The sequence below is a fragment of the Protomyctophum parallelum genome (assembly GCF_964188405.1).
Source record: "Protomyctophum parallelum genome assembly, chromosome: 5".
NCBI lineage: Eukaryota > Metazoa > Chordata > Actinopteri > Myctophiformes > Myctophidae > Protomyctophum > Protomyctophum parallelum.
Genome location: NC_139702.1, coordinates 11,045,819 through 11,188,720, shown reverse-complemented (window position 1 = coordinate 11,188,720; position 142,902 = coordinate 11,045,819). Strand labels below are relative to the sequence as shown.

Genomic DNA, 142,902 nt, shown 5'->3' with positions numbered 1-142,902 from the left:
AATGCAAGCCACATCTTTTTTTTTTATAAATTGAGAAAGCTATATCTGCTGACACAAACAATAGTTGCAGCCCTACTCTCTACCAACTGATAATTTACTCTTGTCCTTTCAGACATTCAACCCCCAGTCAAGCATGGAAGTGAAACAAACACTACACCTAGAACCCTCGCTGTAGAGCCTGAGAATCATCTTCACCACGTCGACCAGCGATTCAACACCCGTCACCACATTAACGGAAATGTAAACAGAGAGAGCCACCATCCATCATCTGACCGCAATAACAGATTCACTAACAACACACGCCACGACGATGGCAACCTGTTCACCAGTGCATCTGAGTGGGCAGAAGCTGGTGCAGGCATAGAGGTGTGGAATAACGCTAGCAGTCTAACCATAGGGAACTGTTCTCTGGACCCTCCACATAACTCAGGCCCACATCAAGAGGGGGGAACTGGGAGCAACACTGATGGCAGAGAGGGTTCTCCTGGAGCTTCAGAGGACCGGGGAGGAGACGTTTCTGGCGACCCGAGTAACGTTGCTCCATCCCTGGCTGGTAATCTGGACTGGGAACCCGATATGGTGGTGGTGGATTCTGTTCCAATTAAAGTGGAGGCAGACATGAGCTCAGAGTGGAGCATAATAGACAGGGATGGGATAACGAGATCTGTTAAACAGAGACTCAAGAAACACGGGAGAGAGGAGGAGCTAGAAGCAGCGCACTCAACCCCGACACTGAGCACAGAGACCTTAGACAGAACTACAGGTTTAAAGTCAGGTTTGGTTGTTAATACTAGTGCCACTTACTATAGCGGCCTCTCCTCTTTCCCCTCCTCGTTCTCTGCAACCAAAACCCCCGGGCAGGTTTTACACCCTCAGGCAAACCGAGACAATCAGTCGTCTTCCCTCAACGAAATTGCCGCCTCCTCCACTAGGGAGTTCAGCAGGCACCTGAGTTCCATCCCGACTATGGTGCTACCCGCCCAGCCAGCCCGTGACGCCAGAGGTCAACCGCTCTGTTGCGAGGTGTGCGGGAAGACCTTCAAAAAGTTCCAGAACCTGCGGCTGCACAGGCGCGTGCACACGGGTGAGAAGCCGTACGGCTGTCGCCACTGCTCCAAGCGTTTCTCCCGCCAGCATCAGATGAAGAACCACGAGCGCGTTCACACCGGAGAAAAGCCATTCAGCTGCCCCATCTGTGGCAGGTGCTTTGTGGATTCCAGCAACATGAAGAGACACCTCAGAATCCACACGTGATGGCGTTGTTGCTACAGCATTGAAAGAAATATCGCACATCATCTCTCTCTGGTGCTGAGCCGAACTGCAAAACAGCAGAATCACGCAAAACAGGAAGGGCGCTCGCACAGCATCGGCATAGGATAGTAGATGACAGGTCAGGTGAGGTGATTGGTTGTAAGTAGGGCTGGGACTTTAACTGATGAATTGAGATTAATAATTACAGAAAAAATTATTTGATTAAAAAAATAACTAATTTTAATCGTGCATATTGTTTGCACCACAGAATCGTGCACACAATGGGAGAAGAAGCCGATCAGACCGCTTCGCATGGCCCAGTGGATGGGAAATTTAGATTTATATAGGCCAATGTGAAAAGGGTGCCATTTCTTCTCACACCTTTTATGGCTTTTATGGATGATTTGAGGCATTTTGTTCCAAAAATGTGTTTTGCAAAAATCCACCTGTTGGTGGCACTATAACAGGCCAATGTTAAAAGGGTGGGATTTATTCCTCAGCCTATTAGGAAATCGTGTGGAAGATTTCACGTAAGTTGCACGCTGCCTTCATGACTTGAGGCTTTTTGTTCAAAGTGGGCCAATCCTGCACATTTTGGAAGCCAATGTTAGGCAATTAGGATGGAATTTGAAATATCGGACAGATCCGTCTTGAGCACATGGCTATTGAGATACTGTGTAACAATTTGCGGGATCTTTGGACAGAATCTGGAGGAGTAATATAAAAAAGGCTTCCTGGTGGCACTATAAAATGTGAAAAATGCAGCGTCAAAGGTTCATTTGCCTCTAGGAAGTGTGCATGCAACATTTCACGCAGATCGGTGCAGTTTTAGGTAAAAATGTGAAAATATGCCTCATGGTGCCGCTATAACGGGCCGTTCTGGAAAATGGAAATGAATTCAGAGGTTCGTTGTTGGCATCCAGGGAGTGTGTGTGAAAATTCTGAATGAATGAATGAATTAATCAAAATTAATTATTGGTCAATTAAAACAGATTTTGGTCGAGTGAATCAATGAGTGAGTTTTTGTCTCCACCAGGCCGAAGGCCTGGGGAGAGAGTATGTTTTGCACTCCGTCCGTCTGTCTGTCCATGTGCAGCTCATCTCCAGCACTGTTAACGTTAACCAGCACCGTTAACGTATAGCAAAATATTGATATGTGAATAATTTTGATTAATTAATTACAATGCTTCAAATTAATTAATTATTTTTTCTAATTGAGTCCCAGCCCTAGTTGTAACACATACTGTATAGGCTTTTTTGCGATGACCTTCCAGGCTTATGCAAAGGTTCAAATGTATTTTAGATATAAAAAAAATACGTGGCATCTATAGGCTAAAGTGTATTTTAGACAGATGCCAGGATCATTTGAGTTATATATGTTTTTATTTCTGGATTAACTGTGGTTTTATAAGTGACACTGTGATGTCATTGAATGAAATGCATTTTCAAAAATTGTCTTTGTGTTGACTGGAGAGTAGCAAAAATAAATCTACAAAGTCACGTGTGTTCTGTTTTTTTTTTTTTCTGTTTGGTGTAACTTTGTTTTTATAAGTGCTCAATAAACAATAATGTATTAATTTTGTCAGAACCTAGGCCTTTCTGTCATTTCATCTTTATTTTTTAATCGTATCTGTTATGTTACTATGTTTTACTCTTACTGCTGTTGATGACAACTACATTTACCAAAGAGGAACAATAAAGATTTATCGTATCCTAATAACCATACAAACACACACGTCTAGGCTTGCTGGTATGAGATGGACCAGATGGTATTGGATACTAGCTGATTCGGTCTGGTTTATTAACCAGGCTAATTGGATACTGGATAGCTGGTTACTGGATAGCTTGCCTTACTCCATGCAGTAGGTGGCCTCAATCGAATCTCATACCAGCACTGGAAAGGAAGCAAGCACTGCAGCTCAGCAGAAGAAGAACAAAAATGGTGGACTGTTGACAACCTTAGAGTAATAGTATAGATAAGACAACTTGCTTCCACCAAACGAATCTATTTCTTCAACAGCGAATGTTGAAATTGAAGAGATCCACTCATGTCTATCACCAGCAGCGACTCGTTCCACGCCCAGCTGGCCGCGGTGATCGAGGTCCTGGCGAACAGCGCGGTGGCAGAGATCTGCAAGCTGGTGGATGATGGCTACGCGGTGCTGCGGCTGGAGATCACCCAGAACCAGAGGGAGATAGACGGCCTCAGGAGGAAGCTGCTGGTCGCCAAGTTCCAGACATCCAGACGGAACAACCACCAACACAGCAGCAGCACCGTAAATCATGTGAGCCCACACCTCGCGCCATGAAATTATTTTGTCGTTGAACGTTGGAAGTTCTGGAACATATTTTGATTGACTGATTGAATACTTTATTAGTCAGAAATGCCAAATGTAATCAGCCTAAACTTTAGGCTAAAAGGATAACACAAAAGTATACTAGGGTCAATTGTTTCCATTGTGGTCCTATAGGACATATGTGTTCAATTAATCAACATAGCATTAAAAGCTACACTAAGTAATTACATGTCATCAACAAATAAAAACACAAAGGAGAAAGAAAGAACACATCAGCAGTGAATGACACTCTATGGGAAATTGCATTTTCTCAGGCAGTCTAGTTTTGAAAAAAAAGCATGCAGTGATTCACATTTTTAATGGATAGTGATACGGCATTCCACATTTTGGTGTAAGAAGAGTGGCAGAATTTCCCCATGTTTCTTCTATAACTGGCCTGGGTGGGTGGTACCAGATCGTTGCCTCCCTCTTGTATTGTGGCATGTAGGCTAAGGCTACAGTGGTGCATGTGGTGTGCATGTGTGCTACCTGTAAATTGTATATTGAATAATATCTACTGTGTAGAGTACACAATTTACTAAGATTTGTTATTATGTAGATATAAAGGGTTCCCAAACTTTTCAAGCCGTGACCCCTCAAAATAATCCTATTTAAAAGTACCGTGATTAAATTGTCACTTAAAAAATGTGCAGATAGATACCCTGCATAGTATGCAGGGTATTAGCCCTGAAACATGACTGCCATGATGATTATCATGACAGTCATGCAGAAACTTAGCCCTGTTTTTGGTGCTCGCTGCATTTACAAGATTTCCGTATATATAAACATTCAGATTTCAAATATAAAGTACCCCCATTTTTTCCCACGGGTGTTAGTTAGTAGCAGCGCCAGCGATTAGAATTGCTGCATCCCGCATGGTTTAATAAAAAGCTTTTTTAACCGAGCGCCCCGGCTACTTTTTTCAAACTGAGTTCGTTTGGGAAATCCACAGTTGCACACCGGGAGCGCACTCGCCTATTAGTCTGTATTGGCAGGGCGGTCAGTGTACGTATATCGAACACACCGAGTGCCACCCTCCTCCCGACCGATAGGGGCACGTAGTTGAAAGCCAATGGCAAAATAACAGCTCGGATAAAAATGCTTTTTATTAAACAACGCGGGATGCAGAAATTCTAATCGCTGGAGCTGCAACTAACTAACACCCGTGGGACAAATTGTGAGTACTTTATATTTGAATTCCGAATGTTTATATATACGGAAATTTTGTAAATGCAGCGAGCGCCAAAAACAGGATGCAGTTACTTCATGACTCTCGTATGAATACGAGAGTCATGAACCATGGCTAGCAGGGTATCTATCTGCATACACTTATACTCTATGTTGGTTTGTTTTACTGTTGAGTATAAAGTATAAATTCTGCAATGTCGATGTACTCCGTTACATTACAAGTAGATGTCCCGTATTCAAAATGTACTCAAGTATAAGTACAAAAGCATTGGCATCAAAATGTACTTAAAGTATTACAAGTAAAAGTACTCGTAAATACAGAGGCCAAATTGCACATATGTGCAAATGTACTGCGACAGAAAGTACACGACTCGGGGGAGTCTGGGCCATAGTTTTTGAGCGGCGCTAACCGCTAGCCTCCAACGTGTGGCTTTGTGTGCATTTCCACCCTGTGACGTCATGTGTCATTCAAGTCATGCGACGCGGTATATCATATCGTTTCGATCATCGACATAATAATAATACTGTTCCGTTCCCACATACCGGTAGGTTAGCCCACAGACTCGTTCAATGACGCCATTAACGTCCTGCCTTTCAATTTTACAGTTGTCCAAATTTTCTGTTTTGCGCAGTGATTTTGAACTTGTTTTTCTCGCAGGCTTTATTATGTCGTCATTGAGGATCGTTGTCTCTGCCCATCTTACAAAACCCCGTAATTTATACACCGTAATGTAAGAGTTTGGTTTTATGGAGCCATTTCTCCTGTGTTCATTAAGTCTATCTAATATGGGTCTAAGGGTCATGCCAATTTTGTATGATCCACTTGGGCGTGTGAACAAATAGATATATCCTTCTTCATCTTCGTCTTCGTCAGAACTGCTGGATAACTCACTAAAGTCACTGAGGTCAGTACTAGGATCATTATCTGGGGCACTACTACTAGAGGAATCTCTCCCTCTCTGATTCAGCATCTGTGTGCCCAACTCGGCTGCACCGTGCCTGACGGCTTGTCTTCCGATACCCCTAGCCTGTCTCACTGCTTCCTTCGGGGCAGATTTCAGCAGCTGTTTTGTCGACTGCCGTGCGATGGACTTGGTCGCCGCCCCGATCGAAACCCCAGTGGCGGCGTCCAAGCCGATGTCCAGGCCCATTCTCCCCACGCCCACAATCACGTCTCCCAGATCCCGTGCTTCTCCAAGTCTCTCCAAGTTTCTGATGATTCCCACCGGTTCTTTGGTCACGGCAGACGCCACCGTGTCCGTCAGGGCCCCCGTGTAAGCAGCCGCCGCTGCCGCTCCCACCGGACCGAGCAGGCTTCCCACCGCCCCGCCGCCCAACACCAGCGTGCTTCTGGTGGCGGACAAGTAAGATCTTCTGGCCGCCTCTTCATCTCCGGCGATGTTGTGGATGACTCCTTTGACGTGCCCGACTATTGGGATGCTATCGCAGACGTCGGAGAGAAAGCGTCCCAGTGACATCTTTCCACCTGCTACACAATCCTCTGGTCTGCTCCTGTCAGTCAATTCCGGTGTCTCTCCTCAACAAGCTCCGGTCCAAATGAAGATGATGACTATGAGGAGCACCTTGATGGAAGAAAATAAAAAGTTGAAATGATAGGGTCCAAAAGGTCTGAGTGCACTTTTAATTCAGTGTACACATAATGTGTGAGACTGCAACGCAATCCAGACGCCCACCTAGAACTTGCGTCTCATTTCGCACAACTTAATGTAAATGCACCCGAAACTCACATAGGCTGATGTTCCATTTCTTTCTTGTTTCTTGTAAATTTCTTGTAAATGGCCTGAGCCATACACATGCACGCACGCACGCACACATTCAGACACTCAACTGAGTGGGCTGACTGCGTTGTCGTTATTCTTTGAGAACTTCTGAGCCTTTGCCTTTGGAGTTGAGACTGTTTCCAAAGTCCAAAAGCTCAGGAAGAAAAAAAAGCAGCATGTAATCGCTGTCAGAGGTGGACATTTACTTAAAGCGCAAATAACATGCATTTTAAAATTGCTTTTAATATTTAATATCATATTGTCTATGTCCCTCAAACTTATTTCTAATGGTTTGATCCTCAATCACCACTCTGATGTAACCAGGCCTTGTCAATTCTTTCTGGACTTTGAAAGCAGTTTTAGCTGCAGTACCACAATGTCCTGAGGTGGTGGGGGGTGCTGATATGCAGATTATTTAATATTTGATTCATTATAATACTGATGCTAGATAAACCCAGGCTTGTTTCCATTCCATGCCAGCTTGGAAAATCAACAATGGTGGACATTGTAAACAAAGTGGAAATGCAAATTTGGAACTGAAGACTGAAGAAGAGGAGGAATTATACAAAGTAGGGTGAACATTGATGACATCACGATGAGGCCAAAATCAGTTGAGCTGTTCCTGAGAGCAATTTCCATTAAAACACCCATATGACATGACGGCCTGATTGTTCAAAATTGGTTATTTGTGGGGATAGAAAACACACATGGGAGCCCCAAAAACACAAAAGAAATTGAAAAAGTAGAATTTTATGTTATAGGTCCTTTACTTAAGGAAATCTGTACTACAGATTCTGTACTTATGCAATATTTGCACAAGTACAATATTTGCTGCAATCTGCATTCAAAGATGTTCCCAGAAGCTTTGTCATTGGTCGAAAAAAACCTGGTCGCAATGACTAACCAATCAGGAAGTAGACAGGCAAATCGATCAATGACAAAGCTTCTAGTAAAAGCTTTTAATGCAGATTCCCCCCCTAGATGTGTCACAGAGACTACATGTTTGGGGGAGAGTTCTAATCATTGCTGGCTGTTAGTAAATACCAAAACAATGGTCATTAAAATGTTGACATATTATTGTTTATAGCAGCTTTAAGTACATTTACTCTGTAAATGTCCACCTCTGACTACAGAGTCTACTGTAGTCAGAGGTGGACACTTTGAGAACCATTGTTATATAGAACAACAGACTGTATTATGATGAGAGAGGTAATGTGACTTACTGTGTTATGTCGGTGCTCCAAACTGTCTGTAAACCAGCACAGAGTTGAGACTGAGGACCACCTGTCCTCTCCTCTTAAAGTCTGGCAAGTGAAAGCCACTCCTCCCTTCTCTCAGGCTCAGCCCATCTAGGGAGCAACTGCTGCTAGTGTGTGTCTGTGCCTGCGCCTGCCAGAGTTCTTGTGTGGCGCGCACACAAGAACTCTGGCACACGCCACAGGCAGGCTGCATGCGCTTTACAGCAGATCAGGCCATTTACAAGAAATGCCCCCTCCCCACGCACAGTCACATACCACTGACTTTGTGTGCGCGCCCCTGGCTGCATGCATGCGCTATAAAGCAGATCAGGCCATTTACAAGAAATGCCCCCTCCCCACACACACAGTCACGTACCACTGTCTATGCATACGGGGTAACTAATATTAATACAATTGATTTATAACACACTTGACATTCTTGCAAATCTCAAAGTAGGCTATCGATTTTTCAATAGTTCACACGGCACGCACGCGCACACGTCCATGTGCACATGTGCGCGCACACACACACACACACACACACGGGGGCGTTCCTTGAAAATGGCCTGATCCTCTGTAAAGCAAGTCCACACTGACCACACACGGGCACGCACCCCGTTTATACGATGTTTTTTCTGTCTTTTACATAGTACTGTATATTTGTATGTCATTAAATGTTCTGATGAATTGAAAATGGAGGACCCCAATGTAAAAAAGCCATTGTGCTTTTCCGGGTATTTCAATCCTTGTATTGTATCCTTGTATTGAACTGTGCTTTCCTCAAACTGTTAATACAGTTTTCAATCAATCAATCAATCAATCAGCAAGTACAACAAGGTACACAACCGAACCTATTACTCGAGTACTACTGTATAGAGATAGTCCTGGTCAAATACTAGCCTACTCCACTACTAGTGAAAGTTGCCCGATCAAATTTTTGCATGGTAAAAAAATAGATGTGTCCTCAAGGGACATGTGTTGGTTATTGGTTACAGGTTATGGTTGTTCAGGAATAGATATTTGTGCAATTTGGTGAATTAGTTATTTTGTGAGGCGCGTGCCCCTCCTATACACAGCTTTTTATCCCCACACATCACATATTTGCCATTGACAATGAATGGATAAATTAGGTCATATTTACATCAAAGATGGAAATTCAGTTGATCATGAGATTATGTATAATAATGATAAGAGCGCCCCTCATTTCACACGGGGTGTGATTTCTTAACCTTTCAAATCTTTTTTTGTCACTTTGATTACAACTTTTCTTAAATGTATCTCGTTCCCACCATAATAGGGCCCTCTGTGTCCTAAACCAAAGATACATTTTGTATGATGCACTTATTGTAATGAAAAGGTGCATAGGGCATGTTCAAAATAACTTCAATAGAATGAAATTATCAACAATGACTAGTAGAAACTAATATACTAATATATAATTAAGATGTGGTGATTATGTATTAATTGTGACAGGTGACCCGTGGACCTTCAGTGCCCAGCAGAGCCAGATGTAACCCTGTGACCAAGAGCTCAACACAGGGAACAGAAGGAGAGGAGGAGGACAGGGGTGCTGGCTTTCCTATCATCTTGAAGGTGGAGGGTGACAGCAGCACACTCAAAGGTAATGAAAACATTATGACAAAAATAATGGACATCCTCTGTCTTTGGTGCTGAGACAAACTGCAAAACATTCATGACGCAAAAGAAGGGAGCTCGCAACTCACTTTAAAAAGCACACATTATCCACGGCAGGAAAACCAGTACGTGTCTTGAATGCAGACGGTACTACTGTGTCTTTATTTATTTTTGAGGGGCGCTCGCCCATCCTATGCCCAGCTTTGTCTGTCAAATCAAACACGATGATTTGATCGGCTGAGCAAAGTACATATTAAGGATATAAAGTGAGGGCAGTAAAGTGAAGCTGACAAAAGTCATTGGCCGGAATGACATTTGTGATGATTTGATTGGCTGAGCACGGAATGTGATGTATGATGATGTACTGTATGCTGATAAGAGCGTCCCTCACTTGAACACAAGTGTGATTTATTTATTTTTTGGCTCAGGGATTCCAATCTGAGAAAATAATGTCAAATTGGTCAAAGTCAGTCAGTCTTTTCAAAAGTTGTATTTGCTTGTACATAGTGGTGATCTATCAATCATTTTTAAGTGGCACTGGGAACCCCGTCAAGTACCCAGCTGTCCCCATATCATATAATATGTAAATCAGTGCATTTTGAAAAAGAGAACCGTAAATAATCATGTGCAAAACACGTTATAAAAACAATACACGCTTCTTGATTGTTGAATTAATCATCAGTAAAGTAATCGATAGCAAAGACAATAAATAGTTTCAGCCCTACTTCGCTCATCCTCTTTTCAGAACTTTAACGCATTGATTTCCACCTGGTGGACGAAAGTGGTGGTGCTTGGGTGCCACGTGATGAGAATCAATTCCACTATGACGCGCGTCTGGTTGTGGGTTCCATCTTGGATGCTAAATTATTGGCGTTAATGCTAGCGAGCTAAAATGAGGCTAATCCTTGCTCTAGAAAACGGCTAATCTAGAAGCTAATGCCTATGGAGAAACAGAGGCAATGGTGGCGAGGCCTTAGCAGGTGCCCGTAGCAACCGGAGTGATTTCAACAATGAAACAGCAAGGCTTTCTTATAGCGATATCAAACGCCTATTCGTCATGAGCGCCCTGCATAATTAATTTATATGACGAGTATAACTGTCAATGGCAACAAATGTGTTGTTAACCAACTGATCATTTACTCTCCTCCTTTCAGACATTCAACCCCCAGTCAAGCATGAAAGTAAAACACAAACAGTACCTAGAACCCTCGCTGTAAAGCCTGAGAATCATCTTCACCGCGTCGACCAGCGATTCAACACCCATCACCATACTAACGGAAATGTAAACCTGTTCACCAGTGCATCTGAGTGGGCAGAAGCTGGTGCAGGCATAGAGGTGTGGAATAACGCTGGCAGCCTAACCACAGGGAACTGTTCTATAGACCCTCCACATAACTCAGGCCCACATCAAGAGGGGAGAACTGGGAGCAACACTGATGGCAGAGAGGGTTCTCCTGGAGCTTCAGAGGACTGGGGAGGAGACGTTTCTGGTGACCCGAGTAACGTTGCTCCACCCCTGGCTGGTAATCTGTACTGGGAACCCGATATGGTGGTGGTTGATTCTGTTCCAATTAAAGTGGAGGCAGACATGGGTTCAGAGTGGAGCATAATAGACAGGGATGGGATAACCACGTCTGCCAAACAGAGACTCAAGAAACACGGGAGAGAGGAGGAGCTAGAAGCAGCGCACTCAATCCGGACACTGAGCACAGAGACCTTAGACAGAACTACATGTTTAAAGTCAAGTTTGGTTGTTAATTCTAGCGCTGCCTATGGTGGCCTCTCCTCTTTCTCCTCCTCATTCTCTGCAATCAAAACGGAGGAAAACCGAGTAGACAATCAGTCTTCTTCCCTCAACGAAATTTCTGCCTCCTCCTCTAGGGAGTTCAGCAGGCTCCTGAGCTCCATCCCACCTATGGCACTACCTGCCCAGCAAGCCTGGGACGCCGGAGGTCGACCACACCATTGCGAGCTGTGTGGGAAGTCTTTCAGAAAATTACAGAACCTGCGACTGCACCAGCGCGTTCACACAGGCGAGAAGCCGTACGGCTGCCGCCACTGCTCCAAGCGCTTCTCCCGTCAGCATCGGGTGAAGACCCACGAGCGCGTTCACACCGGAGAAAAGCCGTTCCGCTGCCCCATCTGTGGCAGGTGCTTTGTGGAGTCCAGCAACATGAAGAGACACCTCAGAATCCACACATGATGGTGGTGGTGTTGCTACAGCTTTGAAAGAAATGAGACACATCCTCTGCTAAACAGCAGAATCATGCAAAACAGGAAGGGGGCTCGCACAGCATCGGCATACAATAGTAGATGACAGATCAGTGAGGTGATGGCGATTGGTTGTAAGTAACACATATAGTACAGGGGCTAGAGGTTTATGCACTCCGACAATAGCGATGACTTTCCAGGCTTATGCAAAGGTTAAAATGTATTTTAGACAGCAAAAAATACATAGCAAAGGCTAAAGTGTATTTTAGGCAGACGTCAGGATAATTTGTAGACCTGGCATCCTGTTTAGACTGATGATAGTCGGTTCTTAGTTTACCTATGTTCCTAGATTACTATTTCTGTCTTTTATATATTACCTTTGTGTGTACCTTGCTTACTATGTCAGACCCAGAGACAGACCCAGCCAGCCAGGGACACACATTGCTGTGCATTGGAGTGGCTGCACCACTCAAAAACCTAGATGCCTCATTGGCCGCTGCAGTTTATAGGAGCGGCCTGTATCGCACTGAAAGCAAGGAAGTGGTCACGTGACTGGGCTGCGCCATGACACTTTCATGGACACTTTCATGGGAGCCAAACTACCCGGAAGTTTGGCAGAAGTAAATGAGAGCTCAGTGACCAGCTCATGAACAAACATTATGAATGACTGAGACCTTTTGTAAAGTAATCACTTCTGGAAATTATTTGATGTGTACACTGTGTAATTTGTATAGGTATGATATCTAAAGAGCACAAAGTACCTTTCTGAACGTACCAAGTATCGCGATACTTCCCAACGTTTCCTGTCTGGCAGCCAAATCCTGTGATACTTAGGAGCCAGAAACGATACCTGCTGCTGTTTAGATCCTCAGATAAAATTATATAATGTGCACATCGAAAAGCAAGTGATTAGAAAACAACCTGTGATATGTCTTCTTTTATATTCCTGAACCGATTATATGACACAGGTCTCAATGGTTCATAAATAATGTTTGTTATGAGCTGGTCCTGCCGGCTCCATTCACTGCCATGTATTCATTGCACTTCCGGTGTGAGTTTGGCTCCCATGAATTGTCCATGAAAGTGTCATGGCACAGCCCAGTCACGTGACCACTTCTCTTCCTTCTCAAAGCTTCCTTGACTGAAAGGCGAAAGTCAAGCGGAAAATCCAGAAGGCACGCTGTGTCGCTGCCACTCAAGTGTCTTTCCGGGACTTATCAATTCAATCAAAGGAGCTTTATTGGTATGGTAAATGGTGCATTTATATAGCGCCTTTATCCAAGGCGCTTTTACATCCCTGAGCCGCAGGAGGTGTCTACCTATCTTATGTCTATTGGCCTCACACACACACGTGCACCCATACACATGCACACTCCCACTGGTATTAACATTTGCTATTGAAACCACATTGGGAATAAATTATATGTAAAGAAAAAAAGTTTAATTTAAAACGAGCAAATTTACGAGGTCACGTGTTCGTGTTTGATTGTGCTTCTGTTTGGTGTAACTTTGTTTTGACAAGTGATCTACAAACAATGTTGTATTATTTTGTCAGAACCTAAACCTATCTGTCATTTAATCTTTATTTCATTACCTTACCTGTTCCGTTCCTGTGTTTTACTCTAACTTTAGTAATGCTGGTGTTTGACAACTAAATTTACCAAAGTGGATCAATAAAGATTTATCATATCTTAATTCATATCCATACAAACGCATGGTCTTATCTGCTTGCTGGTATGGGAATCTAATGGATACTGGCTCTGTCATTTCCAACTCCTAGCACTGTGAGAATGAATGATCTGCAAGCTCGTTGACGTTTTTACTCCATGCAGTAGGTGGCCTCAATCGAATCTCATACAATTTTAGCACTGGACAGGAAGCAAGCAGAAGAAGTTGGCTTTTATGTGCAGTTGAAATCAAAGGGAAATCAGAGAGGCTAAAAGATGCTGCTGGATGTAGCAAGGAGGTTTTTGAAGGTGGAAGACATCAGTGCTGAAGAGCTGGACAATACTGACAGATATAAATCTGAGTGAGGCAGTAATAAAATAGTCAAAAAGACCAGATACCGCACTTATAAATCTTCACTGGAAAAGTGAGAACCCAAAGTATCAAAAACCCAAAAGATGAACTCTAGAGAAACTTAGAGTAGTGCAAAAGACCTGAAAGGATTTGGACACAAGACACAAGTTCTTAAAGTATTTCTAAGTTATCTTTAGTTAGTTTTCTCATTTGTGTGCTCATTTTGCACAAACATACTGAAAAATATGTCGTAGATCAAGATTCAGCTGTCACATTTCAATAGGTTGAACCGTTGAAAGGTCCCATCAGAGTAAGGTGTCATCAAGCTGTCATGGGCGTCCGATCGTCTGAATGCTGTTTTCGACTTTAATAACGTTCCGTGATTAGGATTCTGTTGATGACTCTTTATCTCATGGGGTGAGAGTATATGTTTATCCTCATCTTTAAGGGCAAAGTTGTTGTCATGTTGTTTTCCATTTAATCTTATTTCCCTTTGGTACAATGGACAATCTGGAGTGGGTGACAGCTGATAGTGGAATTAATACAGACGCAAATATTGATATGACATCACTGGGTGACAGGGCAGTCCTGTGCACCAGATACAAGAAGATTTACAAGGTATTTTTTAACATAGTAATAAGATGTGAACATAAAATATGAAACAAATCATAATTAAGAAAATACCCATCAAATACTTTGAGAGAGGGGTTTGCACCAACTCAGTCGACTGTGGCTGAGAAATAGAATGGAAATGCAAATGCCAGTAAAGGATAACAAAAATGCCAAATATAATCCCAACCTGTGGAGGGCAGCAATATGCCAGAAGGCATCCAGTCTGCCGGAAACTGAGAAGAAGAAGCCGAAGAAGAACAAGCATGGCGGACTGTTGACAACAACATCCACAAAAAACCTATTTCTTCTTCAACACAACAGCGACTGTTGAAGTGATCAGATCCACTCATGTCTATCACCAGCAGTGACTCGTTCCACAACCAACTGGCCGCGGTGATCGAGGTCCTGGCGAACAGCGCGGTGGCAGAGATCTGCAAGCTGGTGGATGATGGCTACGCGGTGCTGCGGCTGGAGATCACCCAGAACCAGAGGGAGATAGACGGCCTCAGGAGGAAGCTGCTGGTCGCCAAGTTCCAGACATCCAGACGGAACAACCACCAACGCAGCAGCAGCACCGTGCATGTGAGGCTTGTGCATAGAGTATGGGCTTGTGAGGGACTGTTGAAATTATTTGGCGTTTTGATTGAATTTATTGAAGTTTATTAACCGTTTGCAGAATGGGTACATTTCACATGAAAGCACAACTCAATTACAAAGACTTTTACTTTGGACGACACACTTGTTTACAACAGGGTCCACCATTTTCAATTCATCAGAAGTTGAACGTTGGAACATATTTTGATTGACTAATTGAATACTTTTAGTCAGAAATATCAGATGTAAGTTAACAGCAGGTACAGTCAGACAATTAAGGCTAAAATAATAACAAATGTTCTGTCGTGGGGACTTAATTGTTTCCATTGTGGTCCTGCTATGTGTTTAATTCATCAAGATGGTACGTCACTAACTAAAAGGGGAAAACACACTTCCATTCTATGGGAATTTGCGCGTCACACTTTGGTGGCAGTCTGGCAGAGTAGCAGAATTTTACCATGTTTCTTCTATAACAGGGCTGGTTGGTACCAGATCGTTGCCGCTCGCTCTTGTGGCTGTAGGTGTCACATACTTTGGAGAAGTATATTGGGGCACTGCCCCTTTGACTATCTTAAATTACAATACCATACCAGGGGGGGAGACATGGCACATGGCACCCACGGCATGCCTGGACCGCTGAGCCACGGCCCAGGCCAGATGCTTTGCTTGAGATTGCTATATTGTCACCTTGAAATCATTTGCATCTACATTACTAAGGGAATGTTTGAATCAAAATTGTATGTATCTATTCTGTGCTTATTGTAATGAAAAATTGCACAGGGCATATTAAAAAGAACTTAAATAGAATGAAATTATCAACAATGACTGGTAGTAAATAAAATACTTTAAAATAAATAATGTACTATGGTCAAACAAGCATTTAATACTTTTATTCATACTAATGGTTTAAAAATACAAGCTGTAGATCGTCAACAGATTAATTCATACAGATGAATGGAAATATGAATGAACGACTAATTAAGATATGGCGATTATGTATTAATTGTGACAGGTGACCCGTGGACCTTCAGCGCCCAGCAGAGCCAGATGTAGTCCCGTGACCAAGAGCTCAACACAGGGAACAGGAGTAGAGGAGGAGGACGGGGGCGCTGGCTTTCCTGTCATCTTGAAGGTGGAGGATGACGACAACACATTCAAAAGTAATAAAAACATGAGACAAAAATAACGGACATCCTCCGTCTTTGGTGCTGAGACAAAATGCAAAACACCAGAATCATTCGTGACGCAAAAGGAGGGGGCTCGCAATTCACTTTAAAAAGCACACATTATCCACGACAAGAAACACAAGAACGTATCTTCAATGCAGACAGTACTGTGTGTGTGTGTGTGTGTGTGTGTGTGTGTGTGTGTGTGTGTGTGTGTGTGTGTGTGTGTGTGTGTGTGTGTGTGTGTGTGTGTGTGTGTGTGTGTGTTTTCTAACAGACAGAGGGACCTGATAATTGTGTACTGTCACTTTAAAAGCGTAATGCCTCCTTTTTTCCTACGCTCACGCAGCCCCTCCATCCTGAGGAGTGGCGTGAGGGTAGTGGTTTTTTGATTGATGCCCAGACCTAAAACCCACCCTGCCCCCCACCCAAGTACATTCTGTGCCTGCACAATACAACTAAAATTGTAATGTGATGTGATGTCTCCGTTGCCCCCTCCCTCTCTGTCATTACCCCCCACCCAAATTCTGCCTCCCCCCACCCCACCCCACCCCCCTATCCTTTTTCTTTTCTTTTCTGAAGATGCAAGTAGGCCGGGCGCAGCGCACGCTTGCGACCAGCAGCAATAACTTTGATCTGACTGATGTATTTATATGTGTTTCAAGCCTTATGACCTGCTGTAAAACCTTTTGCCCTTCGGGGACACTAATAAACAACCTTGAACCTTGATGTATACGTCATCATACACCGGTTTCACGCACCAGAAATACATCTACAAGCTCACACTGCATCTAGTTGTACCGCGTTATGAGCTTGTAGATATGCCTTTTCGGCAACGATAGACTGAGAATTAAGTCTCACATTGAATTATTATAACTATGGCAGGGAGGGAGCTTTGAGTTTCCCAAACGTATTATGTCGGCAAAACCGGCTGGAGATGTGTTACTTTTCAGAACTTTTAATAACCAACTGATAATTTACTCTTGTCCTTTCAGACATTCAACCCCCAGTCAAGCATGGAAGTGAAACAAACACAACACCTAGAACCCTCGCTGTAGAGCCTGAGAATCATCTTCACTGCGACGACCAGCAATTCAACACCCATCACCATATTAACGGAAATGTCAACTTGTTTACCAGTGCATCTGAGTGGGCAGAAGCTGGTGCAGGCATAGAGGTGTGGAATAACGCTGGCAGCCTAACCACAGCAAACTGTTCTATAGACCCTCCACATAACTCAGGCCCACATCAAGAGGGGAGAACTGGGAGCAACACTGATGGCAGAGAGGGTTCTCCTGGAGCTTCAGGGGACCAGGGAGGAGACATTTCTGGCGACCCGAGTAATGTTGCTCCATTCCTGGCTGGTAATCTGGACTGGGAACCCGATATGGTGGTGGTGGATTCTGTTCCAATTAAAGTGGATGAAGACATGAGCTCAGAGTGGAGCATAATAGACAGAGATGGGATAACCAGGTCTGCCAAACAGAAACTCAAGAAACACGGGAGAGAGGAGGAGCTAGAGGCAGCGCACTCAACCCCGACACTGAGCACAGAGACCTTAGACAGAACTACAGGGTTGAAGTCAAGTTTGGTTGTTAATACTAGTGCTACTTCCTATGGTGGCCTCTCCTCTTTCCCCTCCTTATTCTCTGCAATCAAAACCCCCAGGCAGGTTTTACACCCTCAGGCAAACCGAGGAGACAATCAGTCGTCTTCTCTCAATGAAATTGCCGCTTCCTCCTCTAGGGAGTTCAGCAGGCACCTGAGCTCTATGTCGCTACCCGCCCAGCCAGCCCGTGACACTGGAGGTCAACCGATCTGTTGCGAGCTGTGCGGGAAGACCTTCAGAAAGTTCATGGCGCTTCGGCGGCACCAGCGCGTGCACACAGGCGAGAAGCCGTACGGCTGCCGCCACTGCTCCAAGCGCTTCTCCCATCAGCATCGAGTGAAGACCCATGAGCGCGTTCACACCGGAGAAAAGCCCTTCCGCTGCCCCATCTGTGGCAGGTGCTTTGTGGAGTCCAGCAACATGAAGAGACACCTCAGAATCCACACATGATGACGTTGTTGCTACAGCATTGAAAGAAATAACACACATCCTCTCTCCGAACTGCAAAACAGCAGAATCATGCAAAACAGGAAGAGGGCTCGCACAGCATCAGCATACGATGGTTGATGATAGATCAGTGAGGTGATGGTGATTGGTTGTAAGTAACAAATACAGGCCTATGCACTTCGCCAAAGAGATTCTATATAAAGAGACGACGAATCGCCACTAGATGGCACAGCGCGAGTGATGCCGGCATCACTCCAATATGGTGGCAACACTTTGTCTATGGGTGCGTTCGGAAATGCGCCCTGAACGCACTGGTGTGCTCTCTTGTCGTTCGTTTATTCAGTGCACTCGGTGTGTTGTCGTTCGAAAATCCAGTGCGCTGCGCACCAGGTGTGCCGAATGCCCGCACTGAGCGACCCTACCCTGAAGCTGGGGTTATCCGGTGTGATTCGTGTGAATGCGTCACAGCTATGTCGTTCGTAAATAAGGCACACTGAACGCACTCTGTGACATCACCGCCCACCACACTCAACAAACTGACCACATTCCCGGTGTGCATTTACGAACGCACCCTTTGTAAACCTTAGGTAGACACCTCAAACACACACGGTCGCGCGTGCGCGTACATATCTGCACCCTTATATTCTGAATGAATATGTTACTAATTTCTGTTTTGATCCATTCATAAATAAATAAATGGGTAAATAAATATATGAGAGTAGAATAGGATAAAAACAAGTTCTTGTTTTGTACAGCATGACTTTTTAATGTTTTTTAAAGCAACCGGAAGTTACGTCATCACTCCAATATGGCGGAGGTGTCGCCTCTTTATATAGAATCTCTTTGACTCCGACAATAGCGATGACCTTCCAGGCTTATGCAAAGGTTAAAATGCATTTCAGATTGCAAAAAATACATAGCAAAGGCTAAAGTGTATTTTAGGCAGACGCCAGGATCATTAGTGGACCTGGCATCCTGTTTAGACTGATAATGATGATCGGTTCTTGGTTTACCTATGTTCCTAGATTACTATTTCTTATTTGATAATTACCTTTGTGTGTACCTTGCTTACTATGTTCACTCTGGATTAAGAACTGCTAAAGTGCCTAGAAATTGTACGACTGAAATATAGTTGAATAGTACTCACTGTGCGACTAGACTAAAGAGTTGAATTCTGTGGCAACAGAGACATGTAAGGCGTCAAGGGTGCAGCCACTCCAATGCCCAGCTTTGTCCGTCCCTGGCTGTGTCCCTATCATAGACTCCCTATGTATGTTTAGGCTACCAACAGGGGGCAGCGTTTCACAACTCACTTCAGACTGGTTAGTTATTTTCATAATGGGATGAATCTATAGTTGCAATACCCTCCATTGACAGCCCAGTGATCCAAATCGAATTTCCGATCTGCTTGCATTAAACAACGTTAAACTCGCCAACATTGCAGCTGTAGGGCAGGCTTGAATTCTCCTCTTTCAATCTACAAAGGGTTGGTTGCATAATCCACTGTAGACATGTTATCAGCTACTTTCTGCTAAGAATTCGTGCAGTGATATTATTTTCTATGTGTTGGGGTTTGGAAGCACTCGTTTTTATTAACAGGTCATTCTGCTGCCTCCTGCATTATGTGCACATTCAAAACAGGTGGCATGCAGGGCCGTTCAGTGACTTCGACGAGCGCTTCCAAACTCGAACAAATAATCCCCTGCACAGAATTTCTTGACAGAAAGTAGCTCATAACATGTCTATGGTGGATTTATTTTATTTTTATTAAAATGCCTGTTCTGCTATTGAAACCACATTGGGAATACATTATATGTAAAGAAAAAAAGTTTAATTTAGAACTGATTCCAGCGAGTTATGTTTTTATTTCTGGATTTACTGGTTTTATAAGTGACACTGTCGTTGAATAAAATGTAGTTTCTAAAATGATCTTTTGTCTAAAATTGAAAGTAAAGGGATGTGCCCTATCCACTTACAATCTATCATGTCATTATAGAAAGACAAGAAGAATAACCAATCTACGAGGTGTTTGGTGTAACTTTGTTTTGATAAGTGATCTATACTATGAACAATGTATTTTGTCAGAACCTAATTTATTTTACCTATTCTGTTCCTGTGTTTTACTCTTACTTTAGTAATACTGCTGTTGATGACAACTACATTTACCAAAGCTCATCAATAAATATTTATATCTTAAATTAATATCCATACAAACACACATGGTTTTATCTGCTACTTGCTGGTATGGGATGGATCAGATGGATAGAGTCTGCACTGTGAGAAATGAGAATCGATTATCTGCAAGCTCCTTGAAGTTTTTACTCCATGCAGTAGTTGGCCTCAATCGAATCTCATACCATTTTAGCACTGGACAGGAAGCAAGCAGCAGAAGAAGAAGAACAAGCATGGCGGACTGTTGACACAACACCCACAAAACAAACCTGCCGGTATTTCTTCTTTATTAGCGACTGTTGAACTTGAAGAGATCCACTCATGTCTATCACCAGCAGCAGCAACTTGTTCCACGCCCAGTTGGCCGCGGTGATCGAGGTCCTGGCGAACAGCGCGGTGGCAGAGATCTGCAAGCTGGTGGATGATGGCTACGCGGTGCTGCGGCTGGAGATCACCCAGAACCAGAGGGAGATAGACGGCCTCAGGAGGAAGCTGCTGGTCGCCAAGTTCCAGACATCCAGACGGAACAACCACCAACGTAGCAGCAGCGCCGTGCATGTGAGCCCAGTGGACTGTTGACACGACCATGGAATTATTTGGCGTTTTGATTGAATTGAAGTATTTATTTACAGTTTGCAGAATGGGTACATTTCACATGAAAGCACAACTCAATACAAAGACTTTTACTGTGGACGACACACTTGTTTACAACAGGGTTCACCTATTTTAATTCATCAGTAATTGAACTTTGGCTAAAACGATGAATGTTCTGGGGACTTGGGTGGGAATTTAATTGTTTCCATTGTGGTCCTGACTCCTGCTATGTGTTCAATTCATCAAGATGGCATTAAAAGCTACACTAACTGAAAGGGGAAAACACTTCCATTCTATAGGAAATTGCATTTTCTCAGGATAGAAATTAATGAAACCAGTGATTCACATTTGCTTGAGATTGCTATATTGTCACCTTGAAATAATGTGCATTTACATTACTAAGGGAATGTTTGGATCAAAAGTATTTGTATTTGTCCTTATTGTAATGAAAAATTGCACAGGGCATATTAAGAATAACTTAAATATTAAAAATATCAATGATTGGTAGTAACTAAATAAATCATGTACTATGGTCAAACAGGTTATGGATTTAATACTTGTATTAATACTAATGGTTTAAAATGAGTGGAGATCGGCTATTCAACAGATGAATTCATACAGATTAATGGAAATATATATAAATAATTATTAATTGTGACAGGTGACCCGTGGACCTTCAGCGCCCAGCGGAGCCAGATGTAATCCAGTGACCAAGAGCTCAACACAGGCAACAGGGGGAGAGGCGGACGGCAGGGGCGCTGGCTTTCCTATCATCTTGAAGGTGGAGGATGATGACAACACACTCAAAGGTAATAAAAACATAAGACAAAAATAACCCACATCCTCCGTCTTTGGTGCTGAGCCAAACTGCAAAACACCAGAATCAATCATGACGCAAAAGAAGGGGGCTCGCAACTCACTTTAAAAAGCACACATATTATTCACGGCAGGAAACACAACGTGTCTTGAATGCAGACAGTACGTACTACATGGCAATCAGTCCTGTGTGAGTGTGTGTGTGTGCAGGGTCTTTTTCTTTTTGATCACCCCATAGCGATGATTTGATTGGCTGAGCAAAGTACATATTGAGCAGAGCCCTAGAGTAAGACAGAGTTACGACAACTCCGTTCACTTCATGGGGAAAATCCAATGGCGGCTCTTCTACATAGACTTCTATTGGCGAATAGCATTGCAGTCCTGGACCGAAAGTTGGCAGATTTCACTGGACACAGCTTTAATGATCTTAAATCCCTTTATTTTAGATAGTTTGTTTTTGTAAATGTACAACATACAGAGACTTTAGTAGTTTAGTTGTGACTGTACACTACTTTAAAACAGTTGTCATGTTGCACACATGCCTAAAACTGCTGATTTCTGCACCGCCCTCGTTGAAAACAATGTATTTCAAACTCCAGCTCGTCACACTCCATGAACAGCGCTCGAGCGCTCAGTTTTCTGCCCCCTTAATGTCGTAATTCTATCTTACTCTTTGGCTCTGATTAAGGATAAAAAGGATAAAGGATTAAAAGTGAGGGCAGAGGGCACTGAAGACGCCAAAAGTAATTAGTCGGAATGATATTTGCGATGTTGTGATTGGCTGAGCAGGGATTGTGAATTTGTGATGTATGATGATGATGTATGATTGCGCCCCTCACTTCACACAAGTGTTTTTTTTAGCTCCTGGATCTGAGAACATTAGTCAGTGTTATTAGAAAATTATGTTTTGATGTATGATGTATTTTGTCTAGAATACCATGATAACAGTCAGTCTTTTCAAAATAGCTATTTTAAATACAATAGCGAAGGTTTTCAAAAATCGTAGATCTATAGCCTCATGAGTCATGACATGAGTCATAATTGTGAGCTTGTGGGGCTATTTTTGTATGACACCATTTTACAGTGAACTATAAAATAGGGCACAAGTGGTTAGTCACGCTAATTCAGTCACTGATTGTAATACAAAAACACATAAAAAACAATTTGAAACAAAATGAATAATTAAATAATTGCAGAACTTTTAATAACCAACTGATAATTTACTCTTCTCCTTTCAGACATTCAACCCCCAGTCAAGCATGGAAGTGAAACACAAACAACACCTAGAACCCTCGCTGTAGAGCCTGAGAATCATCTTCACCGTGTCGACCAGCGATTCAACACCCATCACCATAGTAATGGAAATGTAAACTTGTTTACCAGTGCATCTGAGTGGGCAGAAGCTGGTGTAGGCATAGAGGTGTGGAATAACGCTGGCAGCCTAACTACAGGGAACTGTTCTATAGACCCTCCACATAAATCAGGCCCACATCAAGAGGGGAGAACTGGGAGCAACACTGATGGCAGAGAGGGTTCTCCTGGAGCTTCAGAGGACTGGGGAGGAGACGTTTCTGGTGAATCAAGTAACATTGCTCCACCCTTGGCTGGGAATCTGGACTGGGAACCCGATATGGTGGTGGTGGATTCTGTTCCAATTAAAGTGGAGGCAGACATGAGCTCAGAGTGGAGCATAATAGACAGAGATGGGATAACCAGGTCTGCCAAACAGAGACTCAAGAAACACGGGAGAGAGGAGGAGCTAGAAGCAGCGCGCTCAACCCCGACACTGAGCACAGAGACCTTAGACAGAACTACAGGGTTGAAGTCAAGTTTGGTTGTTAATACTAGTGCTACTTCCTATGGTGGCCTCTCCTCTTTCCCCTCCTTATTCTCTGCAATCAAACCCCACAGGCAGGTTTTACACCCTCAGGCAAACCGAGGAGACAAAGAGTCGTCTTCCCTCAACGAAATTGCCGCTTCCTCTTCTAGGGAAGTCAGCATGCACCTGAGCACCATTCCGCCTATGGCGCTACCCGCCCCGCCAGCCTGTGACGCCAGAGGGCAATCACTCCGTTGTGAGCTGTGCGGGAAGACCTTCAGAAAGTTCCTGTCCCTGCGTCTGCACCAGCGAGTGCACACAGGTGAGAAGCCGTACGGCTGCTGCCACTGCTCCAAGCGCTTCTCCCATCAGCATCGATTGAAGACCCACGAGCGCGTTCACACCGGAGAAAAGCCGTTCTGCTGCCCCATCTGTGGCAGGTGCTTTGTGGATCCCAGCAACATGAAGAGACACCTCAGAATCCACACGTGATGGCGTTGTTGCTACAAGATTGAAAGAAATAACGCACATCCTCCACCAGAGACGGTCCTGAGCCGAACTGCAAAACAGCAGAATCACGCAAAACAGGAAGGGGGCTCGCACTAGCCTGGCAGAGCCAGACTCATAGCGAGGATTCACTGACCCCGGGGAGGAAGCGTCAGTGAATCCTTGCTATTAGTCTTGCTCCGCCAGGCTAGGCTTGCACAGCATCGGCATACGATAGATGACAGATCAGTGAGGTGATGGCGATTGGTTGTAAGTAACACATACAGGCTTATGCATTCCGACAATAGCGATGACCTTAGCAAAGGCTAAAGTGTATTTTAGGCAGACGCCAGGATCATTTGTAGACCTGGCATCCTGTTTAGACTGATGATGATTGGTTCTTGGTTTACCTATGTTCCTAGATTACTATTTCTGTACATTTGATATATTACCTTTGTGTGTACCTTGCTTACTATGTCACTCTGGATTAAGAACTGCTAAAATGCTGCTAAATTGGACGACTGAAATATAGAGTTGAATAGTACTCACTGTGCGACTAGACTAAAGAGTTGAATATAACTCTCTGTGGCGGCAGTTTTGAGAAAACAATCGTTTACATTGCCTCTGATTTAAATAATGGGATGAATCTAGAGTTGCAATACCCTCCATTGACAGCCCAGTGATCCAAATCGAATTTCCGATCTGCTTGCATTAAACGACGTTAAACTCACCAACATTGCAGCTGTAGGGCAAATTATCCTCTTTCAATCTACAAAGCGTTTGTTGCATGATCCACCGTAGAAACGTTATCAGCTACTTTCTGCTAAGAATTCGTGCCGTGGTATTATTAAGTGTTGGGATTTGGAAGCACTCGTTTTTATTAACAGGTCTTTCTGCTGCCTCCTGCATTATGTGCACATTCGAAACAGGTGGTATGCAGGGCCGTTCAGTGACTTCGACGAGCACTTCCAAACTCGAACAAATAATCACCTGCACAGAATTTCTTGACAGAAAGTATCTCATAACATGTCTATGGTAAATGCCTGTTCTGACTGCTATTGAAGCCAGTTTGGGAATAAATTATATGTAAAGAAAAAAAGTTTACTGATTCCAGCGAGTTATGTTTTTATTTCTGGATTTACTGGTTTTATAAGTGACACTGTCGCTGAATAAAATGTAGTTTCTAAAATGGTCTTTTGTGAAAGTAAAGGGATGTGCCCTATCCACTTACAATCTGTTGGTCATGTCATTATAGACAGACAAAACATTGTAAGAATAACCAATCAACGAGGTCACGTGTTCGTGTTTGGGCTTCTGTTTGGTGTAACTTTGTTTTGATAAGTGATCGCAGATGACTCAGCACTGCTGGTCTGGGACAGGAACAAAATGCAGGTTGAAAAGACCCTCAGCTCTGAACTCGGTAGAATCTGCACCTGGCTCGCTAATAACAAACTATCCTTACACCTGGGAAAAACTGAATCCATTCTCTTCGGATCAAATGGTAATCTCAGCAAGGGGTGAAAATATCACACGAAAAGATGAAATTACCTACCACCTAGGTTCCATCCTGGAGCCTAATCTTTCCGGTGATAAAAGGGCCACCAACGTAATCAAAAAAGTCAATCAAGATTCCTTTACAGTTTACAGGATCTCCTCACTGGTCAACAAAAACACCTTGAAGACCTTAACAGGAGCCCTCGTACAAGGTTTCTTTGACTATGCATGCACCTCTTGGTACCACAGCACCTCAAAGGCCCTTAAAACAAGGCTCCAGACCTCCCAAAACAAACTGGTCAGGCTCCTACTTGCCTCACCCCCCGAACCCACCTCACCCCTGCCCACTTTGACAGGCTGGAATGGCTTAGGGTCGACGACAGAGTACAGCATCTTGCAATGGGTCTGGTCCACAAGATTGAGAAGCGTCTAGACACTCTTGACAAGATTCGATACACCACCAAGATAACCATGTACCTGTCTAAATACTTCCTAATGTTAACGAAGTCCACACCCACAACACAGTAACACCAGAGGGAGTGCAACAAACCATGTACAACCCAGATTCGGTACAAACGAGGGACTAAATTCCTTTCGCTCCTATGCCACCAAAATATGGAATGCCCTACCAACAGTCATTAAGACATGTGAATCCCTTGACTCCTTCAAAACTGCTCTCAAAAGGCATGCACCTACGGACGGCTGCAATTCGAAACTGGCCCCTTAAAATCTGAATCCCCCCCCCCCTTTTCCCCCTCACTGTATATGTTTCTTTTCCCTTTTTACCTCGTTTATGATGAATTCCTGTTCTGTTCTTTGACTATATAGAAGTGTCTATTTGTACGTCTCTAATTGTTTTGATGAATTGAACATGGTGGACCCTCTTGTGAAATCAAGTGTAATGCTTAAGTGGGTTGTCCACTCGCAGTTAACAGTCTTTGTATTGAGTTTTCAATCAATCAATCAATACTATAAACAATCTATTTTGTCAGAACCTAAATTATTTTATTTTTAATCTTACCTGTTCTGTTACTGTGTTTTACTCTTACTTTAGTAATACTGCTGTTGATGACAACTACATTTACCAAAGCGGAACAATAAATAAGTATATCTTAAATTAATATCCATACAAACACATGGTCTTATCTGCTACTTGCTGGTATGGGATGGATCAGATGGATAGAGTCTGTGCACTGTGAGAAATGAGAATCGATTATCTGCAAGGTCCTTGAAGTTTTTACTCCATGCAGTAGGTGGCCTCAATCGAATCTCATACCATTTTAGCACTGGACAGGAAGCAAGCAGAAGAAGAACAAGCTTGGGGGACTGTTGACAACAACATCCACAAAATAAACCTATTTCTTCTTCAATAACGACTGTTTAAGACAGTTGAAGTGATCCACCATCCACTCATGTCTACCACCAGCAGCGACTCGTTCCACAACCAGCTGGCCGCGGTGATCGAGGTCCTGGCGAACAGCGCGGTGGCAGAGATCTGCAAGCTGGTGGATGATGGCTACGCGGTGCTGCGGCTGGAAATCACCCAGAACCAGAGGGAGATAGACGGCCTCAGGAGGAAGCTGTTGGTCGCCAAGTTCCAGACATCCAGAGGGAACAACCACCAACGCAGCAGCAGCGCCGTGCATGTGAGCCCAGTGGACTGTTGTCACGACCATGACATTATTTGGCGTTTTGATTGAATTGATTGAAGTATTTATTTACAGTTTGCAGAATGGGTACATTGCACATGAAAGCACAACTCAATACAAATACTTTTACTGTGGACGACACACTTGTTTACAACAGGGTCCACCATTATCAATTCATCAGAAATTTTGGAAGTTGGAACATATTTTGATTGACTGATTGAATAGTTTTTTTTAGTCAGAAATGTCAGATGTAAGTTACAGCAGGTACACAGTCAGACAAGGCTAAAACGATAAATGTTCTGGGGTGGGAACTTAATTGTTTCCATTGTGGTCCTGCTATGTGTTCAATTCATCAAGATTTTCTCAGGCTAGTTTGAATGAAACCCGTGATTCACATTTGCTTGAGATTGCTATATTGTCACCTTGAAATAATTAGCATTTCCATTACTAAGGGAATGTTTGGATCAAAGTTATTTGTATTTGTGCTTATTGTAATGAAAAATTGCACAGGGCATATTAAGAATAACTTAAATAAAATGAAAAATATCAATGACTGGTAGCAACTAATATACTTAAAAAATAAATCATGTCCTATGGTCAAACCAGGGTCAAACAGGCTATGCATTTAATACTTTTATTTATACTAATGGTTTAAAATTAGTGGAGATCGGCTATTCAACAGAATAATTCATACAGGTGAATGGAAATAATAAACGAATAATTAAAACGCAAATAACATGCATTTTAAAACTGCTTTTAATATTAAATATCATATTGTCTATGTCCCTCAAATTTCTAATGGTTTGAGCCTCAATCACCACTCTGATATAACCAGTCCTTGTCATTTATTTCTGGACTTTGAAAGCAGTTTAAGCTGCAGTACCACAATGTCCTTAGGTGGTGGGGGTGCTGATATGCAGATTATTTAATATTAGAGTCATTATAATACTGATGCTAGATAAAACAAAGTGGAAATGCTAATTTGGAACTGAAGACTGAAGAAGAGGAGGAATTATACAAAGTAGGGTGACATTGATGACATCACAATGAGGACAAAATCAGTTGAGCTGTTCCTGAGAGCAATTTCCATTAAAGCATCCATATGATGCCTGATTGTTCAAAATGAGTCATGTGTGGGGATAGAAAACACATGGGAGCCCCAAAAACACAAAAGAATATAATTTCTATGTTATAGGTCCTTTAAGATATGGTGATTATGTATTAATTGTGACAGGTGACCCATGGACCTTTGGCGCCCAGCAGAGCGAGATGTAACCCTGTGAACAAGAGCTCAACACTGGGAACAGGAGGAGAGGAGGAGGACGGGGGCGCTGGCTTTCCTATCATCTTGAAGGTGGAGGGTGACGACAACACACTCAAAGGTAATAAAAACATTATGAGACAAAAATAACCCACATCCTCCGTCTTTGGTGCTGAGACAAACTGCAAAACACCAGAATCATTCATGACACGAAAGGGGGCTCGCAACTCACTTTAAAAGCACACTTATCCACAGCAGGAAACACAAGAACGTGTCTTGAATGCAGACATTACGTACTACTTGGCAATCAGTCGTGTGTGTGTGTGTGTGTGTGTGTGTGTGTGTGTGTGTGTGTGCGAGTGTTTGTGCGTGCGGGGTCTTTTTCTTTGTGATCACCCCATGGTGATGATTTGATTGGCTGAGCAAAGTACATATTGAGCAGAGCCCTAGAGTAAGACAGAGTTACGACAACTCCGTTCACTTCATGGGGACAGTCCATGGGGACAGTCGGCTCTTCTACATAGACTTCTATATTGGCGAAGAGCATTGTGAAGAGTGACAAGTCCTGGACCGAAAGTTGGCTGCACTGGACTGGACTCAGCTTTAATGATCTTAAATCCCTTTATTTTAGATCAGGTTTTTTTTACAACATGTTAGTTGTGAGTTGTGACTGTACAATACTTTAAAACAGTTGTCATGTTGCACACATGCCTAAAACTGCAGATTTCTGCACCGCCCTCGTTGAAAACAATGTATTTCAAACTCCAGCTCGTCACACTCTATGAACAGCGCTCGAGCGCTCAGTTTTCTGCCCCCTCAATGTTGTAACTATCTTACTCTTTGGCTCTGATATTAAGGATAAAAAGTGAGGGAGTTTTGAAAAAGAGAACTTGTCCCCAGTTGAACCTCCCTGAATACTGTAAATATACGTGTGAAATGAAACTAACGTACAGTATGAAATTAATATACAGTACAAATGTACATTAAACAAGTGAATGCAAGCCTCATCTTTTTGAGAAATTGAGAAAGCTATATCTGCTGCCACCCCCATTCACCCATAATGCAAAATAAGTATATGCTCATTCTATCCCTTTTGTTCATAGAGGGGGGAAAAGCTCTGCTCTAATGACATGAGTCATAATTGTGAGCTTGTGGGGCTATTTTTGTATGACACCATTTTACAGTGAACTATAAAATGGGGCACAAGTGGTTAGTCACGCTAATTCACTCACTGATTGTAATACGAAAACACATTATAAAAACAATACACCCTTCTTGAATATTTATATTAATTTAATAAATAATTAAGTAATTGCAGAATTTTTAATAACCAACTGATAATTTACTCTTCTCCTTTTAGACATTCAACCCCCAGTCAAGCATGGAAGTGAAACACAAACAACACCTAGAACCCTCACTGTAGAGCCTGAGAATCATCTTCACTGCGTCGACCAGCGATTCAACACCCGTCACCATAGTAACGGAAATGTAAACTTGTTTACCAGTGCATCTGAGTGGGCAGAAGCTGGTGCAGGCATAGAGGTGTGGAATAACACTGGCAGCCTAACCACAGGGAACTGTTCTATAGACCCTCTACATAACTCAGGCCCACATCAAGAGGGGGGAACTGGGAGCAACACTGATGGCAGAGAGGGTTCTCCTGGAGCTTCAGAGGACTGGGGTGGAGACGTTTCTGGCGAATCAAGTGATGTTGCGCCACCCCTGGCTGGTAATCTGGACTGGGAACCCGATATGGTGGTGGTGGATTCTGTTCCAATTAAAGTGGAGGCAGACATGAGTTCAGAGTGGAGCATAATAGAAAAGGTTGGGATAACCAGGTCTGCCAAACAGAGACTCAAGAAACACGGGAGAGAGGAGGAGCTAGAAGCAGTGCGCTCAACCCTGACACTGAGCACAGAGACCTTAGACAGAACTACAGGTTTAAAGTCAAGTTTGGTTGTTAATACTAGTGCTACTTCCTATGGTGGCCTCTCCTCTTTCCCCTCCTCATTCTCTGCAATCAAACCCCACAGGCAGGTTTTACACCCTCAGGCAAACCGAGGAGACAAAGAGTCGTCTTCCATCAAAGAAATTGCCGCTTCCTCTTCTAGGGAAGTCAGCATGCACCTGAGCACCACTATGGCGCTACCCGCCCCGCCAGCCTGTGACGCCAGAGGGCAATCACTCCGTTGCGAGCTGTGCGGGAAGACCTTCAGAAAGTTAATGTCCCTGCGTCAGCACCAGCGAGTGCACACAGGTGAGAAGCCGTACGGCTGCCGCCACTGCTCCAAGCGCTTCTCCCAGCAGAATCGATTGAAGACCCACGAGCGCGTTCACACCGGAGAAAAGCCGTTCTGCTGCCCCATCTGTGGCAGGTGCTTTGTGGATCTCAGCAACATGAAAAGACACCTCAGAATCCACACGTGACGGCGTTGTTCCTACAGCATTGAAAGAAATAACGCACATCCTCCACCAGAGACGGTCCTGAGCCGAACTGCAAAACGGCAGAATCACGCAAAACAGGAAGGGGGCTCACACTAGCCTGGCAGAGCCAGACTCATAGCGAGGATTCACCTGATGAAGGCCGTTCACGGCCGAAACGTTGTGTCTTATTCATGACATGACATTGAATAAAAGAAAACACCTTTGGAGCAAATCTGTGTGCGGACTCTCTTCTAGTCTTCACTGTACTTACCTTAGTCCAGAACCAGACAGGAACTGGATGTGCGCTAGCCACCTACTTTTTATACTAGATTGGTTGTAAGTAACACATACAGGCTTATGCATTCCGACAATAGCGATGACCTTCTTAGCAAAGGCTAACGTGTATTTTAGGCAGATGCCAGGATCGTTTGTAGACCTGGCATCCTGTTTAGACTGATGATTGGTTCTTGGTTTACCAATATATACCAATATATTACCTTTGTGTGTAGTAGTACCTTGCTTACTATGTCACTCTGGATTAAGAACTGCTAAAATGCCTAAATTGAACGACTGAAATATAGAGTTTTTCTTTTTAATATATTTTTATTGGGTTTTTTCCACTTTAAAATACAAGACATATGACCACAAACGAAACATAGGGGATAAAACAAGAGACAAAAAAAACAGTGGACAGAACAAAGGGAAACAAAACAAAACAGACCCTCATAACTATCCACCCGCCCTCGCCCTCCCATGCCCCGGGGGAAACAGAATAAGTTACTGTGCTTGAGATTCATGCATTAAAGTAATTAAAATTAAATGCTAGCAATAATGGAAGCAGTGTAACGAAAACAAAAAAAACAAAAAATTAAGCTATTTCATTTTCAAATGTATACATACATACATACTGTACATATCTACGTCTACATACATACACAGGTCCGAGCACACATACATGCACGTACACATATACGCATACTCACAGTAGAGGGGGGGATATTGGAATTAGTTCCTACTTAAATTGTGGTCAAGGAATTAATGTATGTGAGGAATGGGTCCCAGGTTGAAATATAGAGTTGAATAGTACTCACTGTGCTACTAGACTCAAGAGTTGAATATAACTCTGTGACGCACACGGAAGCTTGCTAGCCGCAATTTGCAACAAGATTTATTTTTATTTTTATAATGGGATGAATCTAGAGTTGCATACCCTCCATTGACCGCCCAGTGATCTAAATCGAATTTTCGATCTGCTTATTAAACAACGTTAAACTCACAAACATTGCAGCTGTAGGGCAAGCTTGAATTATCCTCTTTCAATCTACAAAGCGTTTGTTGCATAATCCACCGTAGAAACGTTATCAGCTACTTTCTGCTAATAATTCGTGCCATGATATTATTTTCTAAGTGTTGGGGTTTGGAAGCACTCGTTTTTTTTAACAGGTCATTCTGCTGCCTCCTGCATTATGTGCACATTCGACACTATGTGCACATTCGAAAGCAGGGCCGTTCAGTGACTTCGACGAGCACTTCCAAACTCGAACAAATAATCACCTGCACATAATTTCTTGACAGAAAGTAGCTCATAACATGTCTATGGTAAATGCCTGTTCTGGCTGCTATTGATGAAACCACATTGGGAATAAATGATATGTAAAGAAAAAAAAGTTTAATTTAAAACTGATTCCAGCGTGTTGGATTAACTGTTTTTCACTGTTCTTTTTGTTTTTTTTATTATATATAATATAATATATATATATAATATATATCCCACGATGTTTTGTAACCCATTTTTCACCCCTGTGTCAATCATCTAATGTGATCCTGGGCTCTACACACCCTCCACCAACCTTGTCCCCCATATATGGGCAACGGACTTGAACTCATGCTTCCTTCATGCCTGAGTGTCCAAGTTGCTTCTTTACACTTGACAGGGGGGAGTTTCCCTGGTTGGACGTAGCACATGGAAGGAACACGTTATTCCAACCAGTTCCTTTCCCCTCCATCAGGCGCCCCGGCTGGCCAGGGGGAGGCAGTTTAGTGACCAGGATTACTGCATGTTTTTTGTGAGGGTACCTACCCTAGGGGACATGGAGAGAACTGGTTTTATAAGTGACACTGTCGCTGAATAAAATGTAGTTTCTAAAATGGTATTTTGTCTAAAATTGAAAGTAAAGGGATGTCTGTTGGTCATGTCATTATAGACAGACAAAGATTGTAGCCTAAGAATAACCAATCGAGGTCATGTGTTCGTGTTTGAATGTGCTTCTGTTTGGTGTAACTTTGTTTTGATAAGTGATCTATAGCCTACTATAAACAATGTATTTTGTACCTGTTCTGTTCCTGTGTTTTACTCTTACTTTAGTAATACTGCTGTTGATGACAACTACATTTACCAAAGCGGATCAATAAATATTTATATCTTAAATGAATATCCATACAAACACATGGTCTTATCTGCTACTTGCTGGTATGGGATGGATCAGATGGTGCACTGTGAGAAATGAGAATCGATTACCGGTATCTGCAAGCTCCTTGAAGTTTTTACTCCATGCAGTAGGTGGCCTCAATCGAATCTCATACCATTTTAGCACTTGACAGTAAGCAAGGAGAAGAAGAACAAGCTTGGCGGACAGTTGACAAAATGACAACAACATCCACAAAACAAACCTATTTCTTCTTCAATAACGACTGTTGAAGACAGTTGAAGTGATCCATCATCCACTCATGTCTACCAGCAGCGACTCGTTCCACGCCCAGCTGGCCGCGGTGATCGAGGTCCTGGCGAACAGCGCGGTGGCAGAGATCTGCAAGCTGGTGGATGATGGCTACGCGGTGCTGCGGCTGGAGATCACCCAGAACCAGAGGGAGATAGACGGCCTCAGGAGGAAGCTGCTGGTCGCCAAGTTCCAGACATCCAGACGGAACAACCACCAACGCAGTAGCAGCACCGTGCATGTGAGGCCAGTGGACTGTTGTCACGACCATGAAATGATTTGGCGTTTTGATTGAATTGAAGTATTTATTTACAGTTTGCAGAATGGGTACATTTCACATGAAAGCACAACTCAATACAAATACTTTTACTGTGGACGACACACTTGTTTACAACAGGGTTCAGGTTCACCATTTCAATTCATCAGAAATTTTGGAAGTTGGAACATAATTTATTTTGATTGACTGATAACGGATTGAATTGGGTTTTTTTTGTCAGAAATGTCAGTGGTCAGTTACAGCAGGTACACAGTCAGACAAGGCTAAAACGATAAATGTTCTGGGGTGGGAACTTAATTGTTTCCATTGTGGTCCTGCTATGTGTTCAATTCATCAAGATGGCATTAAAAGCTACGTCACTAACTGAAAGGGTAAAACACAATTCCATTCTATAGGAAATTGCGTTTTCTCAGCCTAGTTTGAATGAAACCAGTGATTCACATTAGCTTGAGATTGCTATAGTCACCTTGAAATTGGATTTACATTACTAAGGGAATGTTTGGATCAAAATGATATTTGTGCTTATTGTAATGAAAAATGGCACAGGGCATATTAAGAATAACTTAAATAGAATTAAATTATCAACAATGACTGGTAGCAACTAATATACTTAAAAATAAATCATGTACTATGGTCAAACAGGCTATGCATTTAATACTTTTATTTATACTAATGGTTTAAAATTAGTGGAGATCGGCTATTCAACAGATTCATTCATACAGATGAATGGAAATAAACGAAGAATTAAGATATGGCGATTATGTCATAATTGTAACAGGTGACCCATGGACCTTTGGCGCCCAGCAGAGCGAGATGTAACCCAGTGACCAAGAGCTCAACACAGGGAACAGGAGGAGAGGAGGAGGACGGGGGCGCTGGCTTTCCTATCATCTTGAAGGTGGAGGGTGACGACAACACACTCAAAGGTAATAAAAACATTATGAGACAAAAATAACCCACATCCTCCGTCTTTGGTGCTGAGCCAAACTGCAAAACACCAGAATCATTCATGACGCAAAAGAAGGGGGCTCACAACTCACTTTAAAAAGCACACATATTATCCACAGCAGGAAACACAAGAACGTGCAGACATTACGTACTACATGGCAATCAGTCCTGTGTGTGTGCGGGGTCTTTTTCTTTGTGATCACCCCATAGCGATGATTTGATTGGCTGAGCAAAGTACATATTGAGCAGAGCCCTAGAGTAAGACAGAGTTACGACAACTCCGTTCACTTCATGGGGACAGTCCAATGTCTATGTCTTCTACATAGACTTCTATATTGGCGAAGAGCATTGTGAAGAGTGACAAGTCCTGGACCAGTCCTGGAAGTGCACTGGACTGGACTCAGCTTCAATGATCTTAAATCCCTTTATTTTAGATCGTTGTTTTTTGTAATTGTACAACATACAGAGACTTTAGTTGTGACTGTACACTACTTTGAAAACAATGTATTTCAAACTCCAGCTCGTCACACTCCATGAACAGCGCTTGAGCGCTCAGTTTTCTGCCCCCTCAATGTCTTACTACTAGAGTATCTTACTCTTTGGCTCTGATTAAGGATAAAAAGGATAAAGGATTAAAGATCAGCGCAGAGGGCACTGAAGACGCCAAAAGTAATTGGCCGGAATGACATTTGTGATGTTTTGATTGGCTGAGCAGGGATCGTGAATTTGTGATGTATGATGATGATGATGTATGAGAGCGCCCCTCAGTGATTTTTTTTAGCTCTGGGATCTGAGAACATTAGTCGGTGTTATTAGAGAATGATGTTTGTATTTTGTCTAGAATACCATGATAACAGTCGGTCTTTTCAAAATAGCTATTGTTATATATCTCTGCTGTCGGGAGGAAACCTCCTAACTCCAAAATCTGGAAATGGAAAAACAAATTTGACATTTTTCAGAAATTGAAGAAAACCTTATACTTTTGAAACAAAGCAATACTGCCTCATCAACGTTGGTATTGGGACTTGTATATTATCAGATACTTTTATTACTTGCGCAAGCAGAGCGCGCAAGTAATAATTTCGCCCGGTCTTCGTTCACCGTGACAGCCAACCCGCCATTTTTTTTTTTTTTTTTAAGATATTTTTTTGCGGCTTACGCCTTTTATTGATTTTTTAAGGGACAGATAGTAGGCTGACAGGAAACGGGAGAGAGATGGGGGGATGACATGCGGTAAAGGCCGTGTCGGGTTCGGGAGTCGAACCCGCGGCACACCGCGACTGGATCACCAGTCCGGTGCCCAGACCGTTACGCTACGGCCTGGGCCAACCAACCCGCCATTTGATGCGTATGCAAATCCGTGCCTGGTTTGCTGGGACCAGATTACATAAATGACCATATTTCTTACGTCATCATTGAGAGCTAGTCATACATATACACACCACGTACTCTGGTCCCAGCAGATCAGGCACAATTTGCTATTTTATTTTACTGATTATGTATATAGTATACATATATATAGTATCACGGTTTTTGGCACAAAGTAACCACAGTATACCGTTAATCAACTTACAACTACATACTCTATATAGTATATGTATATGTATACGTATGTCTTACGTCATTTAGAGCTAGTCATACGTATACTATATACATAATCAGTAAAATAAAATAGCAAATTGTGCCTGATCTGCTGGGACCAGAGTACGTGGTGTGTATATGTATGACTAGCTCTCAATGATGACGTAAGAAATATGGTAATTTGTGTAATCTGGTCCCAGCAAACCAGGCACAAATCTGCTGTTTTATTTGCATACGCATCAAATGGCGGGTTGGCTGTCACGGTTTTTGGCGCAAAGTAACCACAGTATACCGCTAATCAACTTACAACTACATACTCTATATAGTATGTATATGTATACGTATGTCTTACGTCATCATTGAGAGCTAGTCATACATATACACACCACGTACTCTGGTCCCAGCAGATCAGGCACAATTTGCTATTTTATTTTACTGATTATGTATATAGTATATTACGTATGACTAACTCTAAATGATGACGTAAGACATACGACGTATACGGTCATTTATGTATCTGGTCCCAGCAAACCAGGCACAAATCTGCTGTTTTATTTGCATACGCATCAAATGGCGGGTTGGCTGGCACGGTTTTTGGCGCAAAGTAACCACCGTATACCACTAATCAACTACATACTCTATATAGTATATGTATATATAGATAGAAACTTGAACCATACTTAATAATACTAGGTGTTTACATGCATAAAGTAGATAGGTAGCAAATAGTTACACCTAATAATTAGACATTTCAAACGTTCCTTCACAGAGATACTGAGATACCACAGTTTACAGAATAATTATACTGTATAACATATTTTAATTCAGTTTATATACCTTTTTTTTCATCACATATCAATGATTTATTTTTCTTTAAAAAACTAAAAAGGGATCCAGAATATATCTACATCGATAAAACGGTATTTCTTATATAGATAGAAACTTGAACCATACTTAATAATACTAGGTGTTTATATGCATAAAGTAGGTAGGTAGCAAATAGTTACACCTAATAATTATACATTTCAAACGTTCCTTTACAGAGATACTGAGATTTGACAGTTTACAGCGGTCGAAAGTACTTGCGCACTCTGCTTGCGCACTAGTTGGCCATTTATGGCCTACTAGTGTGCAACAAGCAAGTATGCACTCGACAGAGTGCAGTTCTAGTTTTATTTTATTATCACCACTTTACCCGAATACAGCTCAAGTGGAGTTAGGTGGTTTTCTCTGTCAAGATAGTTCTTATCAATGGCAGAGAAAAGCTCTTAACTCCACTGACAATGGATCTCCAAGTTTGATTAACACACACACACACACACACACACACACACACACACACACACACACACATCCTCTTCTCTCCTCTTCTCCATCTGTCTGTCTCTCTCTCGCTCACTCACATGTACGCATGGACACACACACACACACACACGCTCGCAAGTTTGATTATAACACACATGCACGCGCACACACACACACACACACACACACACACACACACACACACACACACACACACACACAAGTTTGTTTATCACACACAGACACACACAGTCGTTCTTTTTGTTTATCTTCCACGCGGCTCTGAGGCTGAGCTGCAGTCAGTGCCCCCACAGAGCAGTGGAGTTAATTGTTTGAGGATAAAATGAAGTTAAGAGGTTCTTTCTGAAGGGCTTTTTGATACTTTTCCATTGGTTCAATATGTTCATATATGTTCAACAACACACAGACGTAAAGGGTGTTCAGTAGCATCGATTTATGAAAAAGAATCTAAAACCTAAACAATTGAGTTATGAGGTTTCTTCCCGACCGCAACGATATGTTCTCTAGTTGTATTTGCTTGTACATGTAGTGGTGAAAATTATTTATCAATAATTCTGCCACCCCCATTCACCCATAATGCAAAATAATTATATGCTTATTCTATCCCTTTTGTTCATAGAGGGGGGAAAAGCTCTGCTCTAATGAGTCATAATTGTAAGCTTGTGGGGCTATTTTTGTATGACACCATTTTACAGTGAACTCTAAAATAGGGCACAAGTGGTTAGTCACGCTAATTCACTCACAGATTGTAATACGAAAACACATTATAAAAACAATACACCCTTCTTGAATATTTATTTAATTTCATAATTAATTAATTAATTAATTGCAGAACCTTTAATAACCAATTGATCATTTACTCTTCTCCTTTCAGACATTCAACCCCCAGTCAAGCATGGAAGTGAAACACAAACAACACCTAGAACCCTCGCTGTAGAGCCTGAGAATCATCTTCACCGTGTCGACCAGCGATTCAACACCCATCATCATAGTAATGGAAATGTAAACTTGTTCACCAGTGCATCTGAGTGGGCAGAAGCTGGTGCAGGCATAGAGGTGTGGAATAACACTGGCAGCCTAACTACAAGGAACTGTTCTATAGACCCTCCACATAAATCAGGCCCACATCAAGAGGGGAGAACTGGGAGCAACACTGATGGCAGAGAGGGTTCTCCTGGAGCTTCAGAGGACTGGGGAGGAGACGTTTCTGGCGACCAGAGTAACGTTGCTCCATTCCTGGCTGGTAATCTGGACTGGGAACCCGATATGGTGGTGGTGGATTATGTTCCAATTAAAGTGGAGGCAGACATGAGCTCAGAGTGGAGCATAATAGACAGGGATGGGATAACCAGGTCTGCCAAACAGAGACTCAAGAAACACGGGAGAGAGGAGGAGCTAGAAGCAGTGCGCTCAACCCCGACACTGAGCACAGAGACCTTAGACAGAACTACAGGGTTGAAGTCAAGTTTGGTTGTTAATACTAGTGCTACTTCCTATGGTGGCCTCTCCTCTTTCCCCTCCTCATTCTCTGCAATCAAAACCCCCAGGCAGGTTTTACACCCTCAGGCAAACCGAGGAGACAAAGAGTCGTCTTCCCTCAACGAAATTGCCGCTTCCTCTTCTAGGGAAGTCAGCATGCACCTGAGCACCATTCCGCCTATGGCGCTACCCGCCCAGCCAGCCTGTGACGCCAGAGGGCAATCACTCCGTTGCGAGCTGTGCGGGAAGACCTTCAGAAAGTCCAATTCCCTGCGTCTGCACCAGCGCGTGCACACAGGTGAGAAGCCGTACGGCTGCCACCACTGCTCCAAGCGCTTCTCCCAGCAGAATCGATTGAAGACCCACGAGCGCGTTCACACCGGAGAAAAGCCGTTCCGCTGCCCCATCTGTGGCAGGTGCTTTGTGGATCTCAGCAACATGAAGAGACACCTCAGAATCCACACGTGATGGTGTTGTTGCTACAGCATTGAAATAAATAATGCACATCCTCCGTCTCTGGTGCTGAGCCAAACTGCAAAACAGGAAGGGGGCTCGCACTAGCCTGGCAGAGCCAGACTCATAGCGAGGATATTATTTTCTAAGTGTTGGTGTTTGGAAGCACTCGTTTTTATTAACAGGTCTTTCTGCTGCCTCCTGCATTATGTGCACATTCGAAACAACTGTTCTGACTGCTATTGATGAAACCACATTGGGAATAAATTATATGTAAAGAAACAAAGTGATTCCAGCGAGTTATGTTTTTATTTCTGGATTAACTGGTTTTATACGTGACACTGTCATTTCTAAAATGGTCTTTTGTCTAAAATTGAAAGTAATGGGATGTGCCCTATCCACTTACAATCTGTTGGTCATGTCATTATAGACATAGACAAAAAAATCACGTGTTCGTGTTTGATTCTGTTTGGTGTAACTTTGTTTTGATAAGTGATCTATACTATAAACAATGTTTTATTTTGTCATTTTATTTTTAATCTTACCTGTTCTGTTCCTGTGTTTTACCCTTACTTTAATACTGCTGTTGATGACAACTACATTTACCAAAGCTGATCAATAAATATTTATATCTTAATTAATATCCATACAAACACTGACTTTTGGAAGGAAATAAGAAATATAAATAATTGTAAAACATGTCTCCCATCTAATATTGATGGGGTAAGTGGCTCTGATGCAATCTCACAGTTATGGCAGAAACATTATTCAGAACTGTTCAACTGTGTGAAAAGTAATCAGTTTGTAGTGGATAATGCAGAGTTGAATGATGATGTCATAGTCACTCCTGGGGAGATTTATGAAGCTGTTCTGAAGTTGGGTGATAACAAGGCCTGTGGCCCTGACAACCTAACAGCTGAACATCTTAAATGTGCCAGTGAGAAACTGTGTCCTATAATCGCAATGTGCTTTACAGGCTTCTTTGTTCACGGGATTTTACCTAAATCTATGCTCTCTGTGGTGTTAGGGCCAGTCATCAAAGACAAAGTAGGCAAGCTGAACAGCTCAGATAACTATAGGCCCATAGCATTGGCCAGCGTCTTGTCCAAAGTTTTGGAAACAATTATTCTTAGTAGACTTGAGAAATACATTGTGTCTACAGACAACCAATTTGGATTTAAACGTAAGCATGGCACAGGCATGTGTATTTTTGCTCTCAAAGAAATTTTAGATAAATATAATGGACACAATTCCACTATGTTTATGTGTTTTATTGATGCTTCGAGAGCTTTTGATCACATCAATCATGAGAAACCTTTTTATAAACTATCACAAAGAGGGGTCCCTAACTTCCTAGTCAGAATCCTAGTCTTCTGGTATGCTCACCAGACGATGAGGGTAAAATGGGGGAGGTCAACCTCTGCTCCTTTTGGGGTAAACAATGGCGTCAGGCAGGGTGGGATTTTATCCCCTTTTCTTTTTAACGTCTACATGGATGATTTATCTATGGAATTAAATGCTTGTGGTACAGGGTGTAGAGTTGGAAACCTGCTAATTAATCACCTTATGTACGCAGATGATTTGGTCATCTTTAGTCCATATAGTGCTGGCCTTCAACAGCTGCTGAGTGCATGCTCACAGTACGGTGTTGACTTTGACATTAAATATAATGCAAAAAAGAGCAAGATTATGATTGTCCGTAGCAGGGAAGACAGACATTTAACCTTTCCTGACTTTTATCTCTCTGGCTCTATCCTTAGTGTCTGCAGTGAGATTAAATATTTGGGCCACATCATCTCGAACGACCTCTCTGATGACAAGGATATATTTAGACAGCGTCGGATGTTGTATGCGCAAGGAAACATGCTGTGTAGAAAATTTAGCATGTTCTCAGTACCGGTGAAAATCTCACTTTTTAAATCCTTTTGTACACCCCTGTACACCGCCCACCTGTGGTGCCGCTACAAGCAGGCCAGTTTCAGACGATTGACAGTGGCCTACAATGACTGTATGAGGCTGCTTCTGAGAGCTCCAAGAAGCTCCAGTGCAAGTCAAATGTTTGTCAGTGTTGGGGTTCCCACCTGCTCTGCTGTGCTACGCAATCTTATGTATAAAGTCATGTGTAGGGTATCTGAGTCAGTAAATGACATCATTAATGTCATCACTAACACGATACGTAGTTCTGTCAGGTTCTCCTCCAGACTGTGGAACCATTTTTTTTTTAGGATTGATTTTAAAATTATTTTACTTGTCTATAAAGCCCTTAATGGTCTCGCACCTTCCTACCTACATGACTGCCTGCCTAATTATGTCCCAAACCGCCCGCTAAGGTCTTCCACTGCTGGCCTGCTCGCTTTGCCTAAAAAAATGGCAACTAAGAAATACGGGGAAGCAGCTTTTTGCTTCTACGGGCCATCGGCATGGAACAAGCTCCCTCTGTACCTTCGTCAGGCAGCCTCTGTAGACATTTTTAAAGCTCAGCTCAAGACCCACTTCTACAACATTGCCTTTAAGTGATCTTATATTTTTTGTTACTGCTTGTTTTTTAATGTCGTTGCCTTGCTTTTCTTTTATGCTTTGCTTTTATTTTATTCTCCATTGTTCTGTAAAGCACTTTGAGCTGCATTTGATGTCATGAAAGGTGCTATACAAATAAAGTTTTATTATTATTATTATTGGCGAACTTGTCTGTATGTTCGAAACGGAATATGGTGGAACTCTTTTTATTGTATATTTATTTTTTATTATTCTTATCTATTGTGTTGCTGTTCTGTACTGTGATATGGATTCCCCTGAGTCTGCAATAAAGAATCAATCAATCAATCAATCAATCAATCAATCAATCAATCAAACAAACACACATGGTCTTATCTGCTACTTGCTGGTATGGGATGGATCAGATGGATAGAATCTGCACTATGAGAAATGAGAATCGATTATATCTGCAAGCTCCTTGAAGTTTTTACTCCATGCAGTAGGTGGACTCAATCGAATCTGATACCATTTTAGCACTGGACAGGAAGCAAGCAGAAGAAGAAAAAGCATGGCGGACTGTTGACAACAACATCCACAAAACAAACCTATTTCTTCTTCAAGTGATCAGATCCACTCATGTCTACCAACAGCAGCGACTCGTTCCACGCCCAGCTGGCCGCGGTGATCGAGGTCCTGGCGAACAGCGCGGTGGCAGAGATCTGCAAGCTGGTGGATGATGGCTACGCGATGCTGCGGCTGGAGATCACCCAGAACCAGAGGGAGATAGACGGCCTCAGGAGGAAGCTGCTGGTCGCCAAGTTCCAGACATCCAGATGGAACAACCACCAACGTAGCAGCAGCACCGTGCATGTGAGCCCAGCCCCAGTGGACTGTTGTCACGAGTCGACCATGAAATGATTTGGCGTTTTGATTGAAGTATTTATTTACAGTTTGCAGAATGGGTACATTTCACATGAAAGCCGACACTTGTTTACAACAGGGTCCAGCCGGTCCACCATTTTCAATTCATCAGAAATTGAACGTTGGAACATATTTTGATTGACTGATGAAATCCTTTTTTTGTCAGAAATGTCAGATGTAAGTTACAGCAGGTACACATGTCAGACAATTAAGTTGTTACGTTGTAAATGTTCTGGGGTGGGACCTTAATTGTTTCCATTGTGGTCCTGCTATGTTTTCAATTAATCAAGATAGCAGATTAAAAGCTACGTGCACTAACTGAAAAGGGAAAACACAATTCCATTCTATAGGAAATTGCATTTTCTCAGGCTAGTTTGAATGAAACCAGTGATTCACATTTGCTTGAGATTGCTATATTGTCACCTTGAAATCATTTGCATTTATATTACTAAGGGAATGTTTGGATCAAATTTATATTTGTCCCTATTGTAATGAAAAATGGCACAGGGCATATTAAGAATAACTTACATGGAATGAAAAATGTCAAAAATGACTGGTAGCAACTAATATACTTAAAAATAAATCATGTACTATGGTCAAACAGGCTATGCATTTAATACTTTTATTTATACTAATGGTTTAAAATTAGTGGAAATCACCATTCTACAAGATGTAGATCGGCTATTCAACAGATTAATTCATACAGATGAATGGAAATAATATGAAAACAAATAATTAAGATAGGGTGATTATGTATTAATTGTGACAGGTGACCCGTGGACCTTCGGTGCTCAGCAGAGCCAGATGTAACCCAGTGACCAAGAGCTCAACACAGGGAACAGGAGGAGAGGAGGAGGACGGGGGCGCTGGCTTTCCTATCATCTTGAAGGTCGAGGGTGACGACAACACACTCAAAGGTAATAAAAACATTGAGACAGAATTAACGCACATCCTCCGTCTTTGGTGCTGAGACAAACTGCAAAATACCAGAATCATTCATGACGCAAAAGAAAGGAGACAGTACGTACTACTTGGCAATCAGTCCTGCTGTGTGTGTGTGTGTGTGTGTGTGTGTGTGTGTGTGTGTGTGTGTGTGTGTGTGTGTGTGTGCGTGCATACATACTCGGCAGATATGACCCTGCAAATAATCGGAGATCTGATATCGGTCATAATTTCATAATCGTGCACCCCTAATTTTATTGATTACTAAATCAATAGCGAAGACAATGAATGATAGTTGCAGCCCTACTCTGCTCATCCTCTTTTCAGAACTTTTAATAACCAACTGATAATTTACTCTTCTCCTTTCAGACATTCAACCCCCAGTCAAGCATGGAAGTGAAACACAAACAACACCTACAACCCTCGCTGTAGAGCCTGAGAATCATCTTCACCGTGTCGACCAGCGATTCAACACCCGTCACCATAGTAACGGAAATGTAAACTTGTTCACCAGTGCATCTGAGGTGTGGAATAACGCTGGCAGCCTAACCACAGGGAACTGTTCTATAGACCCTCCACATAACTCAGGCCCACATCAAGAGGGGAGAACTGGGAGCAACACTAACGGCAGAGAGGGTTCTCCTGGAGCTTCAGAGGACTGGGGAGGAGACATTTCTGGCGACCCGAGTAACGTTACTCCATCCCTGACTGGTAATGTGGACTGGGAACCCGATATGGTGGTGGTGGATTCTGTTCCAATTAAAGTGGAGGCAGACATGAGCTCAGAGTGGAGCATAATAGACAGGGATGGGATAACCAGGTCTGCCAAACAGAGACTCAAGAAACACGGGGGAGAGGAGGAGCTAGAAGCAGCGCGCTCAACCCCGACACTGAGCACAGAGACCTTAGACAGAACTACAGGTTTAAAGTCAAGTTTGGTTGTTAATACTAGTGCCACTTCCTATGGTGGCCTCTCCTCTTTTCCCTCCTCATTCTCTGCAATCAAAACCCCCAGGCAGGTTTTACACCCTCAGGCAAACCGAGGAGACAAAGAGTCGTCTTCCCTCAACGAAATTGCCGCTTCCTCTTCTAGGGAAGTCAGCATGCACCTGAGCACCATTCCGCCTATGGCGCTACCCGCCCAGCCTGCCTGTGAAGCCAGAGGGCAATCACTCCGTTGCGAGTTGTGCGGGAAGACCTTCAGAAAGTCCAATTCCCTGCGTCTGCACCAGCGCGTGCACACAGGTGAGAAGCCGTATGGCTGCCGCCACTGCTCCAAGCGCTTCTCCCATCAGAATCGATTGAAGACCCACGAGCGAGTTCACACCGGAGAAAAGCCGTTCTGCTGCCCCATCTGTGGCAGGTGCTTTGTGGATCTCAGCAACATGAAGAGACACCTCAGAATTCACACGTGATGGTGTTGTTGCTACAGCATTGAAATAAATAATGCACATCCTCCGTCTCTGGTGCTGAGCCAAACTGCAAAACAGCAGAATCACGCAAAACAGGAAGGGGGCTCGCACTAGCCTGGCAGAGCCAGACTTATAGCGAGGATATTATAGCGAGGATATTATTTTCTAAGTGTTGGGGTTTGGAAGCACTCGTTTTTATTAACAGGTCTTTCTGCTGCCTCCTGCATTATGTGCACATTCGAAACAACTGTTCTGACTGCTATTGATGAAACCACATTGGGAATAAATTATATGTAAAGAAACAAAGTGATTCCAGCGAGTTATGTTTTTATTTCTGGATTAACTGGTTTTATACGTGACACTGTCATTTCTAAAATGGTCTTTTGTCTAAAATTGAAAGTAATGGGATGTGCCCTATCCACTTACAATCTGTTGGTCATGTCATTATAGACCTAGACAAAAGAAATGCAAGAATCTACGAGGTCACGTGTTCGTGTTTGATTCTGTTTGGTGTAACTTTGTTTTGATAAGTGATCTATACTACAAACAATGTTTTATTTTGTCATTTATTTTTAATCTTACCTGTTCTGTTCCTGTGTTTTACTCTTACTTTAATACGGCTGTTGATGACAACTACATTTACCAAAGCTGATCAATAAATATTTATATCTTAATTAATATCCATACAAACACACATGGTCTTATCTGCTACTTGCTGGTATGGTATGGGATGGATCAGATGGATAGAGTGCACTGTGACCCCTTTTCCACCGGTTGGTTCCCAGTGGGAACCGGTTCAGTTCTTTTTGGTTTTTAGTCCATGAGCCAGAGGTCCAACATTTGTGGACGAACTATACACTATATTAAATTGTTTATAGGATCAATACAAGTAAATAAATACATGATAACCCTTCCACAGTAGTAGCTTTTTCATATTTTCGATTATTTTGCATATTTTCCTACATAATGCCTCATTTGCATATTCAAAAATGTAAAATTTGTAATACAATAAATCATTGTCTTCGTGTAAGTACTCAATTGGGGAAGTTTCATGGTGATAACAATCTAATATAGGTGTGGTTTTGCCCACTCAATTCATAATTAACGTTTCAATTTTGGAGCTCTGGCTCATGGACTAAAAACCAAAAAGAACTGAACCGGTTCCCATTGGGAACCAACCGGTGGAAAGGGGGCCTATGAGAAATGAGAATCGATTATCTGCAAGCTCCTTGAAGTTTTTACTCCATGCAGTAGGTGGCCTCAATCGAATCTCATACCATTTTAGCACTGGACAGGAAGCAAGCAGAAGAAGAAAAAGCATGGCGGACTGTTGACAACATCCACAAAACAAACCTATTTCTTCTTCAAGTGATCAGATCCACTCATGTCTACCAACAGCAACGACTCGTTCCACGCCCAGCTGGCCGCGGTGATCGAGGTCCTGGCGAACAGCGCGGTGGCAGAAATCTGCAAGCTGGTGGATGATGGCTACGCGATGCTGCGGCTGGAGATCACCCAGAACCAGAGGGAGATAGACGGCCTCAGGAGGAAGCTGCTGGTCGCCAAGTTCCAGACATCCAGACGGAACAACCACCAACGTAGCAGCAGCACCGTGCATGTGAGCCCAGCCCCAGTGGACTGTTGTCACGACCCATGAAATGATTTGGCGTTTTGATTGAAGTATTTATTTACAGTTTGCAGAATGGGTACATTTCACATGAAAGCCGACACATGTTTACAACAGGGTCCAGCCGGTCCACCATTTTCAATTAATCAGAAATTGAACGTTGGAACATATTTTGATTGACTGATGAAATCCTTTTTTTGTCAGAAATATCAGATGTAAGTTACAGCAGGTACACAGTCAGCCAATTAAGTTGTTACGTTGTAAATGTTCTGGGGTGGGACCTTAATTGTTTCCATTGTGGTCCTGCTATGTGTTCAATTAATCAAGATAGCATTAAAAGCTACGTCACTAACTGAAAAGGGAAAACACAATTCCATTCTATAGGAAATTGCATTTTCTCAGGCTAGTTTGAATGAAACCAGTGATTCACATTTGCTTGAGATTGCTATAGTCACCTTGAAATCATTTGCATTTACATTACTAAGGGAATGTTTGGATCAAAATTATATTTCTATTTGTGCTTATTGTAATGAAAAATGGCACAGGGCATATTAAGAATAATTTAAATAGAATTAAATTATCAACAATCACTGGTAGCAACTACTTAATAATAAATAATGTACAATGGTCAAACCAGGGTCAAACAGGCTATGCATTTAATACTTGTATTTATACTAATGGTTTAAAATTAGTGTTGATCGGCTATTCAACAGATTAATTAATACGGATGAATGGATATAATAAACGAATAATTAAGATATGGTGATTATGTATTAAATGTGACAGGTGACCCATGGACCTTTGGCGCCCAGCAGAGCGAGATGTAATCCTGTGAACAAGAGCTCAACACAGGGAACAGGAGGAGAGGAGGAGGACGGGGGCGCTGGCTTTCCTATCATCTTGAAGGTGGAGGATGATGACAACACACTCAAAGGTAATAAAAACATTATGAGACAAAAATAACCCACCTCCTCCGTCTTTGGTGGTGAGACAAACTGCAAAACACCAGTAACATTCATGACGCAAAAGAAGGGGGCTCGCAACTCACTTTAAAAAGCACACATATTATCCACAGCAGGAAACACAAGAACGTGTCTTGAATGCAGACATTATGTACTACATGGCAATCAGTCCTGTGTGTGTGTGTGTGTGTGTGTGTGTGTGTGTGTGTGTGTGTGTGTGTGTGTGTGTGTGTGTGTGTGTGTGTGTGTGTGTGTGTGTGTGTGTGTGTGTGTGTGTGTGTGTGTGTGTGTGTGTGTGTGTGTGTGTGTGTGTGTGTGTGTGTGTGTGTGTGTGTGTGTGTGTTTGTGCGTGCGGGCGGGGTCTTTTTCTTTGTGATCACCCCATAGCGATGATTTGATTGGCTGAGCAAAGTACATATTGAGCAGAGCCCTAGAGTAAGACAGAGTTACGACAACTCCGTTCACTTCATGGGGACAGTCCAATGGCGGCTCTTCTACATAGACTTCTATATTGGCGAAGAGTATTGTGAAGAGTGACAAGTCCTGGACCGAAAGTTGGCTGCACTGTACTGGACTCAGCTTTAATGATCTTAAATCCCTTTATTTTAGATAGTTTTTTTTTGTAATTGTACAACATACAGAGACTTTAGTTGTGACTGTACACTACTTTAAAACAGTTGTCATGTTGCACACATGCCTAAAACTGCTGATTTCTGCACCGCCCTCGTTGAAAACAATGTATTTCAAACTCCAGCTCGTCACACTCTATGAACAGCGCTCGAGCGCTCAGTTTTCTGCCCCCTCAATGTCGTACTCTTTGGCTCTGATATTAAGGATAAAAAGTGAGGGCATTTTGAAAAAGAGAACTTGTCCCCAGTTGAACCTCCCTGAATACTGTAAATATATGTGTGAAATGAAACTAACGTACAGTATGAAATTAATATACAGTACAAATGTACATTAAACAAGTGAATGCAAGCCTCATCTTTTTGAGAAATTGAGAAAGCTATATCTGCTGCCACCCCCATTCGCCCATGTAAATGAGTTCGTCCTAGGTGCACAGACAAATTACATTACAAAAATCTCCATCGTTGCCAAAGATTTATTTTATTTATTTCTTCAAAGGTCTCTAAAAATTAAGGTTCAAAATAATTTAGCAGGAAAATATTTTCCACAAAAAAATAAAAACTTCCAAAACAAATGAAAATAACACTTAAATGACATGCTTAAAATCAAGCACCCAGTCTGGACATTACCAGTCCTAACACTGTCCTAGGGCAGAGCTTCCCGCATTGTGCCCCTTCTCTCCCCATGTCTCACCATGGACTGACTACACTACATCAATTTAAACTCAGGCCTCTGACTAGTCTAGAGACAGGTTTCCCCAAAGCATTCACTTACAAATCTAGTGAACATGCAACACAGAAAACATTTCCCAACCTTTACAGTATACTTGTCAATACCAAAGTAATCAACAAACCAGGTCTTAAACAACGCGTATCGTTGCAATCATACCAAATAGGGTAACAAGATGACTCGCCCCGTTTCTGTTTTCCTCACAGAATTTTCCCCAGTGAGGGGTGGGAGAGGCTGGACAGCAGACGGCTGGACTTTGAATTTCTCTATCTATAAACTTTCATGACAGCAGACAAGTACAAATATAATTTATGAAAAGCTACCAGAGGTGGGAGGAAGTCCCTATGTTGCAAGTCCAAGTCGAGTCTCAAGTCTTTGCTCTCAAGTCAAGTCAAGTCTCAAGTCTTTGGCATTCAAGTCCCAAGCAAGTCCAAGTCCTGAACTTTTAGTTTCGAGTCCCAACCAAGTCCTAAGCATTTTGTTTCAAGTCCCAACCAAGTCCTTACCTTTTGTTTCGAGTCCCAAACAAGTCCTAAGCATTTTGTTTCAAGTCCCAACCAAGTCCTTACCTTTGTTTCGAGTCCCAAACAAGTCCCACCAAGACATAATACTAATTAATGATATGTAAAGATTTACATAAATCATGAGCATCTATTGAGCCATTTAGATCATGTCAAAGGTCATGTCTCACCGAGACACAGGATCTGACACAAATTCAATGTTTCCCCTGAGCAAGCAGGCTATTATTATTACAATGGTAAAATGTCATTACTTGCACTGAAAAGGTGTTCAAATCCAGGGTAGAAGAGGAATGTTACATAATGCCTCGATCCACTTTTTCCACTCCCGATCCGATACCGATCTAAAAATCATCAAAACCGATCCGATAACTGATACCGATCCGATATCGATCCAATCCGATCCAGCACATATTTAAGTCGCTCTATGCTTTCCCAAATCTGTCAGACTTTTTTTATCTTTACCTTTTATTACAGATTTTATAGTCTGGAATGTTGAATCAGGATTGATCAAGTGATAATATTATTACTCAAAACAGAGAACAACACCTCCCCAGAATAATAGTCAACAAACAAGTTCCACATGAGTATAGGTTGAGAATAACTGACCCATTTATTTTTAACAACTTGAGCCTATACTTCAAATGTGGAAGTGTTCTACTGACAAATTTATTTTATTGTATTCTATGCCTTTTTTTATCCATACTATTTATTATTATTATGCACATTATGCACAACATTTTAAGGACCAAGCAATTTGTATCTCTGTGACCCCAAATTATTATTTTGTATTTGTTTATATTGTAAAATCAATGTCAATTTAGAGTGTACAAATGGAACCTATCATTTGACTGGGAGTGGGTGCATACTGTCTTACAGCTACACAGCACACTGTCTGTCCGTGACAATGGAAATAGTGACGTCTGTTTAATTAAGCATTGGTTAGCACTTAAGCAGTTATTAGCATCATAGCATGGTCTGTCACATAAGTATTGACAAACAGCGGTCATATTTGTCAACCAACTGTTGGGGACTGTGGGGATATATCATTTTAAGAACATGAGCATGTCGTCATGCTCAGCTGTCAGCTTGTTGCTCTGTTCCGTCTCTCTCGTCTAAGATGTTGACGCTAATCAATGCTAAAGATTAGCTTGCATGGAGCTAAGGCTGAAACTTTGCTGCTGTAGTTGCCACGGTGGCGAATCCATTTTTGCACTCGGCTGTTGGGTCTTTTTTGTTTTATAATATATAATACTCCCATGCGGGAGCGGCTGTCAATGCGGCTTTCTCCACACTGAGTAGCAGCGCGCAGTAATAGCTAGTGGCTAGCCTAGCAGCCTGCACTGTGCAAGACTGCCACTGTGAAGTGTGACTACGGCTGCCAATGCCTCTGTAGCGCAACACTGCTGGAGGAATAAAGTCCTGGAGTGGAGTACTAGAATGGACTGGAGTGGAGTGCTTGCAGTGCTTGGAATGGATCGGTCATTTTCGCTGTAGTCCGATCCGATCCCGATCACGTTTTTTGGCTGATATCGACCCGATATCCGTTCCGCGGCATCCCTTTATATACAAATACCAAACTATTTAATTTTACATGTCATAAAAAAGATAATCAGATGCTGTAAGGTATTAAGTGACTTGAAAATGTTCAAGTCAAGAGGGCTCAAGTCAAGTCAAGTCTCAAGTCCTTGGCGTTCAAGTCAAGTCAAGTCTCAAGTCTTTGGCATTCAAGTCCCAAGCAAGTCCAAGTCTATTTTTGATTTGATCAAGCAAGTCTAAAGTCATCAAAATCGGGACTCGAGTCCAAGTCGAGTCTCGAGTCTCGAGTCCAAGTCCCCACCTCTGAAAGCTACTACATTGAAGTCTGTTCACAGAAGTTGTTGTAGGCTATATGGGGATTATCTGACGAGGTACCATTTGAGTGTGCACAACCTTACATATACTAAATAATACTAAATTGTTTATAGGGTCAATATAAGTAAAATGATAGCCTTTCTATCTATTTTTATATTTTTCCAAAAAGAATACAAACAGCCAATAGCATATTACAAAGTTATCCCCCTCACTGGTGACAATTCCGGGAGGAAAAACGGGCAAGCACCGGGGCGAGTCATCCGGTATTCCTAAATAGCATGTATTGCCAGACACATGCACCCCTGCAACATGGTGCAACCCAATTTGAATCCTCCACCTATAAAAGGAGCAGTGGATTCAGTGGTGACTCTTTTGTGGAACTTTGAACCAGGAAATGAGGATGGTGTGAGTAGTGGGTGTTTGACAACATAGTAATGATAACTTAAAACTGTTTGACTTTGAAAGGAATAAAAGTATGTTTGACCAACCCATTGTCTCTGTCCAAATTATGAAATGAAATGAATGAATATATGCATATAAAACTGTAGAACAAGTCAAGATCAACTGATTGCTAACTTAGCCGGCATAGTTAAACAGCAAACTGTTGGATAATGACTAAATACGGAGGGAAAGTTGAGTATGAAATGAGGTTATGATAAACAGAAAATGAAAAACAATTAAACATGTGTGGCTCAAGAGGAAAAGTGAGAAAGCAGTCTGTCTTTATCACAACCCATAATGCAAAATAAGTATATGCTCATTCTATCCCTTTTGTTCATAGAGGGGGGGGGAAGCTCTGCTCTAATGACATGAGTCATAATTGTGAGCTTGTGGGGCTATTTTTGTATGACACCATTTTACAGAACTATAAAATGGGGCACAAGTGGTTAGTCACGCTAATTCACTCACTGATTGTAATACGAAAACACATTATAAAAACAATACACCCTTCTTGAATATTTATATTAATTTCATAAATAATTAAGTAATTGCAGAACTTTTAATAACCAACTGATAATTTACTCTTCTCCTTTCAGACATTCAACCCCCAGTCAAGCATGGAAGTGAAACACAAACAACACCTAGAACCCTCACTGTAGAGCCTGCAGAGAATCATCTTCACTGCGTCGACCAGCGATTCAACACCCATCACCATAGTAACGGAAATGTAAACTTGTTTACCAGTGCATCTGAGTGGGCAGAAGCTGGTGCAGGCATAGAGGTGTGGAATAACGCTGGCAGCCTAACCACAGGGAACTGTTCTATAGACCCTCCACATAACTCAGGCCCACATCAAGAGGGGGGAACTGGGAGCAACACTGATGGCAGAGAGGGTTCTCCTGGAGCTTCAGAGGACCGGGGAGGAGACGTTTCTGGCGAATCAAGTGATGTTGCGCCACCCCTGGCTGGTAATCTGGACTGGGAACCCGATATGGTGGTGGTGGATTCTGTTCCAATTAAAGTGGAGGCAGACATGAGTTCAGAGTGGAGCATAATAGACAGGGTTGGGATAACCAGGTCTGCCAAACAGAGACTCAAGAAACACGGGAGAGAGGAGCTAGAAGCAGCGCGCTCAACCCCGACACTGAGCACAGAGACCTTAGAAAGAACTACAGGGTTGAAGTCAAGTTTGGTTGTTAATACTAGTGCTACTTCCTATGGTGGCCTCTCCTCTTTCCCCTCCTCATTCTCTGCAATCAAACTCCACAGGCAGGTTTTACACCCTCAGGCAAACCGAGGAGACAAAGAGTCGTCTTCCATCAAAGAAATTGCCGCTTCCTCTTCTAGGGAAGTCAGCATGCACCTGAGCACCACTATGGCGCTACCTGCCCCGCCAGCCTGTGACGCCAGAGGGCAATCACTCTGTTGCGAGCTGTGCGGGAAGTCCTTCAGAAAGTTAATGTACTTGCGTCAGCACCAGCGAGTGCACACAGGTGAGAAGCCGTACGGCTGCCGCCACTGCTCCAAGCGTTTCTCCCACCAGAATCGATTGAAGACCCACGAGCGCGTTCACACCGGAGAAAAGCCGTTCTGCTGCCCCATCTGTGGCAGGTGCTTTGTGGATCTCAGCAACATGAAGAGACACCTCAGAATCCACACGTGATGGCATTGTTGCTACAGCATTGAAAGAAATAAAGCACATCCTCCACCAGAGACCTGAGCCGAACTGCAAAACGGCAGAATCACGCGAAAAAGGAAGTGGCAGAGCCAGACTCATAGTGAGGATTCACTGACCCGAGCGAGGATTCACCTGATGAAGGCCGTTCACGGCCGAAACGTTGTGCGCTAGCCACCTACTTTTTATACTAGATTGGTTGTAAGTAACACATATGCATGTGTTTTATGCATGTGCATTATGCATTCCGACAATAGCGATGACCTTCTTAGCAAAGGCTAGCGTGTATTTTAGGCAGATGCCAGGATTGTTTGTAGACCTGGCATCCTGTTTAGACTGATGATGATTGGTTCTTGGTTTACCTATGTTCCTAGATTACTATTTCTGTACATTTGATATATTACCTTTGTGTGTACCTTGCTTACTATGTCACTCTGGATTAAGAACTGCTAAAATGCCTAAATTGGACGACTGAAATATAGAGTTGAATAGTACTGACTGTGCGACTAGACTAAAGAGTTGAATATAACTCTGTGGCGGCAGTTTTGAGAAAACAATCGTTTACATTGCCTCTGATTGGCCTACCAAATGTCCCCTTCTGTGACACACACGGAAGCTTGCTAGCCGCAATTTGCAACACAAGATTTATTTTTAATTTTATAATGGGATGAATCTAGAGTTGCATACCCTCCATTGACCGCCCAGTGATCTAAATCGAATTTCCGATCTGCTAGCATTAAACAACGTTAAACTCACCAACATTGCAGCTGTAGGGCAAGCTTGAATTATCATCTTTCAATCTACAAAGCGTTTGTTGCATAATCCACCGTAGAAACGTTATCAGCTACTTTCTGCTAAGAATTCGTGCCGTGATATTATTTTCTAAGTGTTGGGGTTTGGAAGCACTCGTTTTTATTAACAGGTCATTCTGCTGCCTCCTGCATTATGTGCACATTCGAAACAGGTGGTATGCAGGGCCGTTCAGTGACTTCGACGAGCACTTCCAAACTCGAACAAATGAATCACCTGCACATAATTTCTTGACAGAAAGTAGCTCATAAAATGTCTGGTAAATGCCTGTTCTGACTGCTATTGAATATTGATGAAACCACATTAGGAATAAATGATATGTAAAGAAAAAAAGTTTAATTTAAAACTGATTCCAGCGTGTTATGTTTTTATTTCTGGATTTACTGTTTTTTTTTTTTTTTTTTTTTATATATATATATATATATATATATATATTTTTTTTTATCCCACGATTTTTTGTAACCCATTTTTCACCCCTGTGTCAATCATCTATTGTGATCCTGGGCTCTACACACCCTCCACCAACCTAGTCCCCATATATGGGGGACAAGGGGAGAGCAACGGACTTGAACTCATACTTCCTTCATGCCTGAGTGTCCAAGTTGCTCCTTTACACCTGACAGGGGGGAGTTTCCCTGGTTGGACGTAGCGCGTGGAAGGAACACGTTATTCCAACTAGTTCCTTTCCCCTCCATCAGGCGCCCCGGCTGGCCAGGGGGGGGCAGTTTAGTGACCAGGATTACTGCATGTTTTTTGTGAGGGTACCTACCCTAGGGGACACGGGGAGAACTGGTTTTATAAGTGACCCTGTCTGAATGAAATGTAGTTTCTAAAATGGTATTTTGTCTAAAATTGAAAGTAAAGGGATGTACGTGCCCTATCCACTGTCTGTTGGTCATGTCATTATAGACAGACAAAGATTGTAAGAATAACCAATCGAGGTCACGTGTTCGTGTTTGAATGTGCTTCTGTTTGGTGTAACTTTGTTTTGATAAGTGATCTATACAATAAACAATGTATTTTGTCAGAACCTAATTTATTTTACTTTTAATCTTACCTGTTCTGTTCCTGTGTTTTACTCTTACTTTAGTAATACTGCTGTTGATGACAACTAGATTTACCAAAGCGGATCAATACATATTTATATCTTAATTAATATCCATACAAACACACTAGCCCTCCAAGCAGAACCCAAATGCTACTGAAGTTTCTGACATTTGTTCGACCCAGTGCATTGGGTCCTGTTCCGCGTCGTCCATGCCACCTGATTAAAACATTTACTGGCTCATGTTTACATGTTAAAACGCCTCTCCGCGCTCTTTGACGATATTCTTCAGTATGAGGCTTTCTGAATATGTAAAGTATAAGTACACATACATACCTTTGCGAATATCTCCTGTGGCGCGGAAGCCGTTAAGTATTTTTAATATATGTTTGCCCGATTTGGAAGCTTGGATTCTTCTTGTTTATTGACACCTCATTGTACCGCCTATCTGGCTAGCTAGTGGCGCTATAGCTATGACACAGCAGATCAGAGGCAGGGACGTAGCCTCACAAGCCAACCGCACACCGGGAGGCGGTACAATAAACGGTAAACAAACAAGAAGAAATAAAGCGACCAAATCGGTCAAACAAAGATTAAAAATACTTAACGGCTTCCGCGCCACAGGAGATATTCGCACCGGGATGTATAGCTACTTAAAGTTACCTAATTCAGAATAACTCAAGGAAAATAATGGCGTCACATGCCGCGGGTCCTATTTTAGAGAGAATCTCCATATCCGCATATAGGAATTTCCATACGAAAGTACAGTAGCGAGCAGGGACCCAACGTAAAACTCAACAAAATATCAAAAAAGTTTTACGTAGGGTCCCGAAAGGGGCTACAAACACACATGGTCTTATCTGCTACTTGCTGGTATGGGATGGATCAGATGGATAGAGTCTGCACTGAGAAATGAGAATCGAATATCTGCAAGCTCCTTGAAGTTTTTACTCCATGCAGTAGGTGGCCTCAATCGAATCTCATACCATTTTAGCACTGGACAGGAAGCAAGCAGAAGAAGAAAAAGCATGGCGGACTGTTGACAACAACATCCACAAAACAAACCTATTTCTTCTTCAAGTGATCAGATCCACTCATGTCTACCAACAGCAGCGACTCGTTCCACGCCCAGCTGGCCGCGGTGATCGAGGTCCTGGCGAACAGCGCGGTGGCAGAGATCTGCAAGCTGGTGGATGATGGCTACGCGATGCTGCGGCTGGAGATTACCCAGAACCAGAGGGAGATAGACGGCCTCAGGAGGAAGCTGCTGGTCGCCAAGTTCCAGACATCCAGACGGAACAACCACCAACGTAGCAGCAGTACCGTGCATGTGAGCCCAGTGGACTGTTGTCACGAGTCGACCATGAAATGATTTGGCGTTTTGATTGAAGTATTTATTTACAGTTTGCAAAATGGGTACATTTCACATGAAAGCCGACACTTGTTTACAACAGGGTCCAGCCGGTCCACCATTTTCAATTCATCAGAAATTGAACGTTGGAACATATTTTGATTGACTGATGAAATACTTTTTTTTTGTCAGAAATGCCAGAGGTACACATGTCAGGTGACAAACTAGTTGTTACGTTGTAAATGTTCTGGGGTGAGACCTTAATTGTTTCCATTGTGGTCCTGCTATGTGTTCAATTAATCAAGATAGCATTAAAAGCTACGTCACTAACTGAAAAGGGAAAACACAATTCCATTCTATAGGAAATTGCATTTTCTCAGGCTAGTTTGAATGAAACCAGTGATTCACATTAGCTTGAGATTGCTATAGCCTATTGTCACCTTGAAATAATTTGCATTTATATTACTAAGGGAATGTTTGGATCAAATTTATATTTGTATTTGTCCCTATTGTAATGAAAAATGGCATAGGGCATATTAAGAATAACTTACATGGAATGAAAAATGTCAAAATAATAAATCATGTATTATGGTCAAACAGGCTATGCATTTAATACTTTTATTTATATATGGTTTAAAATGAGTGGAAATCACCATTCTACAAGATGTAGATCGTTCATTCAACTGATTAATTCATACAGATGAATGGAAATAATATGAATAAACAAATAATTAAGATAGGGTGATTATGTATTCATTGTAACAGGTGGCCCGTGGACCTTCGGCGCCCAGCAGAGCCAGATGTAACCCAGTGACCAAGAGCTCAACACAGGGAACAGGAGGAGAGGAGGACGGGGGCGCTGGCTTTCCTATCATCTTGAAGGTCGAGGGTGACGACAACACACTCAAAGGTAATAAAAACATTGAGACAAAAATAACGCACATCCTCCGTCTTTGGTGCTGAGACAAACTGCAAAACACCAGAATCATTCATGACGCAAAAGAAGGGAGACATTACGTACTACTTGGCAATCAGTCCTGCTGTGTGTGTGTGTGTGTGTGTGTGTGTGTGTGTGTGTGTGTGTGTGTGTGTGTGTTTGTGTTTGTGTTTGTGTGCGTGCATACTCATTCAACAGACACTTGGAAAAGAGTATAGGCTATTTATTGATTGATTGAATAATTTAATAACATGCTTTGGGCCAATAACCCCCTATAGGGCCTAGGCTTGTTTCCATTGTGGTCCTCTGTATAAGATCGGTATCGGCAGATATGACCCTGCAAATAATCGGAGATCTGACATATCGGTCATAATTTCATAATCGTGCACCCCTAATTTTATTGATTACTAAATCAATAGCGAAGACAATGAATGATAGTTGCAGCCCTACTCTGCTCATCCTCTTTTCAGAACTTTTAATAACAAAATAATAAAATAAATAATTTACTCTTCTCCTTTCAGACATTCAACCCCCAGTCAAGCATGGAAGTGAAACACAAACAACACCTAGAACCCTCGCTGTAGAGCATGAGAATCATCTTCACCACGTCGACCAGCGATTCAACACCCGTCACCATAGTAACGGAAATGTAAACTTGTTCACCAGTGCATCTGAGTGGGAAGAAGCTGGTGCAGGCATAGAGGTGTGGAATAACGCTGGCAGCCTAACCACAGGGAACTGTTCTATAGACCCTCCATATAAATCAGGCCCACATCAAGAGGGGAGAACTGGGAGCAACACTAACGGCAGAGAGGGTTCTCCTGGAGCTTCAGGGGACTGGGGAGGAGACATTTCTGGCGACCCGAGTAACGTTGCTCCATCCCTGACTGGTAATGTGGCCTGGGAACCCGATATGGTGGTGGTGGATTCTGTTCCAATTAAAGTGGATGAAGACATGAGTTCAGAGTGGAGCATAATAGACAGGGATGGGATAACCAGGTCTGCCAAACAGAAACTCAAGAAACACGGGAGAGAGGAGGAGCTAGAGGCAGTGCACTCAACCCCGACACTGAGCACAGAGACCTTAGACAGAACTACAGGTTTGAAGTCAAGTTTGGTTAATACTAGTGCCACTTCCTACGGCGGCCTCTCCTCTTTCCCCTCCTCGTTCTCGGCAAACAAAACCCCCAGGCAGGTTTTACACCCTCAGGCACACAGAGGAGACAAACAGTCGTCTTCCCTCAACGAAATTGCCGCTTCCTCCTCTAGGGAGTTCAGCAAGCACCAGAGCTCCATCCCACCTATGTCGCTACCTGCCCAGCCAGCCCGTGACGCTGGAGATCAACTGCTCCGTTGCGAGCTGTGCGGGAAGACCTTCAGAAAGTTCCAGTCCCTGCGGCGGCACCAGCGTGTGCACACAGGTGAGAAGCCGTACGGCTGTCGCCACTGCTCCAAGCGCTTCTCCCACCAGCATCAGAAGAAGAACCACGAGCGCGTTCACACCGGAGAAAAGCCGTTCCGCTGCCCCATCTGTGGCAGGTGCTTTGTGGAGAACAGCAACATGAAGAGACACCTCAGAATCCACACGTGATGGCGTTGTTGCTACAGCATTGAAATAAATAACGCACATCCTCCGTCTCTGATGCTGAGCAGAACTGCGCAGCAGCAGAATCACGCAAAACAGGATGGGGGCTCGCAGCCTCGCACGGCATCGGCGTATGATAGTAGATGACAGATCAGTGAGGTGATGGCGATTGGTTGTAAGTAACATACAGGCTTATGACAGATGCCAGGATCATTTGTAGGCCTGCCATCCTGTTTAGACATGATGATCGGTTCTTCTTACCTTGTGTTACCTTGCTTACTATGTCACTCTGGATTAAGAACAGCTAAAATACCTAAATTGTACGACTGGAATATAGAGTTGAATAGTACTCACTGTGCGACTAGACTAAACGGTTGAATATAACTCTTAGTAGCAGCAGTTTTGAACCACATGTGAGGTGTCAATGTGCTTCTGGTTCAAATCTTCTGCTGAGCCAAAGCCATGTGAAAATTAACCAGAACGGGAAACGGGTGTGCCACCTTCTGGAAACCTTGGACTACAGTTATGCACAGAACCTATAGTTCTGTTCTATACTTCGATAGAGCCCACTGTATGACTGGTGTGTGACTGTGTGGTTTCACAGTACTACTCTACAGCCAGCGAGGGAAGGGACATTTTTTAATCAACACTCACCTAGCCTGGCTAATAAACCAGACTAATTATCACACTATCGTGTGATATTAGTCTGGCGCAGGTCTAGTGTTAGTCAGGCTAACACTGACCTGCGCCAGGCTGCACGACCGAAATGAAGCGATCGAAGCCACTGGAAACAAAATTATATCTTCTGGTTTGAACACACCTTGACGCCTCCTCTACACAGGCACGGACAAGGAGCGAGTGTTCCGAGTTTCCGACAGTGAGCATCCCCCGGTCATCGCGTTGCGACATAGCCTGAACCAATCAAATAAGTTACCAATAAATAGTTGTGTGTGTATATCTCAACCAATAAGAGTGTTGGGGGCTGTGACACCTCTCTCAAATATCCTGCATCCAGACAGTCTCATCACGATTAGCTGCATCTTGCCTCTTCGTGACTCGACTGTCTGGGAGTACGCATAGAGTCTCTGCGAGCGAATAATAGGAGTGGACGCCATTTAGACCTGAGGCCAATTCTAAAAAATGTCAAGGACCCCTAGAATGATCTGTATTTGGCTGCGGCCCCCCCCATCTGAAAATGTTCCATGCAGGGACGCCCCAGAAGCAAAGATTTGAGTTAAAAACGGCCGCTCTGAAAGAATATATATTCAAAGATTTGTGCCACATTTTCTCCATAATAGCAAATGTACAAGCTTGCTATGAGCTTGTACATCTGATATTTTTCAATAGCTAAAGTATAACTGCTTAAAACACAAAGGGGTCAGTGAAGCATACATCGCATATCGGGCATGAATCAGGCTGTAGTCTAGAGATCCAAAATAATGAACATAAAATACTTCCACTTTATCTCTGAGTCAACATGTACAGTGACTGAATGAACAGTGAATGAATTTTCCATCATCTGCGTGAGTGATGAATGCATGTATGGTCTGACAGACTGACGACAATGAATGAGTAGTAGCCTATATGAATGAATATACAGACTACTAAGCTATATACCTGTCCTATTATACACAATGAATATTAATGGATAGAAGCCTTAATTGAATACTTTTATAAGGCATACGTGACCCAAAAAAGTTCCAGTAAGTTAGCTTGTGTTATTACTGGATTCACACTGTGATGTTTAATAAAATGTAGTTTCTAAAATTGTGTTTGTCTTGACTGGAGACTGTCAGAGAAAGTAAAGAGATGTCCCCTAATCACTTACAATCTGGTGTCCCTATGTTTGTCATGTAATAATATAGACGTAGACCCAAAAAAAGCTAAAATAAGCAAGTGTAAGTGCTCTTATAAACGATGTTGGATTATTTTGTCAGAACCTAAGCATATCTGTCATCTTTATTTTATTTTGAATCTTATCTGTGTGTTTTTCATGCAAAACTAATGCTTGGAATGGGTTCAGAATCATGAAAACCCCCTAGTTTGACACGTCACATGCTACTTAAAGCATAATGAAATGTAGTTGCCATATATTGAAGTTGATGGTACCCCAACTTTTAGCAGCTGTCAAAAATTCACCTAGGGTGGTTGAATAGAAACCAATGTGGGATTATGTTAGTAGACACCCTTACAAACACGTTGGTGAAGAAAATGATTGGTTATACATTTATTCTCAGATTTTATTAATATCCCCTGACTACTTGCTGGTATGGATGGATCTGTCATTTCCAACTCCTAGGTCTGTGCACTCGTTGAAGTTTTTACTCCATGCAGTAGGTGGCCTCAATCGTATCTCTCATACCATTTTAACACTGGGCGGGAAGCAAGCAGAAGAAGAACAAACATGGTGGACTCTGGACTGTTGACAAGACAACAACATCCCCAAAACAAAACAATTTCTTCTAATAACAGCGACTGTTGCACTTGAAGAGATCCACTCATGTCTATCACCAGCAGCGACTCGTTCCACGCCCAGCTGGCCGCGGTGATCGAGGTCCTGGCGAACAGCGCGGTGGCAGAGATCTGCAAGCTGGTGGATGATGGCTACGCGGTGCTGCGGCTGGAGATCACCCAGAATCAGAGGGAGTTAGACGGCCTCAGGAGGAAGCTGCTGGTCGCCAAGTTCCAGACATCTAGACGGAACAACCACCAACGCAGCAGCAGCGCCGTACATGTGAGGCCAGCCCGGCAGCCCCAGTGGACTGTTTTATTTTTTAATAATTCATAATACATAATTTTGGCGTTGGAAGTGGAACTGATTGAATTATTGAATACAATACCTCATTAGTCAGAAATGTAAGTTACAGCCTTAGAGTATATATTACATTATTATTATTTTTGTCACATACTTTGGAGAAGTTTCCATTGTGGTCCTATAGTGTGTTCAATTCACCAAGATTAGCAAGATATAGCATTGAAACTCCATTTAGTTACTAACTAAATGGAGAAAGGGGAGAACATCAGCAGTGAATTCTATGGGAAATTGCATTTTCTCAGGCTAGTTTTGAAATAAACCAGTGATTCACTTTTTTAATGGATGGTGTCAGGGCATTCCTAGGGTGAACAGTACACTGACGAGTAGCCAATTTGCAACTCTAGATTTATTTATAATGGGATGAATCTAGAGTTGCAATACCCTCCATCGACTCCCCACTCATCTTTTTTGGTTTGCGATCTGCTTGTCTTAAACGACGTTAAACTCACCAACATTGCAGCTGTAGTACAAGCTTGAATTATCCTCTTTCAATCTGCCGAGCTTGTTTTTCATAAAAATCCACCGTAGAGATGTTATGAGCTACTTTCTGTCAAGACATCCTCTGCAAGTGATTTCTTTTTCTAAGTGTTGCAGTTTGGAAGCACTCGTTTTTATTAACGGGTCGCGCTGCTGCCTCCTGCATTATGTGCAAATTCGAAACAGGTGGAACGCAGGGCTGTTCAGTGACATACGACGAGTGCTTCCAAACTCCAGCACTTAGAAAAATAATCACTTGCAGAGGATGTCTTGACAGAAAGTAGCTCATAGTCGTTTAAGACAAGCAGTTGCAAATTGCGGCTAACTGACGAGATATTCCACTTTGCGTGGGACAGTCCTCATTTCCAAGACTGAAGGCGTCCCACAAATTGAGACCCTGTCTCACATTGTGACTGCCTGGCAGGCATCAGTGTTCAAATGCCCTAATATAATAGAGCACCCTAGCCTAAGGTTATTAGACTCTCGTAGATGTATAGATTCTGACATTGATTGAAAAGGTCAGAATCGATAAACACATCTACGATGTGTTTATCCCCTGTTAACCCATTCTGACCTGAGATCAGATTCATACGAGGTTTCCACTGGACACACACTGGTCTGATGAACCCATTCTGACCTGAGATCAGATTCTAAAAAATGTCAGTCGTTCTTTGATTTTTCAAAAAATAGCAGACCTACAAGCTCGTATCGCGCCACTCGGTGGCGCGATATGAGCTTGTAGATCTGCTATTTTTAAATAGCTAAAGCAGGGGTCCTCAACTAGAAATGATGAAGGTCCACAAATATTTTTTTGAATAAGACAGAGGTCCGGTCCCATGCTCGGCGTCCATCGGAGAGCGGGGCTCTATGCCCGTTTAGTATGGTCAAGCCAAGCTTATACAAATCAGATCCCCTTCCACCCAACCAATAATGGGGTGCAGAGTGCAGGCCCGGAGTGGAACTCCAAATCAGGCCGGGAGTTATACGCACTGGCAGGCCACACTGTGTAGCGTAGCGCGCGCCAGAATTTTGGGGGCCCTTGGGGGACATTTTGGGGGCCTTTGCAGCAATTTCACATGAGAAATGTACCATCTGATGTTATTTATATTATTAACTTAAAAAAAAAAAAAAAAAAAAAATGTTTTTTTTTTTTTTTTTTTTTGGTGGTCCGCAAAGAGGTGGTCCGCGGTCCGCCAGTTGAATACCCCTGAGCTAAAGCATAACATGATGCCGACACCAAAATGGGTGCCCGGTCAGAATGGGTTAAAATAACAGGGGAAATATCCCCTAGGCTACAGTACCACTACCAAGTCAGCCATACCACCAATGACCAAAATCTGCATTTTAAAACAAAATGTGAGATGCCAGAGAGGTTTAATAACAACACATTAGGCAATATTATGCCTATGCCGAATTTAGTAATACGTTGATAACCCTGTCCCATCCCCCCCGTCCCACACAAGCGATACGTCTGTCCCTCAAATGAACAGTTTGGATCTGGTCCCCCTAGGCATTTCACATTTTGGTGGCAGAGTAGCAGAATTTTCCCATGTTTCTTCTATAACTGGCCTGGGTGGTACCCGATCGTTGCCGCTCCCTCTAGTATTGTGGATGTAGGTGTCACATACTTTGGAGAAGTAGTTAGTCAGGTAATATGAGGGTATTGGGCCCCCTTTGACTATCTTAAAATCTTCTACCCTCAGCCAGGTACATCTATAATTTACTTTTGATGCCCTGTCTTTTTGTTTTCAAGAATACAGCTCAAATAGGTAACCTCCTCTTTGCTTGAGATTGCTATATTGTCACCTTGAAATCATTTACATTACTATGGGAATGTTTGGATCTAAATTATATTTTGTATTTGTGATTGTCATGAAAAATGCACAGGGCATATTAAAAATAACTTTAATAGAATGACATTTTCAACAATGACTGGTAGTAACTAATATACTCAAATTAAATCTACTATGGTCAAACACGCTATGCTTTTAATACTTTTATTTATACTAATGTTTTAAAAATAGGGGAAATAGCCATTCCGCTATTGTTCAACAGATTAATTCATAACAGATGAATGAACAAATAATTAAGATATGGTGATTATGTATTTATTGTGACAGGTGACCCGTGGACCTTCGGCGCCCAGCAGAGCCAGATGTAACCCCGCGACCAAGAGCTCAACACAGGGAACAGGAGAAGAGGAGGAGGACAGGGGCGCTGGCTTTCCTATCATCTTGAAGGTGGAGGGTGACGACAACACACTCAAAGGTGATTAACGGACATCCTCCGTCTTTGGTGCTGAGACTGCAAAACACCAGAATCATTCATGACGCAATAGGAGGGGGCTCGCAACTCACTTTAAAAAGCACACATTATCCACGGCAGGAAACACAAGAACGTGTCTTGAGTGCAGACAGTACTACTTTTACATTTCAAAGGCGTGCGTGTGTGTGTGTGTGTGCTTGTGCGTGTGTGTGCGTGTGTGTGTGTGTGTGTGTGTGTGTGTGTGTGTGTGTGTGTGTGTTTTTATTTATTTTATTTCCTAGCTCTATGATCCGAATCTGAGAACATAATGTGGTCTCTAGCTGTCAGTCTTTTCAGAATAGCTATTGTTATATGTTCTCTAGTTTGCAAGTCATAATTACCAGGTTGTGTGCCCAAGAGGTCCACAGACGTCCTAAGAATTACCCGTACGTGGTTCCGACGACGTCTTAGCAAAAAAAAGTAGGCACCCTGGGTCCCTATTTTGAAATTGTTGAAAGGGCACACAATGTGTTACTATACACATTACTACACACTTAAAGCTACACACTTCTTTTTTTTTTTTTTTTTTTTTTTTTTTTTGCGGCTTACGCCTTTTATTGTTTTTTTTAAGGGACAGACAGTAGGCTGACAGGAAACGGGAGAGAGATGGGGGAAGACATGCAGTAAAGGCCGTGTCGGGCTCGGGAGTCGAACCCGCGGCACACTGCGACTGGATTACCAGTCGGGTGCCCAGACGGTTACGCCACCGCCTGGGCCAGCTACACACTTCTTGATTATTTAATTAATCATCAGTAAAGTAATCAATAGCAAAGAAAATAAACGATAGTTGAAGCCCTACTCTACTCATCCTCTTTACATTTCAGAAATGTAATATCCAACTGATAATTCACTCTTCTCCTTTCAGACATTCAACCCCCAGTCGAGCATGGAAGTGAAACAAACACAACACCTAGAACCCTCGCTGTAGAGCCTGATAATCATCTTCACCGTGTCGACCATCGATTCAACACCCGTCACCATAGTAACGGAAATGTAAACAGAGAGAGCCACCATTCATCATCTCACGACGATGGCAACCTGTTCACCAGTGCATCTGAGTGGGCAGAAGCTGGTGCATGCATAGAGGTGTGGAATAATAACGCTGGCAGCCTAACTGCAGGGAGCTGTTCTCTGGACCCTCCATATAACTCAGGCCCACATCAAGATGGGAGAACTGGGAGCAACACTGATGGCAGAGAGGGTTCTCCTGGAGCTTTAGTGGACCGGGGAGGAGACATTTCCGGTGACCACAATAACGTTGCTCCATTCCTGGCTGGTAATCTGGACTGGGAACCCGATATGGTGGTGGTGGATTCTGTTCCAATTAAAGTGGAGGCAGACATGAGCTCAGAGTGGAGCATAATAGACAGGGATGGGATAACCAGGTCTGCCAAACAGAGACTCAAGAAACACGGGAGAGAGGAGGAGCTGGAAGCAGCGCGCTCAACCCTGACACTGAGCACAGAGACCTTAGACAGAACTACAGGTTTAAAGTCAAGTTTGGTTGTTAATACTAGTGCCCCTTCCTATGGTGGCCTCTCCTCTTCCTCCTTCTCTGCCATCAAAACCCACAGGCATGTGTTACACCCTCAGGCAAACCGAGAAGACAATCAGTCGTCTTCCCTCAACGAAATTGCCGCCTCCTCAGATAGGGAGTTCAGCAGGCTCCTGAGCTCCATCCCGCCTATGGCGCTACCCGCCCAGCCAGCCCGTGACGCCAAAGGTCAACCGCTCCGTTGCGAGCTGTGCGGGAAGACCTTCAGAAAGTTCCAGAACCTGCGGCTGCACCAGCGCGTGCACACGGGCGAGAAGCCGTACGGCTGTCGCCACTGCTCCAAGCGTTTCTCCTACCAGCATCAGAAGAAGAACCACGAGCGTGTTCACACCGGAGAAAAGCCGTTCCGCTGCCCCATCTGTGGCAGGTGCTTTGTGGATTCCAGCAACATGAAGAGACACATCAGCATCCACACGTGACGACGTTGTTGCTACAGCATTGAATTAAATAATGCACATCCTCTCTCTCTGTTGCTGAGCCGAACTGCAAAACAGCAGATTCACGCAAAACAGGAAGGTTGCTCGCACAGCATCGGCATGCGATAGTAGATGACAGATCAATGAGGTGATGGCGATTGGTTGTAAGTAACACATACTGTAAATGGTGCATTTTTATAGCACCCCTACATCCAAGGCGCTTTACATAGATACATTCACCCATACATACACCGATGGCGCGGGGAAACCATGCAAGTCAACCAACCAGCAAAACCACCACGCAATTCGGGGTTCAGTGTCTTGCTCAAAGACACTTCGACACTAACTCTGTGGGAGCCCGGGTTCGAACTGGCAACCTTGTGGTTACCATCCGGCCACTCTACCCTGAGCCGCCGCCGCTGCCACATACAGGCTTATGCCCTCCGACAAGGTTAAAATGTATTTTAGATAGCAAAAAAACAAACGCTGAAGTGTATTTTAGACAGATGCCAGGATCATTTCATTTGTAGACAGTAGACCTGGCATCTTGTTTAGACTGATGATGATCTTTTCTCACCTTATGTTGCTACTAGATTACTAAATTCCCAAAGTGTGTGTGTGTGTGTGTGTGTGTGTGTGTGTGTGTGTGTGTGTGTGTGTGTGTGTGTGTGTGTGTGTGTGTGTGTGTGTGTGTGTGTGTGTCGCTTCTAGCCTTGGTCCCAGCCTTACTTGTCTGCAAAGAGAAACGTGCGGCGGAAGTGTTTGTTCGTCAGATGTTTTCCCCCCGGTTACGATATTTTTCCAACCAATCACAACACTTGTTTCATTCACTGAGAATGTAAACTGATTTGTAAAGCATCATTCCTTGAGTGGTACTTCCGCCAAAATCCTGCAACCAGTGTGGTCCTCTTCAGGGAGATGCCCGTTCTAGGAGAGGCATCAAACCACGCCCCAACCAACCCCTCACCCCGCCTACTCCACCTTTGACCTTTACAGACAACACACACAGTGGCAGGCCTGACCATAGATATAAAAACCTTGATGCATCATTGGCCGCTGCAGTTCATTGGAGCTTCCTGTATCGCACCGCAAGGCGGAAGTGCGGCGTCACCATGTGCGTCACAGAAGCTTGCCTCCTCTCGAGATACAGACACTCCAGAGCCGAAGGAGCAAGGAGGTGTCTACCTTTCTATGTATATGGGACTGACACGCAAACACACACACAGGGTACAGGCTTTAGTTCCTACACTATTATTCGTCCGACAGTCATTAGACCGACAACCTACCTCTCCCACTGGTATTACAATGTCTGTTCTGCTATTGAAACCACATTGGGAATAAATTGTGTATAAAAGAAAGCTGATAACTGATTCCAGCTAGTGTTTTTATTTCTGGATTAACTGGTTTTATAAGTGACACTGATAAAATATAGTTTCTAAAATGGTGTTTGTGTTGACTGGAGTCTGTAAGACAGATGTGCCGTAACCACTTACATTTGGTGTAACTTTGTTTAGAGAAGTATAAGTGCTCTATAAACAATGTTGTATTATTTTGTCAGAACCTAAGCCTGTCATTTAATCATTATTTTATTTTGAATCTTACCGTTCTGTTCCTGTGTTTTACTCTTACTGCTGTTGACAACTACATTTACCAAAGAGGATCAATAAAGATTTATCATATGGGATGGATCAGAACAGATGGATCCTAGTACTACTGAATAGCTCTGTCATTAAACCCCTAGGTCTGTGCAGTGTGTGAGAATGATCTGCAAGCTCATTTTACTCCATGCAGTAGGTGGCCTGGCCTCAATCGAGTCTCATAACATTTTAGCAAGTGCTGGATGCAGGGCTGCTGTGCATCTCTCTGCAGAACCTACTCAAACCGCCGGAGGAACAGCAAGGGGAAGTGGTGAAGGCTATCATGACATTTCTGGCAGATACAGACCTGCACCGTAAGGTGTAGGGGTGTAAGGCCTGTATAACGGTGCAGTACCGAACAAAACAGTGGGAGGCAGCAATACGCTGATTCGCATCCAGTCTGCTGGAAAGCTAAAAGAAGAAGAACAAACATGGTGGACTGTTGACAACATCAACAAAACAAACCTATTTCTTCTTCAACAGGGAATGTTGAACTTGAAGTGATCCACTCATGTCTACCAACAGCAGTGACTCGTTCCACGCCCAGCTGGCCGCGGTGATCGAGGTCCTGGCGAACAGCGCGGTGGCAGAGATCTGCAAGCTAGTGGATGATGGCTACGCGGTGCTGCGGCTGGAGATCACCCAGAACCAGAGGGAGTTAGACGGCCTCAGGAGGAAGCTGCTGGTCGCAAAGTTCCAAACATCCAAACGGAACCAACGCAGCAGGAGCTCCGTGCATGTGAGCCCAGTCGCAGTGGACTATTGTCACGACCATGATGAAATTATTTTGCGTTGAACGTTGGAACATATTTTGATTGAATGCTTTATTAGTCAGAAATGTCAAATGTAATTAACAGCATTGGTCAGACTGTTCAGGCCGTAATCCGCCGCCGTAACCGAGGGTTCCGAAAGGGGCTAAGTCAGACATTAAGGTAAATAGCAGGGAATATTATCAGTATAATCTGGGAATACATTTCTTACCAATAATTTTCTTCACCAATGTGTTTGTAAAGGTGTCTACTAACATATCCCATATTGGTTTATATTCAACCACCCTAGGGGAAGTTTTGACAGCTGCTTAGCCCCTTTCGGGACCCTACATAAAGCTTTTCTGAATGTCAGAAACTTCAGTAGCATTGGGTTCTGCTTGGAGGGCTAACAGCTGCTGAAAGTTGGGGTACCATCAACAGCCTATATGGCAAAATGTTTTAAATTTCATTATGCTTTAAATAGCATGTGGCGTGTCAAACTATCATTCTGAATCCATTCCAAGCATTCGTTTTGCACGAAAACACTCCTTGGGCTAAAAACGGCCATAGACACTTGCCCAAATGTGCCCAAATGGCCTGACCTCACATTTGTGATGACGGCTATGTCCTTTTTAAGCCCAACGAGTGTTTTTCTTGCAAAACTAATGCTTGGAATAGATTCAGAATCATGAAAAACCCATAGTTTGACCCCTAGTTTGGCCATATATAGCCACTTGCCCAAATATGCCCAAATGTGCTGACTTCATCACATTTGTGATGACGACTATGGCCTTTTTAAGCCCAAGGAGTTTTTTTCCGTTCAAAACGAATGCTTGGAATGGATTCAGAATGATAAACCCCCTAGTTTGACACGTGACATGCTACTTAAAGCATAATGAAATTTAGAACATTTTGCCTTATAATGGTTTATGGTACTCCAACTTTCAGCAGCTGTCAAAAATGCCCCTAGGGTGGTTGAATATAAACCAATGTGGGATATGTTAGTAGACACCTTTACAAACACTTTGGTGAGAAATGTATTCCCAGATTGTATTAATATCCCCTGACTAAAAAGGATAACGCAAAAGTCCTGGGGACTTGTTTCCATTGTGTTCAACTCATCAAAATAACATTAAAGCTACACTAAGAGGGGAAAACGTCAGTGAATTACACCTCCATTCTATGGGAAATTGCGTTTTCTCAGGCTACTTTTGAAAGAAACCAGTGATCGATTCACATTTTAATGGATAGTTAACATTTTGGTGGCAGTCTGGCAGAGTAGCAATATTTTCCCATGTTTCTTCTATAACTGGCCTGGGTGGTGCCAGATTGTTGCAGCTATTGTAGCTGTATGTGTCACATACTTGGGGCACTGCCCCTTTGAATATCTTAAATATAAATACCAATCACATTTTTTTTGATTAAACCTGTCTTCTTTCTACCCTGAGCCAGGTAAATCTTTGATTGACTTTCTTGATCACTTTTGATGCCCTGTCTTTTTTTGTTGTCAAGAATACAGGTAAAATAAATAGGTAACCTCTTCTTTGCTTGAGATTGCTATATTGTTACCTTGAAATCATTTGCATTTACATTACTAAGGGAATGTTTGGTTCAAAATTATATTTGTATTTGTGCTTATTGTAATGAAAAATTGCACAGGGCATTTTAAGAATAACTTAAATAGAATGAGATTTTCAACAATGACTGGTACTAACTAATATACTCAAATTAAATAATGTGCTATGGTCAAACAGGCTATGAATGTAATCCTATTTATACCAATGTTTTAAAAAAGGTATCGGGTACCAATACCATCGCCTATAATCCATCTCGCCGACCGCTCGGTGTGCCCGTTCTTGTATATATTTGGTTTTTACTGAGAATAAGGTTAGAAATGAAAAAACGGATGAATGGAAATAATATGAACGAATAATAGAATAATAAGATATGACTTAAGTATTAATTGTGACAGGTGACCCGTGGACCTTCGGCGCCCAGCAGAGCCAGATGTTACCCCGCGACCAAGAGCTCAACACAGGGAACAGGAGGAGAGGAGGACGACGGGGGCGCTGGCTTTCCTATCATCTTGAAGGTGGAGGGTGGCATCAACACACTCCAAGGTAACATTAACACAAAAAATAATGCACATCCTCCGTCTTTGGTACACAAGAATGTGTCTTTTTATGATCAGTACTTTATTTTACATAGAAATACACATAAAACATAAGACCTACAATACAAACACAGCACAAACAACAGCAGAGTACGTATTCATGGATAGACAATTAAGATAGATAAGATAAACAAAGAAAAAGGGAAAAAAAAGGAGAAATCAAATTAAAATGTGAAAATAGTTTACATTATTTACACGACCAAACGCAGCATCATCAACCGTATCATAATGTGTAGTAATACAATAAATAATCAAGAGGGCATTGCCTGACCATGGATCACACCAAGGGACCCGCAACATGACTGAGGAACACGTCCCACTTCAGATCATATTTATCCAACTGATTATTCATCTTAAAGGATAACCTCTCCAAAGCAGCCACAATACCGAGCTGAGTGAACCATACATGTGCTGGAGGTAAAACCTCAGACTTCCATTCCTTAACAATGATCTTCCTGCCCACCATTAATGCTGTTTGAATCCAGTCAGCTAGAGGTGCAGGGAGGTGTTTTAGTGGCGATGGATCACCCAGAATAAAGAGAGCCGGTGTATAAGGAATATCCTGGTTTGTGATTTGCATTATATTCTCATGAATACCATAGCGACACAAGAATGTGTCTTGAATGCAGACAGTAGTGCTTAGCAATCAGTCCTACTCCAGTTATTAAACATTTACATTTCAAATTTGATTGTGTGTGTGACTGTGACTGATAACAGTATTGTATTAAAAATAGATGGGCCTGGGCACTGTGGCACAGTTGGTAATGCTGTCGCCTCACAGCTAGAAGGTCCTGGGTTCGATTCCTGCTGGGGACGCTGTGGGCACTGGCGGCGTCTTCCCTCCTCTGCGTCATCAGTGCCCATACCCAAGGCGGGGGTTGGCGATAGGGCCTTTCTGTGTGGAGTTTGCATGTTCTCCCCGTGTCCCCTAGGGTAGATACCCTCACAAAAACATGCCGTAATCCTGGTCTCTAAAACTACCTCCCCCTGGCCAGCCGGGGCGCCTGATGGAGGGGAAAGGAACTGGTCGGAATAACGTGTCCCTTCCACACGCTACGTCCGGCCGGGGAAATTCCCCTCTGTCAGGTGAAAGAAGCAGCTTGGACTCCTCATGCATAGAAGGCGGCATGAGGTCAGTCCGCTGCCCCCCCAGGTTGGCAGAGGAAGTGTAGTGCCCAGGATTACATTAGATAATTGGCACTGGGTGAAAAGAAAACTGGGTTACAAAATCGTGGGATAAAATAAAATAAAATTGATGGGCCTATTGTATATTGTTATATGTTCTCTAGTTGCATTTGCTTGTACATGTAGTGGTGAAAGTGATCTATCAATCATTTTTAAGTGGCACTTCAAGTACATCATATGCATTTTGAAAAAGAGAACTTGTCCCCAGTTGAACCTCCCTGAATACCGTAAATAAACGTGTGAAATTAAATTAACGTACAATTTGAAATTAATATACAGTACAAATGTAGATTAAACAAGTAAATGTGTAGCAGCCCTCAATTGATGAAAGAATTACGGAGTTGGATGGTCTCAACGAGTGTTTATTTTCATTCGAAAACTGTGAAAACTATAAAGAATGAATAAATACCATTACAATCAGATTAATTTCTTAGTTTCACTCAACAATAAAATCAGTGCATTTAAATTCATCACTTTAGTACAATACAACAATAAAATTATTAATTTATAGTTGATTATAATTCAGTGATGCAACAACAATTCATTTCAATATAAACAAATAAGCAGAATATAAAACACTACCGGTATAACCAAATGTACCGTGGACCAAAACAAAATACCATGAGCAAGATACAATTCAATCTCAAAGTAAGAGAACCCAAACGAGAAGAACAAAATATACAATCATGTACCTCGCTCCGCTAATCAAACCAAACGGTCACAGCCATCAGGCACTGTGGACACTACAGACACTTACAAACTTATAAACGTCTTACAGGCTTCAGATTGCTTGATCAATTGAGTAAAACATAAATATGAACAAACATTTCTATAGCCTCATGATGAGTCATAATTGTGAGCTTGTGGAGCTATTTCTGTATGACACCATTAATTAATCATCATTAAAGTAATCAATAGCAAAGAAAATAAACTATAGTTGCAACCCTACTGCGCTCACCCTCTTTACATTTCAGAAATGTACTGATAATTCACTCTTGTCCTTTCAGACATTCAACTCCCAGTCAAGCATGGAAGTGAAAGAAACACAACACCTAGAACCCTCGCTGTAGAGCCTGAGAATCATCTTCACCGCGTCGACCAGCGATTCAACACTGGTCACCATAGTAACGGTAATGTAAACAGAGAGAGCCACCATTCATCATCTGACTGCAATAACAGATTCACCACCACAAGTCACGACGATTGCAACCTGTTCACCAGTGCATCTGAGTGGGCAGAAGCTGGTGCATGCATAGAGGTGTGGAATAACGCTGGCAGCCTAACCACAGGGAACTGTTCTCTGGACCCTCCACATAACTCAGGCCCACATAAAGAGGGGGGAACTGGGAGCAACACTGATGGCAGAGAGGGTTCTCCTGGAGCTTCAGAGGACCGGGGAGGAGATGTTTCTGGCAAGTGGAGTAACGTTGCTCCATCCCTTGCTGGGAATCTGGACTGGGAACCCGATATGGTGGTGGTGGATTCTGTTCCAATTAAAGTGGATGAAGAGATGAGCTCAGAGTGGATAATAAATAGGGATGGGATAACCAGGTCTGCAAAAAAGAGACTCAAGAAACACGGGAGAGAGGAGGAGCTAGAAGCACTGCGCTCAACCCCGACACTGAGCACAGAGATTTTAGACAGAACTACAGGTTTAAAGTCAAGTTTAGTTGTTGTTAAAGACGACAATCACCTTCCTTCCATCAACGAAATTGCCTCCTCTGCTAGGGAGTTCAGTAAGAACCTGAGCTCCATCCCGCCTATGGCACTACCCTCCCAGCCAGCCCGTGACGCCAAAGGTCAACCGCTCTGTTGCGAGCTGTGCGGGAAGACCTTCACAAAGTTCCAGACTCTGCGGGTGCACCAACGCGTGCACACGGGCGAGAAGCCGTACGGCTGTCGCCACTGCTCCAAGCGTTTCTCCTACCAGCATCAGAAGAAGAACCACGAGCGAGTTCACACTGGAGAAAAGCCATTCCGTTGCCCCATCTGTGGCAGGTTCTTTATGAATTCCAGCAACATGAAGAGACACCTCAAAATCCACATGTGATGGCGTCGTTGCTACAGCATTGAAAGAAATAACACACATCCTCCGTCTCTGGTGCTGAGCCGAACTGCAAAACAGGAAGGGGGCTCGCCTCGCACAGCATCGTCATATGATAGATGACAGGTCAGTGGGTAGGGATGGAGCTCGTTGATAATGAGCACCTTATCGATCAGGCTTATCAAGCTGGGTTCTTATCGAGCCCACTATCAAACGTTTATTATTTTTTGGAAAGACGGGAGGCTTTCGCCTTTATTTTATTTTTGTAGAGGGATAGATTGAAAGCGGGCTGACAGGAAATGGGGACAGAGATGGGGGGGGGGGTGACATAAAGTAAAGGCCGTCGGGTTTGGGAGTCGAACCCGCGGCACACTGCCAGACTGGATTACCATTCAAGATGCCTGGGCCGCTGAGCCACGGCCCAGGCGCAATTGACCTTTTTACTATTAAACTGACATGTTTGTGCCAGCATGGATGATTACATTTATTTCTTGGTCGTCTCTTGTCTTGATTGTTTAAACATGACGTCATGGGCCGCTATGCTCGATAGCAGGCTTGATAAGCCCAAAGCTTATTGATACCGGCCATCCATCCCTATCAGTGAGGTAATAGGGATTGGTTGTAACACATACAGGCTTATACACTCCCAACAAGAGAAGAGTAAGAGTTGAGAGAGAGAGAGAGAGAGAGAGAGAGAGAGAGAGAGAGAGAGAGAGAGAGAGAGAGAGAGAGAGAGAGAGAGAGAGAGAGAGAGAGAGAGAGAGAGAGAGAGAGAGAGAGAGAGAGAGAGAGAGAGAGAGAGAGAGAGAGAGAGAGAGAGAGAGAGAGAGAGAGAGAGAGAGAGAGAGAGAGAGAGAGAGAGAGAGAGAGAGAGAGAGTGTGCAGCGGAAGTGTTTCGGAACATCCGTCAGATGTTTTCCCTCCGGTTACGATATTTTTCCAACCAATCACTGAAAATGTAAACTGATTTGTAAAGCATCATTCCTTGAGTGGTACTTCCGCCAAAATCCTGCAACTTCTGCCCCCCAAAAAATGACCCAGCGTGGTCCTCTTCAGGGAGATGCCCGTTCTAGGAGAGGCATCAAGCCACGCCCCAACCAACCCCTCACCCCACCTTTGACCTTTACAGACAACACACACAGTGGCAGGCCTGACCATAGATATAATACAGACACTCCCGACCGAAGGAGGTGTCAACCTTTCTATGTCTATGGGACTGACACACGCAAACACACACACGGGGTACAGGCTTTAGTTCCTACACTATTATTCGTCCGACAGTCATTAGACCGACAACCTACCTCAAACCCAAACCTAACCACAAGCACGGGAGCAGAGCATGTTCGAGCTCTAGTCCGACCGTTGTTCCCGCATGTCGGACTAATGCTCCGTCGGAATTACCATCAGATCCCCCCACACACACTCACACTCTCCCACTGGTATTACAATGTCTGTTCTGCTATTGAAACCACATTGGGAGTAAATTGTGTATAAAAGAAAGCTGATAACTGATTCCAGCTAGTGTTTTTATTTCTGGATTAACTGGTTTTATAAGTGACCATTTCACCGTGTTTTTTGATTATTATTTCTGTTATTATTTAGCCTTATTAGCCTAGAATATTCTGTAGATAATTGGCTAATTGGGTTATTGGTTTGGGCACAGATGGGCACGCCTCCCAGGCCTAGGGGTTAATTATGGACAAGTGTGGGGGGAATTCATGCACCTAGTGGATACATGGTTTTTACAAGTAACATGGAAGACATTTGTACTATGCACTTTATTTGAATTAAAAGCAAAGCAAAATGAATGTAACAAGTGGACAATGAAGTTCTTCCTGCCTGCGTAGACCTAAACCCATAGAATGGGTGCATCAGTGGGTTTGTTATGGAAAGTTTGAAAGATGACAAACTAGCACTTACAGTGACACTGATATTGTTGAATAAAATATAGTTTCTAAAATTGTGTTTGTGTTGACTGGAGACTGTAAGACAGATGTGCCGTAAACACTTACATTTGGTGTAACTTTATTTAGAGAAGTATAAGTGCTCTATAAACAATGTTGTGTTATTTTATCAGAACCTAAGCCTCTGTCATTTAATTTAATTTATTTTATTTTGAATCTTACCGTTCTGTTCCTGTGTTTTACTATTACTGCTGTTGACAACTACATTTACCAAAGAGGATCAATAAAGATTTATCGTATGGGATGGATCAGAACAGATGGATCCTAGTACTACTGAATAGCTCTGTCATTAAACCCCTAGGTCTGTGCAGTGTGTGAGAATGATCTGCAAGCTCATTTTACTCCATGCAGTAGGTGGCCTGGCCTCAATCGAGTCTCATAACATTTTAGCAAGTGCTGGATGCAGGGCTGCTGTGCATCTCTCTGCAGAACCTACTCAAACCGCCGGAGGAACAGCAAGGGGAAGTGGTGAAGGCTATCATGACATTTCTGGCAGATACAGACCTGCACCGTAAGGTGTAGGGGTGTAAGGCCTGTATAACGGTGCAGTACCGAACAAAACAGTGGGAGGCAGCAATACGCGGATGGGCGTCCAGTCTGCCGGAAAGCTAAAAGAAGAAGAAGAACAACAACAAACATGGTGGACTGTTAACAACATCAACAAAACAAACCTATTTCTTCTTCAACAGGGAATGTTGAACATGAAGTGATCCACTCATGTCTACCAACAGCAGTGACTCGTTCCACGCCCAGCTGGCCGCGGTGATCGAGGTCCTGGCGAACAGCGCGGTGGCAGAGATCTGCAAGCTGGTGGATGATGGCTACGCGGTGCTGCGGCTGGAGATCACCCAGAACCAGAGGGAGTTAGACGGCCTCAGGAGGAAGCTGCTGGTCGCCAAGTTCCAAACATCCAAACGGAACCAACGCAGCAGGAGCTCCGTGAATGTGAGCCCTGCAGTCGCAGTGGACTATTGTCACGACCATGATTAAATTATTTTGCGTTGAACGTTGGAACATATTTTCATTGAATGCTTTATTAGTCAGAAATGTCAAATGTAATTAACAGCATTGGTCAGACTGTTCAGGCCCCTCTAGCCGTTACCCTTTTACAGAAAAGGTGACCGAGGGTTCCGAAAGGGGTAGCCCTCCAAGCAGAACCCAATGGTACTGAAGTTTCAAAATTTCAGAAAAGCTTTATGTAGGGTCCCGAAAGGGGCTACGAAAGGGGCTAAGTCAGACATTAAGGTAAATGTTGAATATTATCAGTATATCTGGGAATATATTTCTTACCAATAATTTTCTTCACCAATGTGTTTGTAAAGGTGTCTACTATCATATCCCATATTGGTTTATATTCAACCACCCTAGGGGAAGTTTTGACAGCTGCTGAAAGTTGGGGTACCATCAACAGCCTATATGGCAAAATGTTTAAATTTCATTATGCTTTAAATAGCATGTGACGTGTCAAACTATCATTCTGAATCCATTCCAAGCATTCGTTTTGCACGAAAACACTCCTTGGGCTAAAAACGGCCATAGACACTTGCCCAAATGGGCTGACCTCATCACATTTGTGATGACGGCTATGGCCTTTTTAAGCCCAACGAGTGTTTTTCATGCAAAACTAATGCTTGGAATAGATTCAGAATCATGAAAAAGTTTGACCCCTAGTTTGGCCATAGCCACTTGCCCAAATATGCCCAAATGTGCTGACTTCATCACATTTGTGATGACGGCTATGGCCTTTTTAAGCCCAAGGAGTTTTTTTTCGTTCAAAACGAATGCTTGGAATGGATTCAGAATGATAAACCCCCTAGTTTGACACGTGACATGCTACTTAAAGCATAATGAAATTTAGAACATTTTGCCTTATAATGGTTTATGGTACTCCAACTTTCAGCAGCTGTCAAAAATGCCCCTAGGGTGGTTGAATATAAACCAATGTGGGATATGTTAGTACCTTTACAAACACATTGCTGAAGAAAATTCTTGGTAAGAAATGTATTCCCAGATTGTATTAATATCCCCTGACTAAAAAGGATAACGCAAAAGTCCTGGGGACTTGTTTCCATTGTGTTCAACTCATCAAAATAACATTAAAGCTACACTAAGAGGGGAAAACGTCAGTGAATTACACCTCCATTCTATGGGAAATTGCATTTTTCTCAGGTTACTTTTGAAAGAAACCAGTGATTCACATTTTAATGGATAGTTAACATTTTGGTGGCAGTCTGGCAGAGTAGCAATATTTTCCCATGTTTCTTCTATAACTGGCCTGGGTGGTGCCAGCTTGTTGCAGCTATTGTAGCTGTACAGTATGTGTCACATACTTTGGAGAAGTAGTTAATCAGGTATGAGGTTATTGGGGCACTGCCCCTTTGACTATCTTAAATATAAATACCAATCACATTTTTATTTGATTAAACCTGTCTTCTTTCTACCCTGAGCCAGGTAAATCTTTGATTGACTTTCTTGATCACTTTTGATGCCCTGTCTTTTTTCTTGTCAAGAATACAGCTCAAATAGGTAACCTCTTCTTTGCTTGAGATTGCTATATTGTCACCTTGAAATCATTTGCGTTTACATTACGAAGGGAATGTTTGGTTCAAAGTTATATTTGTAATTGCGCTTATTGTAATGAAAGATTGCACAGGGCATATTAAATAGAATGAGATTTTCAACAATGACTGGTAGTAACTAATATACTCAAATTAAATAATGTGCTATGGTCAAACAGGCTATGAATTTATTATTAATCCTATTTATACCAATGTTTTAAAAAGGGTATCGGGTACCAATACCATCGCCTATAATCCATCTAGTTGTTTTTTTCCGCCGATCTGACGCCGACCGCTCGGTGCGCCCGTTCTTGTATTCTTTATTTGGTTTTTCTGAGAATAAGGTTAGAAATAAATGGAAATAATATGAACGAATAATAGAATAATAAGATATGACATAAGTATTAATTGTGACAGGTGACCCGTGGACCTTCGGCTCCCAGCAGAGCCAGATGTAACCCCGCGACCAAGAGCTCAACACAGGGAACAGGAGGAGAGGAGGACGACGGGGGTGCTGGCTTTCCTATCATCTTGAAGGTGGAGGGTGGCATCAACACACTCCAAGGTAACATTAACACAAAAAATAATGCACATCCTCCGTCTTTGGTACACAAGAATGTGTCTTGAATGCAGACAGTAGTGATTAGCAATCAGTCCTACCCCAGTTATTGAACATTTACATTTCAAATGTGATTGTGTGTGTGACTGTGACTGATAACAGTATTGTATTAAAAATAGATGGGCCTATTGTATATTGTTATATGTTCTCTAGTTGCATTTGCTTGTACATGTAGTGGTGAAAGTGATCAATCATTTTAAGTGGCACTGGGAACCCCGTCAAGTACCCAGCTGTCCCATGTTGAGAACATCATATGCATTTGAAAAAGAGAACTTGTCCCCAGTTGAACCTCCCTGAATACCGTAAATAAACGTGTGAAATTAAATTAACGTACAATATGAAATTAATATACAGTACAAATGTAGATTAAACAAGTAAATGTGTAGCGGCCCTCGATTGATGAAAGAATTACGGAGTTGGATGGTCTCAACGAGTGTTTATTTTCATTCGAACACTGTGAAAACTATAAAGAAGGAATAAATACCATTACAATCAGATTAATTTCCTAGTTACACTCAACAATAAAATCAGTGCATTTAAATTCATCACTTTAGTACAATACAACAATAAAATTATTAATTTATAGTTGATTATAATTCAGTGATGCAACAATTCATTTCAATATAAACAAATAAGCAGAATATAAAACCAAACCAAATCACCAAAACAAAATACAATTAAATCACAAAGGAAGAGAACCCAAACAAGAAAAACAAAATATACAATCATGTACCTCGCTCCGCTAATCAAACCAAACGGTCACAGCCATCAGGCACTGTGGACAATACAGACACTTACAAACTTATAAATGTTTTTATGATTAGTCATAATTGTGAGCTTGTGGAGCTATTTTTGTATGACACCATTAATTAATCATCATTAAAGTAATCAATAGCAAAGAAAATAAACGATAGTTGCAACCCTAGTACCCTACTGTGCTCACCCTCTTTACATTTCAGAAATGTACTGATAATTCACTCTTGTCCTTTCAGACATTCAACCCCCAGTCAAGCATGGAAGTGAAACAAACACAACACCTAGAACCCTCGCTGTAGAGCCTGAGAATCATCTTCACCGTGTCGACCAGCGATTCAACACCGGTCACCATAGTAACGGAAATGTAAACAGAGAGAGCCACCATCCATCATCTGACCGCAATAACAGATTTACCACTACAAGTCACAGCGATGGCAACCTGTTCACCAGTGCATCTGAGTGGGCAGAAGCTGGTGTAGGCATAGAGGTGTGGAATAACGCTGGCAGCCTAACCACAGGGAACTGTTCTCTGGACCCTCCACATAACTTAGGCCCACATCAAGAGGGAAGAATTGGGAGCAACACTGAAGGCAGAGAGGGTTCTCCTGGAGCTTCAGAGTACCGGGGAGGAGATGTTTCTGGCAAGTGGGGTAACGTTGCTCCATCCCTTGCTGGTAATCTGGACTGGGAACCCGATATGGTGGTGGTGGATTCTGTTCCAATTAAAGTGGATGAAGAGATGAGCTCAGAGTGGATAATAAATAGGGAAGGGATAACTAGGTCTGCCAAAAAGAGACTCAAGAAACACGGGAGAGAGGAGGAGCTAGAAGCAGCACACTCAACCCCGACACTGAGCACAGAGACCTTAGACAGAACTTCCATCAACGAAATTGCCTCCTCCTCTGCTAGGGAGTTCAACAGGAACCTGAGCTCCACCCCGCCTATGGCGCTACCCTCCCAGGCAGCCCGTGACGCCAAAGGTCAACCGCTCTGTTGCGAGCTGTGCGGGAAGACCTTCACAAAGTTCCAGACCCTGCGGGTGCATCAACGCGTGCACACGGGCGAGAAGCCATACGGCTGTCGCCACTGCTCCAAGCGCTTCTCCCACCAGCATCGGATGAAGAACCACGAGCGTGTTCACACGGGCGAGAAGCCGTACGGCTGTCGCCACTGCTCCAAGCGTTTCTCCTACCAGCATCAGCAGAAGAACCACGAGCGCGTTCACACTGGAGAAAAGCCATTCCGTTGCCCCATCTGTGGCAGGTTCTTTATGAATTCCAGCAACATGAAGAGACACCTCAGAATCCACATGTGATGGCGTCGTTGCTACAGCATTGAAATAAATGATGCATAACCTCCGTCTCTGGTGCTGAGCCGAACTGCAAAACAGGAAGGGGGCTCGAACAGCACTTTCATATAGTAGATGACAGGTCAGTGGGTAGGGATGGAGCTCGTTGATAATGAGCACCTTATCGATCAGGCTTATCAAGCTGGGTTCTTATCGAGCCCACTATCAAACGTTTTCTATTATTTTGTGGAAAGACGGGAGACAATTTAAAAAAAGCAAAGCTTTTGCACACCTACAGGCAACAGGTGTGTAGGAGAGGGTACGGTGCCCCAAAAATGAAAAGGGAACAAACACTGTCTTCAAATGCAGTGACCAACTTTTATTTCAGGGATACAGCAACATTTCGGCCTATGCGGCTTTCATCAGGCTATCTTTATGAACACAAATGGGAAAGCATCCTTTTTGTAGGCTGTCTGGCCTAAAGGTAAGCCTATCAGAACAAACAAAGAAATTACCTCTCTCACTTAAGGTGACAGGTACTCTCATGTGGTTAAATGAGAACAAAACAGTCATATAAAAACTCAATACACCAGTGCAAAGTAATACGAAAAACCATAATACATATTAATCATCATGACCGTATACAATTGGTAATATTATTAACTAATAGATTATACAAAAATCATGATCATGAAACATTTTGCAGGTTGAAGCTTCATGAAAAACTTTCCCTGTGAAAGAAAAAAAGGGAACAGTTTACAAGAGGTAAAACCAGGTACAAAATAAAATCACAGATTTAAAAACTATATGGATCAAACTGAAGGATAAAACAAAGATCACAGCATCACATTTAATAATAGTTCATCATTAAGGCCTTTAGGTGCCAATGTTTGTAGTGTGAAGATCCAAAATGCTTCACGTCTTTTTAATAGCAAATCATGATCGCCACCTCTATGACCTTGTTGCTATTAAAATAATATTAAAGAAACTGTTAACTGGTTAATATGTGTAGTGTGTACCGTCACTTTAAAAGCATTTTTTTCCCAGACAGCACTGGTTGGCAGGTATCAATACACTTTTAGACTGACATGTTTGTGCCAGCATGGATGATTACATTTATTTCTTGGTCGTCTCTTGCCTTGATTGTTTAAACATGACGTCATGGGCCGCTATGCTCAATAGCAGGCTTGATAAGCCCAAAGCTTATTGATACCGGCCGGCCCTGGTACTCAATAAGCTTTTTATCTGATTTTTTTTGCCTATCGGTTATCAAGCTCCATCCCTATCAGTGAGGTAATAGGCATTGGTTGTAAGTAAGCATGACCTGATGAAGATCAAATAGATCGAAACGTCAGAATTCTCAATAAAGAATGTCTTTCTTGTACATGTGGTGTGCAACAGGGCTCCATCCAATATCTACTGAAGTTTCTTTAGTCCAGCACCCAGCCTGTCGATGTGCGTATTCTAAGTCTGCATTGGTTGTAAGTAACACATACAGGCTTATACACTCCCAACAATAGCAATGACCTTCCAGCAAAGGTTAAAGGTGTGTGTGTGTTTGTGGTTGGTTGGTTGGTTGGTTCTTATAACTGTCACCCCTGACAGTTATAAGAACCACCGCCCCAACACCCCCGCAGGAGGTTAAAAAAAGTACTTTATTTGTACTTTATTTACAGTTTTCTAATAAACACAGTGGTACGATTTCAGTAACGAGCACATTCAATTGTTTATAGTATATATTTGTACGTCTCTAAATGTTATGATGAATTGAACATGGTGGACCCCATTATAAACAAGTGTAATGCTTTATGGTGTGGTGTCGTGACGTCCACAGTTAACAGTTTTGTATTGAAATGGACTGTAATTCTCCAATCTGTTAATAAATACTTCAATCAATCAAAACTGATCCCAGTGAGTTATCTTCCAAGTGTTTTTATTTCTTAAAAACATTAACTGTGTTTTATAAGTCACACTGTGATGTCATTGAATAAAATGTAGTTTCTAAAATGTGTTGGTGACAGGCAAAAATAAGCAATCTACGAGGTCACGTGTTTTCGTTAGATTTTTCTTCTGTTTGGTGTAACTTTGTTTAGATGAGTGCTCTAAACAATGTATTTTTTATTTTGTCAGAACCTAAGCCTATCTGTCATTTAATCTTTATTTTATTTTTAATACCTGTTCTAGCTGTTCCTGTGTCTTACTCTTCTTACTACTGTTGGGGGCAACTAAATTTACCAAAGAGGATCAATAAAGATTTATGGTATGGGATGGATCAGATGGATACTGGAGTCTGGATAGCTCTGTCATTTCCAAGTTCCAACTACTGTACTGTAGGTCTATGCACTGAGAATGAATTGATGATCTGCAAGCTCCTTGAAGTTTTTACTCCATGCAGTAGGTGGCCTCAATCGAATCTCATGCCATTTTAGCACTGGGCAGGAAGCAAGCAGAAGAAGAACAAACATGGGTCGGACTGTTGACAACAACATCCACAAAACAAACCTATTTCTTCTTCAATAACGACTGTTGAAGACAGTTGAAGTGATCCATCATCCACTCATGTCTATCACCAGCAGCGACTCGTTCCACGCCCAGCTGGCCGCGGTGATCGAGGTCCTGGCGAACAGCGCGGTGGCAGAGATCTGCAAGCTGGTGGATGATGGCTACGCGGTGCTGCGGCTGGAGATCACCCAGAATCAGAGGGAGATAGACGGCCTCAGGAGGAAGCTGCTGGTCGCCAAGTTCCAGACATCCAGACGGAACCACCACCAACGCAGCAGCAGCGCCGTGCACGTGAGCCCAGTGGACTGTTGTCACGACCATGACTTGGAACGTATTTTGATTAACTGATTGAATACTTTATTAGTCAGACATGTAAAATGTAAGTTACAGCAGGTACAGAACCCCCCTTTCGGGACCCTATTGGTTACCCTTTTACAAAAGAGGTTTATTACTTTTTTACAAAAACGGTAGAGGTCCCGAATGGACTATCTTAAAGGACTACCGGTATCTTAAAATAAATACCAATCCCATTTTTATTTGATGAAACCTGTCTTCTACCCTGAGCCAGGTAAATCTTTGATTTACTTTCTTGATCAGTTTTGATGCCCTGTCTTTTTGTTGTCAAGAATACAGCTCAAATAGGTATTAAACCTCTTATTTGCTTGAGATTGCAATATTGTCACCTTGAAATCATTTGCATTTACATTACTAAGGGAATGTTTGGATCCAAATTATATTTGTAATGAAAAATTGCACAAGGCATAATAAAAATAACATAACAATAGAATGACATTATCAACAATGACTGGTAGTAACTAATATACTCAAAATAAATAATGTACTATGGTCAAACAGGCTATGCATTTAATTATTTTATTTATACTAATGTTTAAAAATAGTGGAAAGCCATTCTACAAGAGGTAGATCGGCAAAACAGATGAATTAATAAGAGATTAATGGAAATAATATGAATGAACGAATAATTAAGATATGGTGATTATGTATTAATTGTGACAGGTGACCCGTGGACCTTCAGTGCCCAGCAGAGCCAGATGTAACCCCGCGACCAAGAGCTCAACACGGGGAACAGGAGGAGAGGAGCAGGACGGGGGCGCTGGTTTTCCAATCATCTTGAAGGTGGAGGGTGACACACTCAAAGGTAATAAAAGCATTTTAAGACCAAAATAATGCACATCCTCCATCTTTTGTGCCGATTCCAAAACACCAGAATCATTCATGACGCAAAAGAAGGGGTCTCACTAAAAGCATATTATCCAGGGCAGGAAACACAAGAACATGTCTTGAATGCAGACAGTACTGCTTAGCAGTACATAGACCCTGACGAAGACCTTTTGGTCCAAACGCATAGGTCCTGTTATGTATTTGCCTTACTCATCAATAATCTTGGATTTCTTCTTGGATTCCTTTTTCTTTTCAAATCTGCAATTTACACCTTTGGGAATCAAGCATTACAGCTTGAAGAAAAATGTATATGGTTCTACAAAGAGCACCCATCTAAGAGCCACTAACTGATTCCTGCAGCGCTTCCATTTCTCTATTTTTAGTAATGCTTAGCAATTAGACTGACCCAGTCAGTGTGATTTCTGGTCTAGAGGAGCCTGCCCTCCTCCCTGTCCGTATAGTGCCCCTCTGCACTATAGTTTAGTCCCACTCCTAAACCAGGAAATGTATCTCGTTCCCCCAGGCTTTCCTTCTTTTGAGCTGATGCGAATGCAAATAAAGCCTGTGTACCGAGGCTACTTACTGTAGCAATCAGTCAGACTCCTACTACAGTAAAGGTGGTTGCACACTGCGAGTTCTTTGGAAAACCGATGGAGAAACGCATCTAAAAATCAGAAAAACGCGCTCTGTGTGCAAGGACCAAGGACCTTAATTCTTAAACTTTTACATTTCAAAGGCATTGAGAAAGCTATATCTGCTTGATTGTGGGGGAATCCTTACTCGCTTTCCCCCTTTTCCCTATTTTTAAATTACAATAGTGAAGGTTTTCAAAAATAGCAGATCTATAGCCTCATGAGTCATAATTGTGAGCTTGTGGAGCTATTTGTGTATGACATTTTACAATGAACTATACAATAGGGCACAAGTGGTTAGTCACACTAATTAAGTAATTGTATTGTATCAACATTTCATGCTTCTTGATTATTTAATTAATAATGAGTAAATTACATGCTTCTTGATTATTTAATTAATCATCGTTAAAGTAATCAATAGCAAAGAAAATAAATGATAGCTGCACCCCTACTATGCTCATCCTCTTTACATTACATTACAGAAATGTAATAACCAACTGATAATTTACTCTTCTCCTTTCAGACATTCAACCCCCAGTCGAGCATGGAAGTGAAACAAACACTACACCTAGAACCCTCGCTGTAGAGCCTGATAATCATCTTCATCACGTCGACCAGCGATTCAACACATGTCACCATAGTAACGGAAATGTAAACAGAGAGAGCCACCATCCACCATCTGACCGCAATAACAGATTCACCAACACCACACGACACGACGATGGCAACCTGTTCACCAGTGCATCTGAGTGGGCAGAAGCTGGTGCATGCATAAAGGTGTGGAATAACGCTGGCAGTCTAACCACAGGGAACTGTTCTCTGGACCCTCCACATAACTCAGGCCCACATCAAGAGGGGAGAACTGGTAGCAACACTGATGGCAGAGAGGGTTCTCCTGGAGCTTCAGAGGACCGGGGAGGACACGTTTCTGGCAAGTCGAGTAATGTTGCTCCACCCCTGGCTGGGAATCTGGACTGGGAACCCGATATGGTGATGGTGGATTCCATTCCAATTAAAGTGGATGAAGACATGAGTTCAGAGTGGAGCATAATAGACAGGGATGGGATAACCAGGTCTGTCAAACAGAGACTCAAGAAACACGGGATAGAGGAGGAGCTAGAAGCAGCGCACTCAGCCCTGACACTGAGCACAGAAACCTTAGACAGAACTACATGTTTAAAGTCAAGTTTGGTTGTTAATACTAGTGCCACTTCCTATGGTGGCTTCTCCTCTTTCCCCTCCTCGTTCTCTGCAATCAAAACCTCCAGGCAGGTTTTACACCCTCAGGCAAACCGAGTAGACAATCAGTCGTCGTCTTCCCTCAACGAAATTGCCGCTTCCTCCACTAGGGAGGTCAGCAGGCTCCTGAGCTCCATCCCACCTATGGTGCTACCTGCCCAGCCAGCCTGTGACACCGGAGGTCAACCGCTCCGTTGCGAGCTGTGTGGGAAGACCTTCAGAAAGATCCAGAACCTGCGTCTGCACCAGCGCGTTCACACGGGCGAGAAGCCGTACGGCTGCCGCCACTGCTCCAAGCGCTTCTCCCATCAGCATCAGATGAAGAACCACGAGCGCCTTCACACCGGAGAAAAGCCGTTCCGCTGCCCCATCTGTGGCAGGTGCTTTGTACAGTCCAGTAACATGAAGAGACACCTCAGAATCCACACGTGATGGCGTTGTTGCTACAGCATTGAAAGAAATAACGCACATCCTCCGTCTCTGGTGCAGAGCCGAACTGCAAAACAAGAGAATCACACAACACAGGAAGGGGGCTCGCACAGCATCGGCATACGATAGTAGATGACAGATCAGTGAGGTGATGGTGATTGGTTGTAACACAGGCTTATGCATTCCGACAATAGCATATAATAGATGTAAATCGTCTGTTTTCGGTGCGCAATACAGGTACACGGCTAAAGCTGCGTTCAGACCTGAATATATATATATATTCGCCTCGTTTCGTCCCGTTTGTGCTGCGGCAGGTCACGCCGCGGCCATTCGCGCAAAATCACACGATAATCCACACCTTCAATCACTTCATATCATTCCCAGCTGATCCCGCAGCGCTGTAGCTGAACTGGGGAAGGGGAGCACTTGATTGCCTTACACACCCTTGCCGTGCGGGCGTCTTAAGCACCGCCCCATATGACTGTGAATGTGTGGCTCTGGGCGGCCTCGTAAAGACATCAAGCTCCTCCTATTCCCCCCAGACACTGCCGAATGAAAACATGGAAGTATGGCTCGCTCTGGTGGGTGCAAAGCATAGCTACTTTTTTAATTTAATAGTTTTATGAGGTTAATATTGCTAAATGTTTGTAACCGTTTTTAGAAAAGCAATAAGCCACGCTAGGTCCCAGCTTACCTGCTATTTCATAATGGCTGACAGGGTAGGACAGGGGTCTCCAAACCTTTTTCAAGGGGGGCCATATTAGAAAATATTAAAACACCCAAGGGCCAACATGATGTACCTTCGGATTTAAATGATTCTGTTTAACTATCATCATCAATACTTAATATCAATGGTCTTTTGTCAGGTGTGCTGTGAACAAAAAGTGTATCAGCCTTTTTTCCAGCCTTATGTCACATTAAAAAAAAGAAAGAAGAAGAAATACAAGGAGCAAGAAACACTGACAAATTATACTCTGGGAAATGCCCAGGTTAAAAAATGTTAATGTTAAAATGTCCCATACTGTTGGGTGGGCTGTTCATAATACAATTCAGGTATGAAGCTGCGGGCCGTATAAAATTTGCCCCAGCCTGGCCTGCAGACTGCACTTTGGACACAGCGCATGGGGTAGGAGACCCTCCGCTATCGCGTCAGGTCTCACTACGCCTTTGGGCCATTATAAAATACACTGTAACCCGACACCTCTTGTGGCTTATAAAACTAGCAGTACTAGAGGTCCTGGTAAGATATAAAACCAGCAAACTGTACTAGAAGTCCTGGTAGGATCTAGGATAGATAGAACGCCAGCAGTATTAAAGTGAGTTTGTTCATACATGTTTTCTCATGTGTTCTCATTAGATTTTTCTTCAGGTTGATGTAAATCACTTTGTTTTGATAAACACTACAAACAATAAAGTATTATTGTGTCCAAAACTACTGTATGACTAACTATTTCATTTAATATTTATTTTGTTTTTAATCTTACTCTTTTAATGTGTTTTAATTAGGGATGTCCCGATTTTTTTTCCGTTCCCGATCCGATCCCAATACCACAATTTCTTTGTTAGCCAGTACCGATACTGAATACCGATACCAGTATTGTGATCTCGTGTTGTGTTTATAGCTATCTAGCTATATAGGCCTATCTCGTGTTGTGTTTTATAGACTCCTCACTGAGTCATATGTGCACTTGCAGTTTGGGCAACTCGAAAGCAAACTCCACATGCCCCAACATTTTATTTACCTGCCATAGTGTCAACCACTTGCTCCTGTATCAGACCTGTGGTTAGACTGGCATATATTGCAGATACCGATATGACATAATAGGGTCAATACCGATACAGTATATCGGTGCATCTCTAGTTTTACTGCTGTTGTCTGTTGACAGCTACATTTACCAATAAATATTTTGCTTATCTTAATATACACACACACACACACACACATTCGCTTGCTGGTATAGGCTGGATGGGATGTGCAGACTGCACTGAGAATTAATCTCAAACAAGGCATGAGAAATAAAAGCATTTTAATGTAGAAAGGGAGTCTACCAACACGCCTCAAGCCTGAAACGGCTGATCTGGTGCTTCACAGGTGCAAGGACATCAAAGTTGCATAAGGAGAAGAGACTGGAGCAGCACGGACATTTAGAGCCTTTTATTTAGGTGCTGAGTATACAAAAACGACTAACGTTTCGACCTTGCGGTTTTAATGTTGCGGTCCAGCAGGTTGACTTGTCTAACAATTAAGTAAATCGTGAATACAACGTTCCTGCGATAATTGTACCAGCCTGGACTACAAAACATGCCCATATATGGAACTGTTCCTATCTTTTGCCATGGAGACTCCAATGCCTGGCTTTGTGCACAAAGCCAGGCATTGGCTCACTCATGTGTGGCCAAGTCTATGGACTTTATGTGCATGTCCTCGTGACTACATCATCATTGATGATCATCAAGATATAAATAAAGGCACCCATCACTTCACATTAAAGGAATGTGACATTAAAAAAAAGGTTTTGGAATTGTTCTTATTTTTTTAGGTTTTCTAATCTCAATTGCACCCAAAAAACATGAACTTTTAACATTCAGTAGATTTTCTGTGATCTGGGGTTTTCTGGCTCAAACAGGTGCTCTGATTTGCCGGCAGATTGTGATGTAAGATCCTGCAAATCCCATATATGTCAATGGGATTTGCCAGCAGATGTCACTGTTTTCACTGTTTTGCCTGTTTTCATTGTAGCTCAAAAGGTTTCCAAACCCCAAAGAAAACTTCAGACCACAGAAAATCCACTGAATGTTCAAAGTTCAGGTTTTTTGGGTGTAATTGAGGTCATAAAACCTAAAAGAAAAATGAATTAAAATGAATGTCATAAAACCTTTAAGTGTGATTTTTGAAGTCTCGTGACTTTCACTTCGCCGGGAATGCACTTATGACTCCACTCTATTTCTAACAAGGGACTTACAAAATATATTATGAATATTTCAAATATAGTGAAAATAGCAGAGCTTGTAGATCAGCTAATTCTTCTGAATGTCTTTTTACATTTAATTGTTCGAAATTTCAATACACAAACACATTGATAACGAGGGTATACCACTTGAGTAGGCTATATGATGGAAAGATTACAGTTGTAATTAAAGCACTTTCGCAGACGGCGAAACGAATAGAATAGCACCCCAGAGCTTCCAAGACATCCCAGTGAGTGAGTCAAGCTAGTTGCAGTTTTTACTCAATGCAGTAGGTGGCCTCAATAATCTCTAAAGTCTAAATCAATAAACGCAGAAGAAGTCAGAAGAACAAACATGGTGGACTGTTGACAACAACATCCACAAAACAAACCTATTTCTTCTTCAACAGCGACTGTTGCACTTGAAGAGATCCACTCATGTCTACCGACAGCAGCGACTCGTTCCACGCCCAGCTGGCTTCGGTGATCGAGGTCCTGGCGAACAGCGCGGTGGCAGAGATCTGCAAGCTGGTGGATGATGGCTACGCGGTGCTGCGACTGGAGATCACCCAGAACCAGAGGGAGATAGACGGCCTCAGGAGGAAGCTGCTGGTCGCCAAGTTCCAGACATCCAGACGGAACAACCACCAACTGGACAAACTGAGCGCTCTGAGACGCAACAGCAGCGCCCTGCATGTGAGCCCAGGATAGCTGCAATTTGCAACACTAGATTAAAAAAATAATAATAATAATGTTATTAATCTAGAGTTGCAATACAAAGAGTTGCAATTGGCAGCCCATTGATCCAAATAGACATTTCCGATCTGCTTATATAGCAGATACTGCCATGTAGAAGTATAGTGAATTCAACAGTTTCTTGAGTAAAAGTAAGAAAGTATTGGCATCAGAATGTACTTCAAGTACCAAAGGAAGCTAGGCTACACAGTACACACTATGCAGAATGTCTTATTTTTACTTAAGTTTTCAAATGTATATACCGTATGTATACATTTGAGTGGTGCAACCACTCCAAGGAACAGCAATGTCCGTGTTCACCTATGTGAAGTTAATGTGACGTTAATGAGCACCAGTATGACTCTGAGTACCAGTAGGGGCGCTGTTGTGCCAGAAACAGAGAGAGATAGTGCTGCACTGTTGCCTGCTAATGAGAGAGAGAGGAGGGTGTGCTTTTTTTAAATAGCTGCTCTATGGTGGCATATGCTCATAGTCCAAGTTCCATGTCTGGGATTTCAAATTGGGTCTTCTTATCAGTACAGTTGCAGGAGAAAGTTATTACGGTATATAGAATAGATTGATGGCTTCTCAGAGGACAGTGTTACTTGATGACAGGAGGAGACAGGAAATTCTACACGATAAACTAGTTTTGTATTCAGCAACGTAGCTTGAATAGTTGTGGATTGGTTTCTATGTTGATGAGAAAGTATATGGAACAATGCAAAAAATACATGAGTCAAAACAGATACTTATGTACATGAGTGATTAATGGGCATGGCAGGATTGCCTCCCACTGGTCCATAGGGATATCCTTTAGGTCTAGTTGTTAAGATATTGGACTTTCACGTGGGAGACCCAAGTTCGAATCCCGTTACACCAAGGATTCGAGTCCAAAATCTTAATCACTACCAAAGGGATATCCCTATGGACTGGGGGAGATATTAGACTTTTGAGGACATCAGGCAGACGTTCTGAGCCACTCTGCTACACAAAGACAGATTTTCCACTGTGGTTGCATACCGTTGAGTTGACTCACTGTAAGGCACTGTAAGGTATTACGTACATTCGTACAATACCACAAATCTCCTGCAACATATTGTAGCGGCCAGCTATGGCTGCAGACAATAGGACCGTCTTGGGGGCGGGACTTACTGGGGAGTGATTGACGGGGGCTTTTGGGTACGCTGTGTGTGTATAGTTTGGTTGAGAGAGCAAACCTGTCTAGGAGGAACACAGATAAATGCTTTTGTTATACTGATGATTATTGAAGTAATAAAGAGAGATCTTTATCATTGGAACTGCGTCTCTGCCTCCGGTTCCTGCGATCGTTACAATATTAATGACACTTTATTTAAAACTAGTCAAATTTCCAACACATTTAAGATTAGATTGTGAATATTAAAAAAGAAGAATGTATGGACTATGGACCCCGATCTGCACTTACAAACAACGTTCACTCTAGCAGTGGAACCCCTGTTTTGTTGTTTTTTGTGTTGTTTTTTGCTATAACAAAGTACAGATAGACCCCATTAATGTCATTGCTGTAACTTGGTATCTGGAATGTGATGCTGTTGCATACTAGGCATATAATGGATGCCTTATAGGCCCCCAAACAAAATCACCACCAGCCCCCACTGAAAATGATTAATGATTTAATGATAATGATTATGCAAAATACATTTGATTTTCTTGAATAATTGAGATGGCGAATATGTATTGATTGTGACAGGTGACCCGCGCACCTTTGGCACCCAGCAGCGCCAGATGTAACCCAGCGATCAAGAGCTCAAAGTCAACACAGGGAACAGGAGGAGAGGAGGAGGACGGGGGCGCTGGCTTTCCTATCATCTTGAAGGTGGAGGAGGGTGACGGCAACACACTCAAAGGTAATAAAAACATTATAAGACAAAAATAACCCACATCCTCCGTCTTTGGTGCTGAGCCAAACTGCAAAACGGTAGAATCATTCATGATGCAAACAAAGGGAGCTCGCTACTCACTTTTTAAAAGCTTATTGTTGTATGTGCTCTAGTTGCGACCATAGGTCGCAGATTGCTACAGTATGAAAACCTACAAAACCTGTCAGTTGTTCTGTCACGCCACCATATATGGCCGTCAGTCCCTCACGCCTCGTCACCATATATGGCCGTCTCCATATATGAAGATCACAACACTGACCTCATCAAAACCGCATAGCCATATATGGAGAAGACTGGATCATCACCTATATCTGCATATATGGAGCCCGCCAGCAACTTTACATCTGACCTCAAACCCTTAGATCATAATATGGAGCTGACGTGTTCTGACATTACATATGTTGATCCTTCCCCACCCATCCTTCCTCTTCGATGTCTCTCTTTTGACTGAAACCTGTCCTTTCAAACTCTAGACTAGACGGGCACACCCCAAAGTTATTAGTGCAGCCACGCCGGCAGCCAGCGAAAACTAGTCCTCTCAACTGGGCCCTCATCAAACCCTGTACACTCAAGACACTGCCCCTGCTGCCACAGATGTCTATAGGAGCTGACCTGTTCTGGCATTCCATATGTTGATCTGACCTCATCAAACCCTGTACATTCAAGACACGTTCCATATATGGCCAGGCCTCATCAAACCCTGTACACTCAAGACACTGCCCCGACTGCCACCCTTAGATCTCCATATATGGAGCTGACCTGTTCTGACATTCCACATGTTGATCTGACCTCATCAAACCCTGTACACTCAAGACACGCTCCATATGTGGCCAGTACAGAATTAATTCAATAAGATGATGTGACCCCGCCCCCCATGCCAAAACGCCAGCGCTCGCCCAGCAGTCTGCTGTCACCCAGGCGGATGCGTGCACGCAACCTCGTCCTTTAGGGCACCCTACAGGTTGTATTTGCTTATAAATATAGTGGTGAAAATTATCTATCAATCATTTTTAAGTGGGAACCGCGTCAAGTACATGTATAGTAATATATATATATATATATAAATCATGGCATTATTGAAAAAGAGAACTTGTTCCCAGTTAAACTTCTCAGTGAATACCGTAAATAAATATGTGAAATGAAATCATTATACAGTGTGAAATGAAATGAATATACAGTACAAAATGTACATTAAACAAGTGAATCCAAGCCATTCAATCAAATAGATTTTTGGGGAAAACCCCTTTATAAAAACGATAGCAAAGGTTTATTTTTAAAAGTGCTTAGTCACACTAATTGATTAATAGATTTATAATACAAAAACACATGCTTCTTATTTAATTATTCAGTAATCGATAGAATTATTGCGATAATTCTATCTATAATTCTATAATTCTATTCTATAATTCTAAGACAATGAAGAACAATTGCGTCACTACTTTGCTCATGCTCTTTACATTTCAGAAATTTGATAAGCAACTGATAATTTACTCTTCCCTCTTAATTTACTCTTCAGACATTCAACCCTCAGTCGAGCAGGGAAGTGAAACAAACACAAGGGCATCTCATTCTGCAAACACTACACCTAGAACCCTCGCTGTAGAGCCTGAGAATCATCTTCACCACGTCGACCAGCGATTCAACACCCGTCAACATAGTAACGGAAATGTAAACAAAGAGAGCCACCATTCATCATCTGACCGCAATAACAGGTTCATCACCACCACACACCACGACGATTGCAACCTGTTCACCAGTGCTTCTGAGTGGGCAGAAGCTGGTGCAGGCATAGAGGTGTGGAATAACACTGGCAGTCTAACCACAGGGAACTGTTCTCTGGACTTTCCACATAACTCAGGCCCACATCAAGAGGGGAGAACTGGGAGCAACACTGATGGCAGAGAGGGTTCTCCTGGAGCTTCAGAGGACTGGGGAGGAGACTTTTCTGGCGACCAGAGTAACGTTGCTCCATCGCTGGCTGGTAATCTGGACTGGGAACCCGATATGGTGGTGGTGGATTCTGTTCCAATTAAAGTGGAGGCAGACATGAGTTCAGAGTGGAGCATAATAGACGCGGTTGGGATAACCAGGTCTGTCAAACAGAGACTCAAGAAACATGGGAGAGAGGAGAAGCACTCAACCCCGACACTGAGCACAGAGACCTTAGACAGAACTACAGGTTTAAAGTCAAGTTTGGTTGTTGTTAATAGTGCTTCCTACGGTGGCCTCTCCCCTTTCTCCTCCTCATTCTCAGCAATCAAAAACCCGGGGCAGGTTTTACACCCTCAGGCAAACCGAGGAGACAATCAGTCTTCCCTCAATGAAATTGCAGCTTCCTCCACTAGGGAGTTCAGCAGGCTCCTGAGCTCCATCCCGCCTGTGGCGCTACCTGCCCGGCCAGCCCATGACGCCGGAGGTCATCCGCTCTGTTGCGAGCTGTGCGGGAAGACCTTCAGAAAGGTCCGGAACCTGCGGCTGCATCAGCGCGTGCACACGGGCGAGAAGCCATACGGCTGTCGCTACTGCTCCAAGCGTTTCTCCCACCAGCATCAGATGAAGAACCACGAGCGTGTTCACACGGGCGAGAAGCCGTACGGCTGTCGCCACTGCTCCAAGCGTTTCTCCCGCCAGCATCAGTTGAAGAACCACGAACGCCTTCACACCGGAGAAAAGCCGTTCCGCTGCCCCATCTGTGGCAGGTGCTTTGTGCAGTCCAGCAACATGAAGAGACACCTCAGAATCCACACGTGATGGTGGTGTTGCTACAGCATTGAAAGAAATAACGCACATCCTCTTTCTCTGCCCTCTGGTGCTGAACCGAACTGCTAAATAGCAGAATCACGCAAAACAGGAAGGAGTCTTGCACAGCATCGTCATACGATTATAGATGACAGATCGGTGAGGTGATGGCGATTGGTTGTAACTAGGGCTGTCAAAGTAGTTAACTAGTTAACTCACAATCCTTTTAACTGCACTATTTTTTTTAACGCGCGATTAACGCACCGTGAAGTTTGACAGAATGTTTGAGAGACACATGGCAATTTTACACTGAAGAGTTGAATAATTGTTAAACAGCTGCATTACTTAAGTTAATTTAAGTCTACACAATTAGAAAACTTAGAAAACATGTTATTTTGATCAACATGGCCTGTTATCTCTCGTAATGGTACCATTGGCCAACATCAATACAGTTCTTTAGTTTGGGTCTGGAAGGCTAAATGTCATCAAATGGTGGTCCGTGGCTCAAATGCAGAATAAATAATGGACCTTGATATGAAAGATCTTGAAAACCACTGATTTAAGGTATATTTAGAACGGATAAAAAATATACGATTAATTTGCGATTAGTCACAGTTAACTATGGACAATCATGCGATTAATCAGATTAAATATTTTAATCGATTGACAGCCCTAGTTGTAACACAGGCTTATGCACTCCGATAATAGCAGATCTGTAATAGATATAAATTGGCTGTTTTTGTTGCGCAATACATGCACACAGCTAAGTACATGTAAATCAGGCATCAACTTCCATATGACAGATAAAACGGACAGATAAATGAGGTGATGCATGGGGTGTTGCTTTCTTATTGGATGAGGTACAAGTTAAATATCTGGCAAAGTTGTGCATACGTTGGACTTCTGGGGAACAACCAAAAACAAAAAGATAATCGTAGCTGAAGACTTTTATTCTGTTTGCCTTATAATGCAGGTATGGTAGAAATGGGCCAATAGTGCGTTAAATTGAACAGCAAAATGTAAATCTGCTATTTTCATTATTTTTGCACGCCACCGTTGTGTATAAATAAAGTGTAAATTATCAAATAAGTGATAAATCAATAATAAAATGCTGATGCTGATACTAAAAAAGTGCGCCTCTCAATTATTCAATTCATCCAAAAAGTAATCAACAGAATAATCAGAGAAAAATAATGGATAGTTGCAGCCCAGGCCTAGACCAGATGAGAGAAAACTAGAAAAAGTGCCCTTCTGGGCACAGGTCTCCACCAGGATAGGAATGTAGGACATTGCAGCTTGCCTTCATCTGGTGGTTGGATAAAAGGGCAACAAAAGTAAACTAGGGAGTTGGCATACAAAGTTAGAGGTAAAAACACTTTTCGGCCAGTTATAGCGCCACCTTGAGGCTGAGTTGAAATTGTTCATGTGGCATTTCTTCCTCGGCCTAGTGGGAATGTGCGTGCACAATTTCACGGAAATCACGCGATGTGTTCATGATTTGCAGCATTTTGTTTGAAACTGAGCACTCCTGTGAACTTTGGAAGCCAATCTTAACCAATCAGAATGGAGTCTGAGAAATCTGAAAGACCCGTTTTGTTGAATGGCTCTAGAGAGACTGTGTACCAATTTTTGGACAAAATCTGTAGGTGTACTGTGCAAAAACTTGTTTTGCACAAAGCGGCCTCCTGGTGGCGCTATAACAGGCCGTTCTGGAAAGTTTGGGGCAGAGGTTCATCGTTGGCATCCAGGGAGTGTGTGTGCAAAATTTGGCATCGACCGGGTTAACGGTGGCCGAGATTAGCTGCTCACGGACGCACACACGGACGGACACACGGACACACGGACGGACGGACGGAGTGCAAAACATACTCTCCCCCCATGCCTTCGGCCCGGTGGAGACAATGAGAGAGGATAGAATGTGAAAGGACTGCATATTAAGGAAACTTACTATGAGGACCTCTCCTCCTGCAACCTCTACTCTCCATATGTGGCTAGTACAGAATTCATTCAATAAGTTGATGTGACCCGCCATATGCCGAAACGCTAGCGCTCGCCCAGCAGTCTGCTTGCTGTCTGTCACCCAGGCGGATGCGTGCACGCGACCTCGTCCTTTAGGGTGTCTTACAGGTTGTATTTGCTTATAAATATAGTGGTGAAAATGATCTATCAATCATTTTTAAGTGGGAACCCTGTCAAGTACCCAGCTGTCTCGATGTTGAGAACATCTTATGTAAATATGTAAATCATGGCATTATTGAAAAATAGAACTTGTCCCCAGTTGAACTTCTCTGAATACCGTAAATAAATGTGAAATGAAATCATTATACAGTGTGAAATGAAATTAATATACAGTACAAATGTATATTAAACAAGTGAATCCAAGCCATACAATCAAATAGATTTTGGGGGAAATCCCCTTTATAAAAACAATAGCAAAGGCTTTTTTTTAAAGTGCTTAGTCACACTAATTGATTAATAGAATCATAATACAAAAACACATTATAAAAACTATACATGCTTCTTGATTATTTAATTATTCAGTAATCGATAGAATGATTGCTAAGACAATAAAGAACAGTTGCGTCCCTACTTTGCTCATGCTCTTTACATTTCAGAAATTTGATAACCAACTGATAATTTACTCTTCCCTCTTAATTTACTCTTCAGAACTTCAACCCCCAGTCGAGCAGGGAAGTGAAACAAACACAAGGGCATCTCATTCTGCAAACACTACACCTAGAACCCTCGCTGTAGAGCCTGAGAATCATCTTCACCATGTCGACCATCGATTCAACACCGGTCATCATAGTAATGGAAATGTAAACAGAGAGAGCCACCATTCATCATCTCACGACGATGGCAACCTGTTCACCAGTGCATCTGAGTGGGCAGAAGCTGGTGCAGGCATAGAGGTGTGGAATAACGCTGGCAGTCTAACCATAGGGAACTGTTCTCAGGACCCTCCACATAACTCAGGCCCATATCAAGAGGGGAGAACTGGGAGCAACACTGATGGCAGAGAGGGTTCTCCTGGAACTTCAGAGGACCGGGGAGGACACGTCTTTGGCGAGCCAAGTAACGTTGCTCCATTCCTGGCTGGTAATCTGGACTGGGAACCCGATATGGTGGTGGTGGATTCTGTTCCAATTAAAGTGGAGGCAGACATGAGCTCAGAGTGGAGCATAATAGACAGGGATAGGATAACCAGGTCTGCCAAACAGAGACTCAAGAAACACGGGAGAGAGGAGGAGCTAGAAGCAGCGCACTCAACCCCGACACTGAGCACAGAGACCTTAGACAGAACTACAGGTTTAAAGTCAAGTTTGGTTAATGTTAATACTAGTGCCACTTCCTACGGCAGCCTCTCCTCTTTCTCCTCCTCATTCTCAGCAATCAAAAACCCGGGGCAGGTTTTACACCCTCAAGCACACACAGGAGACAATCAGTCGTCTTCCCTCAATGAAATTGTAGCTTCCTCCTCTAGGGAGTTTAGCAGGATCCTGAGCTCCATCCCGCCTGTGGCGCTACCCATACAGCCAGCCTGTGACGCCGGAGGTCAACCGCTCTGTTGCGAGCTGTGCGGGAAGACCTTCAGAAAGGTCCGGAACCTGCGGCTGCACCAGCGAGTGCACACGGGTGAGAAGCCATACAGCTGTCGCTACTGCTCCAAGTGCTTCTCCCGCCAGCATCAGATGAAGAACCACGAGCGCGTTCATACCGGAGAAAAGCCATTTCGCTGCCCCATCTGTGGCAGGTGCTTTGTGCAGTCCAGTCACATGAAGAGACACCTCAGAATCCACATGTGATGGCGTTGTTGCTACAGTATTGAAAGAAATAACGCACATCCTCTGTCTCTGTCTCTGCCCTCTGGTGCTGAATCGAACTGCTAAATAGCAGAATCACGCAAAACAGGAAGGAGGCTTGCACAGCATCGTCATACGATTATAGATGACAGATCGGTGAGGTGATGGCAATTGGTTGTAACACAGGCTTATGCACCCCGATAATAGCAGATCTGTAATAGATGTAAATTGGCTGTTTTTGTTGCCCAATACATGCACACAGCTAAGTACATGTAAATCAGGCATCAACTTCCATATGACAGATAAAGCAGACAGATAAATGAGGTGATGCATGGGGTGTTGCTTTCTTATTGGATGAGGTACAAGTTAAATATATGGCAAAGTTGTCCATACGTTGGACTTCTGGGGAACAACCAAAAACAAAAAGATAATTGTAGCTGAAGAATTTTACTACAATAGCGCATTAAATTGAACAGAAAAATGTAAATCTGCTATTTTTACTATTTTTGCATGCCACCGTTGTATATAAATAAAGTGTAAAGTATCAAATAAGTGATAAATCAATAATAAAATGCTGATGCTGATACTAAAAAAGTGCGCCTCTCAATTATTCAATTCATCCAAAAAGTAATCAACAGAATAATCTGAGAAAAATAATGGATAGTTTCAGCCCAGGCCTAGACCAGATAAGAGAAAATGAGGATAGAATGTGAAAGGACTGCATATTAAGGAAACTTACTGCCACGCAACCTCGTCCTTTAGGGCGTCTTACAGGTTGTATTTGCTTATAAATATAGTGGTGAAAATGATCTATCAATCATTTTTAAGTGGGAACGCCGTCAAGTACCCAGCTGTCTCGATGTTGAGAACATCTTATGTAAATATGTAAATCATGGCATTATTGAAAAAGATAACTTTTCCCCAGTTGAACTTCTCTGAATACCGTAAATAAACATGTGAAATGAAATCATTATACAGTGTGAAATGAAATTAATATACAGTACAAATGTATATTAAACAAGTGAATCCAAGCCATTCAATCAATAGATTTTGGGGGAAATCCCCTTTATAAAAACAATAGCAAAGGTTTTCAAAAAAGGTGCTTAGTCACACTAATTGATTAATAGAATCATAATACAAGAACACATTATAAAAACTATACTTGATTATTTAATTATTCAGTAATCTATAGAATGATTGCTAAAACAATAAAGAACAGTTGCGTCCCTACTTTGCTCATGCTCTTTACATTTCAGAAATTTGATAACCAACTGATAATTTACTCTTCCCTCTTAATTTACTCTTCAGACCTTCAACCCCCAGTCGAGCAGGGAAGTGAAACAAACACAAGGGCATCTCATTCTGCAAACACTACACCTAGAACCCTCGCTGTAGAGCCTGAGAATCATCTTCACCATGTCGACCAGCGATTCAACACCCGTCACCATAGTAACGGAAATGTAAACAGAGAGAGCCACCATCCATCATCTGACCACAATAACAGATTCGCCACCACCACACGCCACAACGATTGCAACCTGTTCACCAGTGCATCTGAGTGGGCAGAAGCTGGTGCAGGCATAGAGGTGTGGAATAACGCTGGCAGCCTAACCACAGGGAACTGTTCTCTGGACCCTCCACATAACTCAGGCCCACATCAAGAGGGGAGAACTGGGAGCAACACTGATGGCAGAGAGGGTTCTCCTGGAGCTTCAGAGGACCGGGGAGGAGACGTTTCTGGTGACCTGAGTAATGTTGCTCCATCCCTGGCTGGTAATCTGGACTGGGAACCCGATATGGTGGTGGTGGATTATGTTCCAATTAAAGTGGAGGCAGACATGAGCTCAGAGTGGAGCATAATAGACAGGGATGGGATAACCAGGTCTGCCAAACAGAGACTCCAGAAACACGGGAGAGAGGAGGAACTAGAAGCAGCGCACTCAACCCTGACACTGAGCACAGAAACCTTAGACTGGACTACAGGTTTAAAGTCAAGTTTGGTTGTTGTTAATAGTGCCACTTCCTATGGTGACCTCTCTTTCCCCTCCTCGTTCTCTGCAATCAAAAACATGGAGCAGGTTTTACACCCTCAAGCACACAGAGGAGACAATCAGTCGTCTTCCCTCAATGAAATTGTAGCTTCCTCCTCTAGGGAGTTTAGCAGGATTCTGAGCTCCATCCCACCTGTGGTGCTACCTACCCAGCTAGCCTGTGACGTCGGAGGTCATCCGCTCTGTTGCGAGCTGTGCGGGAAGACCTTCAGAAAGGTCCGGAACCTGCGGCTGCACCAGCGAGTGCACACGGGCGAGAAGCCATACGGCTGTCGCTACTGCTCCAAGCGTTTCTCCCACCAGCATCAGATGAAGAACCACGAGCGTGTTCACACGGGCGAGAAGCCGTACGGCTGTCGCCACTGCTCCAAGTGCTTCTCCCGCCAGCATCAGATGAAGAACCACGAGCGCGTTCATACCGGAGAAAAGCCATTTCGCTGCCCCATCTGTGGCAGGTGCTTTGTGCAGTCCAGTCACATGAAGAGACACCTCAGAATCCACACGTGATGGCGTTGTTGCTACAGCATTGAAAGAAATAACGCACATCCTCCGTCTCTGCCCTCTGGTGCTGAATCGAACTGCTAAATAGCAGAATCCATAGATATATATAAGAAAGCTAGATGGCTCACCCACGCTCTGGCCAATGGAGAGTGACGTTGTTACGTAGCGGCCATCTTACCTCGGGGCAGCATAACATTGTGTTTTTGGGGCAATACTTTTAAAATAACCATAACTTGCTCAATTTTCAACCGATTTTCAAACGCTTTGGTTTGTTATAAACGTCAGAGACGTGCTTTTATACGACGTTCATATAAAAAACGAAATTAAGCAGATAAGCGTCCTGAATCATAGCCACGTTGACAACGTTTGTAAATAAACCAACCCGTTTGTAATTCCGTCAAAATTTGAGCGAGTTAGGACTGTTTATGTTTGAGCTGCCATAGAACATACTGTACTGTAGCCCCGAAGCAAGATGGCCGCCGGCGCCGGGTGAACTACGTCAGAGACTCTGCCTTGAGCCATCTAGCCTTTATATATGTCTATGGCAGAATCACGCAAAACAGGAAGGAGGCTTGCACAGCATCGTCATACGAATTACGATTATAGATGACAGATCGGTGAGGTGATGGCGATTGGTTGTAACACAGGCTTATGCACTCCGATAATAGCATATCTCTAATAGATGTAAATTGGCTGTTTTTGATGCGCAATACATGCACACAGCTACAGTAAGTACATGTAAATCAGGCATGACAGATAAAGCGGACGGATAAATGAGGTGATGCATGGGGTGTTGCTTTCTTATTGGATGAGGTACAAGTTCAATATATGGCAAAGTTGTCCATATGTTGGACTTTGGGGAACAACCAAAAACAAAAAGATAATCGTAGCTGAAGAATTTTACTACAATAGCGCGTTAAATTGAACAGCAAAATGTAAATCTGCTATTTTCACTATTTTTGCACGCCACCGTTGTGTATAAATAAAGGGTAAAGTGTCAAATAAGTGATAAATCAATAATAAAATGCTGATGCTGATAATAAAAAAGTGTGCCTCTCAATTATTCAATTCATCCAAAAAGTAATCAACAGAATAATCAGTAAAATCATTACATGATATCAGTTTACTCGCTTTAATACTTCTGGCTTTCTATCTATCCAACCAGGACGCGACATTCCTAGCCGGGTTGTGCTTGAATATATGACTCGATGGACTAGAGTAGACCACAACGGAGGCTCGCTGTCTCAAGCGAACTTGAGCAACATGAGACACCACCAAGTGAGCTAAAGCGAGCAAGTTGCTGTATCGAGCGTTGCGAAGTTCGAAGTCACTACTGGCCTATCACAGCATGTCCTTGCACAACCCGGATAGTTTTTCGGAGCACGCTACCAGGACCTCTAGTACTGATGGTTTTTTATCTCCTACCAGGACCTCTAGTACTGATGGTTTTATATCCTACCAGGACCTCTAGTACTGATGGTTTTATATCCTACCAGGACCTCTAGTACTGATGGTTTTATATACTACCAGGACCTCTAGTACTGATGGTTTTATATCCTACCAGAACCTCTAGTACTGCTGGTCTTATATCCTACCAGGACCTCTAATACTGCTAATTTGATATCCTATCCTCTAGTACTGCTGGTAAGCGGTTGATGTAAATCCCTTTGTAATTTTGTTTTGATAAACACAAAAAATGTATTATTATTGTTGTGCCAAACCGACTGAATGCATTATGCATTTAATTTAATCTTTATTTTGTTTTGAATCTTATTACCCTTTCCTGTGTTTTAATCTTACTGCTGATGACAATTTGCCAATAGGGAATAGGCCTACAGATTTAGCTTATCTCTCACACACGCACACACACGTCTGCTTGCTGGTATAGGATGGTATGTACAGAGACTGCACTGAGAATTAATTTGTGATCTCAAACAAGGCATGAGAAATAAAAGCATTTTTATGTTGCGGTCCAGCAGGTTGACTTGTCTAACAGTCCGATAAAGTAAATAATGAATAAAACGTTCATACAATAATCCTTGTACCAGCCAGGACTAGGCTACAGAACAAGATAAACATGAAAAGATTACAGTTGGAAAGCAGTTCAAATCCTGTCAAAAATCTTGTTATTTCCAAATGCATAAACGCATGTCTTTTGTTCTGGTCTGTAGAGCTCTGCTCTTTAAAAATGACCCATCTTGAACTGACTTGCAACTGGTACCTCAACTGAACCCGACACAAAAATGAACATAAGAATTTCAAACATAGAAAAAGCATTTACAATATAATAAATTGCATTTTTATAGCGCTTTTCCAAGTGCTCAAAGCGCTTTACAATGGTTCATTCTTCATTCATTGGGAGGTGAAGCGGTGAACAGTCGACGCCAGGCAGCGTCCTCACATCCCACATTTTACATTTCACACACCAATGGTGGCAAGCTCACACCGACCAACTCATTGGAGGCAATGTGGGTTCAGTCAGTGTCTTGCCCAAGGACACTTCGGCATGTGGACAGGAGGAGCCGGGATTCGAACCGCCGACCCAGGGATCATTGGACTACCTGCTCTACCTCCTGAGCCACAGCCACCCCAATATCAATATTAGAATGAAAAGACAAAAGTATTTAATTTAAAAGTGGAAATACTGTACAAAACAAAGATAATTTTGTGATCCTTTAGTTTAATCCACATTATCAGTGTTGGGGGAAGCTACTTTTAAGATAGCCTACAGGTTCAGGATTACTTTATTTTGTATTACGGTATGTTATGTGACATACAAACCATTTCGGCATCAGTTTTAGAATCGGAACTGCAAACGAATATCTGATCTATATCCCAGTAGTGAGTCAAGCTAGTTGCAGTTTTCACTCCAAGCAGTAGGTGGCCTAAAGAATCTCTAATAAATAGTAGTACCCTTTTAGGCAGACCGCAGAAGAAGAACAAACATGGTGGACTGTTGACAACAACATCCACAACAAATCAATTTATTCTTCAACAGTGACTGTTGAAGTGATAAGATCCACATTATGTCTACCAACAACAGCAGCGACTCGTTCCACGCCCAGCTGGCCGCGGTGATCGAGGTCCTGGCGAACAGCGCGGTGGCAGAGATCTGCAAGCTGGTGGATGATGGCTACGCGGTGCTGCGGCTGGAGATCACCCAGAACCAGAGGGAGTTAGACGGCCTCAGGAGGAAGCTGCTGGTCGCCAAGTTCCAGACATCCAGACGGAACAACTACCACCTGGACAGACTGAGCGCTCTGAGACGCAACAGCAGCGCCCTGCATGTGAGCCCACTAGCCCAGGATAGCCGCAATTTGCAACACTAGATTGTTTAAAAAAAATAATGGGATGAATCTAGCCCAAACATTTAGATTTTTTTTCGATTCTGACGTTTTAACGAAAAAACCTCTACGAGAGTCTAAATGTTTGGGCTAGGATGAATCTAGCCCTCCAAGCAGAACCCAAATGCTACTGAAGTTTCTGACATTTGTTCGACCCAGTGCATTGGGTCCTGTTCCACGTCGTCCATGCCACCTGATTAAAACATTTACTGGCTCATGTTTACATGTTAAAACGCCTCCCCGCGCTCTTTGACGATATTCTTCAGTATGAGGCTTTCTGAATATGTAAAGTATAAGTACACATACATAACTTTGCGAATATCTCCTGTGGCGCGGAAGCCGTTAAGTATTTTTAATATATGTTTGCCCGATTTGGAAGCTTGGATTATTCTTTTCCTTCCTTGTTTATTGACACCTCATTGTACCGCCTATCTGGCTAGCTAGTGGCGCTATAGCTATGACACAGCAGATCAGAGGCAGGGACGTAGCCTCACAAGCCAACCGCACACCGGGAGGCGGTACAATAATCGGTAAACAAACAAGAAGAAATAAAGCGACCAAATCGGTCAAACAAAGATTAAAAATACTTAACGGCTTCCGCGCCACAGGAGATATTCGCAGCTGGATGTATAGCTACTTAAAGTTACCGATTTCAGAATAACTCAAGGAAAATAATGGCGTCACATGCCGCGGGTCCTATTTTAGAGAGAATCTCCACATCCGCATTTAGGAATTTCCATACGAAAATACAGTAGTGAGCAGGGACCCAACGTAAAACTCAACAAAATATCAAAAAAGTTTTACGTAGGGTCCCGAAAGGGGCTAGGATGAATCTAGAGTTGCAATACCCTCCATTGACAGCCCATTGATCCAAATGGACATTTTCCATCTGCCTGAATTGTACTTAAAGTACCAAGAGTAGAAAGTACTCACTATGCAAAATGTCTCATTTCAAGTTTTCAAATGTATTTGAAAATTTCAGATCTACGGTGGCATATGCATAGTCTGTCCAAGTTTATTCCATGATTGAGATTTCAATGATTGGGTGATGGGTCTTATCAGTACAGTTGCAGGAGAAAAAGGGCCACTTAGTTGCAAAGATGAGTGTATTATACATCATATTAACTATTACGTTATTGAAGTATATAGATAGATGGCTTCTCAGAGGACAGTGTTAATGTTACTTGATGACAGGAGGAGACAAGCTAAATTGGTTTTGTGTTCATCAACGTAGCTTAAATAGTTTGGTATGGTTTACATTAAGGTGCGGTAGTCTGTTGATGAGAAAGTATGCAGATGGAACAATGGAAAAATACCTGAGACTCGAGTCAAAACAGATACTTTCATACTTATGTACACAGAGTGATTAATGAAGAGTATGACATGATTGAAAGGAATGCAGTGTTATGGTAGTTTGATGCAAAGACAGATTAATGATTATGCAAAATAACTTTGATTATTTATTAAGATATGGTGATTATGTAATAATTGTGACAGGGGACCCGTGGATCTCCGGCGCCCAGCAGAGCCAGATGTAACCCCGCGACCAAGAGCTCAACACAGGGAACAGGAGGAGAGGAGGAGGACGGGGGCGCTGGCTTTCCTATCATCTTGAAGGTGGAGGGTGACGACAACGCACTCAAAGGTAATACAAACATTAAGACAAAAACTCTTTGGTGCTGAGACAAACTGCAAAACAGCAGAATCATAATGATGCAAGAGAAGGGGGCTCGCAACTCACTTTAAACACAACTGTTATGCCTTGAATTCAGAAGTCAACCCAGTCAAGTACCCAACTGTCCCCATGTTGAGAACATCATATAACCCATTCAGGCCTGACGTCGAAAATGTAAAAAAATCTTCTGAATCCTCCAGTTTTCTGAAATAAATATTTTCACGATTTTTCAAAAATAGCAGACCTACAAGCTCATAGCAGACATATGAGCTTGTAGATCTGCTATTTTTCAATAGCTAAATTACAACATAATGTTTAAAACACCAAAAGGGGTTCCCGCCCCAAAATGGGATAATATGTAAATCAGGGACTTTCTGAAAAAGAGAACTTGTCCCCAGTTGAACCTCCCTGAATACTGTAAAACGTGTGAAATGAAATTATACAGTGTGAAATGAAATAATTATAAATATACAGTACAAATGTACATTAAAACATGTGAATCCAAGCCATTCAATCAAAATAGATTTGGGGGGAACTCATGGCTAATATATGGCTTTACCCCTTTTTAAAGACAATAGCAACGGTTTTCCAAAAAAGTCATGCTAATTTCATTGATTTATAATGAAAAACACATACAAATATACATGCTTCTTGATTATTTAATTCAGTAATCGATAGAATAATTGCTAAGACAATAAATGATAGTTGCAGCCCTACTTTGCTCATCCTCTTTACAATTCAGAAATGTGTTAATGATAATTTACTCTTCTCCTTTCAGACATTCAACCCCCAGTCAAGCATGGAAGTGAGACAAACACTACACCTAGAACCCTCCCTGTAGAGCCTGAGAATCATCTTCACCGCGTCGACCAGCAATTCAACACCCGTCACCATAGTAATGGAAATGTAAACAGAGAGAGCCACCATCCATCATCTGACCGCAATAACAGATTCACCAGTTCCACACGACACGACGACTGCAACCTGTTCACCAGTGCATCCGAGTGGGCAGAAGCTGGTGTAGGCATAGAGGTGTGGAATAACGCTGGCAGCCTAACCACAGGGAACTGTTCTCTGGACCCTCCACATAACTCAGGCCCACATCAAGAGGGGAGAACTGGGAGCAACACTGATGGCAGAGAGGGTTCTCCTGGAGCTTCAGCAGAACGAGGAGGGGACGTTTATGGCGACCCGAGTAACGTTGCTCCACCCCTGGCTGGTAATATGGACTGGGAACCCGATATGGTGGTGGTGGATTCTGTTCCAATTAAAGTGGAGGCAGACATGAGCTCAGAGTGGAGCATAATAGACAGGGATGGGATAACCAAGTCTGCCAAACAGAGACTCAAGAAACACGGGAGAGAGGAGGAGCTAGAAGCAGTGCGCTCAACCCCGACACTGAGCACAGAGACCTTAGACAGAACTACAGGTTTAAAGTCAAGTTTGGTTGTTAATACTAGTGCCACTTCCTACGGTGACCTCTCCTCTTTCTCCTCCTCATTCTCTGCAATCAAAACCCCCAGACAGGTTTTACACCCTCAGGCAAATCGAGGAGACAATCGGTCGTCTTCCCTCAACGAAATTGGCGCCTCCTCCGCTTGGGAGTTTAGCAGGCTCCTGAGCTCCATCCTGCCTATGGCGCTACCCGCCCAGCCAGCCCGTGACGCCGGGGGTCAACCGTTCCGATGCGAGCTGTGCGGGAAGACCTTCAGACAGTTACAGAACCTGCGGCTGCACCAGCGCGTTCACACGGGCGAGAAGCCGTACGGCTGTCGCCACTGCTCCAAGCATTTCTCCCGCCACCATCAGTTGAAGAACCACGAGCGCGTTCACACCGGAGAAAAGCCATTCCGCTGCCCCATCTGTGGCAGGTGCTTTGTGCAGTCCAGTAACATGAAGAGACACCTCAGAATCCACACGTGATGACGTTGTTGCTACAGCATTGAAAGAAATAACACATATCCTCCGCCTCTGGTGCTGAGCCGAACTGCAAAACAGCAGAATCATGCAAAACAGGAAGGGCTCGCACAGCATCGGCATTTGATAGATGACAGATCAGTGATCCGATTGGTTGTAACACTGGCTTTTTGGTGCACAATACAGGTACACAGCTAAGGCATCAGCTGCCATATGACAGAGGACAGAAGAATGAGGTGATGCATTTGTTGCTGGCAAAAGTTACATAATTATGGCAAAGTTGTATATACGTTGGACTTTTGGGGAACAACCAAAAACAAATAGATGATCGTAGCTGACTTTTATGGGCCAATAGTGCGTTAAATTGAAAAGTACTAAAGTAAATGTTATTTTCACTATTTGCGCATATCACTGTTGTGTATAAAATAAGTGGTAAATCGATAATAAAATGCTGATAAAAAAGTGCACTTCTCAATTATTAAATTAATCCAAAAAGTAATCGACCGAATAATCAGAGAAAAATAATGGATAGTTGCAGCCCTAGATGAGATGAGACCAGATGAGAGGTTAGAATGTGAAAGGACTGCATAATGGAGTCATTGCTAGCCAGGTTGCTAGCTGATATGCTCATTGGTCACCTTGACTGAGCGCCTTCTGATTTACAACATGCTCATTGGTCACCTTGATTGAGTGAATTATTTTATTCAGTTTATACCATGTTGGTATGTATGTACTGACGTCAAGCGATGACGCTGAAATAAGTTATAGAGGGGTAGGGTTATTTTAAGTTTTTTACTTCTCCCTACTCCTTTCCGAACATATAAAAGTAAAATTATAATAATTATACTTGTGGCCAGTGAGGCTTGCTTTTTGTTGTTGTTTTTGTTTTGGGAATATTTTATTTTTCTATATTGCACTTATTTAAATTCTTTGACTTTTTTGTCTAATTTTATCATGTTCGGAATAAAGTTTTTCATTCATTCATTCACCTGATTCACAACAACCAATCAAATCCTCATTTGACAGTAAGTCATATCAGATCAGTGGAAATCAAGGTTATCGATAGTAGAAGCCAAGGCACGGTCAGGCCATGGGCCGAGCATGCACCATTGACACTCATGGGAGGCAAACGGGATCCTGAAATTTGGTGGAATACAGTGGAGTCAATGAGAGTCAGCTGGACCAGCTTGTGAACAATCACTATTTCTGAACGATTGTGTCATTTGTCTGTTAATCGGTTCAGGAATATAAAAGAAGACATCACAGGTTGTTAGCTATTTTTCTCCCCGATGTGCACAGTACATAGTTTTATTGAGTATTGTTTCTGGCTCTGCAGTATCGCAATGTTTTGTTGTCAGACTGTCATGGGATACGTTGACACGTTCAGAAACACTCTTTACATACTTCAATAAATCATCCAAAAGCAACACAGCAGAAAACAATGTGTGATAGGTCTTATTTTCCTGGAGCGAGTATTTTAGAAGCGTCTCAGTCGTTTGGAAATAGTGTTTATTCATAAGCTGGTCCACCTGCTTACCAGCAGTACTAGAGATCCTTGTAGGATATAAAACTAGCAGTGCCACTGTGCCAGTACTAGAGGTCCTGGTAGGATTACTAGTATATAAAACTAGCAGTAGTAGAGGTCCTGGTAGGATATAAAACCAGTAGTACTAGAGTTCCTGGTGCTAGGATAGATAAAATGCCAGCAGTATTAAAGTGCGTAAAACTCAATGTTTTTGCATTTCAAACTGCACATTGTGCATACATCATGTTTTCTCATGTGTCCGTTAGATTTCTCTTCTGGTTGATGCAAATCACTTTGCAACTTTGTTTTGATGAACACAAAAATAATCAAGTTTTCTTATTGTGTCTAGCCTGGGCAGCATTCCATCTCGGGTTTATGATCAGGTCAGGAGAGGATGCTGTACCTTTCATCATGTTGTAGTCATCTGGCAGGAAAACACAAGGCAGAATCAGAAGTACCCAAAATACTTGATACTGCGATCATAATTTTAGGGCCTACCCAATAAAATCATTGATGCATTGTAGTTTAGCAGAAGTATAAATGTGAGTGTACATTCAGACTATTTAGCGTCTGTATACCTTTGTCTTTGTTGTCCCACGGGGAAATTCTATTTTATTGGGTAGGAACTAAAATTACGATCGTGGTGACTTATTTTGGGTACTTCTGATTCCGCCTTGTGGTTTCCTGCCAGATGACTACAAATCATTGACTACATAATGACTTATTTTACCAACCGGTCCAGACCTGTTCATACGCCGATTTTGGAACACAGACCAGGCTTTCTGAGTCTGAGCCTACTGCCTATGCCTAACCATATATATATATATATCCATAATATCCATCCATCCATCCATCTTCAACCGCTTATCCGTAGTCGGGTCGCGGGGGCAACAGCTCCAGAGTGCTCCAGACTTCCCTCTCCAGAGCAACATTAATGACTTCCTCCTGGGGGATCCGGAGACGTTCCAAGGCCAGTTGGTCAATGTATTTCCTCCAACTGCGCCTTGGTCTGCCCCGGGATCTCCTCCCAGTGGGACGTGCGTCAAGGACCTCCCTAGGGAGACGCCCGAGAGGCATCCTAAACCTAAACTGGCTCCTTTCATTCATATATATATATATATATATATATAATTTTTTTGTATCTTACTCTTTATCCTTTAATCTGTTAAAACTGTTGATGACAGCTACATTTGCCATTAAAACTAGTTGCAGTTTTTACTCCATGCAGTAGGTGGCCTCAATCGAATCTAAATCCATACCCTTTTAGCATCGCACCGGAAATGGAAAAAGGCAGAACAACAACAAACATGGTGGACTCACTGGACTGTTGACTACAACATCCACAAAACAAACCTATTTCTTCAACAGCGACTGTTGAAGTGTTCAGATCCACTCATGTCTACCACCAGCAGCGACTCTTTCCACGCCCAGCTGGCCGCGGTGATCGAGGTCCTGGCGAACAGCGCGGTGGCAGAGATCTGCAAGCTGGTGGATGATGGCTACGCGATGCTGCGGCTGGAGATCACCCAGAACCAGGGTGAGATAGACGGCCTCAGGAGGAAGCTATTGGTCGCCAAGTTCCAGACATCCAGACGGAACAACCACCACCTGGACAAACTGAGCGCTCTGGGACGCAACAGCAGCGCCGTGCATCATGTGAGCCCATGTGAACATGAAATTATTTGGGCGTGGAACATATTGTTTGATTACTCTGCAGGCGCCCTAGAGCGGTTTTGAATAATTCTAGGGATTCACTAGGTCTGCTCCATAGGCTATAGATCTATCTATGGACCAGAGCTAGGGAGGGATTCACATACCGGTATTATAAGCCTACGTGGAGCGGTGGTGAGTAAAAACAGACAGAAGGGCTGGGGATAGCGGTGGTTTGCTCTTCACCGAAAAACCAGACTATGAATGAGCCATACCCTTCGTTGTCTGGGTTCTTGTCTGCCCCATCTATATCGGAACTCTTCTATTAGATGGCTCTGAGGGAACCCAAAGCCCATACTGCTACATGATCATGGCCTTCGTTGACATCATCAAGGAAGTATTTTGACAGGTACATGGGTATCTTAGAGGTGTAGCGAATCTTCATTGCAAGTTGCTGTACTCTGTCGTTAACCCTTAGCCATTCCAACCTGTCAAAATGAGCGGTGGTTAGGTGGGTTCTAGTTTGTTTTATTTTGGGATGTCTGGAGCCTTGTTTAAAAGGCCTTTGAGGTGGTACCATGAGGTGCATGCATAATCGAAGAAACCTTTTATGAGGGCTCCTGTCAGTCTCTCAAAAGTCTCTGAAATTAAAGTGGGTGCTGTGACGCAAGTCCAGGGGTGCTGCAGAATACTTTGATACTATGTATCAAATACATATACAAATGCTATGTATTATGGTCAAACAGCCTATGCATTTAATACTTTTATACTAATGTTTTAAAAATTGTGGAAATATCATATATTCAACAAATTAATTCATGCAGAAGAATGGATGATGCATGATTATGCAAAATAAATTAGATTTTCTTGAATAATTAAGATGGTGATTATGTATTTATTGTGACAGGTGACCCGTGGACCTTCAGCACCCAGCAGAGCCAGATGTAACTCCACGACCAAGAGCTCAACACAGGCAACAGGAGGAGAGGAGGGGGGCTTGGGCGCTGGCTTTCCTATCATCTTGAAGGTCGAGGGTGACGACAACACACTCAAAGGTAATAAAAACATTAACACAAAAATAACGCACAACCTCCGTCTTTGGTGTTGGGCATCGCAACTCACTTTAAAAAGCTCACATTTGAGCACATTTTGATCATAATTGATCTGAAACCCTGAAGAATGTTGAAGACTATCCATAGGGTTTCCTACAGGTCTCCTGCATAAAACCTTTTTCTTTCTTTCTTTTAACATGTGCTATTATTAGAAAATAATGTGTTATTTTGTCTACAATTCCTTGATAACAGTCCTTTCAAAAGCTCTAGTTGTAGTAGTGGAAATGATCCATCAATCATTTTTAAGTGGCACTGGAGGGACGTTTCTTTTTTAACTCTAGGATCCCAATCTGAGGACATGCATTATTATAAAAGAATGTTCTTTTGTCTAGAATTCCTATTAAAATAGCCATTGTTATATAATTGATCTTCTATAGTTGTATTTGCTTGTACATGTAGTGGTGAAATCAATCGTGGCACTGGGAACCCTGTAAAGTTAAAAAAGATAATGAAAAAGGCGTTATTCCGCACTCTCATGAGTATAGTTTCTGACCATATTGACCAAAACCAGACCAAAATCAATTAATACAGTTGCAAGTATTTCATACAGTTTAAGTTAAAACAAACTGAACTATCCCTTTAATGAAGCAGCAGTCTAGAGAAACGGACATTGTTTTTTTGTAATTGAATAGTTTGGTTTATGGTACTGTAAAATATGAAAAATACTTTAATACTGAATGTGTAACCTTAGTGAATTGATTTCACAAATGAGACCCAGCTGTGTTCTGTCACTTGGCTAGCTAGTTATCTTTGTTAGACATACTCTAGTTTGAAACGCTGACGAAGGCCTACGTCCGCTTCTCTAGGTAGACTGCTGCTGTGTATTCATTAATAAAGAAACTCATAATAAACTATACTCTAGTCTAGAGTGTTGATATTCCCTTTTTTCATGGATCTTCAAGAATCTGCACCCATCAGCTACAGAGACATTCTCACGGTCACCTCTAATTCGGTAGAATCGATGCGAGTGTGCGGAGAAGTTGCAACATTCTTGCATATTTAATTTGCTGCGTTTGCCTTCGCACTGCGCTGTTATCCGCAGCAATTGGAAACGCAGCAGGGAACTTTATCAAATGTGTTGAATTCATAAACTACACAGTGAAATCTATGGCGTTAAAATTATACTTCGAGTAATGTGTCAGGGACTAGACGTCTCTCACTCTGTGTGCACACACTTGCACAGCACACACGGTTCTTTTGGGCATGTGGAGGCACAGCGCAGGCGGCAGCACAAAATGAATCCGACCTCCTTCGTTTACAAGTTTATCGAGATGAAGAAAGTCCCCATTCCCCACAGTGACAGCACTCCATGTTTACGCATGCCTTCTCCTTTTTTAACCCTGTCAAGTACCCAGCTTTCCCCATGTTGAGAACATCATATCATATGTAAATCAGGGCATAATTGAACAAGAGAATTGTCATTGTGAAATTAAATTAATCTACAGTACAAAAAACTGTATAAAAACAAGTGAATCAAAGCCATTCAATCAAATTGATTTGGGGTAAAATCACTACGGCCCATTTCCACTTTTTAAAAACTATAGCGAAGGTTTTCAAAAATAGCAGATCTATAGCTTATAGACATAATTGTGACGTTCTGGAGCTTTTTTATATGACACCATCTTAAGATGGGGCACAAGTGGTTAATCACGCTAAACGATTAAATGATCTATAATACAAAAACAAAATTTAAAACTATACATGATTCTTGATTAATTATTCAGTAATTGCAAAGACGATAAATGATAGTTGCAGCCCTACTTTGCTTATCGTCTTTACATTTCATGTAATAACTAACTGATAATTTACTCATCTCCTTTCAGACATTCAACCCCAAGTCAAGCATGGAAGTGAAACGAACAGGGCATCTGCAAACACTACACCTAGAACCCTCACTGTAGAGCCTGAGAATCATCTTCACCGCGTCGACCAGCGATTCAACACCCGTCACCATAGTGACGGAAATATAAACAGTGAGAGTCACCATCCATCATCTGACCGCAACAAGGGATTCACCACAACAAGTCACGACGATGGCAACCTGTTCACCAGTGTGGCAGAAGCTGGTGCAGGCATAGAGGTGTGGAATAATAACGCTGGCAGCCTAACCACAGGGAACTGTTCTATAGACCCTCCACATAACTCAGGCCCACATCAAGAGGGGAGAACTGGGAGCAACACTGATGGCAGAGAGGGTTCTCCTGGAGCTTCAGAGGACTGGGGAGGAGACGTTTATGGAGAATCAAGTGATGTTGCTCCACCCCTGGCTGGTAATCTGGACTGGGAACCCGATATGGTGGTGATGGATTCTGTTCCAATTAAAGTGGAGGCAGACATGAGTTCAGAGTGGAGCATAATAGACAGGGATGGGATAACCAGGTCTGCCAAACAGAGACTCCAGAAACACGGGAGAGAGGAAGAGCTGGAAGCAGCGCGCTCAACCCCGACACGGAACACAGAGACCTTAGACAGAACTACAGGTTTAAAGTCAGGTGTGGTTGTTAATACTAGTGCCACTTACTATGGCGGCCTCTCCTCTTTCCCCTCCTCGTTCTCTGCAACCAAAACCCCCGGGCAGGTTTTACACCCTCAGGCAAACCGAGTAGACAATCCACCGTCGTCTTCCCTTAACGAAATTGCCGCTTCCTCCGCTAGGACGTTTAGCAGGCTCCTGAGCTCCATCCCACCTATGGCGCTACCTGCCCAGCCAGCCCGTGACGCCGAAGGTCAACCGTTCCGTTGCGAGCTTTGCGGGAAGACCTTTAGAAAGCTCCCGAACCTGCGGCTGCACCAGCGCGTGCACACGGGCGAGAAGCCGTATTGCTGCCGCCACTGCTCCAGGCGCTTCTCCCGCCAGCATCAGCTGAAGTACCACGAGCGCGTTCACACCGGAGAAAAGCCGTTCCGCTGCCCCATCTGCGGCAGGGGCTTTGTGCAGACCAGCAACATGAAGAGACACCTCAGAATCCACAAGTGATGGCGTTGTTGCTACAGCATTGAAAGAAATAAAGCACAGCCTCTGTCTCTGGTGCAGAGCCGAACTGCAAAACATCAGAATTATGCAAAACAGCAGGGCTCGAAATTAACTGCGTCTCGACGGGGACTGTAAAATATCGATTTGGGACTTAAATTTATCTCATTCGGGACGGTTTCGGGACTACTGAAAATGTGCATATCGTGTGCAGCGCTGATCAGCATGAGACTAGCAGTGCTGCAAAGACTTTTGCAGTGCCGTCAGTCAGACAAGTTGACAACAACAACGCACACACTACCCTTTTAGTGTTTTCTAATGCTCGGATTGTTCTGGAATTGCTGCCCCAACACTGTGGAATGCACACCCCAAAACGCTCCTATTCCACAGTTTTTATTGATTTTATTCCTTCGTCTTAGTATTCCCCCTAATAAAGTAGTTTTTATTAGTTTTCTCATGCCACCCATGTAATAGACATTTGAGTATTCATAGACTACCTGCATAGCTGCACGTTATCTGTTGGTCTTGATCAAGTAGCCTACACCAAAGTTTTATAAGCTACTGTAGTCACTATTCTTTGATTCACTGGTACTACAAAATCCATTTGAAAATAAATATCAATGTTCTCAGGTCAAATATTGTGATTAATTTAGATTAATTAATTACAAAGCCTCTAATTAATTTGATTAACATTTTTAACCAAGCCCTATTTTTCATCTGGGAGCATGTTGACTAAATCAGTGTATCTACAGAAGAAACATGAACCAAACAAATAATGCATGTATTGTATTTCTATTAGAATAGGAATACAGTTATTAATTTCGCAATTTGAGTGGTGCTTTTTTTTTGACTTTTTTTCCGGGACTGTATACATTTACTTCAGGACAGTTCAAATTGTATTTTGGGACGGTTCCGGGACGTTGGTGAAAAACAGTTAGTCTGGAGCCCTGCAAAACAGGAAGGAGGCTTGCACAGCATCAGCAAACGATAGATGACGGATCAGTATCAAAGTCGTACGATTTGTCACACATTACCGCAGTGAAAATTTGTTGTCCGCATTTGACCCATCTCTTGGAGTGGTGAGCCGCAGCCTAGGAGGCGCGCTGGAGTGGTGAGCTCCCGGTGATTCCTGTGCCGTGTTCTGGAATCTTTTTGATTAGTTGATTTGACCCCCCCAATCCAACCCATTGATGCTGAGTGCCAAGCAGGGAGGCATTGGGTCCCATTTTTACAGTCTTTTATATGACCCGGCCGGGGATCGAACCCCAACCTCCCAGTTTCAGGGTTGTAACACAGGCTTATGCACGATTTATATATCTATCTGCTATTGTCGTTTTTTGGTGCGCAATACAAGTACACGTAAATAAGGCATCAGCTTCCATATGACAGATAAATGAGGTGATACATGGGGTGTTGCTTTCTTATTGGATAAGGGCAAAAGTTGAATAACTATGGCAAAGTTGTACATATGTTGGACAAAAAGATGATCGTAGCTGAAGACTTTTACTCTCTTTGCCTTATAATGCAGGTACAGAAATGTGCCAATAGTGCGTTAAATTGACAAGTAAAATGTAAATCTGCAGCCTATTTTCACTATTTCTGCACGTCACCATTGTGTATAAAAGAATCCTAATGCTGATAATAATAAAGTGCGCTTCTCAATTATTGAATTAATCCAAAAAGTAATCATCAGAATAATCAGAAAAGATAATGGATTGCAGCCCAGGCCTAGACGAGATGAGAGAAAATGAGAGAGGATAGAATGTGAAAGAACTGCATAATGAAGTAAACTGTTACCGTGACGACCACTCCTCCTGTAACCTCTACTCACTAGCCAGGTTACAAGATGATCTGCTCATTGGTCACCTTGACTGAGCGCCCACTGAATCACAACAACCAATCAAATCCTCATTTGACAGTAAAGTCATTACATGAGATCAGTTTACTCACTTTTATACTGCTGGCTTTCTATCTATCCAACCAGGACCTCTAGTACTGCTGGTTTTATATCCTACCAGGACCTCTAGTACTGCTGGTTTTATATCCTACCAGGACCTCTAGTACTGCTGGGTTTATATCCTACCAGGACCTCTAGTACTGCTAGTTTTATATCCTACCAGGACCTCTAGTACTGCTAGTTTTATATCCTACCAGGACCGTCCTAGTACTGCTGTTAAGCAGTTGATGTAAATCACTTTGTAAGTTTGTTTTGATAAACACTCAAAATAAAAAGTATCCGTGTCCGAACCTACTGTATGCCTAACTATTTTTATTTAATCTTTATTTTGAATCTCCTTACCCTTAGGCCTACAGTCTGATAAAGTAAATAATGAATAAAACGTTAAGGTGACTACAATAATAATTGTACCAGGATTGTACCAGGACTACAGAACTACAGACTACAGACATAGGCCTACCATGAAATGATTACGGTTGGAATGCACTGTTCAAATCCGGTCAAAAATCCCGCCTACTGCATCCGGTTATTTCCACATACACAAACGCACACATATAAACCATTTCCGTGTCTGCTTTTGAACCGGATATGCAAACTGCGAAACGAATAGAATGGTCTCTATCCAGGTCTATCGAGTGAGTCAAGCTTACAGTTTTCACTCCATGCAGTAGGTGGCCACAATACCCCGTCCCTTTTAGCATGATCGCACAACGGAAAAATGAAGAGGAACAAACATGGTGGACTGGTGACAACAACATCCACAAAACAACCCCATTTCTTCTTCAACAGCGACTGTTGAAGTGATCAGATCCACTCATGTCTACCACCAGCAGCGACTCGTTCCACAACCAGCTGGCCGCGGTGATCGAGGTCCTGGCGAACAGCGCGGTGGCAGAGATCTGCAAGCTGGTGGATGATGGCTACGCGGTGCTGCGACTGGAGATCACCCAGAACCAGAGGGAGATAGACGGCCTCAGGAGGAAGCTGCTGGTCGCCAAGTTCCAGACTTCCAGACGGAACAACCACCACCTGGACAGACTGAGCGCTCTGAGACGCAACAGCAGCGCCGTGCATAATGTGAGCCCAGGACTTTCTGGTTGTCACGACCCAGTCACGAGCCATGACATTATTTTGACGTGGAACATATTTTGATTGATACTTTATTCGTCAGAAATAGGTACAGCCAGACATTAAGGCTAAAAGTATAACACAAAAAAGTACTGGGGACTTGTTTCCATTGTGGTCATAATTCAATTAATCAACATAGCATTTAAAAAAAAAAAAATCTACACCGTGATATTAGTAGCCTACTGTATGGCCAATTTTGGCCATGCCAGGGTAGGTCAATACAAAATATGCTACAAGGATAAAACCAGAAAAATCACTAAAGACTTTGTTTACATGAGGGTCCTCTATCTAGACTGAAGTGAACATCCAAAGACATACAAATATACACAAGAAAAAGGAAAAATAGGGGGGTGGGGGGGCATACCTTTAACCTTTTTTACAGGGGCCAGCACCTGAGAGCGGTTTTGAAAGAGTCTAGGGATTCACATACGGTATCTGTTAGGTAGGGCGTTCCACATTTTAGTGGCATAGGAACGAAATGAATTTAACCGCTTGTTTGAGCCGAATCTGGGTTGAACGTGGTTTGTGGAACTGCCTCTGGTTTCGTTGACAATGACATTAAGGAAGTATTTTGACAGGTACAACTACATGGGTATCTTCGAGGTGTAGCGAATCTTGTAAACCAGGCCCATTGTAAGTTGCTGTACTCTGTATCAACCCTAAACTATTCCAACCTATCAAAATGAGCGGGTGAGTCTGGGAATCTTGTTTTTAGGGCCTTTGAGGTGCTGTGGTACCATGAGGTGCATGCATAGTTGAAAAAAGAATCCAGGGGTTCTGCAGAATACGTTGATAAATTTATATTTGGAATATTTATCAATATCACTTCAGTTTAACCACTTAATCCAGGGTTGACCTCAGACAAAGACGTTTGAGAACCACTATTATAATTATATGTCATCAACAAATACAAAATACTATGTAGAAAGGGGAAAACATCAGCTGTGAATGACACCTCCATTCTATGGGAAATTGCATTTACGTCCCCTTGTGGTCTCCTGATAGTTTCTCAGGCTAGTTTTGAAAGCCTGAGTCATTCACATGTTTGGTGTTCACATGGTGTCGGGGCATTCCACATTTTGGTGGCAGAGAAGTAGAATTTCCCCACACAGACAGGCGAGGTGCCTGGGATGAGAACAGGACTGGACTAAGCGCATCAAAACTTCCTTTGGAAAGCACAAATGTATGGGGCACACAATTGGTAGGAAAGTTGTCACTGACAGAGAATGGTGGAGGTGTATGTAAGATCACAAATGTTCTAGGGATAGTATTGTGGCTGTAGGTGACACATACTTTGGAAAAGACTTATTAATGATTATGCAAAGAAATTGTTTTTCTTTAATAATTAAGATGGTGATTATGTGTAGCAGACCCAGCTGGCCTTAACTGTCTGAGTCAGTTTCATTGCCACTTTATTTGAAATTCAACGTAGAACTGGGACAGGAATAGAATACAATATATCAATGGTCATAAAAAACTACAATATAATCCATAAGCATTTCAAATCTCAGACACAGGATACATTTTCCATACATCACTAAAGTAAAGTCACTAAATTACACAATACATAAAACAGCCTGCAATCTGCAATCAATATTCTAACAATATCAACATTGCAAGCAAATCAGTAAAATACCTTGGAATACCCTTTCCAGCTAGGTGCTGTGTGTGTGGCATCTGTTTGTTCCATGGTTAGTTGGCATTTGACCATTCCTTTCCACAAGCCAAATTCCAATACCCCAAATCTCGGCCACTCGCTCACTCACACTCGGTCACTCCAGCATGGCGGTGTTACAGTGAAATTAGTGTCCTGCCGAAATATGTGACCATCTTGTGGACTTCACATAACGTGGCTTAAATACCACTAGGTTGAACTCTGCTAATAAACAAACGTCAATGATTTATGTTTGGACAGACGGACACTGACATATGTAATTGTCTACACATGATTGTCACATATTTTAGCAGGTCACCAATTTCACCGTAACACCACCATGCTGGGGTGGCCGAGTGTGATTGATTGATTGATTGATTGAAATATTTATTAACAGTTTGTAGAATTTACAGTACATTTTAAGCACAAACTCAATACAAAGACTGTTAACTGTGAGTGGACGACCCAATTAAGCATTACACTTGTTTACAACAGGGTCCACATTGTTCAATTCATCAAAAGTGAGCGAGTGGCCGAGATTTGGGGTATTGGAATTTGGCTTTAGCCATCCATAACCAACAAACTTCAGCCACACCATTTGTGTACTGTCTGTTTCAAGCCTTCTCTCTACTGAGGCAGCATTTCCTTGATTTTAACCCTGAGCTGAGCTGGGTCCCCAATCATCCAATGCTCATCAGCCTCAATCAGTTGTTGGCACAATCTCTTCAAATTAATGGACCTGTCCAATGTCTCACAACACTGGATATATACTAAACGATAAAAGTATTACCTGTGGGTCCGTTACATTATGTATTAATTGTGACAGGTGACCCGCGGACCTTCAGTGCCCAGCAGAGCCAGATGTAACCCCGCGACCAAGAGCTCAACACAGGGAACAGGAGGAGAGGAGGAGGATGCGGGCGCTGGCTTTCCTATCATCTTGAAGGTGGAGGGTGACGACGACACACTCAAAGGTAATAAAAGTGTTGAGTGTTGAAGGCTATCCGTAATTCCGTAGGGTTTCCTTTTTTTTTTAGCTCTTTGTGTTAATATTAGAAAATGTGTGTTATATTCTAGAATTGAATGTTCTCTAGTTGTATTTGCTTGTAAATGTACTGGTGAAAATGATCCATCAATCCTTTCAAGTACCCAGCTGTCATGCAATTAATATACAGTGCGAACTTTGAAATGAAATTAACATACAGTACAAATGTACGTTAAACGTGAATCCAAGCCATTCAATCAAATTAATTTGGGGGAATATCACTACGGCCCTTCTTCCCTTTTTTAAAACAATAGCGAAGGTTTTCAAAAATAGACCTATAGCCTCTTGAGTCATAATTGTGTTCCGGAGCTATTTTGTATTATTGTATGACACCATCCTGAGATGAACTAATTATAATAGCTAATTGATTCATTGAGGTATAATACAAAAACACATTATAAAAACTTATATAAAAAATTATAAAAACTATAAATGATTATTGATTATTTAATTATTCAGTAAAGTAATCGATAGAATAATTGCAAAGACGATAAACGATTGTTGCAGCCCTACTTTGCTCATCCTCTTTACATTTCAGAGATGTAATAACCAACTGATACTTTACTCTTCTCCTTTCAGACATTCAGCCCCCAGTCGAGCATGGAAGTGAAACAAACACTATACCTAGAACCCTCGCTATAGAGCCTAAGAATCATCTTCACCACGTCGACCAGCAATTCAACACCCGTCACCATAGTAACGGAAATGTAAACAGAGAGAGCCACCATCCATCATCTGACCGCAATAACAGATTCACCACCACACGTCACGACGACTGCAACCTGTTCACCAGTGCATCTGAGTGGGCAGAAGCTGGTGCAGGCATAGAGGTGTGGAATAACGCTGGCAGCCTAACCACAGGGAACTGTTCTCTGGACCCTCCACATAACTCAGGCCCACATCAAGAGGGGAGAACTGGGAGCAACACTGATGGCAGAGCTTCAGAGGACCGGGGCGGAGACGTTTCTGGCGAGTCGAGTAACGTTGCTCCACCCCTTGCTGGTAATGTGGACTGGGAACCCGATATGGTGGTGGTGGATTCGGTTCCAATTAAAGTGGATGAAGACATGAGTTCAGAGTGGAGCATAATAGACAGGGATGGGATAACCAGGTCTGCCAAACAGAGACTCAAGAAACACGGGAGAGAGGAGGAGCTAGAAGCAGCACGCTCAGCCCTGACACTGAGCACAGAAACCTTAGACAGAACTACATGTTTAAAGTCAAGTTTGGTTGTTAATACTAGTGCCACTTCCTATGGTGGCTTCTCCTCTTTCCCCTCCTCGTTCTCTGCAATTAAAACGCCAAGGCAGGTTTTACACCCTCAGACACACAGAGGAGACAATCAGTCGTCGTCTTCCCTCAACGAAATTTCGGCTTCCTCCACTAGGGAGTTCAGCAGGCACCTGAGCTCCATCCCACCTATGGCACTACCTGCCCAGCCAGCCCATGACGCCGGAGGTCAACCGCTCCGATGCGAGCTGTGTGGGAAGACCTTCAGAAAGTTCCAGAACCTGCGGCTGCACCAGCGCGTGCACACGGGTGAGAAGCCTTACGGCTGCCGCCACTGCTCCAAGCGCTTCTCCCATCAGCATCAGATGAAGAACCATGAGCGTGTTCACACGGGCGAGAAGCCGTTCCGCTGCCCCATCTGTGGCAGGTGTTTTGTGCAGTCCAGTCACATGAAGAGACACCTCAGCATCCACACGTGATGGCGTTGTTGCTAAAGCATTGAAAAAAAGCAATAACGCTCATCCTCCGTCTCTGGTGCTGAGCCGAACTGCAAAACAGCAGAATCATGCAAAACAAGAAGGGGGCTCGCACAGCCCCAGCATACGATAGAGAACAGATCAGTGATGTATGCTGTTACTTGTTGCCTCTGAGTTAACATCCACACAATAGTCCAGTAATAATGTAATTTGACCTCAAACTAATTGCAAAAAACCCAAACTCAGCTGATTTTGTATCTTACATATGTCCTGAATAAAACACTCCTTGGGCTAATACCGGCCATAGCCACTTCTGACCTCATCATATTTGTGATGACGGCTATGGCCGTTATTAGCCCAAGGAGTGTTTTTATGCAAAACTAATGCATGGAATCGACTCAGCATCGTGAAATCACCCTAGATTGACATGTCACATGCTACTTAAAGCAAAAGGAAATGTTGAAATTATTTGCCTTATATTGGATGTCTATGGTGGCCATACTGTACAGGTCATTTTCAACACTTTCCCCTCAGACAATTCCAGGCAACTTTTTGTATGTTATTCAGGACATATGTAAGATACAAAATCAGCTGAGTTTGGTTTTTTTGCAATTAGTTGGAGGTTGACCCCTTTTTTCCCATATAATGCCTGTACTACAACAGAACAGATCAGTGAAGTGATGGTGCATCAAGGCTGAGTTACACAGGCTTATGTGCTCTCCGACAATAGCAGATCTATAACCGATGTAAATCGTCTCTTTTCGGTGTGCGACACAGGCACAAAGCTAAGTCTACAGTACATAAATCAGGCATCAGCTAAGCTTCCATTATGAAGGACAGATGAATGAGCATTGATGTTTGGTGCTTTCTTATTGGATGAGGGCAAAAGTTATACATTGGACTTGTGGTTGAACAACCAAAAACGAAACTAGGATGATCCTAGCTGATTGTTTTTACTCTGTTTGGCAGTATGAGCAACAGAAATGGACCAATGTGCGTTAAATTGTGCAGTAAAATTTAAATCTGCTATTTTGACTATTTTTGCACAACACTGTTGTGTGACAACGTATAAAATAAGTGGTTAATCGATAATACATTGCTGATGCTCTGATGTTGAAAAATATTTGATTAATCTAAAAAGTAATCAACAGAATAATCAATTCACTTTATTACATATTTATTACAGGCATAGAGTACAATTACAAATCATTGACATAACGAATTACACAATAATAACAATAAAAAAAATAGGATAGAATGTGAAAGGACTACATATTATGAAGGAAAAGGTTACCGGCGTGACGACGACCTCTACTCGCTCACTATTTCTGAAGGATTGTTTCCTTTGTCAGTTAATCGGTTCAGGAATATAAAAGAAGACGCATCATAGGTTTTTTTTTTATCACTTGTTTTTCGATGTGAACAGTGTGTAATTTTGTTGAGGCATCTAACAGCGCCATATTTTTTCTGGCTTTTGTATCATGTAGTATCGCGATATTTGGTTGTCAGACTGTCAATGATCGACAGTCTCGGGATACTTTGACACATTCAGAAACGTACTTTGTGCTCTTTAGATACTTGGATAAAATTATAAATATAAACATTTATTTAAATACACATGTATGTACACATCACAAAAGAAACAGTGTAAAGTGTAAATGACAAGTGTCTTTTACAAGGGTCTCAATAGTTCAGAAATGGGGTTTGTTTATAAGCTGGTCCTCCTGCTTACCAGCAGTACTAGAGGTCCTGGTAGCATAGAAAATCCAGCAGTACTTAGAGGTCCTGGTAGGATATAAAACTACCGGTAACAGTACTAGAAGTCCTGGTAGGATAGATTTCAAACCAGCAGTAACTTAAGTGAGTAAAACTGCACATTTATGTGTTCTCGCTTTTTTCTTCTGTTTGATGTAATTCACTTTGTAACTTTGTTTTGATAAATGCTCTATAAATAAAGTTGTAGGCCTATTATAATTGTGTCTGAGAACTTAAGACTAAATATTACATTTTTAATGTATTTTATTTAGAATGTGGACTGGTGACCACATATCCTTATATTATATATATTTTTCCATTTGTGAGACACTCGGTCAGACGGCGGATGCTTGCATTTACTGGAGAAATGAATGTCCACGCCAGTTTCGGTTTCGTTTCAACTAATAATGCTTGATTACTTTTTCTTCCTTTTACAAAGATAAATGAAAAGAACACTAAACTTGTAGCTAATCTCCTGCAATCAAGGTCTAACTCACTCACGCCCCCTAGCATGCAGCACCTTTCATATATAAAGAGACCTGTTGAGCACACTATAGCCATTAGTACACACACAATACAACAAATACAATATTATTTATTTTGGATATAAATAATTGGGTCCTATCTTACTCTTACCTGTTCCTGTGTTTTATGCTTACTGCTGTTGATGACAACTACATTTACCTATAATAATACACCTAAACACATCTAGTAGGATGCTAGGATGGGATGTATGGGGTAGCCTAAGATTTAGACTTGTAGATGTCTTTTGTCAATTCTGACATTTTGGAAATGTCAGAATCGATAATAAAATACATCTACGAGCGCTGGCGCTTTGGCATGGGGGGTCAGATCAACATGGAATGAATTCTGTACTGGCCATATAAGGAGCATGTCTTGAATGTACACGGTTTGATGAGGTCAGATCAACATATGGAATGTCAACAGGTCAGCTCCATACAGTATCTATCAATCAACCAATTGAATGTAGCAGCATAGATACCTTTATTATGGTGGAAGAGCTGAGGGAGGTGGGAGTTATATCACTTTTAAAAGGTTAATTAGTGCAGCAGAGGATAATGTTGGGAGAGGCTCTGTGATTACATTTATTACAGAAACTGGTTTATGTGATAGATTGTAAATAAGAAATTTAGATTAACAGAAGGGGGCGGTAATTCAACTATTTGGATGCCAACCGCCATGAAACCCCACGAAGAAGAAGAAGAACCAGAAGAAGAAGAACAAACATGGTGGAACACCGTGGACTGTTGACAACAACATCCACAAAACAAACGTACAAACCCATTTCTTCTTCAACCGCAACTGTTGAGCTTGAAGCGATCCACTCATGTCTACCAACAGCAGCGACTCGTTCCACGCCCAGCTGGCCTCGGTGATCGAAGTCCTGGCGAACAGCGCGGTGGCAGAGATCTGCAAGCTGGTGGATGATGGCTACGCGGTGCTGCGGCTGGAGATCACCCAGAACCAGAGGGAGATAGACGGCCTCAGGAGGAAGCTGCTGGTCGCCAAGTTCCAGACATCCAGACGGAACATCCACCAACTGGACAAACTGAGCGCTCTGAGACGCAGCAGCAACGCCGTGCATGTAATTGTGAGCCCAAGTATTTTATTTCATTTTAACATTGAATATTGGTTATTGGACCATATCAATTAATTTATATTTGTGTTTATCATTCCTGCCAACCTCTGAACATTCTTGCATCTGAAGAGTGTAAGATTCAAGGATTGTTCTCAACGTTTAACAGAGTAATTTCCAGTAGTCTGGTGCATATTGGAGTTTGATTAAACTATGTGGGACTGTCTGGAGTCCAGACAGTCCCACATATATAAATTGCACTCCAGACTCTGGAGTGTATCCAGTAATAATCTACATAAAGCGTTTACCGTTTACATAGTTTACACACTGCCAGAAACAAAGTGGCAATGGCAACTTTGGCAAGAGAGACACAGAGAGAGACAGAGCTTCATTCACACCTTCCAACAAAAAACATTCAAATACTGCCATGACGATTTGCATGTCAAAAACCCAAGAAACGATGCAAATGAACATTGATACGCGCACGGCAGTGTTGTGTGTACTGCGTATACTGAGCGGCTGGTTGGTCTTTATGCAGACCCTTGACACACACAGGTTGACACACAAAACGGCTGAAATACCGAAATTAAGAAGAAACCATGGACTGTCAAGGAGAAATGGTTCAAATCAAGGAGGGCCGGCAGTTCTGCCTTATCGTAATGATTTGGTATAATAAATCACACCCGTGTTAAGTAAGTGGTGCAACTCCGTGGGGGGGGGGGGGGGGGGTTCCATAGGAACGCACCCAGGGTGCCGGCCCGATTCCGGCGAGCCGCCCTGTGTCCGAAATGGTTGAGAAATGACTGAGTTACCGTGTGGGGGTCCTTCTACTGTACTGTCACTGTACTATACTGGCACACCCGAAATCACCATATATACAGTTAATATGTGCGTGTGTTTGTGTTAGGTTGCGCACAGGTGGTGAAAAACAACCATGCTGTTTCCGTGCTCAGACGTACCCAGCCAGATGGTTCTAATACGCAGAATGAATAATGTGTCCTATGGTCAAAAACAGGCTATGGATTTAATACTTTTATACCAGTGTTTTAAAAAATGGAAAAATAGCCATGTTATTTCTATTTTTCAAAAGATGAATTCATACAGATAAATAGAAATGATTAATGATTACACAAAATCATTTGGATTATCTTGAGTAATTAAGATATGGTGAATTATGTATTAATTGTGACAGGGGACCCGCGGACCTTCGGCGCCCAGCAGAGCCAGATGTAACCCTGTGACCAAGAGCTCAACACAGGGAACAGGAGGAGAGGAGGAGGACGGGAGCGCTGGCTTTCCTATCATCTTGAAGGTGGAGGGTGACTGCAGCACACTCAACAAAAGTAATCTATTTCCTCCTTTTTCTCCTCTTTTTAAATTCCAATAGCAAAAGTTTTCAAAATAACAAAATAGCAGATCTATAGCTTCATCAGTCAGGAAGTACAGTACACACTCGATTTGTTGATCCATAATAACATAAATCAAAACACTGTGAAACTGAAAACAACATGCTTCTTGAATATATAATCAGTAATCAATAATTGAAACAAAAATAAACGACAGCCCAACTCTGCTCATTCTCTTTACTTTCAGAATTTTTATAACCAATTGACAATTTACTTCTTTCAGACATTCAACCCACAGTCAAACAGGGCAGTGATACAAACACAAGGGCATCTGCAAGCATCCAGTCCTCCAGGCCTAGATCCCTCGCTGTAGAGCCTGAGAATCATCTTCGCCAAGTCGACCAGCGATTCCACGCCCATGCGCCACCACACAACAAAGCAACTGCCAGTCACCACAGCAACGGAAACGCAAGTGCAGAGAGCCACCATCCATCATCTGAACACAATAACAGATTCACCGGCTCCACACGTCACAACGATTGCAACCTGTTCACCAGTGCATCTGAGTGGGCAGAAGCTGGTGCAGGCATAGAGGTGTGGAATAACGCTGGCAGCCTAACCACAGGGAACTGTTCTCTGGACCCTCCATATAACTCAGGCCCACATCAAGAGGGGAGAACTGGGAGCAATAGTGATGGCAGAGAGCGTTCTTCTGGAGCTTCAGAGGACCGGGAAGGAGATGTCTTTGGCGAGCCAAGTAACGTTGCTCCACCCCTGGCTGGTAATCTGGACTGGGAACCCGATATGGTGGTGGTGGATTCTGTTCCAATTAAAGTGGAGGCAGACATGAGCTCAGAGTGGAGCATAATAAACAGGGATGGGATAACCAGGTCTGCCAAACAGAGACTCAAGAAACACGGGAGAGAGGAGGAGCTAGAAGCAGCACACTCAACCCCGACACTGAGCACAGAGACCTTAGACAGAACTACAGGTTTAAAGTCAAGTTTGGTTGTTGTTAATAGTGCCACTTCCTATGGTGACCTCTCTTTCCCCTCCTCGTTCTCTGCAATCAAAACCCCCAGGCATGTTTTACACCCTCAGGCAAACCGAGGAGACAATCAGTCGTCCCTCAACGAAAGTGCAGCTTCCTCTGCTATCGAGTTTAGCAGGCTCCTGAGCTCCATCCCGCCTATGGCGCTACCCGCCCAGCCAGCCCGTGACGCCAGAGGGCAATCACTCCGTTGCGAGCTCTGCGGGAAGACCTTCAGCAAGTTCCAGTCCCTGCAGCTGCACCAGCGCGTGCACACGGGCGAGAAGCCGTACAGCTGTCGCCACTGCTCCAAGCGCTTCTCCTACCAGCATCAGAAGAAGAACCACGAGCGCGTTCACACCGGAGAAAAGCCATTCAGCTGCCCCATCTGTGGCAAATGCTTTGTGCAGTCCAACAACATGAAGAGACACCTCAGCATCCACACGTGAGGGTGTTGTTGCTACAGCATTAAAATAAAAAAATAACGCACGTCTCTGGTGCTGAGCCAAACTGCAAAACGGATGAATCATGCAAAACACGAGGGCTCGCACAGCCCCAGCATACGATAGAGAACAGATCACTGATGTGATGCCGTTGTTGCCACTGAGTCAGTATCCACAGCACAGAGAACATCAGTGAGGAGATGGCGTAGCCGCTACACCATTGCTACACTGTAGCGAGCCTGTGTTGTTGTTGTTTTTGTTTGTTTTTCCCTAAATCATTTTTTATCCCACGATTTTGTAACCCATTTTTCACCCCTGTGTCAATGATCTAATCCTGGGCTCTACACACCCTCCGCCAACCTGGGGAGAGCAACGGACTTGAACTCATGCTTTCTTCATGCATGAGTGTCAAGTGCCAAGTTGCTCCTTCACACCTGACAGGGGGGAGTTTCCCTGGTTGGACGTAGCGCGTGGAAGGAACACGTTATTCCAACCAGTTCTGGTTGGCCACGGGGAGGCAGTTTAGAGACCAGGATTACTGTGTGTTTTTTGTGAGGGTACCTACCCTATGGGACACGGGGAGAACATGCAAACTCCACACAGAATGGCCCTTTCGCCAACCCTGCCTCGGGTATGGGCACTGATGATACAGAGGAGAGAACATGCCGCCAGCACCCACAGCGTCCCCAGCGGGAATCGAACCCAGGACCTTCTAGCTGTGAGGCGACGGCACTACCAACTGTGCCCCCTGTTGTTTGTTTTTACCATTATACTTAACAATGCTCTTTATTCAATACATTATATACAGTATATATATGTTAATGATGTTTAGAATTTTTAAAACACTTAAAACACGTAATATGTGGTTTTAGATATTTTAGATTTTATTTGACATCATGGACACTGCTAAAATTTAAATATCTAAAACCACATATTACACACAAAGACCCCAGGAAAGTCTTCTAAATCTCCTAAATGTCATTAACAGATATTTTTTTGCAAAAAGGGTTAAGTGTCTCTTTAAGATGTTCATGGCACGCCTTGCATTATTCTCGTGCTGCTCTTGTCGTGTGATGTCCACTCTGACATAAGCGGCCAGATATGCGCCACGAACAGCTTCAGAGACCTGTAACCCGTCTGGATATAACTCTCGTGTTTGCTGTCCAGTAGCTTTTCCATCTGTGGTAGGATGGAGGTACACAGGTCTAGTTTCTGTACTGCAGGTTTAACGTTTAAAATGTTGAGAACGTCCACAATGATGCAACGTGTCACCAATGGCTACAGCGGTGTCCATAGCCACCTTCACATCTGTGTGGTGTGGTGACCTTCAGTCATCTGAGACAGGACCTCCTCGTCGTTCAGGCCAGTGGGATCACGTGACGATGGTTAGAACTAAGTCAGCCACATTGAGCCCTATGGGCTCGCTCTTGGCAGAGGGGATCAAACTAGGCAGTGTTTTGGGCTTGGCGAGCACTGGCGTGCACATACATTTAGAGGGGCAGGCGTTCAAGTGAAAAAAGGGCACCTTGTGCAGTGCATGGAACAGTCTGGTTGCCTTAATAGTGTATGATTTATAGATTTTGGGGCCTAAAAATCAAGCTTTTTTAATCAAGAATTTATGGTCCACATACCATAGCTGCAACACGGTGGGAATGCTGCCACACTCCCTCCGTACACACAGCAGCCATCTGGGTTGAACAGGACACACCTGACGGGCCCTGTCTCTCCTGAAGAGCCGATCATGAGCAATTTCTCCACGTCCCATATTTTGATTGTCCTGTCCGAGCTGCCTGATGCCAGTAGATATTCTGTAGTGTGGAACTGAACATTGTTGAAGGGGTCCGCAGACTGAGCTGTGATCACCTTCCCTGCAGTTAGGTCCCAAAGCCATATTGCAGCTACACTTGGTTACTTGTAACACAGGCTCCAACAATAGCAGATCTATAATAGATGTAATTGTAAATCGGCTGTTTTCAGTGTGCGACACATGCACACAGCTAAGTAGGCCTATACATAAATCAGGCCACAGGTGTTGGTGCATGGGTGATGCTTTATTGGATGTGGGCAAATGTTAAGTAACTGGGACAAAGTTATACAATATTGGACCTTTCGGGAACAAACTATAAAATAAGTGATTATCTAATATAATGCTGATGCTTATAATAAAAATGCCCGGTTCTCAATTATTCGATTAATCCAAAGTAATAGAATAATCGTGAAGAAAATAATGTATAGTTGGTCACCTTGGCTGAGCGCCCACTGATTCACAACAACCAATCAAATCCTCATTTGACAGTAAGTTCATTACATCAGATCAGTGGAAACCAAGGTTATTGATGGAAGAAGATACGGTGAGGTCAGGCCATGAAACAAGTATTTTACAAAGGTCTCAATCGTTCCAAAATAAATAGTGTTGATGCATCTGCTCCCTAGCCTAGAGGTCCTGGTAGGATATTAGACTAGCAGTAGGAGTCCTGGTAGGATAGATAGAAAAGTGTGAGTAAAGTGTTTTTGTATTTCAAACAAACTGCACATAACATTCTCATGTGTTCTTGTTTGACTTTCCTTCCGTTTGGTATACTTTGTAACTGTTTTGATAAATGCTCTATAAACAAAGTTATATTATTGTGTCAGACTCCGACTACATTTACCAATGAGGATCAGTAAAGGTTTATCTTATCTAATAATACAAACACCTGTGTGCTTGCTGGATGGGATGGATGGTGTCTAGAGTTATCACTCACTTATTTCTATTCAAACTCTGGTCTGTGTGAGAATGAATGTGGGATCTCAGTCAAGGCATAACGAGAAATAAAAATATTTTAATGTTGCAGTCCAGATGTAACTGTTAATAAAGTAGTCATTGACGGTATATAATAAAGAAAAAACGAATACAACATGACGTCTTATCTATTTACTGATTTAAGAGCTGGTCAATAATCCCGCCTATTGTATCCGGTTATTTCCACGTATGCGTTCACGCACACATACAAGCAGTTTCCGTATCCGAATCAGAACCGGATCTGCAAACTGCGAAACGAATAGAACCTATTCCAGTCAAGAGGTATATCCAGTCAAGCTAGTTGCGGTTTTTACTCCATGCACTAGGTGTCCTAAATCGAATGAATACTTTTAGCACCGCACGATAGTCCTTGACAAATAGACCGGAAGACCGCACCAGGCAGAAGAAGAACAAACATGGCGGACTGTTGACAACAACATCCACAAAACAAACCTATTTCTTCTTCAACAGCGACTGTTAAGTGATCAGATCCACTCATGTCTACCAACAGTAGCGACTCGTTCCACGCCCAGCTGGCCGCGGTGATCGAGGTCCTGGCGAACAGCGCGGTGGCAGAGATCTGCAAGCTGGTGGATGATGGCTACGCGGTGCTGCGGCTGGAGATCACCCAGAATCAGAGGGAGTTAGACGGCCTCAGGAGGAAGCTGCTGGTCGCCAAGTTCCAGACATCCAGACGGAACAACCACCACTTGGACAGACTGAGCGCTCTGAGACGCAACAGCAGCGCCCTGCATGTGAGTCCACTAGGACTGTTGTGTTGTCAGTATTTTTGTGGAAGAAGAAATCTTCCATTCCTTCCTGCCAATCTCTGAACCTAAAGACTGTAAGATTCAAGGATTTTCATCCAAGTCGAGGGTTTACAAATATTTAACAGAGATGTAATTTTCAGTCTTGCTTGCTTTACTAACATAGGATCCATTACAAAGTTTAAAGTAGACTTACAGATGACAAAATTATTTGATAGCAATTAAAGAGCCATTTAAATGGCAGCTAATTTCTTAAAAGTGACTATCTATTCTCTTTATGATTGCGTTAAATTACAATGTATCACTTGGATACATGTTGTGATGTGTCATGTGTACGGGACTGGGGTGCAAAATTGCAAATCCAGTCATACATCTACATAAAGCGACAGTAAAAAGTGTGCATGCGTGCCAGAAACAAAGTGGCAATGGCAAGAAAGACAGATTGATAGAGAGAAGACAGAGCGTCTCACACCTTCCAACTAGTAAAAAACATTCAAATACTGCCATGGTGATTTGCATGTCAGAACTCAGAACCAAGAAACTACGCAAATGAATATTATGGCAGTTGAGTAGGGTGTGTAGCGTACCATATAGGCTACTGACTGAGCACTAGAGGCCAGCTGGTTGTAGCCGCAATTTGCAACTCTAGATTTTTTTACAATCTGTTGAATCTAGAGTTGCAACACCCTCCATCCACTTCCTATTCATGATTTTCGGTTTCTGATCTGCTGGTCTTAAATGACGTTAAACTCACCAACATTGCAGCTGTAGTCCAAGCTTGAATTATCCTCTTTCAATCTGCCGAGCTTGTTTTTCATAAAAATCCACCGTAGACATGTTATGAGTTACTTTCTGTCCAAAATATTCCAAGAGTGACATTTCCGAGCCGCCATTTGTATTTTTGCAACGTGCCGTAAAACAAGATGTGAGGGGGAGCGCTTGTTTAATAGAAGGCTGTGTGTGATGGGGCGTCGCACTGTGTCTGCCTCTTCTTTGGGTGTCTTACCTGCGCAGGTAAGATTCTATTAAACAAGCGCTCCCCCTCACATCTTGTTTTACGGCACGTTGCAAAAATACAAATGGCGGCTCGGAAATGTCACTCTTGGAATATTTTGGACAGAAAGTAACTCATAACATGTCTACGGGGGATTTTTATGAAAAACAAGCTCGGCAGATTGAAAGAGGATAATTCAAGCTTGGACTACAGCTGCAATGTTGGTGAGTTTAACGTCATTTAAGACCAGCAGATCAGAAACCGAAAATCATGAATAGGAAGTGGATGGAGGGTGTTGCAACTCTAGATTCAACAGATTGTAAAAAAATCTAGAGTTGCAAATTGCGGCTAAGCTGGTTGGTCTTATGTGGGCCATGATTAGACCTAGAATGCCTGTGATCATTGAATTATACTTCATACATTTTCATGTATCACAGGGCCACAGGCATAGATCCCTTCTGGTAATGCTGGTAGAATTGAAACATCGGTGGCATAAATGTGATAAATGCTCTGTTTGTACTCACCCATTAAATAATTCCAAAGACGTGGAGTGAAAAATGGTCCTCTAGTTTTATATCCATGTAAAAGTTCTGGCACAAAATGTGTATTTAGTCAATTATCTCCACTTTTTCAAGAGATGCACGCGGACATCTTTCTCTCCGGGTGAGGGGACGTATTTGTAAACGGGACGTATTTGTCAAATCAGTTCATCGATTATTCCGGCCCCCCTCGTCCGGAGAGAAAGATGTCCGTGTGCATCTCTTGAAAAAGTAGAGATAATTGACTAAATACACGTTTTGTGCCAGAACTTTCACATGGATATAAAACTAGAGGCCATGATGAGATCTGGTTCATCTGGTTTTGACCAGATGAAGAGCCTTGGCTCGAAACGTCAAATGACCTTTTGGAGCATAGTGTGCAGGTTCCCTTCTCTTTTCCTTTGTCACTTTTTGAACCCAGCACCTCCATGAAGTGATGTGCGTATTTTACTATAGTTTCTGAAGGAGTCATGAGGAGAAATTGTTGAAATCAAGGAGGGTTGGCCGGTCTGGTTTATTATAATGGAAAATTGTACATTCAGGTATATTACAAATCACACCCGTGTAAAGTGAGGGGCACTTATCATCATACATCATCTCATTCCGGCCACTGAGAATTTGCATCCTCACCTTCATCTGTTACGCAATGTTTGTGTTTACACAAACACACAAAACTGTCCGTTCATTATCAAATCGCATTTTATGTTTGTATTAGGATTATGACAATGTTTGTGTTTACAACACACTAAATGCTGGACATAGGAGGGCCCTCAAAAATATCCTCAGTCAATAGAATGAAAATACTGACAATGATTGGTTCTAATACTCAAAATAAATAATATGATCAAAACAGGCTATGGATTGGATTTAATACTGCCAGTGTTGGCAAAATAGCCATAGGTCATCTATTTCTATTTTTTTCCAAAAGAGTAATTACTAATTCATACAGATGGATTATGCAAAATCGATTAAGTTATGGTGATTCATTATGTATTCATTGTGACAGGTGACCCGTGGACCATCGGTGCCCAGCAGAGCCAGATATAACCCCGTGACCAAGAGCTCAACACAGGAAACAGGAGGAGAGGAGGAGGACGGGGGCGCTGGCTTTCCTATCATCTTGAAGGAGGAGGGTGACGGGAACACTCTCAAAGGTACTCGTCATTGATCTGATACCCTGCAGGTGTTGAAGCTGGCATCCGTAGGGTTTCTTACAAGACAAAATGTTTACCTCTGTAGTCTGTTATTGGTCAAGGGCTCGATTATACAACAAAAGTGATTAACCCATTTTCTTTTTTGAGGGGCCCCTCCTCTATACAGGTTTAATGTTTGTTTTTAGTTCGTTTGTTTAAAAAGAATGCCATTGACAATGAAGAGAAATTAATGTTTGTTTTGTCCCTAACACAACACATTAAATCCCATTAACAACAAGGAGAATTTAATGTTTGTTTTGACACAGTTTGTTTTTACATCACCTAATCATAGCAACATGAGTTAAACTTTAATGTATTGGCGCCCCTCACTTCATACAGGTGTGATTCTTTTCACAATAGCAAAGGTTAAAAAAGAGAGAAAATAAATCACACCCTTGTGAAGTGAGGAGTGCTCTTATCATCATACGTCATCATCTCATTCTCAACCAATGGCACATCTCCCACCACATCACGCCATCCAATCACAATTTGCGTCCTCACTTTTGTCTTTAATGTTTGTGTTTACACAAACACTCAAAGTTAGTATGTCTATCTAGCTTCATGAGTCAACTCATTTTGAGCTTGTGGAGCTATTTTTGCATGAAACCTTTTTATGATGAACTAGAATAAGGAACAAGTGGTTAATAATCACGCTAATCGATTTGTTGATTTATAACAACATAAATAAAGCACATTATGAAAACATGCTTCTTGATTATTTAATTAATCAGTAATCAATAGAATAATTGATATTATCAGGTGTAAAGGAGCAACTTGGACACTCAGGCATGAAGGAAGCATGAGTTCAAGTCCGTTGCTCTCCCCAGGTTGGCGGAGGGTGTGTAGAGCCCAGGATCACATTAGATAAATGGGTTACAAAATCGTGGGATAAAAAGTATAAAAAAAATAAAAAAGAATAATTGATATGAAAATAAACAACAGCCCTACTCTTCTTTACTTTTCAGAAGTTTGATAACCAACTGTTCATTTTCTCCTCTTTCAGACATTCAACCCACAGTCAAACGGGGCAGTGATCCAAACACAAGGGCATCTGCAAGCATCCAGTCCTCCAGACCTAGATCTAGAACCTTCGCTGTAGAGCCTGAAAATCATCTTCTCCACGTCGACCAGCAATTCCACGCCCATGCGCCACCACACAACAAAGCTACTGCCAGTCACCACAGCAACGGAAATGCAAGCAGAGAGAGCCACCATCCATCAACTGACCGCAATAACAGATTCACCACCACAAGTCACGACGATGACAACCTGTTCACCAGTGCATCTGAGTGGGCAGAAGCTGGTGTAGGCATAGAGGTGTGGAATAACGCTGGCAGCCTAACTACAGGGAACTGTTCTCTGGACCCTCCACATAACTCAGGCCCACATCAAGAGGGGAGAACTGGGAGCAACACTGATGGCAGAGAGGGTTCTCCAGGAGCTTTAGAGGAACAGGGAGGACACGTTTCTGGCGACCCCAGTAACGTTGCTCCACCCCTGGTTGGTAATCTGGACTGGGAACCCGATATGGTGGTGGTGGATTCTGTTCCAATTAAAGTGGAGGCAGACATGAGCTCAGAGTGGAGCATAATAGACAGGGATAGGATAACCAGGTCTGCCAAACAGAGACTCAAGAAACACGGGAGAGAGGAGGAGCTGGAAGCATCTCGTTCAGCCCTGACACTGAGCACAGAGACCTTAGACAGAACTACAGGTTTAAAGTCAAGTTTGCTTGATATTAACAGTGTGTCTTCCTGCGGCGACCTCTCCTCCTTCTCCTCATTTTCTTCTCCAATCAAAACCATCAGGCAGGTTTTACACCCTCAGGCTAACCGAGGAGACAATCAGTCGTCTTCCCTCAACGAAATTGCCGCCTCCTCTGCTAGGGAGTTTAACAGACTCCTCAGCTCCATCCCGCCTATGGCGCTACCCGCCCAGCGGGACCACGACACCGGAGGTCAACCGTTCCGTTGCGAGCTGTGCGGGAAGAACTTCAGCAAGTTCCAGTCCCTGCGGCGGCACCAGCGAGTGCACACAGGTGAGAAGCCGTACGGCTGTCGCCACTGCTCCAAGCGCTTCTCCCACCAGCATCAGATGAAGAACCACGAGCGTGTTCACACGGGTGAGAAGCCGTTCCGCTGCCCCATCTGTGGCAGGTGCTTCGTGCAGTCCAACCATATGAAGAGACACCTCAGCATCCACACGGCGGAGGACAAGTCAATGAGGTGATGAAGAATGAAACCTCAGCATGACAGATGAGGACAGATCAGTGATATGATGAAAGGACAGATGAGGTGATGGTGCATAGCCGTTGCCTTTTGATATGAGAGCAGTCCAGTAACTGGGACAAAGTAACTCTGCAATAGGATGTGTACTATTAAATTGATCTGGAAAATCACACACATGGGAGACTTTCCAGTTTGCTAGAAAACCAAAAGTTTAGGTTGGACACAAAATGTACACAAGGGTTAGTATGCGAAATATAATATCAGAAATATTGTCAAAATATTGAATAGCGTTTTGGAGTTAAGACACCAAATACTGTGCTATAATAAAATGCATGAATAATGGGTATGGTGCGTTCACACGAGGAAGATGCAAATATCACAGCATATTTGTCGCTTTGTATATCTGTTGCTCAGTCGTGTGAGATGTGTCATTGCAGCTACAGTTGTAGCTTTGTAGCTTTGCATCTGGAAGTTGAACCCAGCTCAGCTTCCATTTGTAGCTTTTGCAGCAGCTACAAACGTCGGATGCGTCTCTTTGCATCTTCATGTCGCTGGCTTCCATTGACAATGAATGGTAGACTGTATCTTTGCATCTGCCCGTGTGAATGCAGCATTAGGATCAAGCCTGATTTTTATTTTTATTTTAGGGCAAGGCCCCTGGGGCAGGCACAAAGGGAAAAGGCCAAATGTCACGGCAGCCAAGTCTTCAAATAAAACATTTAAGTTTGCGATAAAACTATTTGAAAACAAAAGAGAAATTAAATAACTTTTGTCGAGTTGTACAGAAAAGCTTTCGGTGCGTAGGCAAGTGCACATACATAATTAAAATGAAAGATACACTTCGGTCCCTACATTTCTAAACATTGCCCTCAATAAATGTAATAATGTATGCTCTTGTACCAAGCAGATAATCAGTGTGCAAGTGTATCTTTATTTTTTAAATATTAACTATTAGTGAAAGCTGTTTATTTCACAGGATAATGTCTTGGTACTTTTCACATTACCAATTTGTACAAACTCCCAAGTCAAAACATTATACACGTCTGAACCCTAGACTAATCGGAGTCACTGGACTGGTTGGAAGATGGGGTACAGAGAGTCTGGGGCAGTTGCAGTGTATGTTTTGGAGTTCGTTGGACCATATAGAGTTGTGTTTGGCCTCGTTTTGAGGATGCCAGCCACCATTTTGCAGTAGCATGCAAATTTCTTGTCTATGACGTGAAGGAGCATAACCCACCCTGTGCCTTGATGATGATATGGTCTTTAATGGTTGACAGGCTTGAGCAGTGAGCACCAGCAATTATTATTGCTGTTTTTATATTTTTTTATTGATTTTATAAATATTGCACCCCACCTTAAACAAGAGGCTAAATAACTATAGGCTACATTGGGTCCATTTGAAGACAGGTTCTTCAGGTTCTTGTTTTCCAAAAGTAATACAAGCTTTCCACCAGCAACGACGATAGCCTACTGGCTTCCTAATAGCTATAATCATTGCCAATCATTGAACATTATACTAACCCTGCCATTCTGAATGAAATGATAAAGTGTTTGTGAATATGTTAATTGTGGTGTTCATGATGAACTTTATTCAATGTTCTGCTGGTTGTCCTTCCAGAATTGATTGGTAACTATGAAGAAAAGCTAACTTTTAGTCTTGTGATGTCACTGATATTATACTGTCAAAAGAACACAGCACAGTGACAGCAGTGGTTCTCAAACATTGAATTGAATTAAGGACACCCAGTTTGGTATGTCAGTAGGTTATGGACCCAACTCAGAGAGTGAAATTGAACCAAATGCAGAGTCCATTTGGTTCACCTTTGTACACTTTTGGAGTTACAGACCTGTATGGGTTCATGTAGTACTTCAATTTCAATAATTTAGCCGGGGACCCCCAAGGACTCCTGGGGGTCCCCAAACCACTCTTTGAGAACCACTGTTATACAGTAACATACTTTGTATCACAAGAGATAATTAAAATACACAGAAGTGTGTCATACTGTCATGTATACTTGAAGGTGTTGAATTAAACTTGCATCATTCAAAATGGTATTGGAGAGGGACACATGGAGTTAAGCGATATTTAACGTGTTGGGATAGAGAATGTCTTGAATAAATTGTTAACATTTGATAACAATCTGAACCTTTTAATAACAATATTAGTTATCAAATAACCAAAAGTAGGTAAATGCACAGAAGTGAACCTAGTGAACCAATAAAAGGCTAATACAATTAAGCAACAAAAGTTGCCAAACTAACAATTAAAAGAAACTAGAGAAACAGCATTTGCGAAAGCAGGAGCAGTGTCTGGGAAGTGCATGTGCCATCACAAAATCCAGTGACCAAGGTCCAAAAGCAATCCAGTTTGAGTGGTCTGTAGGTCATTCCATGAACAATAAGGTCCAAAAACAATGCAAGGCTTTTTTGCCCCAGCCTCAGATTTTGTAGTGGCTCAGTAGTAGTGCTCTGTCTCCACAAACCCTTCTTGTCTGACAGTAAAACAGGAGCTCTCTTACAGGTGACTGCATACATTTTGTTAAAGTGGTCATTAGCCTGTGAAAGAAAGAGTAGCAAAACATGTAATGGTGGTGCACTGATACAGTCAACATCAAGTATAAGGTTAATAAGTGGTTAATGCTCAGATCTGCAAGCAGAAGTGAATCTTCAACACTGAGAAACTCCTGTTGAAGGAATTGCACCTCCCACTCATTCTGCACTAGTCTGAGACCATTGTAGCTCCTACATTGATGCAGGCGGCTTATACAAACAGAAAGCGTTTACAGACAGGACCCTTGTCTATAGCCCATGGTCTCGGACAGCATACTATAGCATGCCGTTTCCGGTTTTCATCATGTTTGAGGATTTGAAAAAAACACGAAAATAACTAAAAGTTTGAAACTACAAAACATTTCAAAGTAAAAAGGTTTCTAGGTCTAAGTATGTAGGACTAGTAGCATGCCAAAGTTTGTGCTATTGCCATTGAGAATTCATTGGGCGTTTAAGTTAATTAACTCAGAAACTTCAAAACATTTCAAAGTAAATGGTTCCAGCATGTGTGCCCACAGTAAGCTGAATTATAAAAAGTGTGAATTTCTAGGTGAAAGTGATTTTTTGACATGCCATAGAGCTGCCATTGTTGGATATTTCCAACAATGGATGTGATTAATCCGTTCTCAAATCTTCTATTAACGGCTAGAAGGTGTGCTGTCATGCTCATTTCAGCATGGCTGGATAGCCTATTTCAACCAATTGCTTGGTCAGAAGAACTACCTGTAGTAATATAAATATTTCATTCCACTTTTGTCTTTTTAAAATTTGTTCTGAGTACAACCAGAGGAGGGCTCAAGTACCACCAGTGGTACTAGTACCATCTGTTGGGAACCTCTGCCCTAGGGGACACGAGGAGAACATGTGGGGTACTTACCCTATAGGGGACACAAAGAAAACATGTGAGGGTACCTACCCTGGGCCTAGGGGACACGGGGAGAACATGCAAACTCCACACAGAAAGGCCCTTTCGCCAACCCTGCCCTCGGGTATGGGCACTGACGGCGCGGAGGAGAGAACACACCCCAGTGCCCACAGCTTCTCCAGTGGGAATCGAACCAAGGACCTTCTAGTTCTAGCTGTGAGGCGACAGCACTACCGACTGCATGAGCCACCGTGCCCCCAAATGTAGGCCTACTTAAAGTATACCAAAAGGAAAAGTAGACAAAGGATGGAGAGCTGGTAACCATTTGGTCTAATTTTAGGCTCTCAAGAAGTATAATTCATTATTGTTAAACATCTGCATTTCATAATTTACACGACATTTACCCATTTAGAGA

General features: G+C 42.7%; 13 protein-coding genes and 1 long non-coding RNA gene across 16 annotated transcripts in view; 13 read left to right on the top strand and 1 right to left on the bottom strand.

The window, feature by feature from the left end:
- LOC310859031 (uncharacterized protein) overlaps positions 1-2,133 on the top strand; it is a 4,673-nt gene extending 2,540 nt beyond the window's left edge. Inside the window, exon 3 of the mRNA XM_083765383.1 lies at positions 113-2,133. Within this exon, the coding sequence (XP_083621509.1) occupies positions 113-1,254 (1,142 nt within the window). The 3' untranslated portion in view covers positions 1,255-2,133. The remainder of the gene's footprint in view (positions 1-112) is intronic.
- A 1,051-nt stretch (positions 2,134-3,184) lies between these two features.
- On the top strand, positions 3,185-17,206 carry LOC310858189 (uncharacterized protein; the record flags this gene model as incomplete). The annotated part of the gene is made up of 4 exons (XM_083764294.1): positions 3,185-3,536; positions 9,268-9,415; positions 17,027-17,053; positions 17,172-17,206. Exons 1-4 carry the CDS (start codon positions 3,300-3,302, stop codon positions 17,204-17,206), a joined length of 447 nt encoding a protein of 148 aa, XP_083620420.1. The 5' UTR covers positions 3,185-3,299.
- Positions 17,207-33,499: 16,293 nt separating this feature from the next.
- LOC310858739 (uncharacterized protein) lies at positions 33,500-40,009 on the top strand. Its single transcript, XM_083764987.1, has 3 exons — positions 33,500-33,760; positions 34,575-34,722; positions 38,526-40,009. Exons 1-3 carry the CDS (start codon positions 33,530-33,532, stop codon positions 39,596-39,598), a joined length of 1,452 nt encoding a protein of 483 aa, XP_083621113.1. The 5' UTR covers positions 33,500-33,529; the 3' UTR covers positions 39,599-40,009.
- A 2,685-nt stretch (positions 40,010-42,694) lies between these two features.
- LOC310858188 (uncharacterized protein) lies at positions 42,695-45,819 on the top strand (the record flags this gene model as incomplete). Its single annotated transcript, XM_083764293.1, has 3 exons — positions 42,695-42,928; positions 43,749-43,896; positions 44,291-45,819. 3 exons carry the CDS (start codon positions 42,695-42,697, stop codon positions 45,334-45,336), a joined length of 1,428 nt encoding a protein of 475 aa, XP_083620419.1. The 3' UTR covers positions 45,337-45,819.
- Positions 45,820-46,717: 898 nt separating this feature from the next.
- LOC310858187 (uncharacterized protein) lies at positions 46,718-61,177 on the top strand (the record flags this gene model as incomplete). Its single annotated transcript, XM_083764292.1, has 3 exons — positions 46,718-46,951; positions 57,738-57,882; positions 58,431-61,177. 3 exons carry the CDS (start codon positions 46,718-46,720, stop codon positions 59,498-59,500), a joined length of 1,449 nt encoding a protein of 482 aa, XP_083620418.1. The 3' UTR covers positions 59,501-61,177.
- Positions 61,178-61,909: 732 nt separating this feature from the next.
- Positions 61,910-75,098, top strand: LOC310859033 (uncharacterized protein). Of its 2 annotated transcripts, XM_083765386.1 has the most exons (4): positions 61,910-62,228; positions 64,907-65,054; positions 65,956-66,576; positions 74,458-75,098. In XM_083765386.1, the coding sequence occupies exons 1-4, from the start codon at positions 61,995-61,997 to the stop codon at positions 74,853-74,855; spliced, it is 1,401 nt and encodes a 466-aa protein (XP_083621512.1). In that variant the 5' UTR covers positions 61,910-61,994; the 3' UTR covers positions 74,856-75,098. The 2 variants fall into 2 exon arrangements, with proteins under 2 accessions (XP_083621512.1, XP_083621511.1); XM_083765385.1 differs by lacking the exon at positions 74,458-75,098 and having other exon boundaries at positions 65,956-67,951.
- Positions 75,099-77,415: 2,317 nt separating this feature from the next.
- On the top strand, positions 77,416-83,608 carry LOC310859076 (uncharacterized protein). Of its 2 annotated transcripts, XR_014569271.1 has the most exons (4): positions 77,416-77,758; positions 79,789-79,936; positions 80,983-83,163; positions 83,217-83,608. XR_014569271.1 is itself a non-coding variant. In XM_083765450.1 (3 exons), exons 1-3 carry the CDS (start codon positions 77,531-77,533, stop codon positions 82,059-82,061), a joined length of 1,455 nt encoding a protein of 484 aa, XP_083621576.1. In that variant the 5' UTR covers positions 77,416-77,530; the 3' UTR covers positions 82,062-83,608. The 2 variants fall into 2 exon arrangements, 1 of the variants encoding a protein (XP_083621576.1); XM_083765450.1 differs by having other exon boundaries at positions 80,983-83,608.
- A 934-nt stretch (positions 83,609-84,542) lies between these two features.
- LOC310858186 (uncharacterized protein) lies at positions 84,543-99,133 on the top strand. Its single transcript, XM_083764291.1, has 7 exons — positions 84,543-84,827; positions 85,554-85,695; positions 86,874-88,017; positions 91,419-91,662; positions 93,431-93,587; positions 95,137-96,518; positions 99,027-99,133. Exons 1-6 carry the CDS (start codon positions 84,594-84,596, stop codon positions 96,369-96,371), a joined length of 3,156 nt encoding a protein of 1,051 aa, XP_083620417.1. The 5' UTR covers positions 84,543-84,593; the 3' UTR covers positions 96,372-96,518; positions 99,027-99,133.
- A 6,119-nt stretch (positions 99,134-105,252) lies between these two features.
- Positions 105,253-110,380, top strand: LOC310859029 (uncharacterized protein). The gene is made up of 3 exons (XM_083765381.1): positions 105,253-106,001; positions 107,556-107,703; positions 108,512-110,380. Exons 1-3 carry the CDS (start codon positions 105,741-105,743, stop codon positions 109,654-109,656), a joined length of 1,554 nt encoding a protein of 517 aa, XP_083621507.1. The 5' UTR covers positions 105,253-105,740; the 3' UTR covers positions 109,657-110,380.
- A 2,130-nt stretch (positions 110,381-112,510) lies between these two features.
- On the top strand, positions 112,511-118,915 carry LOC310859028 (uncharacterized protein). Its single transcript, XM_083765380.1, has 3 exons — positions 112,511-112,831; positions 113,733-113,880; positions 115,761-118,915. Exons 1-3 carry the CDS (start codon positions 112,571-112,573, stop codon positions 116,912-116,914), a joined length of 1,563 nt encoding a protein of 520 aa, XP_083621506.1. The 5' UTR covers positions 112,511-112,570; the 3' UTR covers positions 116,915-118,915.
- On the bottom strand, positions 118,853-119,153 carry LOC310859041. Its single transcript, XR_014569269.1, has 3 exons — positions 119,066-119,153; positions 118,998-119,033; positions 118,853-118,897 (listed from the first exon to the last, which is right to left on the bottom strand). It is a non-coding gene; the product is annotated as an uncharacterized lncRNA (long non-coding RNA).
- A 444-nt stretch (positions 119,154-119,597) lies between these two features.
- LOC310859030 (uncharacterized protein) lies at positions 119,598-124,590 on the top strand. Its single transcript, XM_083765382.1, has 3 exons — positions 119,598-119,942; positions 122,474-122,621; positions 123,272-124,590. Exons 1-3 carry the CDS (start codon positions 119,682-119,684, stop codon positions 124,399-124,401), a joined length of 1,539 nt encoding a protein of 512 aa, XP_083621508.1. The 5' UTR covers positions 119,598-119,681; the 3' UTR covers positions 124,402-124,590.
- Positions 124,591-127,401: 2,811 nt separating this feature from the next.
- On the top strand, positions 127,402-133,420 carry LOC310859027 (uncharacterized protein). Its single transcript, XM_083765379.1, has 3 exons — positions 127,402-127,765; positions 128,943-129,093; positions 129,380-133,420. Exons 1-3 carry the CDS (start codon positions 127,502-127,504, stop codon positions 130,573-130,575), a joined length of 1,611 nt encoding a protein of 536 aa, XP_083621505.1. The 5' UTR covers positions 127,402-127,501; the 3' UTR covers positions 130,576-133,420.
- A 267-nt stretch (positions 133,421-133,687) lies between these two features.
- LOC310858887 (uncharacterized protein) lies at positions 133,688-140,958 on the top strand. Its single transcript, XM_083765184.1, has 3 exons — positions 133,688-134,106; positions 136,658-136,805; positions 137,848-140,958. The coding sequence occupies exons 1-3, from the start codon at positions 133,849-133,851 to the stop codon at positions 139,071-139,073; spliced, it is 1,632 nt and encodes a 543-aa protein (XP_083621310.1). The 5' UTR covers positions 133,688-133,848; the 3' UTR covers positions 139,074-140,958.
- Positions 140,959-142,902: the final 1,944 nt, after the last annotated feature.

Excerpts from the sequence above, each read along its gene's own strand:
- LOC310859030 (XM_083765382.1), top strand. The coding sequence starts at position 119,682 with ATGTCTACCACCAGCAGCGACTCGTTCCACAACCAGCTGGCCGCGGTG. Across the intron at positions 119,943-122,473 it reads ACAGCAGCGCCGTGCATAAT|GTGACCCGCGGACCTTCAGT; the intron begins GTGAGCCCAGGA and ends TAATTGTGACAG. Across the intron at positions 122,622-123,271 it reads TGACGACGACACACTCAAAG|ACATTCAGCCCCCAGTCGAG; the intron begins GTAATAAAAGTG and ends TTCTCCTTTCAG.
- LOC310858186 (XM_083764291.1), top strand. The coding sequence starts at position 84,594 with ATGTCTATCACCAGCAGCGACTCGTTCCACGCCCAGCTGGCCGCGGTG. Across the intron at positions 85,696-86,873 it reads GGAGGGTGACACACTCAAAG|ACATTCAACCCCCAGTCGAG; the intron begins GTAATAAAAGCA and ends TTCTCCTTTCAG. Across the intron at positions 91,663-93,430 it reads GCAACAGCAGCGCCCTGCAT|GTGACCCGCGCACCTTTGGC; the intron begins GTGAGCCCAGGA and ends TGATTGTGACAG.
- LOC310859028 (XM_083765380.1), top strand. The coding sequence starts at position 112,571 with ATGTCTACCACCAGCAGCGACTCTTTCCACGCCCAGCTGGCCGCGGTG. Across the intron at positions 112,832-113,732 it reads ACAGCAGCGCCGTGCATCAT|GTGACCCGTGGACCTTCAGC; the intron begins GTGAGCCCATGT and ends TTATTGTGACAG. Across the intron at positions 113,881-115,760 it reads TGACGACAACACACTCAAAG|ACATTCAACCCCAAGTCAAG; the intron begins GTAATAAAAACA and ends ATCTCCTTTCAG.
- LOC310858739 (XM_083764987.1), top strand. The coding sequence starts at position 33,530 with ATGTCTACCAGCAGCGACTCGTTCCACGCCCAGCTGGCCGCGGTGATC. Across the intron at positions 33,761-34,574 it reads GCAGTAGCAGCACCGTGCAT|GTGACCCATGGACCTTTGGC; the intron begins GTGAGGCCAGTG and ends TAATTGTAACAG. Across the intron at positions 34,723-38,525 it reads TGACGACAACACACTCAAAG|ACATTCAACCCCCAGTCAAG; the intron begins GTAATAAAAACA and ends TTCTCCTTTCAG.
- LOC310858887 (XM_083765184.1), top strand. The coding sequence starts at position 133,849 with ATGTCTACCAACAGTAGCGACTCGTTCCACGCCCAGCTGGCCGCGGTG. Across the intron at positions 134,107-136,657 it reads GCAACAGCAGCGCCCTGCAT|GTGACCCGTGGACCATCGGT; the intron begins GTGAGTCCACTA and ends TCATTGTGACAG. Across the intron at positions 136,806-137,847 it reads TGACGGGAACACTCTCAAAG|ACATTCAACCCACAGTCAAA; the intron begins GTACTCGTCATT and ends CTCCTCTTTCAG.
- LOC310859076 (XM_083765450.1), top strand. The coding sequence starts at position 77,531 with ATGTCTACCAACAGCAGTGACTCGTTCCACGCCCAGCTGGCCGCGGTG. Across the intron at positions 77,759-79,788 it reads GCAGCAGGAGCTCCGTGAAT|GTGACCCGTGGACCTTCGGC; the intron begins GTGAGCCCTGCA and ends TAATTGTGACAG. Across the intron at positions 79,937-80,982 it reads TGGCATCAACACACTCCAAG|ACATTCAACCCCCAGTCAAG; the intron begins GTAACATTAACA and ends TTGTCCTTTCAG.
- LOC310859029 (XM_083765381.1), top strand. The coding sequence starts at position 105,741 with ATGTCTACCAACAACAGCAGCGACTCGTTCCACGCCCAGCTGGCCGCG. Across the intron at positions 106,002-107,555 it reads GCAACAGCAGCGCCCTGCAT|GGGACCCGTGGATCTCCGGC; the intron begins GTGAGCCCACTA and ends TAATTGTGACAG. Across the intron at positions 107,704-108,511 it reads TGACGACAACGCACTCAAAG|ACATTCAACCCCCAGTCAAG; the intron begins GTAATACAAACA and ends TTCTCCTTTCAG.
- LOC310859027 (XM_083765379.1), top strand. The coding sequence starts at position 127,502 with ATGTCTACCAACAGCAGCGACTCGTTCCACGCCCAGCTGGCCTCGGTG. Across the intron at positions 127,766-128,942 it reads GCAACGCCGTGCATGTAATT|GGGACCCGCGGACCTTCGGC; the intron begins GTGAGCCCAAGT and ends TAATTGTGACAG. Across the intron at positions 129,094-129,379 it reads CTGCAGCACACTCAACAAAA|ACATTCAACCCACAGTCAAA; the intron begins GTAATCTATTTC and ends TACTTCTTTCAG.
- LOC310859033 (XM_083765385.1), top strand. The coding sequence starts at position 61,995 with ATGTCTATCACCAGCAGCGACTCGTTCCACGCCCAGCTGGCCGCGGTG. Across the intron at positions 62,229-64,906 it reads GCAGCAGCAGCGCCGTACAT|GTGACCCGTGGACCTTCGGC; the intron begins GTGAGGCCAGCC and ends TTATTGTGACAG. Across the intron at positions 65,055-65,955 it reads TGACGACAACACACTCAAAG|ACATTCAACCCCCAGTCGAG; the intron begins GTGATTAACGGA and ends TTCTCCTTTCAG.